We start from the raw sequence: 138,025 nt of genomic DNA, 5'->3' as shown, positions 1-138,025 counted from the left end.
CAGAGGAGACCTCGGTTAACAGGTGTTGGATGAACGGATGTACAGACCCTGTGCTTTCCCCACTCCTCCCCAGTTAGGACGCAGCCCTGCCTCCCGAGTGTGTGCTCCATGGCCCTGCTGCCCTCCTCAGTGGGGCACGCAGGTGGGGCACGCAAGAGGAGTCACAGGACTGGCGATGTTGGGAAGACTCCTAGGATCCGATTGACAGACACCAACCGGCTGCTGCAGGTTGTGAAATGGCCCCTTCCTGCCCAGAGCTGCCCAGTGAGGTTCTCATGGGAAAATGCGTTCAGACTCCCCAGAACAGTTGACTTGGAGCCTCTGTCTTTGCTCTCTCTGCCTTGAGCAGAGAACCTCTCCTCCTTTCGTCCATTCATTCCTAAAACACTGGGTGAGTTGGCCGGGCGCGGTGGCTCAAGCCTGTAATCCCAGCACTTTGGGAGGCCGAGACGGGCGGATCAGGAGGTGAGGAGATCGAGACCATCCTGGCTAACACGGTGAAACCCCGTCTCTACTAAAAAATACAAAAAACTAGCCGGGCGAGGTGGCGGGCGCCTGTAGTCCCAGCTACTCGGGAGGCTGAGGCAGGAGAATGGCGTAAACCTGGGAGGCGGGGCTTGCAGTGAGCTGAGGTCCGGCCACTGCATTCCAGCCTGGGCGACAGAGCGAGACTCCGTCTCAAGAAAACAAAAAACAAAAAACACTGGGTGAGTTTTTGTGGTGCCATTCCTTGCACTTCAGGTCTCACCTGTGAATCAGGGAGGAGAGTTCTGGTCCCCACACCTTCTGCATGCAGCACTCTTGCCAGGGCTCCCCCAGCCTGGCAGATGGAGGCTTTCTGTGCCTGTTCCTCCAGATTTGCACTGTCCAAGGGCAGCATGTGGGAGGGCTTCTAAGGGATTGCCTCGGGATTCCATGGTGCAGGTGCACCTGGTTTACCTGTATGTACCCTGCAGTACTATGTCTGTGGGTCGTGGCGTGGGCCCTGGAGGAGAGGGTTTTGGGGCTGTGGATACAGAAGGGAACAAGATGAGGTGGCCATGTAGGTGGGTCCCTGCCCGCTGTGGGGCATGTGACACCCATACTAATGGAAACACAAGATTGATGCCTGGTTGCCCAGGAGCAGGGGGTAGAAGGATGGAGGAAAAGGGCACCAGGGTTGGACCTGGGCATTGGAAGGGAGGGCCCAAGGGGTCTTCTCTTCTGTCTGAGGGGCAGGAGTGAGGCGGGAAGCAGGGACAAACCCAGTGTGGGAGGGGACTTGGGTTTGAAGTGAAGCCATTTGGTGGGCCTGAGCCTATCATCATCAAAGTAAAGGCCGCTTGGTTTGTGTTCAGCTTCTCCATGTCTTAGGCGCACGGCCTTGGGTCCTCATGGGCTCTCTCCAGGCATCAGTGTCCTCATCTGTGAGGTGGGACTGGTAATGTGACACAGCTCATAGAATTGTTGTGAGGATTGCATGCAATAATAAGCATTCAGTTAACATTCGTTATTGTAAGTAGTGTTACAGGCAATAGGGGAATGATGATAATTTAAAAAATTTTTTTTGAGACGAAGTCTCACTCTGTCACCCAGGCTGGAGTGCAGTGGCAGGATCATGGCTCACTGCAGTCCTCACCTCCTGGGCTCAAGTGATCCTCCCACCTCAACCTCCCGAGTAGCTGGGACCACAGGTACATGCCACCACGCCTGTCTAATTTTTTTGTATTTGTAGAGATGGGTTTTTGCCATGTGACCCAGTTGAGCTCAAGTAATCTGCCTGCCTCAGTCTCCCAAAGTGCTGGGATTATAGGCATGAGCCACCATGCCTGGCCCAATAACAATGTTTGATTTCTTCATTTATTCAACCAGTATTTGTAGAGTTATTTGTTCTGTTCTGGACACTGTACCTGGTAATGGAAGTACCAGCCAACAAAACAGACAACCCTACACGCTCTCCCACACCTGTAGGGGAAACGTGTATAAACGATGATGGCAATTCCATGTACCCTATCAGAGGGCTAGGGGTGGGAGACCTCCTCGGGAGAATATAGTCTTCAAGGAGATGGCAGGAGCCAGGTGAGGGCTGCCAGGTGGGCGTTCTGGCAGAGGACCCCGTCTGAGCAAAGGCGAGGGGCGGGAGGTGTGTGCAGAGCTGGAGGCCGTGTAGCTGAGTGGGGAGCACAAGGCAGCGAGTTGGGAGATGCAGTTGGGACAGATGGCTGACAGCTGCTTTTGCTGGCTAAGAAGCATGGATAGGGGCCTCAGGGAACCTTGTGGGTTTGTTTTTGTTTTTGTTTTTGGTTTTTTTGAGATGGAAGCCTGTCACCCAGGCTGGAGTGCAATGAATGGCATGATCTCAGCTCACCGCAACCTCCGCCTTCTGGGTTCAAGCAATTCTTCTGCCTCAGCCTCCCAAGTAGCTGGGATTACAGGCACACACCACCATGCCCGGCTAATTTTTGTAGTGTTTAGTAGAGATGGGGTTTCACCATGTTGGTCAAGCTTGTCTGGAACTCCTGACCTCAGGTGATCCACCTGCCTCGGCCTCCCAAAGTGCTGTGATTACAGACGTGAGCCACCAAGCCTGGCCGAGCCACATAGGTTTTAAGCAAGGGAGGGATGTGGCTGGAAAAATTGTGCAGGGGAGGGCAGCTCCCCTTCTGAATCCAGAATCATGTCCAGGCATTCATTTGCAATGCTGTCAGCCCATTGCACAGAAGAAAAGCTGAGGCCCAGGTCCCACATAATGTGTAGGGAAGGCCTCAGTGGTGGGTTGGGAGGATCTCCGTGAGAGTAGGGGTGGCCTAGGGTGAGGGCGAGAATCATCTCTTAAAGTGGTTCAGGCTTCTGGGGTCGTGGGCCCTGCCTGGGTGAACCCGGTGTTGGCCCAGGGCTCTGCTGGGACGAGGGTTGTGGGGGCTGGGCCATCGCTCTGCACCACCCGAAATCCAGACATGTTTAAGCTCCTTTGAGGGCATGGACCATGTGGGTTTCATTTCTGTGTCCTTCATTTTCCCCAGAGCCAAGTAGAACTCCGTGGGCCTCAGAGGACTCTCAGAAAATATATGTGTTACCAAAACACAGATGTTAATTAGGGACAGAGATGGAGGTGGAAGAAGTTGGAGGAAAACCTGCAGGATCCTGAAGGTTTTTTTTACAGTTTTCACACTGTTTTCAGCATTGATTCATTCAACAAACATTTACAGAGTGTCTTCGAAATTTGGGGAACTGTGTAGGGAATTGGGGGCACAGAGTGGATAGAATGTGACCCCAGCTTTCTAGGAACACTTGTGGGGTGACTGAAATAAATGGCTGAGACAAGTTGCTTTTGTCTCATTTGGTCTTGGAACAAGCCTCTGTTGGGGGCTGGGTACCATGGTGTTCCCTCACCCTGTCGCAGTGTCATGTACCAGACTGGGAGATGGAGGTTTCGAGAGGTGAAACAGCTTGCTAAGGTCGCACTCTGAGGCAGTGGCAGAAAAGGGGAGCTAGGAAGGCAGCCCAGGGGAGAAGGAAGTGGCCTGGACAGAGTGGCAAAAAGGGAGCTGGTGCCCAGACATAGTCACCTTCCCTCTCCCTGTCCACCCAGCCCTGGGGCACCAGACTCCTTCCAGGGTCCTCAAGCAACTCTTTCCTGCCCAGGATTCACAGTCCCTGGCCCCTGCCTGGAAAAGTGTTGGGGACAGGGGGAGGGGCTGTGCTTATCCGGCTCCCTCATATCTGCGAGGCCTGCCCTTGACCAAGCTGGGACTCCACCAGCTTGGGAGGTGGTACTAGTGCTTTCCCTGATTTGCAGATGGGACAATGAATGCTGGAAGGACTGCTGATCCCCCCAACCCCATGGTCACATGGGAGTTCAGCCCTCAGAGGCGGTGTGGCCTGCTCTTGCCTCTGCCCACCCGTCTCTGGCAGTCAGGGCTGCAGTTTTCAGCCATAGAAGGGCAAGGCTGCATGCGGGTGCACCCAGGAGGCCGACAGCGGGAAGCCTGAGCTGCCTCTGCTGGTTTCAGCGGTCTGGAGTGGGGAGGGAGGAGGGGGATAAATAAAGCCTGCAGGCCAGCCAGCTGTCCCATGCTGGGGCCCCCAGACAGGCCCTGCTGCCTCTCACCTGTCCCAGTTTAGAAACTAGAAAATCCCTCACTGCTTCCCCAATGGAAGCTGCCCCAGGAGTGGCCCAGCGGGGCCAACCAGCTGTTCTGTGCCAGCAGCTCCAGAGTATGTAGATTTCCACTCTGGTTCAAACTTGTTCTTCTATTCGTGGCCCCATTATGGAAAACATTCATCTGCAGGCGGGACTGGGTTGGGATTCAGCAAATCGGTGTGGCTTCTCCAAGTACGTGATACATCTGCAGGGGCCTGTGAGCAGTGGAAGGGCGAGACGTGGATTCCCAGGGCTGGTGGCTTCCTTTCTCCAGGACTCAGTGTCCTCATCTGTAAAATGAGATTGATTCTTGCCAAACAGAGTTGCTATGAAAAGAAAGTAAATGAGACAGCAGAGCCCAGCACCGCGCCCTGGGTGAGGTCACATGCGGGTCTTCGTTGTGTCTTTGCCACGGACTCCAGAGGTGGCTTCCTGGAAAGACGGAAGGGATCTCAAGCTTGAAAGCTTGGGCAAATCTCAGTGATTTCCCAGCCTCTGCTTGGATGCCTCCAGGGCCTGTGAGCTCACGCCCTGCCCTGCCCTGGCAGCTCCAGCTCTAGCAAGTGTTTGCTGCCTCAGTTTCCCCCCCAGTAATCCACAGACTCTCCCCAGCAACCCTGCTGAGGCTGATGCTGGCCGGGACAAGGTCTTTTCTGTTCAGCTCGTTTCTGACTCTGACCCTGCCCCTATTCCCCAGTCACCTCCCCTCTTGACCAATCATCCTCCCTTTGCCTCTTGCAGAGATTTTGATTCGCTTTCCAAGGACAATGTCTTCGAGAATAACCGTTTGGTAAGTTCCTGGACAGATGGAAGCCCAAGAGGCTCTGTGTGTGTATGTGTGTGTGTGTATGTGTGTGTGTGTGTGTGTGTTTGGTGGGGAGGGCAGGGGTCTTGCAGGGTGGCTGCCCTTGTACACCGGCCCTGGCTGCACCTCTCCCCACCCTCTACTTCCCACCAACCCCCTCATGCATGGAGCACCAGGTTTCCCCTCTCTCTAGGCCGTCCTGTGGCGCTTGGATGGGATTGATACTGAGGGGAGCCCACAGTCACCCCATCCCACCGAGGGGAGCTGGGCCTAGGCTGAGGGTAGCCCCCTAACGCTGCCTCCTCCTCGGCCTCCTCTTCCTGCTGTGGCTGCTCCCACCCTTGCACCTGTCACCACCCCAGGCCTTTGAAGTGGCTGAGAAGGAGCTGGGGATCCCCGCTCTCCTGGACCCCAGTGACATGGTCTCCATGAGCGTCCCTGACTGCCTCAGCATCATGACCTATGTGTCCCAGTATTACAACCACTTCTCCAGTCCTGGCCAAGGTGAGAGGGGGACTCAGCCTTTCATGGAGGCTGGCCCAGGGGGTGGCCCTGGGGATGTTTGATGCTTGCTACTGGTTTTCTGAGTTGCAAACAGGCTACTGAGGAGTATATCATTCATTTACTTATTCATTCATTCACTCATGAAATATTTCTAGAGTTTTGCCCTTTTTTTTTTGAGATGGAGTCTCGCTTTGTCACCCAGGCTGGAGTGCAATGGCACGATCTCAACTCACTGCAACTTCTGCCTCCTGGGTTTAACCTCCTGCCTCAGACTCCCAAGTAGCAGGGATTACAGGTGCCCAGCACCACGCCCAGCTAATTTTTTGTGTCTTTTTTTTTTTTTTTTTTGAGACGGAGTCTTGCTCTGTCGCCCGGGCTGGAGTGCAGTGGCCGGATCTCAGCTCACTGCAAGCTCCGCCTCCCGGGTTTATGCCATTCTCCTGCCTCAGCCTCCCGAGTAGCTGGGACTACAGGCGCCTGCCACCTCGCCCGGCTAGTTTTTTGTATTTTTTAGTAGAGACGGGGTTTCACCGCGTTAGCCAGGATGGTCTCGATCTCCTGACCTCGTGATCCACCCATCTCGGCCTCCCAAAGTGCTGGGATTACAGGCTTGAGCCACCGCGCCCGGCCTTTTTTGTGTCTTTAGTAGAGACAGGATTTCACCATGTTGGCCAGGCTGGTCTCGAACTCCTGACCTCGTGATCTGCCTGCCTTGGCCTCCCCAAGTGCTGGGATTACAGGCGTGAGCCACCGTGCCTGGTCCCCCTTTTTCTTTTTCTTTTTTTTTTTTTTGTTTGAGGCGGAGTTTCGCTCTTATTGCCTAGGCTAGAGTGCAATGGCGCGATCTTGTCTCCCTGCAACCTCCACCTCCGGAGTTTAAGCGATTCTCCTGTCTCAGCCTCCTGAGTAGCTGTGCTTACAGGCAACCGCCACTACGCCTGACTAATTTTTGGTATTTTTAGTAGAGATGGGGTTTCACCATGTTGGCCAGGCTGGTCTTGAACTCCTGACCTCAAGTGATCCGCCTGCCTCGGCCTCCCAAAGTGCTGCAACTACAGGCGTGAGCCGCTGGTGCCTGGCCTGAAATATTTCTTGAATAAAAGAGCCCTGTGCTGGGCTCTGGGGTTGCAGCTGTGAATGTAATCGCTGCTGAATTCCCATGGGGGAGACAGACACCAAACACATCCACCAGAAAATGAACACAATCACATCAGAGGAGACACAGCAGGTTGAGTTCATCTGCAGCATGGAGTCCACCTCCCCGGCACCTACCCTCACTTCCTGTTTGCAGACACTTCCTTGGGTTTTTCCTCCAGCAGGGAAGTGGCCCTGTCTGGTGAGGCTGCCGTGCTGTCTTCCACAGAAGTGACTAAGAGCTGAGAGGCTGGGGAACTGGGGAACCGGAGTTGCAGGGGCTACAAGGTGACCTTGGTTCTGAGTGAGGTCACTGGGCATTCCCATGCAAGAACCTCTCTTGGGGACAGCTGGGCCTCCCCTTCTGCAGAGAGGAAATAGGCCCAGAGAGGGGAAGCAAGGAGCTCAAGATCACACAGCAGACAAACTGAACAGCTGGGTCGAGAATCCAGGTGTCCTGAATCCTACGCTGGGTTCCTGCTGCCCCTGGGTCTGAGTAGAGCCCGTTTCAGCCCCTCCCTCCTGCCTCTGCTCTCAGTCTGGACAGTCCTGGCCCAACTCTTTTTTTTTTTGATAGGGAGTTTTGCTTTTGTTGCCTAGGCTGGAGTGCAATAGCGTGAACTCAACTCACTGCAACCTCTGCCCCCGGGGTTCAAGCGATTCTCCTGCTTTAGCTTCCTGAGTAGCTGGGATTATAGGCATGCACCAACATGTCCGGCTACTTTTTGTGTTTTTAGTAGAGATAGGGTTTCGCTACTTTGGCCAGGCTGGTCTCGAACTCCTGACCTCAGGTGATCCACCACTATGCCTGGTTAATTTTTTTATTTTTATTTTGGTAGAGACAGGTTCTTGCTACGTTGCCCAGGCTGGTCTCAACAACAATCTGCCCGCCTCAGCCTCCCAAAGTGGTAGGATTACAGGCATAAGCCACTGCGCCTGGCCCTGGGCCAACTCTTTAAACAGTTTTATGAAGTCAGAGGTTTCTTTCCTTTTTTTTTTTTTTTTTGAAATGGAGTTTCACTCTTCTTGCCCAGGTTGGAGTACAATGGTGCAGTCTTGGCTCGCTGCAACCTCCACCTCCCAGGTTCAAGCGATTCTTCTGCGTCAGCCTCCCAAATAGTTGGGATTACAGGCACCCGCCCCCACACCCAGGTAATTTTTGTAATTTTAGTAGAGATGGGGTTTCGCCATGTTGGCCAGGCTGGTCTCGAATTCTTGACCTCAGGTGATCCACCCACCTCAGCCTCCCAAAGTGCTGGGATTACAGGCTTGAGTCACTGCACCCAGCCATCTTTTCTTTCATTATATATATATATATAAAATTAAATGTATATACACACGTGTATATACACATACGCACACATACATATATATGTACATATGTGTATACACACACACACACATATATATATATATATATATTTTTTGAGACAGGGTTTTACTCTGTTGTGTTGCCCAGGCTGGAGTGCAGTGGCATGATCACAGCTCAATACGTCCTCAACCTTCCTGGGCTCCAGTGATCCTTCTACCTCAGCCTACTGAGAAGCTGGGACTACTGGTGCATGCAACCACACCCAGCTAATTTTTATATTTTTAGTAGAGGTGCAGTTTCACCATGTTACCCAGGTTGGTCTTGAACTCCTGAACTCAAAGGATCTACCCTTCTTGGCCTCCCAAAGTGCTGAGATTACAGGCGTGAACCACTATGCCCAGCCGTAAATAAATCACTTTAGAAAATAAAGAAAAGAGCCGGGTGAAGTGGCTCATGCCTGTAATCCCAGCACCTTGGGAGGCCGAGGTGGGCGGATTGTTGTTGAGACCAGCCTGGGCAACATAGCAAGAACCTGTCTCTACCAAAATAAAAATAAAAAAATTAACCAGGCATAGTGGTGGCACACCTGTAGTCCTAGCTACTTGGGAGGCTGAGGTGGGAGGTTTGCTTGAAGCCAGGAGTTGGAAGCTGCGGTGAGCTATGATCATGCCAGTGCACTCCGGCCTGGGCAACAGAGCGTGACACCATCCCTAAACACAAAAAATAAACAAAATAGGAAAACTTAGAATGTGGCAAAAGCAGAAAAATTAAAATAATATGTTATACCCCTTCCCCCGATGTAACACTAGGGATTAAAATAATTGAACTAATAACATTGTGTATATTTTAATAGAAAACAAAATGAAAGTATTTCCAGACCTCAGAGGCTTTGGTGAGAGGAGGTCTAAGGTTGAGGTTAAAAACAGGGACTCAAAATTTTCACTGCCATTTCCTCTTTGGGTGACCATGGGTCAGTTATTTAACTACTCTGCCTCCATTTCCCTTTTGCAGTTAGGGTAGGAATAACACCCATCTCACAGGGTTGACTTGAGGAGTAAATGAGGAAATGTATAAACCTGTGTTTAGCATGTATTTAGATTAGTTTTTTTTTTTTTTTTTTTTTTTGAGACAGGGTCTCGCTCTGTCATCCAGGCTGGAGTGCAGTGGCACAACCTTGGCAGACTGCAGTCTCTGCCTCCCAGATTCAAGCGATTCTCATGCCTCAGTCTCCCAAGTAGCTGGGATTACAGGCATGCACCACCATGCCTGGCTTAATTTTTGAATTTTTAGTAGAGATGGGGTTTCACTATGTTGGCCGGGCTGGTCTGGGATTTCTGACCTTAAGTGATCCACCCACCTTGGCCTCCGAAAGCGCTGGGATTACAGGTGTGGGCCACTGTGCCCAGCCAAGATTAGTATTCTTATTCTTATTCCATTGATCAGCGTTTAGCTGGCTTCCTTCAAATTGCAATTCAGCCTTAGCCCACAACCTTCCTTGTGACCAAACCTGAATCTCTCTCTACTGAGCTCTTCTCTGGGACTCTGTGGCGGGGGGTGGGCGGGGGGTGCGGGGAGCTGTTGGTGGTGCCCAGCTCATTTGTTGGCCCTCTCTGGGCAGCCTGGTAGGCAGGGGCAGCCCTGGTGGGCCCAGCTTACTGTGCTGAGCGTGGGCACGGGCGCTCCCTCACCCTGCAGGGATTCTCATTGATGAAGGTACAGTTTATGGCAGACAGTCCCTTCTCTGTTATGCTGCCCGTATTGTCAACCTCGCAATGTATTTTCATACCTTCTCTAATAAATCTGCCTTTTGTAATAAAAAAAAAAGGTACAGTTTGTGCCTTTCATACAACTTGGCTCCTAAATACAAACCATTTTTATCCCATCTGCTGCTTAAGCAAAGGAAACAGTGATGTGTTCCAACTCTGGAGGCAAAGCTGACTGTTCGACTCCCCCAGATGGTCCTGAACTGTACTTTCTGGGCAAGTGGAGGCATTTCAAGAGTGACTTTGACTAGCCTTGACTTTTTTTTTTTTTTTTGAGATGGAGTCTCGCTCTGTCGCCCAGGCTGGAGTGCAGTGGCGCGATCTCGGCTCACTGCAAGCTCTGTCTCCTAGGTTCATGCCATTCTCCTGCCTCAGCATCCCAAGTAGCTGGGACTACAGGCACCCACCGCCACGCCCGGCTAATTTTTGCATTTTTAGTAGAGACAGAGTTTTACCGTGTTAGCCAGGATGGTCTCGATCTCCTGACCTCATGATCCGCCCACCTCGGCCTCCCAAAGTGCTAGGATTACAGGCGTGAGCCACCGCGCCTGGCCTGACTAGCCTTGACTTTTTACCAGACTGGGTAACTTTGGAGCCTGCCCCTGGCTGAGATGTTGTGGTGCTGTGCTGAGTGTTCTGCTGTGCCACCACGCTCAGTGGGTACCAGTGATCCTGGGCACAGCAGATGGACCCCTGCCCTGGAGGAGCTGCAGCCTGCTCAGGGAGCCAGGGCATGATTGAAGGAAGCCCAGGGGCTGTGCGAAATCAGAAAGGGGTTGGGGAGTAATGTCAGGATGAAGTCCAGCTTCTTCGTGTGGCTTCTAAGGGCCTCTCCCCAGTCAGCTGCAGCCACTCCTGGCATCAACCATAGTGTTGTTGAATTTCTTTGGTTTTTTTTTTTTTTTTTGAGACAGTCTTGCTTGGTCGCCCAGGCTAGAGTGCAGTGGTGCGATCTCTACTCACTGTAACTTCCACCTCCCGGGTTCAAGCGATTCTCCTGCCTTAGCCTTCTGAGTGGCTGTGATTATAGGCGCGCACTACCACACCCAGCTAATTTTTGTATTTTTGGTAGAGATGGGGGTTTCACTATGTTGGCCAGGCTGGTCTTGAACTCCTGGCCTCAAGTGATCCGCCCACCTCAGCCTCCCAAAGTGCTGGGATTACAGGTGTGAGCCACTGCTCCCGGCCTGAGGAACTGAGTCTTAGAGGAACCCAGGGTGGGTGGGTTTGTTCTGGTGAGGGGGTGTGCAGGCCAGGATCTGGCCCCCCATACCCACTTGGGGATAGGCAGGACAGCTCCTTGTCAACCCCAAGGAGGCAGCCCCTTTCCTGAGCTGTCAGGCCAACATCATGTGGTTCCTTTCTTTTCCTTCCCTTCACCTCTTCTACCCTGGTGGCGGGGAAGCTGCTGGTGCAGCCACACGTGGGTGCTGTGTTCTGTGATCGTACTGTTGCACCATTGTTCGGATTGGCTATGTGCAGTAGGAGCCACTCTCCCCATCTGATGGAGGTTCAGTGAGGTTCAGTGGCTTGCCCTCAGCACTTACCTGAAAACTGGAGGTGTCCCCGGGTCTGCGTGAAGTGGGAGCCAGCTCCTGTCCCACTGTATGAGGTGGTCTGCCTTAAGGTGATGGCTACAGGTCTCAAATCTTCGGCCAGGTTGGGACCTCCTGGGACTCCAGGATCTCCACCTGCTTCAGGGCCCCTTTCCCATCTCTTGGCAGCTGGTGTCTCACCACCCAGAAAGGGCCTGGCACCCTGTTCCCCGCCATCTGTAGCTCCCACTTCAGCGGAACCAGAAGATGTGGCTCAGGTAGGCAGATCCCTGGAGAGGTGGGAGGGCCAGGGGTGGAGGGAGTGAGTTATGTGGACAACTATCATTGCAGTGACTGGGTCATGTGAGGAAGTTAGCCCTGACAGTGTTCAGAGGGTGCTTGTTCTCTGTCCCTGCCACACTGGCTTTGGGAACAGGTGTCCCTGACTGGGGCAGTGAGGCATGGCTCAGGAGGCCAGTCCCATTCTGTGGGCAGGGAGCCCTACCTCCTTCTCCAGGGCTCAGGTGGGGTCAGGAGATACCAGCTCTGGCAAGGGGAGAGAGGGCGGTCCACAATGCTGATTTCACCATCATGGGACTGTCAGGAGTTACATACGTAGTAAAGCAAAGATTCCCCTTGATTCCTGTGGAGACAGCTCTGAAATTCCCGGCTTGATTTCCTTTAATCCTCTCAACAACCCAGGGAGGTCAGCATTATGGGCCCTGATACTCAGATGAGGAAACTGAGGCTGAGTGAGGTTTAGTCATTTGTCCAAGGTTACTCAGCAAGGAAGTGGGGGCCAACTGCCAGTCACCTGTTTGAAGGGCTTAGAGGAAGTGACACCAGCCGTTCACATCTGGACAGCACCTTACAGTGTATAAAGGGCCTTCCCCTCCTGCTTCCATCCGCTCCTTGCTGGAGGGAGCTAGCCCCAGGGCGGGGTCCCCATGAAGGTACATGGGGCCGAGGCTGGCGGGGGTTATACAGTTTCATTCTGCAGGGGGTGCCCAAGCCCACACTCAAGCAGCTTGCTCAGGTTCACTGAGCTTGGACATAGAGAAACTGGGATTTAAATCCATGACAGTTCTAGGAGAGAACAGAAAAGGCAGCTGAAGTGGGCCTGGGAGGACAGGAACCTGTCAGGGGGGGCTCCCCAAAGGGGAGGAGAAGGGGGCAGGAGCCGCCAAGGGGAAGGAGCTGCACAGCCAGGAGCTGCCTTCCTTGGGGGAAGGAAGCCTCAGAAACCGGAAGTCAGGATTTTCGTGTTTCCACACTGGCTCAGTGACCTTGAATAAGGCTTTCCCCCTTTCTGGGCTTTGGCTTCCTCACCTGGGAGACAGTGGCAGCCTCCTGCCCTCTGCCCCTCCTGGGGCCCTGATGAAGTCCATTTCCACCACGAAACCTGGTGCACACTTGAGTGACGGTGGCCGTTGGAGGGAGGGAGAGGGACGTGACGTGAACAAGATGGCTGGTGACCGTGTCCTGCTTCCAACCTCCCCACCTCGTTCTCTGCAGGGCGAGGAGCTCTCCTCAGGCAGCCTGTCAGAGCAGGCCACCGGCCAGACCCCCAGCAGCAAGTGCGCGGCCTGCCAGCAGCATGTGCACTTGGTACAGCGCTACCTGGCTGACGGCAGGCTGTACCACCGCCACTGCTTCCGGTGAGTGGCCAGGGCCGCCTGTTACCCCCAAAACCAGGGAGGGTGCTACCATGGGTTCAGCACACACAGTGCGCCAGGCACACCTTGCCAGTCCCTTCGCACCAGAGCCCCTGGCTTATCCCCATTTTACTGATGAGCAAATCAAGGCTTAGTGAGGGGAAAAGCACTCGCTCACCCACATGATTCGAGATGGAAACAGGGCTAGAGCACAGGGGTTCTCCTTCCAGCGCCCAGGCTCTTTGAGGATTACTGGGTGATGATGAAGGAGCACTTTAAAAGCCATGTGTACTTTAAAAGCCATTGAAAATTAGCCGGGCGTGGTGGTGCACACCTCTAATCCCAGCTACTTGAGAGGCTGAGGCAGGAGAATCGCTTGAACCCAGGAGGCTGAGGTTACAGGGAGCTGAGATCATGCTACTGCACTCCAGCCTGGGTGACAGAGCGAGACTCTGTCTCAAAAAAAAAAAAAAAAAAAAAAGGCCATTGAAGAAAGAAAATAAAATATTTGAGCTGGGCGCAGTGGCTCACGCCTGTAATCCCAGCACTTTGGGAGGCCGAGGTGGGTGGATCACGAGGTCAGGGGTTCGAGACCAGCCTGACCAACATGGTGAAACCCCATCTCTACTAAAAATACAAAAATTAGCTTGGCGTGGTGGCGGGCGCCTGTAATCCCAGCTACTCAGGAAGCTAAGGCAGGAGAATTGCTTGAACCCGGGAGGCGGAGGTTGCAGTGAGCCGAGATCGCGCTACTGCACTCCAGCGCGGGCAAAAAGAGCGAGACTCCATCTAAAAAAAAAATAAAAAAGAAAAGAAAATATTTTAGCTTAAAAAAATTTTTTTTGGCTCAGCATGGTGGCTCATGCCTGTAATCCCAGCACTTTGGGAGGCCGAGGAAGGTGAATCACCTGAGGTCAGGAGTCTGAGATGAGCCTGATCAACATGGTGAAACCTCGTCTCTACTAAAATACAAAAATTAGCTGGGCATGGTGGTAGGCACCTGTAATCCCAGCTACTCGGAAAGCTAAGGCAGGAATTGGTTGAACCCGGAAGGTGGAGGTTGCAGTGAGCTGAGATCACACCATTGCACTCCAGCCTGGGCGACAGGGTGAGACTCTGTCTCAAAAAAAAAATTTTTTTTTCTTTTAAGATGGGTCTCACTATGTTGCCGAGGCTGGTCTCAACTTCCTGGGCTCAAGTGATCTTCCTGTCTCACCCTCCCAAGTAGCCAGGACTGTAGGCATGTGCTTCTATACCCTGCTTGAAGTTTTAAAAAATTACATTAACAACTTGCTTTAAGTGTATGGCTTCCAAGGGAAGCCAGATTTTAAGAGTCATATAAGCGGCAAGAAAAGTACAAAAACTTAAAAAATTAATGAAAACATTTTATATGTTTCAAAAATGAAACCAAAAGAGGAAATTGAATAGTCAAGGGAAGCTGGCAGTGGCATCATGCCCTTGATCTGGTTGAGTGTGCCCCTGAGTGGGGGGCAACTGGTGCTGGAACCCTGGAACCTGATTGCAGAATTGGGGTGTCGTGGGGAAAAATCTCAAGGAGGGAACAGACTCTACCAACACAGTCACATCTGGCCACCAGGGCAGTGTTTTAGAAACTTTTTACAGGCCGGAGCTGGGTGTGGTGGCTCATGCCTATAATCCTGGCACTTTGGGAGGCCGACATGGGAGGATCGCTTGAGGTCCAGAGTTTAAGACCAGCCTGGGCAACATAATGAGACTTCATCTCTACAAAAAAATTAAAAAAAAAAAAAAAAAAAAAAAGGCCGGGCATGGTGGCTCACGTCTGTAATCTCAGCACTTTGGGAGACCGAGGTGGGTGGATCACGAGGTCAGGAGATCTAGACCATCCTGGCTAACATGGTGAAACCCCGTCTCTACTAAGAATACAAAGAAATTAGCCAGGCATGGTGGCGGGCGCCTGTAGTCCCAGCTACTTGGGAGGCTGAGGCAGGAGAATGGCGTGAACCTGGGAGGCGGAGCTTGCAGTGAGCTGAGATCCGGCCACTGCACTCCACCCTGGGCGACAGAGCGAGACTCCATCTCAAAACAAAAAAAAAAAAATTAGCCAAGTGTAGTGGCACACACCTGTAGTCTTAGGCACTTGGGAGACAAAGGACAGAGGCAGGAGGATCACTTGAGCCCAGGAGTTTGAGGCTGCAGTGAGTTATGACTGCACTACTGTACTCCAACCTGGGTGACAGTGAGACCATGCCTCAAAAATAAAAAGAAACTTTTTATAGTAACTCCCAGTAAAAAATACACTTGACACTGTGACTAGATGTAAATATTTACCTGAAATAAAACTGTGTAAGTAGAGGCACAGCTGGAGTAAGAGTTTCACAAAGCACTATTTGGCCTTTCCTGTATGATACAGTCTTATACATTGTATCTTATTCTATTTCATTAACAAAACATAGCCGAGAGCGGTGGCTCACGCCTGTAATCCCAGCACTTTGGGAGGCGTAGGCAGGTGGATCACTTGAGGTTAGGAGTTTGAGACCAGCCTGGCCAACATGGTGAAACTCCGTCTCTACTAAAAATACCAAAAAAAAATTAGCCAGGCATGGCGGCAGATGCCTGTAATCCCAGCTACTCAGAAGGCTGAGGCAGGAGAATCGCTTGAACCCGGGAGGCGGAGGTTGCAGTGAGCTGAGGTCACACCATTGCAGTCCAGCCTGGGCAACAAGAGTGGGACTCCATCTCAAAAAGAAAAAGAAATAAAAAGAAAAGAAAACACAAAACACCACCTGATTGGGTAAAACCCACCGCTTTATTTTCCTGAGCTGCTCCTGGATGCAGCCATTCACTGGATGCCACCTCTCGGGGGGACCTTTGGCTTCTTCCTCTTGTAGCATAAACTGAAGGCATGTTTCACAACTTCTGTTGCTGATTTTGTGTGATTTTGTGATTTTATTGTTCCACTATGCTTCTGACAGTTACTGTTTTCTTTATCCTCTGAGAAGTCTAGAGTATGAAGCCTGGAGCTTGGCTGGCAGTTGGGAGGAGGGAAGGGAGGAGACAGCCCTGGGTACGGCTGGAGGGGTAGCCAGTGGCTGGGCCTGGTTGCCTGGCTAAGTGAACCCCTGTCCTGTCCCCTGCCAGGTGTCGGCGGTGCTCCAGCACCCTGCTCCCTGGGGCTTATGAGAATGGGCCCGAGGAGGGCACCTTTGTGTGTGCAGAACACTGTGCCAGGCTGGGCCCGGGGACGTGGTCAGGGACCAGGCCTGGGCCTTTCTCACAGCCAAAGCAGCAGCACCAGCAGCAACTTGCAGAAGATGCCAAGGATGTTCCAGGAGGCAACCCCAGCTCCAGTGCTCCTGCAGGGGCTGAGGCCGATGGACCCAAGGCCAGCCCTGAGGCCCGGCCCCAGATCCCTACCAAACCCCGGGTTCCTGGCAAACCACAGGAGCTGGCTAGCACCTCTGCAGGCCGCCCCACCCCCGCCCCCAGGAAGGCCTCCGAGAGCATCGCCCCAGCACCCCCCACGCCCCGGCCCCGCTCCAGTCTGCAGCAGGAGAACCTGGTGGAGCAGGCTGGCAGCAGCAGCCTCGTGAACGGTGAGCAGGGTGCAGTCGGGGCAAGGTGCACTGGATGGCAGTGCACTACTGAAGTCTGTGTGTCTGGGAGTGTTTGCCAGCCCCTCTCTGGCTGTGCTGCTGTGTACTGTGCTGTGTTGAGGACTGCCTGTGTTTTTGAGGTTGTTGTTATTTATTTATTTATTTATTTTGAGATGGGAGTTTTGCTCTTGTCCCCCAGGCTGGAGTGCAGTGGCGCGATCTCAACTCACTGCAACTTCCACCTCCTGGGTTCAAGTGATTCTCCTGCCTCAGCCTCCCGAGTAGCTAGGATTACAGGCATGCGCCACCATGCCCGGCTAATTTTGTATTTTTTTTTTTTTTTTTTTTCAGTAGAGACGGAGTAGAGACAGGGTTTCTCTATGTTGGTCAGGCTGGTCTTGAACTCCCTACCTTAGGTGATCTCCCTGCCTCGGCCCCCCAAAGTGCCGGGATTATAGGCATGAGCCACGGCGTCCAACCTATTACTATTATTTTTGAGACGGAATCCCACTCTGTCACCAAGGCTGGAGTGCAATGGCACAATCTCGACTCACTGCAACCTTCGCCTCCCGGGTTCAATCAGTTCTCCTGCCTCAGCCTCCTGAGTAGCTGGGATTACAGGCTACCACAGCCCAGCTAATTTTTGTATTTTTAGTAAAGATGAGGTTTCACCATGTTGGCCAGGCTAGTCTCGAATGCCCGACCTCAGGTGATCCGCCCACCTCAGCCTCTCAAAGTGCTGGGATTACAGGCATGAGCCACTGCACCCGGCTCTTACTTTTTACTTTTTTTTGAGACGGACTCTCACTCTGTCATCCAGGCTGGAGTGCAATGGCACGATCTTGGCTCACTGCAACCTCTGCCTTCCAGGTTCAAGCGATTCTCCTGCCTCAGCCTCCCAAGTAGATGGGACTATAGGGGCATACCACTGTGCCTGGCTAATTTTTGTATTTTTGGGTAGAAACAGGTTTTCATCATGTTGGCCAGGCTGGTCTCGAACTCCTGACTTCAGGTGATTCACCTGCCTTGGTCTCCCAAAGTGCTGGGATTACAGGTGTGAGCCACCGTGCCTGGCCTGTTTCTGAGGTTATTAATTCCTGCCACAAATGCCGAGTTCCTGCGGCCTCTGCTGTGCTCTATTCTCCATGCTGGGATGGTGCAAAGAAAACAGACCCAGGCCCCACCCCTATGCTGCCTTCCTCTGCATGCGCTTTTTTGCATCTGTTTTTGTGGGCTTTAGTTTCAGGGTGGGTAGTAAGTGCCACTCCAAGTGTGCCCGTGTGTCCCCGAGGTCTCTGGGACTCTGCACATTGGTGTCCTTCCTGTGTGTCCTGGCCCATCCACAGGCACACCGCAGGTGACCTCCAAGCCCAGCCTCTATGCTTGCCCATGTCTGGAAGGGGAGACCTCAGGGGCTTGGGGGAGAGCAGAGGGGTCAGGTGGGCCCCGGAGCCAGTGTGAGCTGCAGTGGAGACCCTTGGCTCATTCTGTGGGTGCATTCTCCCCCAGCCCCACATTGTGAAATGCTCCCAGATGACCTCCCCGGGTTTCAGTGAGCTTGTAGGATTGAGACTCCTTGTATAAGGGCTGCTGGGCAGCCCTTATCATTCCATTAGGGAAGGCATTGGTGGCCACGGGGTGAGAGACTCCCAGGGTCACCCTGCGACTTGCACCAGAACATTCTGTTTGTTCAGCTCTCGTGGAGGCTGGATCTGAGCTGGCCGCTGGGGACACAGAATACTGTTCAGGCCTATCTGTGCCTTCAGGGCGCTCCCAGCGTTGAGGTGGAGACAGGCACAGAGGCACGGGTTTCAGTGGATTTTGGAAGTCTTGTGAAGTTGGAGGAGGGGAGCAGGGGCTGTTATGGGATTCGTGGAGGACACTCAGGAGTCCCGGACTTCCAGGAGGAGGTGGCTCCCCGGCTGAACTGAGATGATGTTTTCCGCCCACACTGGGGGGGTGTCTGAGGGGATTTGGGTTGCGTCGTCTCAAATGAAATGCAAATGGGATCTCAGGTGGCCTGGCCTTGACCCCTGACTGTTCTCAGCCACCTGGGTGCTTATCTAATTTCCATGGGCTGGGCTGGGGAGGTGCGAGGGTGTAGGAGGAAGGCGGGGTGCTCCTGGGGAGGCAGCTGCTGTGGCTGGCTCCCTGGGTGCCCACCTCCTGCTGCCCATGAAGGCCTGGCTCACTATCATTTCCCATGTAGGAAGACTGCACGAACCGCCTGTCCCCAAGCCGAGGGGGACACCAAAGCCATCTGAGGGGTATGTTGATCCCTGAGGGGCGTTCCTGCTTCAGAGGCCCTGGTGGTGGGAATTGGGGTACTCTGGGGCCGGGTGGGAGAGAGGCTTCCTGTGGATGAGCAGCGTGGGGCTCAGGAGGGGAAGGAGAGCTGGGCCCACACCTCCTCTCCTGAGGCTCACCCTGGGATTCTTGCAGCCACTGCCCGGCCCCCTCCCCAGGTGCCTGGTCCTGTGGGCAGTACCCGGTGCAGGCAGCCACCTCTGGTTCCCGTCATCTCTCCAAGCTCCTTTGCCTGTAACGTGGGAGGCCTAGCCTTGATTATAGAGTTGATTTGAGGCTTAACAGCAGAGTATAGAAAGACCTGGAAAAGCTCAGCTGTAGTACCTGTCCCTCAGGTCCTGCAGCATGGGACCCTGCTTCATGTGGCGGACATCTACTTCAGCTGTTATTTGGGGGCCACGCTTCCCCTATGTGGTCGGTCTGTAGGGAGCCAGGTGGGCCATGGCTGTGCCAGTTGTTAATGTTTACTGAGCCCCTGGCACTCAGCAGGTGCCCTGGTGCCCTGCCCAGTGCTGGACTCCATAGCTCACTGCATCCTTACACCAACCCTGTGAGGCAAGGATTATTAAGGTCCCCACTGAGTGGAAGGAGAGACTAATACAGAGGGCGAGCAGGTGACTTTCCCAGGTTACATGGGTTGTAGATGATAGAGTCCCTCATCGATCCTTTCCTGGGCTGGGTTAACAGTAGCTCTGTGACTTGAAGGTTCACATTCTCTGGGCCTCAAGGGCTGTGACTATAACAGTCCATTTCAGACTGGCCCCATGGTGCTGGGGGTGGGAGAAGGGAAACGGCCGTTTCTCATCCACCCCATTTGAAGTGGCCTCAAAACTGTCGAGAGAAGGAAGCTGACCCCTTGCCTCTGCTAATGGTTTCTGCTGCCTCCCCACTCCCTCCAGGACACCAGCCCCCAGGAAGGACCCCCCATGGATCACGCTGGTGCAGGCAGAACCAAAGAAGAAGCCAGCCCCACTTCCCCCAAGCAGCAGCCCTGGGCCACCAAGCCAGGACAGCAGGCAGGTGGAGAATGGAGGCACCGAGGAGGTGGCCCAGCCGAGCCCAGCGGCCAGCCTGGAGCCCAAACCCTATAACCCTTTTGAGGAGGAGGAGGAGGACGAGGAGGAAGAGGCTCCGGCTGCACCCAGCCTGGCCACCAGCCCTGCCCTGGGCCACCTGGAGTCCACACCGAAGTCCCTGCACCCCTGGTACGGCATTACCCCTACCAGCAGCCCGAAGACAAAGAAGCGCCCTGCCCCCCGCGCTCCCAGCGCATCCCCACTGGGTAAGTGCCTTTCCTGGAGCTCTCCTGACAGTCGGAACTCGGGGATGGGGCCCGGGCCTGGGGTGGGGGTGTGGTGAGGCAGAGCCTCCCAGGCCGGGCACCGCGCGTTTCATGGGTGACCTCTCATTTAATCCTAGAGCAAACCTGTGAGTAGGTATCATCACCTCCACTTTGCAGGTGTGGAGACTGAGGCACAGAGAGGCTAAGTAGTTTGCGTAAAGCCTCTCAGTGCTTAAGCTGTAGAGGCAGGATTTGAACCCACGGAGTCTGGCCTGAGTCCATCTCTTCACCCTCCCTGTCATGTTCGTTAAATGTGCTGTCCATTGGTGTGCTCAGTGCAGCGAGGGGATCACGGAAAGGAGGGGTTTGCTTGAATCCTAACTCCGTTACTGTTGCTGCAGTTCCTGAGCGACCTGGGCTCTCACCTGGCCGTGTGTGATCAGGTGTAATGACTCTGACTGTCCCTGAGTCTGTCTGTAGTCCTCCATGTGACATGGTGGCTCAGCTCCAGGCTGCTGGGCCTCCTCCGTCCAGTGCTTATCCCCTCACCCAGGCACCCTGGAGTTTTTGGCCCTCACCTTCTCCCAGTCTTCTGATACCCTGAGCTGGGTTTTTGGTCCTCACCTTCACCACAGCTGGGTCTGGCCGCCCCTGAGAGTCCCATGGGACCCCCTCACACAGTGGGGCAAGAGCATGCCAGAGCTGGCAGAGGCAGGTGCTCAGGGGGTCCGAGTGGAGCCCTGGGAGCCCAGCGGAGGCTGGCCTGTCTAGGTGGAGGTGGTGGACAGCTTCAGGGGACAGCGGAGGCTGGCCTGTCTAGGTGGAGGTGGTGGACAGCTTCAGGGTACAGCAGAGGGGCATGAGCTCTAGAGTCAGATACAGTGGATTTAATCCCAGCCCTTTCTGGGGTGAGCGCCCTCTCCTCTCTGAACCTGTTGCCTCATCTAGAAAATGCAGATAATGTGTTTGGAAGCATCATATCTGTCAGCCACAAGGAGAGAAATTGGTGCCCGGCAGTGCCTGTCCCAGAGCTGGTGGCTCTGGGACACAGCGAGGGCTGTGTGCTCCTCCCCTCTGCCTCTGCACTGCAGATCGGGGCAGAGGAGGGGCCGCCTCTCTTCCTCTGGCATTCCCAAGGTGGTTTTGCTGTGGGTGCCTTCACGGGGGCTGTGGGGAGTGTGGGGAAGTGGAGGCAGCAGGCAGAATGCAAGGTGGGCGGGGCAGGATGGACTCCGGTGGCTGGATGCACCTCACGGCTTCCATCCTGCTGGGCGTTTGCTGTTCCCTGGGCCTTGGCCCTGTCTCGATGTGGAGGGCTTGGGTTTCCAGGGCTGCCTGCGGCTCTGTTGAGAGTGGAGCTGAGAGGTGGGGCTGGAAGCCCCTGTGGTGCTCCCCTTGTGAGGTGTCCTGGTGCTTGTCTGCACAGCTCTCCACGCCTCCCGCCTCTCGCACTCGGAGCCGCCTTCAGCCACACCATCGCCAGCGCTCAGTGTGGAGAGCCTGTCATCCGAGAGCTCCAGCCAGACTGCAGGTGGGGAGCTTCTGGAGCCGCCAGCTGTGCCCAAGAGCTCCTCAGAGCCTGCTGTCCATGCCCCTGGCACCCCTGGAAACCCTGTCGGCCTCCCTACCAACTCCTCTCTGGCATCCTCTGGGGAGCTAGTGGAGCCTAGAGTGGAACAAACGCCTCAAGCCAGCCCTGGCCTTGCCCCCAGGACCAGGGGCAGCCCAGGTCCCCAGCCAGCCAAGCCCTGCAGTGGCGCCACCCCAACACCTCTCTTGTTGGTTGGAGACAGGAGCCCCGTGCCTTCCCCTGGAAGCTCGTCCCCACAGCTGCAGGTAAAGGTGAGTACCCCCTCACCCTCACTAAAAGTGATATCCTCTCTAGTGGATGCGGGTCTGGTTTCAGGGCAGAAATGTCCAGGGCCTTTTCTCTTTTTTTTTGTGATGGAGTCTTGCTCTGTGGCCCAGGCTGGAGTGCAGTGGCGCGATCTTGGCTCACTGCAAGCTCCACCTCCCAGGTTCACGCCATTCTCCTGCTTCAGCCTCCCGGGTAGCTGGGACTACAGGTGCCGCCATCACGCCCAGCTAATTTTTTTTTTTTTTTGTATTTTTAGTAGAGACAGGGTTTCAACATGTTAGCCAGGGTGGTCTCGATCTCCTGACCTCATGATCCACCCGCCTTGGCCTCCCAAAGTGTTGGGATTACAGGCGTGAGCCACCACGCCTGGCTGTTCAGGGCCTTTTTTTTTTTTTTTTTTTTTTTTTTTTTGAGAGGGAGTCTCGCGCTGTCGCCCAGACTGGAGTGCAGTGGCCGGATCTCAGCTCACTGCAAACTCCGCCTCCCGGGTTTGCGCCATTCTCCCGCCTCAGCCTCCCGAGTAGCTGGGACTACAGGCGCCGCCACCTCGCTCGGCTAGTTTTTTGTATTTTTTAGTAGAGACGGGGTTTCACTGTGTTAGCCAGGATGGTCTCGATCTCCTGACCTCGTGATCCGCCAGTCTCGGCCTCCCAAAGTGCTGGGATTACAGGCTTGAGCCACCGCGCCCGGCCCAGGGCCTTTTCTATCTTTGCTGGCCTCTGATTTCCTGAGTGGCCTTGGCCAGCCTATCTACCCATTACCCACTCTGTTCATTGAGGCACAAACCCATCTGTCCATCCTTCCATCCATCTGCCAGAGCTCCCACCCATCTATCCACCTGTCCACACGCATAGCCTTCCAGGTCTTAGGTATCAGGGCCCCTGTTTGCCTCCCATCGCCTGCACTGGCCTATTTGGGTTCCATTCACCAGCCACTAGTCATCCCGTATTGTCTGTCCACTCTTCCATTCACTCAGGCTCTACTGATGCCAGACCCTGGGCAGAGTTGTATTAAAACCCTGTACTGGCCGGGCGCAGTGGCTCACACTTATCATCCCAGCACTTTAGGAGGCTGAGGCAGGCGGATCACTTGAGAATAGGAGTTTGAGACCAGCCTGGCCAACATGGTGAAACCCCATCTTTACTAGAAATACAAAAATTAGCCAGGTGTGGTGGTGGGCGCCTGTAATCCCAGCTACTCGGGAGGCTGAGGCAGAATTGCTTGAACCCGGGAAGTGGAGGTTGCAGTGAGCTGAGATGGCCCACAGCCTGGGTGACAGAGTGAGACTCTGTCTCAGAAAAAAAAAGACCTTGTCTTTGGCCTCCAGGGGCTCACGATCTGCTCAGGGAGATAGGTGTAATGGTCGTTTTGGAAGGTGACCCATGGTAGGGCACAGAGCGGACGGGGTGACTCCCTTCTACAGAGACCTGGGTCTCCCCGCCATGGAACAGGGGAGCTGGGGTTTCTGAATGCCTCCCAAGTGCATGGCTGCCTGGGCTCCCCACGTCATGTGGACATTGTGGTCCCTTGTCTCCAAGGCGCTCCCAGCCAGCTCAGGGGGAGGGGTTGTAATGAGCACGCTGCTGCGTGTGGAGTTTGTAGTGGGCCGGGGGTCAACCCCCAACAGGCAGAAGGACCCAGGACACACCGCTTTCCTGGATGCTTCCGTTGTGTGCCATGGGGGAGTTTACCGAGCAGAGCAGATGTGGCCCTATCCTGTCCTCCTGCTCCCTTGCTGGGCTTTGTCTTTTCTTGGGTGACATGGGCGTGGGGAGGGTCTGGCTAGGCACCCGTCCAGGCTGCTCCTGTTCCACATATGCTGTGTGCTGTGGGCTCACCTATTTCTCAGCCCCATACTGAGAACCTGGGGGTTGCCTGGGCTCAGGACTTTCCTCCGGGCATCTAGTTCATGAGGGGCCTCTCTTGCAGCCACAGGCCCTTCGGAAGGCCCCATGCTCTGCAGGCCTCTGAGCTCCCAAGGCTCATCTGGCCCCAGGTAGAGGGTGGCAGGATGGCCTTTGTGGGGCAACTGAAATTGTGGCCTGACCCTGCCCATGTGCCTCAGGCACCACTGAACCTTCCTTGGCCCTGGCAAAACCCTCTTGGGCACTGCTTCCGGCTCTGCCTCCCATCTGCTGTGTGTCCTTGAGCAGGCCCCATTCTCCTCTGGGCCTCAGGCTCCCACAGATGGTGAGGGGCTGCCTGGCACTAAGTGTCCTGAGTGCTCGGAAGGCTCCCTGGCTCCTTGGTGGTGGAGGGCACGGGGGTGAGTCAGCTTCGGTTTCTCCTGTTTTGTGTCCTGGGCTGCATGAAGATTGGTCTGAAGTTTTGAGGCTGAGAAAAGGCTGAAAACCTTTGAGGGGCTCAGGGGCTTTGGGCTGCTTGGCTCTGCCGGCCCCTCTGGGTGTGTTGGAGGGGGCAGAACCCCAAGTGCACCTCCTTGTGGGGAACCCCTGTCCCACTGTCACCCCAGGATTAGGAGAGAATTTCAGAGGCAGTGGGGGCCTTCGGGTGCCACCCTGGGTCATTGGGTAGGTGCTGCCCTGTGGGAGCCAAGCCCTGGCTCCTTGCTGTGCCCAGACTTGGGCCCTGGCCCCCTCCCTGCTTCAGAAACCCCAGAGCAGCCCCCACCCCGAAAGCCTCTCTGCCTGAGCTGGCACAGACCTCCCCCTGCTCTGCAGCTGCCGAGGGAAAGCTGGGTCAGTGCTTCTTGGAGAGTCCCAGGTCTCAGGTGAGGCCTCTGTAAGGGGCTCACAGTGATGCCTGTTTCCCGTGAGCTGGGAAGAGTGGTTGGGAAATAGTGACATTGCCCATGTGGTGGGCAGGGCCTTGCCGTGTCCCGGTGGTGGGGCTGCCCCGGCTGTGCTGGCCTCAGAGAGGGCAGGGGTCTCCCCAGAGGCACGGAAGAATGCAGAGCCTGGGCTCTGGGTGTGTGGGTACTGGGCTGGGCAGCAGAGGATGAGATCTTTCTCTGGCAGGGAGGGATGTACCCTCTTAGTCCATCTGCTGGTCAGGCACTTCCTGGCTGGGTGACTCTGGGCGAAGAACTTCACCTTCACCTCTCTGAGCCTCAGAGTCCCCACTGGGGAGAGGGTGGTTATGAGGCCCGAATGAACTACCATAGCTCTGTCTTGCCCTAAACCCCATGCTATTCTGTGCCTCTAGGGAAACCCCTGCCTTCTCTGAGGCTAGCACAGCCAGGCACCCCCACCACTGGGGCACAGTAGGGCACTGCCTACCACATGGGCAAGGTTCTAAGCACTACCCCTCAATGCTAGATGGCTGCCCAGGCCCTGAAACAGACAGATTCTCATCCCAGCCTGGGCTCATGGGAAGTGTGTGGCCGTGAGCGAATGACTAACCCTCTCTGAACTTGAGTTTACTCAGCTGTGAAATGGGCATTGTGATACCCACTTGGCAGGGTGGTCGGGAGAATTCAACACGAATGTATAAAAAGGCCAGGTGTGGTCATCCCAGCACTTTGGAAGGCCCAGGCAGGAGGATCACTTGAGCCCAGGAGTTTGAGACCAGCCTGGGCAACAAAGTGAGACCTGTCTTTACAAAAAAAAAAATACAAAAAATTAGCCAGGCATGGTGGTGCGAGCCTGTAGTCCCAGCTTCTCGAGAGGCTGAGCTGGGAGGATCGCTGGAGCCCCAGGAGGCTGAGGCTGCAGTGGAGCCGTGGTTATGCCACAGCTGCATACCAGCCTGGTGACAGAGTGAGACTGTCTCAAAAAAGTGTAAAAAGTATCCAGTGCAGTAACTGACAGGCGAGAAGAGCCCTGGAAATAGAAAGTTTATTGAATGACTCAGTGCATCAGAGACGGAATTTGAGGAGACTGTCTCTTTGCCTGTGTCCTGCTGGCCCTGGAGTGCCGGCCTGCTTTCCATGGTCCCAAATATCAGGCTGCTGGGGTCTCACGTGCCCTCTTCCCAGACTCACCCTGTGTCATGTCTCCTTGCCTTTAGTCCTCCTGCAAGGAGAATCCTTTTAACCGGAAGCCATCGCCTGCAGCGTCCCCAGTCACAAAGAAGGCCACCAAGGGTTCTAAGCCTGTGAGGCCACCTGCCCCAGGACACGGCTTCCCACTCATCAAACGCAAGGTACCAGCTTGGAGCCCCCTGAGACCAGGCTGGCCTGGGCTGGCACCTCCCACTCCGCAGCTGCAGGCTTCCCCTGGGACTCTAGGGAGGCTGGCTGGCTGGGCAGCTGGCCTCAGATGCTCAAGAGAGCGCTCTTGGGCGGCCCAACTTGAAGGTCTAACTTGCAGCCCGGAGAGATTTGGAGCAGATCAGCCCTTCACCACCAAAAGCAGTAGGTGGTGCCTTTAATTTGTTACTAACAAGTTCAAGTATCAAGCACTCATGATACACTGCTACTTGAGCTGATTAGAGTGTTCTCAAGTTTATCTCTGTAATAAGATCACTCTCACTGACATTGTGATAGCCTTTCTGGAGTGGCAGAGAGGAGGTGTTTCTGTGAAGGGCAGGGAGTCATGCCACCTTCTGGTGTGTCTGTTGGTGCTGGGACCAGTGGCATGCAGGGTTGTGGCTGTCCCCACACTGGCCCCTTCCCTACACTGGGACCCTGCCTTCTAACCATGCTGGGGTAGGGGGCAGGGCCCGGGCCCTGGAGCCACCAGTGGCCAATGCTGGCCAGAGAAGAGGGCAAGGCTCCTGGCAGCAACCAGGCAGGGGAGCGCTCGGCTGGCCGTCAGGTGACCAGGAGCTGTTGGACAGGTCCAAGCTGACCAGTACATCCCCGAGGAGGACATCCACGGAGAGATGGACACCATTGAGCGCCGGCTGGATGCCCTGGAGCACCGTGGGGTGCTGCTGGAGGAGAAGCTGCGTGGCGGCCTGAATGGTGCGGGAGCAGCTGGGAGGGCCTGCTGGGTGGGGCTGGGGGCAGGAGCCTCTATTCCCTGGGGAACTGAGCCAGGCATGGTGGCCAGCCCTGGCCTCAGTGGGTGTCTGGCTTCCAGAGGGCCGTGAGGATGACATGCTGGTGGACTGGTTCAAGCTCATCCACGAGAAGCACCTACTGGTGCGGCGAGAGTCCGAGCTCATCTATGTGTGAGTCATCCGCTCGGGGCAGCCCTCCCTGGAATCCGTAGAGCTTAGAACTGAGAACCCTTACCCTCTTCCCTCATCAGTAACAGCACAGGGCAGGGCAGGGCAGCCGGGGCTCGGGCAGAATTGTTAAGAGTCACCTTATTCCCACCTCTAGCTTCAAGCAGCAGAACCTGGAGCAGCGCCAGGCTGATGTCGAGTATGAGCTCCGGTGCCTCCTCAATAAGCCAGGTGAGCACAGCCACTGGCACTCCCCTGGCACCTGCCCCGGGGCCTGGTGATATGGAGGAGTGGGGGAGCGGGCAGACAAAACCCCAGTGGGATGCGCAGGCAGACTAGGGACAGGGCCAGAGGAGGAGGTGCGGGGCAGGGCTGTCTGGGTCACCCCCGAGGATGGGAGAGACTGTAACAGGCAGTAAGCTGGCTGGGGCTGCATTGGAGAGGGAACCGCACAGACAGTGTGGGTTGTGGACGTCCGTGATACCAGGGACGACGGACTCTCAGTGAATGAAGATCAGGCCCAGGACCAGCCCGGCCTGATGTGTACATGGGTCAGACTGTTCCTTGTTCTGCTGCTAACTTGCTATGTGACCTTGGGCAGGATTCTTAGCCTCACTGAGCCTCAGTGGCTTCAAGTGTAAAACGGGAATGAAGGTCCCCACCTCCTTGGGTATTCTTGGGACCAGAAGACCGTGGACGTGGACTCTGTACCCTCTGAGGGGCTGATGGCTGACGGTTACCATGTGGCTGAGTTGGGGTTTGGTGAGGAGGGCTCCTCACATGCCCTGTGACAGTGGAATGCAGTGAACCGCAGCTGCAGGCAGAGACCCCAGGACTGTGGAGAGACCAGAGTTGGGAGCCAAGGCTTTTGACCACTTTCTTATGGCTCAGGCATGGTGCCAGCCCTGGGCAAGTGCTATGTTGACAGATGGAAAGTGGAGGGCCAGAGAGGTCAAGGGACTTGGCTGTGGGTGACGGGGCTGGGCTTCCATCCACATCTCTGATCTGGGGCTGTCCCTGCACACACAGCCCCTCCAGACTGTGGGGATGGTGGCAGGGAAACTGTCTACTGACTGGGGAATTTGGGAGGCTGGAACGTCCCAGGGGAAGCCACAGAATGTCCCAGGCTTCTGCTGCCTTGTGTGAGTCACTCCCAACTCTCCAGGAGGCTGGGGCGTGGTCACCACTCGGATCCCACAGCGGCGCCCTGTGGCCAGAGTGGGCACGGCTCCTCTGCCTCCCTGGCTAGCCTGGCCCCGGGCTTACCGGGGCTTCTCCAGCCCCCATGTGGTGGCTGTGTGTCCTGGGCTTGTCAGCCTGTCCCGGATGTTGCTTTTGGAAGGGTGAGGCTGGTGTATGAGGCCCCGAGTCCAGTACGCCATGAGGGCCATTGCTTGGGGGCATCAGGCTGCTGGGTTCAAATGCCAGCTCCACTTTCACTGCGTGGCACTGGTCAGAGATTTCATGTCCTCGAGTCTCCGTTTCCCCGCACGTAGACTGGGGACATAATGTACCCAGACCCCAGATATGGGAAATGGCAAAGTGAGATTCAAACTTTGGTGATGATTTGGAGGCCCTGCTCTGTCTCCAGAACCAGGTTGGGCCACCTGCTCCTCAATTTTGGCAAGGTGAGGCCATGGGGGAGAGGGGCAGTGGCCAAGGGGGCTTCAGGATATTTATTTATTTATTTATTTATTTTGGAGGGGTATTTATTTATTATTTTTATTTTTATTTTTTTTATTTTATTTTTTTGAGACGGAGTCTCGCTCTGTCGCCCAGGCTGGAGTGCAGTGGTGTGATCTTGGCTCACTGCAAGCTCTGCCTCCCAGGTTCATGCCATTCTCCAGTCTCAGCCTCCTGAGTAACTGGGACTACAGGCACCCGCCACCACGCCTGGCTAATTTTTTGTATTTTTAGTAGAGACGGGGTTTCACCATGTTAGCCAGGATGGTCTCGATCTCCTGACCTCATGATCCACCCGCCTCAGCCTCCCAAAGTGCTGGGATTACAGGCACGAGCCACTGCACCCGGCCCTATTTATTTTTTATTATTTATTTATTTATTTTTCTGAGACGGAGTCTCACTCTGTCGCCCAGGCTGGAGTGCAGTGGCACAATCTCGGCTCACTGCAAGCTCCGCCTCCCCAGGTTCATGCCATTCTCCTGCCTCAGCCTCCCTAGTAGCTGGGCCTACAGGCGCCTGCCGCCCCGCCTGGCTGTATTTTTAGTAGACACGGGGTTTCACCGTGTTAGTTAGCCAGGGTGGTCTCGATCTCCTGACCTCGTGATACACCCACCTCAGCCTCCCAAAGTGCTGGGATTACAGGCATGATCCACCGTGCTCAGCCCTGGCCCTATTTATTATTGTTATTATTTGAGTCGGAGTCTCGCTCTGTCACGCAGGCTGGAGTGCAGTGGTGCGATCTTGGCTTGCTGCAAGTTCCGCCTCCTGGGTTCACGCCATTCTCCTGCCTTAGCCTCCCGGGTAGCTGGGACTACAGACACCCGCCACCACGCCCGGCTAATTTTTTGTATTTTTAGTAGAGACAGAGTTTCATCATGTTAGCCACGATGGTCTCAATCTCCTGACCGCGTGATCTGCCTGCCTCAGCCTCCCAAAGTGCTGGGATTATAGGCGTGAGCCACTGCACCCGGCCTATTAGTTTTTTTGAGATGGAGTGTCACTGTGACACCTAGGCTGAAGTGCAATGGCGTGAACTCAGCTCACTGCAACCTCCGCCTCCCGGGTTCAAGTGATTCTCCTGCCTCAGCCTCCCCAGTAGCTGGGATTACAGGCACCCACCACCACACCTGGCTAAGGATATTTATTTATTTATTTATTTATTTATTTATTTATTTATTTTTGAGACAGAGTCTTGCTCTGTTGCTCAGGCTGGAGTGCAGTGGCATGATCTGAGCTCACTGCAACCTCTACCTCCTGGGTTCAAGCAATTCTCCTGCCTCAGCCTCCCTAGTATCTGGGATTTCAGATGTGCACCACCACGCCTGGCTAATTTTTGTATTTTTAGTAGGATGAGGTTTCACCATTTGACCAGGCTGGTCTCGAGCTCCAGACCTCCGGTGATGCACTTGCCTCGGCCTCCCAAAGTGCTGGGATTACAGGCATGAGCCACCGGGCCCGGCCTAGGATATTTATTTGAAGGCAGGGAAGCCTGTGGCGGTAGATGTTGTGGAGGGAAGGCCAAGTGTAGGCATTCATCCCTGGAGCCTGCAGGCTGGGGGAGGGGGAAATACTAGGGCTCTGGTGGGCCCCTGGGGGTGGTCCTGTGGGTTGGCTGGGGCCTTGAGAGGAGAGGAGGCTGGAGGGGCAGGTGTGCCTGGCTTCAGGGGAGCCTCCTGCTGGGCTCCCTGCCCCCAGCATCCCCTCTAGTCTACCTTCCTCCACAGCCTTGGATAAATGTCCCAGTATGTCACTTGGGTTATGTTGCTTCTCCTGCTGGAGGAGCCCTGGGGTTCCCTGTTGTCTCCTGTCCCCTGCCCCACTCTGTCCCTCCTGAATCTTGCCTCCCGCCAGAAGCCACCTAGTGAACATTTGTTGAATGGAGGAATGAACATAAGCATGAGACTCTTGGTGCCGCCCTGTTCTTGCAGCATGTGCTCTGCTGGTCCTGCTGGGGCCCTTTGCAGGCTCTTTGGTAGGCAGCCTGGTGTCCTTGGTCTCTTCTGTCAACAACCTTCTTTTCTCAAGAACTTGTAAGCCCCACCTATCGGGGCCCTTCCTTTCTGCGCTGTTAGTATCTAGCGTGGTATTTAGCACGGGGCTGGCCTGCAGCACTTAGGCAGTGGCTCCTGGTGGCCTGGGGAGGAAGAGGGCTTTCCTACCACTCATGCCCCCTAACTTTTCTCCCTGGGCAGAAAAGGACTGGACGGAGGAGGACCGGGCCCGGGAGAAGGTGCTGATGCAGGAGCTTGTGACCCTCATTGAGCAGCGCAACGCTATCGTCAACTGCCTGGATGAGGACCGGCAGAGGTGACATGGCCAGGGGTGGGGGCTCCTGGGAGAGAGGGCCAGAGCAGATCAGGCCCATGGCCCCATGGGTGGGGCAGCTCCCTGGAGAGCCAAAGACACAGTCCACACCTCAGGCCAGGCCAGCCCTGCCCTCCTACCAGCGATCCCAGTACACCCTTGCTCAGCCCTGTGTGGACAGAGAAGGCATCTGCTCCTTCCTTCTGTGGGACTCCCAGCTGCTGCTGTTTTTTTTAATTTTTTTTTTTTCTTTTTGAGACAGCGTTTTGCTCTTATTGCCCAGGCTGGAGTGCAATGGCGTAACCTTAGATCACTACAACCTCTGCCTCCCAGGTTCAAGCAAATCTCCTATTTCTGCCTCTCGAGTAGCTGGGATTACAGGCATGAGCCACTACAACCAGCTACTTTTTGTATTTTTAGTAGAGACAGGGTTTCACCATGTTGGCCAGGCTGATCTCAAACTCCTGACCTCAGGTGATCCACCTTGGCCTCCCAAAGTGCTGGGATTACAGGCGTGAGCCACCATGCCCAGCCTAACTGCTGCTGCTTATTTCAGGGAGGAAGAGGAAGACAAGATGTTGGAAGCCATGATCAAGAAGAAAGGTGAGGCCCTTGCTGGGGATGAGGCTGGTGCCCAGTTGAACTTCAGCACTGGGGGTGGAAGGGAGGGATTGGTTGAAGGGAGGATTGGAGTGGGCACTACCAGGATGGCTGTGTACAAACTCCACAGCCTCTGTTTTGCAGAGAGGGCTGTGTGTAGCAAGAGAGGCCAGCCTACAGCCAGGAAGGCTGTGGCTTAGGCTTGGAGGGTAGCCGTGGGATGCCCTGATGCCCACAGAGAGACGACTGTGGTATATGGGAGGCGTCTTCCCAGGTGGATTTGCCCTCAGCTGTGCATTCCCCCTTGAGATCTGCAGCTGGTTTTGTTGGAGTCTGTGGGCCCAAACAGCAATGCTTCCTGGGGACCAAGTGGTGCTTGGAACAGTTAAAAGAGTACTGGACAGGAGATCGAGATCATCCTAGCTAACACAGTGAAACCCCATCTCTATTAAAAATACAAGAAATTAGCCAGGCGTGGTGGCGGGCGTCTGTAGTCCCAGCTACTCGGGAGGCTGAGGCAGGAGAATGGCATGAACCCAGGAGGCGGAGCTTGCAGTGAGCTGAGATCGTGCCATTGCACTCCAGTGTGGGCGACAGAGCAAGACTGCGTCTCAGAAAAAAAAAAAAAAGGCCGGGCGCGGTGGCTCAAGCCTGTAATCCCAGCACTTTGGGAGGCCGAGGCGGGCGGATCACAAGGTCAGGAGATCGAGACCATCCTGGCTAACACCGTGAAACCCCGTCTCTACTAAAAAAATACGAAAAACCAGCCGGGCGAGGTGGCGGCGCCTGTAGTCCCGGCTACTCGGGAGGCTGAGGCAGGAGAATAGCGTGAACCCGGGGGGCGGAGCTTGCAGTGAGCCGAGATAGCGCCACTGCACTCCAGCCTGGGGCACAGAGCAAGACTCCGTCTCAAAAAAAAAAAAAAAAAGATAAATGGGGCCGGGCACGGTGGCTCATGCCTGTAATCCTAGCACTTTAGGAGGCTGAGGCGGACTCATCGCCTGAGGTCAGAAGTTTGAGACCAGGCTGGCCCAACATGGTGAAACCCCATCTCTACTAAAAACACAAAAATTAGCTGGGTGTGGTGGCACACTTCTGTAGTCCCACCTATTTGGGAGGCTAAGGCAGGAGAATTTCTTGAACCAGGCGGCAGAGTTTGCAGTGAGCTGAGACTGCACCATTGCACTTCAGCCTGGGCAACAGAGACTCTGTCTCAAAAAAAAAAAAAAAAAAAAAAGGCTGGGCGCGGTGGCTCAAGCTTGTAATCTGAGCACTTTGGGAGGCCGAGACGGGCGGATCCTGAGGTCAGGAGATCAAGACCATCCTGGCTAACACCGTGAAACCCTGTCTCTACTAAAAAATACAAAAAAAAAAAAAAACTAGCCGGGTGAGGTGGCGGGCGCCTATAGTCCCAGCTACTCGGGAGGCTGAGGCAGGAGAATGGCATAAACCCGGGAGGCGGAGCTTGCAGTGAGCTGAGATCTGGCCACTGCACTCCAGCCTGGGCAACAGAGCGAGACTCCGTCTCAAAAAAAAAAAAAGAAAAAGATAAAAAAAGAAAAAGATAAATGAATGCCATGCTTCAGAATTCCCAGATTCTAGGCCGGGTGTGGTGGCTCATGCCTGTAATCCCAGCACTTTGGGAGGCCAAGGCAGGGGGGATCATGAGCGCAGGAGATGGAGACCATCCTGGCTAACACAGTGAAACCCCGTCTCTACTAAAAATACAAAAATTAGCCAGGCGTGGTGGTGGGCTCCTGTAGTCCCAGCTACTGGGGAGGCTGAGGCAGGAGAATCGCTTGAACCCAGGAGGTGGAGGTTGCAGAGGGCCAAGATTGCGTCATTGCACTCCAGCCTGTATGAGACTCAGTCTCCAGAAAAAAAAGAATTCCTGGATTCTGCAGAGCTCTTACATGTGCTGACCATCCTGATCTTTCCCCAAACACTGGAGGTGGGAGGGGGAGGATGGGCCCCATCCTCTAGATGAAGAGACAGAGGCTGGGAAAGGTGAGTGGCTTGTCCCTCCCAGGCTCTACACAGGAAGTGGTGGGGCTGGCTGAGCCCTGCTGGCCATGCCCAGGCCTGTCACTGGCTCTAGCCTGCCCTGGATGGACTCCTCTTCTCCATTTAAGTGCTCCCCTGTCTGTGCTGCAGAGTTCCAGAGGGAGGCTGAACCCGAGGGCAAGAAGAAGGGGAAGTTCAAGACCATGAAGATGTTGAAACTGCTAGGAAACAAACGTGATGCCAAGAGCAAGTCCCCCAGAGACAAGAGCTAACAGCACGAGAAGCCAGTTGGGGACTGCCCCCTCCTGGACCAGCTCCTGGGCTGTGCTCTGTTTGAAGGGGATGCCCTGCTCCCCTCAGATCAGTCAGGAGGAAGATGACTAAGGGGAGGGATCCTCGGGGTGATGGCCTTTTCCTCCTCAGGGGCCTCTGACTGCTCTGGGCCAAAGAGTCTTTTCTTTCTTCTCCGAGCCCCAGGCAGCGGTGACTTGGCCCTGCCCAACCTGATTCTGATGAGCAGTCCCAAGGGGCAAATAGGGTCCCAGGGTCCAGGGAGGGGCGCCTGCTGAGCACATTCGCCCCCTCACCCTGCCCAGCCCCTGCCATGAACTCTGGCCTGGGTCTCCACCTCCAGGGTCCTGCTCTTCCAGGCAGGCCAGGAAGTGGCGCTGGGCCGCACTGGCTTCTTCCTGCCCCAGCCCTGGCTCTGAGTCCCTGTCTTCCTGTCCTGGGCAGGCGCCCCTGGCTCTCAGTTTCCCTCACTCAGGAGCTCTGTTTCTGAAGTCTCCAGTTAAGTCTGAGTTTATGACTGAGAGGCCTGTACTGTCAGACGTGAATGGGCCTGACGGGCAAATCCATCCCTCTCTCCCTCACAGTTCCAGGAGCAGCTTCCCTCGTCTCCCCTTACTCCACAGGGAGCCTCCCTTGCCAGGACCAGGGCTGTGATGGCCATGCTGGGGCAGGTGGGTGCCCTGTTGGCTGCTCTCAGTGCTGCCCCCCAGGCTGCAGTTCCGGTCCCTGGTTGTCAGGTAGGAAGAGGGTACACTCGAAGCACGTGCTCATCTCGTTTCCTTAACGTCTGTAGTCTGACCCCTCATTTAGGCTTTCCTCCGCCACCCCGGTCCAGGGGAGAGGCTCGCTCCCGCCCGTGGTCATCACTGGTCTGTCTCCCCTGTTGTCTGTTCTCTCCCTGACTCCCTCCCACCGAAGGCCTGATGGCCACTCGCCCCTCTGGGATAGCTATAGGAGAGGAGGAGTGATGGGGGCCACCACCTTTTCTACAGGAAATGTGCCCAGCAGCTCTTGGTCAAAGCACTGTTGCTATAAGCTATCTCTGGGACGCCTCTAGGCCCCCTTCCCTCTACACACCTCTGGGAAAAGATCACACTGTATTAACTCTCGAGGAGTTTCCTCGCCAATAAACAGACAACCTCAACTGCCAGTGGCCTGCCGCCTCTGGCCATAGCGGCAGCCTTGTCTGCCCTCCCGCCTGCCTCTGCCACAGCTGGTGGCTGAGCATCTCTGGTCCCCCAGAGGCCATGTTTGGGCCATCCTCCAAGAGGGATCTCTGCCCTCACCGCCTGCCACTGGGCAGGATCCCTTTCCTCTGCAGGGAGAGGTGGCTCCTCGGCCATGCAGCCCCTGGCATGGGCTGGAGCTGGAGCCACCAACTCCAGGGCCTTTCCAGGGCCAGACAGGTAACACGCATGAACCCAAGTGACAGCTCTGACGGGCTGTTTCAGTGTCAGGAAACTAAGCTGGCAGGGGCAGGGGTGAGCTGGAGGCAGTTTGAGGGGCTGCCTTCCTCACTCAAGTCACCTGTGGCCTGTGGGGCTGAATGTGGGCCCGGTGTTGCCAGATCCTTTGTTTGTCATAAGAAGCTAGAAATCCAGATTTTATATATGTGTCATTTGGTCATATCAGTCAAGGGTTGGCTGATACTGTGTGTCCAGGGTGGGCTGGATTTGTCCTGGGGTTCTCTGGTTTGCTGCCTCCTGACCACATGATGGGGCCTTTGAGGTGGAGGACAACTGTCCCTTCAGGTTGCACCCTCTGCCCTCAGGTTCTTGAGGGTGTGTGGACACAGAGGCTTTCCGTGGAATGTCCCTGAGCCGGCCCTTGATCGGGGCCTCACCACTTCAGGGCCGTGTTTATTCTGCAAACCAAAACTTGGGTCATGTGGCCTGATAGGATTATGAGACTCCCTCCAGGTACCCGAGACAGCGTTGATATTTCCAAAATATTCTGGTGATTTACTGGGACAGGCAACTGACAGAATACTGGAGAAGGTAGGGATCTTGGGTATCAGGAACTAGAGGGGAGGGGACAGATGTGCTGTGTACAGGACACGGTGTCGGGTGGCTCCTTCCCAGCAGGGCCTCACAGATGCACAAGCACGGAGCTGCTGGGTTTTGCCCAAGAAAGGTCACACGGCACATGCTGGGATTGGAACTCCCAGGCCAGGGCTCTAGGTCCCTCCCACCCTTTCATGTTTCTTTCTGTGGTCATGGGTATAGTGGAAAGACATAAAGCTAAAGCCAGCTTTGAATCCCGAGTACACTGCTTGCCAGTTAAATGCCCTTGGCTGTGGTATCTCGTTAAGACCTAGTTTTCACAGAGGGATGATGAACCATTGCAGAGGTTTATTGAGATCATTAACAGAGTGGAATTCAGCACCTGCCACAGAAGCCAGCCATGGGGTGCCCAAGAGGTTGGCTCCCATTGCCACTTGAAATATGCAAACAGGTAGCTGGAAACCATCTGTGCTCGACAAATTCTAACGCCTTGAACAAATAAGCTTATCCCTCTGAAAACAAAATGGTGCTTGTAATGACCCACGTTCAAAATGTTTTATTGGCCAGTTAATCATTGTGATTGAATACTTGCCTAAGGCAGTAAGAAATCAAATAAGTAAATCCTAAAACAGAAAGAAAGGAATCATTTTCATTCCTGAATTCAGAAAACCAAATGAACAGGCCACAGGCTGGAGGTGGTGGGAAGCAGGCCCAGTGGATACCTTTAGACACACATCCTATTAGGGATGCTCAGGTCTTACTCCTCTGTGTATGGGGCTGTGGGTCTCGGGCTCTAATGGCATTCCTGGGCAGGGGCTAGGCTGCTGAGTATGCCTTGGGGTACTGCAGGCAGTGCTGTGCCACTATCTAATGTGGCTGAAGGCTGGTAGGGTGGGCTGGCCTGAGGATGGCCCTGCCTGGCAGAGGAGTGGACTCCAGTGGTCGAGCTTGGGCTATGCTGCCTATCTCTGGAGACAGATTAAGTGGTGGCAAGAGCCTTCCTAAGTTCCTCACTCCTCCTGCGGTCAATGTCTTCCATTTCCCGGAGTTTCTGCAAAGGGCATCAGGGAAAGTGGGTATATCAGGGCTAGGAACCTGAGGAACCGTCACAGCAGTGAGCTAGAGCTTGACCCCTGAACCCTGCCACAGCTGGCCCTGTATTTCCATTCACACTTGCTCTGGGCCCTTCCCCTCCCCGCTTCCCCGGTTGTTTCTCCTACCTGGGATATTTCAGCAAGGATGATTCCTCGGTACTGTTTGCCCTGTCCCAGGGCCTCCATGTCAGTCAGGAATTCTTTCCTCTCCTGGATTTCCTTCACCACTGGACAGAGGAGAGGGCTGTCAGGCTCCTGTGACAGATGCTGGCAGCAGGTTGCCTCTCTTGAGGAGAAGAAGTGGTTCTATTGTCAAATAGTGTTTCTAGGCCGGGCACGGTGACCCGTGCCTGTAATCCCAGCACTTTAGGAGGCTGAGGCGGGTGGATCACGAGGTCAGGAGTTCGAGATCAGCCTGACCAACATGGTGACCCCTTGTCTACTAAAAATACAAAAATTAGCCAGGCATGGTGGCACACACCTGTAATCCCAGCTACTCAGGTGGCTGAGGCAGGAGGATCACTTGAACCTGGGAGGTGGAGGCTGCAGTGAGCCCAGATCATGCCACTGCACTCTAGCCTGGACAATAAGAGCGAGACTGTCTCAAAATAAATATATTAAATAAATAGCGTTTCTCACTTGTTGACCCCCAGGGATCCCCTGACTGCTGCATCCAATTCTGGGCCCCCTCCTCACATTACCCCCACCCCCAGCATGACTGGTCCATCGGAGCCTTACACTCTTCAAATCGGTCTTGCTCAGGGGCTGGAGCCTCCTGTCGTGCAGGAGGGGCCTGCCTTTTCCGTTCCTCTGGGTCCTTCCCCATGGCAAAGATATTTTGGAGTCTTTGTTTCTCCTTCTCCAGATCCCCTGTAGGGCCAAAAAGAAATGGCCTAGTTAGGCCGTGAAGGGTGCCCTCATTCATGGTCTGCGTTCCCAAGTGCACGTGCTTGCTGCAGGGTGCCTGGTCATGCAGACAGGGCTTCTGTACACCTGGCTCCTACCCTGGGTTCTCCTGAGCAACACTGTACTGTCAAGAGAGGCAGAAAGAGGTTGAAAGAACCAAGAAAAGACTCTGGGTATGTTCTGTAATTCCAACACTTTGGGAGGCTGAGGTGGCAGGATCACTTAAGACTGGGAGTTCAAGACCAGCCTAATGGATGTAGTGAAACCCCCATCTCTTTTTTTTCTTTTTCTTTTTTCTTTTTTTTTTTTTTTTGAGACAAGGTCTGACTCTGCTGCCCAGATTGGAGTGCAGTGACATAATTTCGACTCACTGCAACCTCCCGGGCTCAAGCCATCTTCCCATCTCAGCCTTCTGAGTAGCTGGGACTACAGATGGACATCATCGTGCCCAGCTAATTTTTGTATTTTTTTTTTTTTAGTAGAGATGGAGTTTTGCCACGTTGCCCAGGCAGGTCGCAAACACGTGAGCTCAAGCAATCTGCCAGCCTTGGCCTCCCAAAGTGCTGGAATTACAGGCATGAGCCATCACGCCAGGCCAATATCCCATCTCTTAAAAAAAGAAAAAGAAAAAGAGTCCGGGCATGGTGGCTCACACCTGTAATCCAAGCATTTGGGAGGCCAAGGTGGGCGGATCACCTGAGGCCAGGAGTTCAAGACCAGCCTGGCCAACATAGTGAAACCCCATCTCTACTAAAAATATAAAAATTAACTGGACATGGTGGTGGACACCTGTAATCCCAGCTACTCAGGAGGCTGACATGAGATTTGCTTGAACCCAGGAGGTGGAGGTTGCAGTGAGCCAAGATAGCACCACTGCACTCCAACCTGGGCACAGAGTGAGACTCTATCTCCAAAAAAAAAGAAAAAGAAGTTTTGTCAAAACCCACACACTGCTTTGGTGCAGAGCAAGGCTAAGAAAGCTCAGGAACCTGGGGCCTTGGTGATACCTGTAGTGGCCACCTATGTGTAGGGGCTGCAGGGAGAGGTTGGGCTGTGGCCTTGAGCCCTGATAGCCCCTAAAATCAGGAATTGGTAGATTCCAGCTAATCGTGAGCTCTGGAAAAATAAAAAAAAGAGGACCATCTGACTGGTTTCCTCTGCGCCCTGAATACCCCTAAGCTAACATGTGCTGAGGCTCAAGAGCATCGGTACAAAGTGCATGGGGATATGATTAGCTACCTTCCCACCTGCCCTGTGGGCTGCTTGCATCCCTCTCCCCTGTCCTCCCCCAGGGAGATGGGGAAAGGCCCTAGCTGAGACCCTCACTTACTGGTGGCTTGAGGTTTGAACTGCTCCCGGCTGTAGGCCCCATTGGCTTGGCACATGTTGGCAGGCCGGAGGTGGGGACGGGCTGCGAGGATGGGAGGCAGGTAGATAGACGAGGCTATTTGCTTGGAAGGTAAGACCCTCTGGCTGGATGTTATGCTGTACTGTAGGGGCAAAGCATCTCCTCCTGGGGAATGAAGAGTGGGGGTGGGAGGACCCACATGGCTTTTTTTTTTTTTTTTTTTTTTTTTGAGTCTGAGTCTTGCTCTGTCACTCAGGCTGGAGTGCAGTGGCACAATCTCAGCTTACTGCAACCTTTGCCTCCTAGGTTCAAGTGATTCTCCTGCCTCAGTCTCCCAAGTAACTGGAATTACAGGCATGTGCCACCATGCTCAGCTAATTTTTTTTTTTTTTTTGAGGCGGAGTCTTGCTCTGTCGCCCAGGCTGGAGTGCAGTGGCACTATCTCGGCTCACTGCAAGCTCCGCCTCCTGGGTTCACGCCATTCTCCTGCCTCAGCCTCCTGAGTAGCTGGGACTACAGGCGCCTGCCACCACGCTCGGCAAATTTTTTTGTATTTTTAGTAGAGATGGGGTTTCACCGTGTTAGCCAGGATGGTCTCGATCTCCTGACCTCGTGATCCCCCCATCTCGGACTCCCAAAGTGCTGGGATTACAGGTTTGAGCCACCGCGTCCGGCCGCTCAGCTAATTTTTGTATTTTTAGTAGAGACAGGCCATGTTGGCCAGGCTGGTCTTGAACTCCTGACCTCAAGTGATACACCCACCTCGGCTTTCCAAAGTGCTAGGAATATAGGCATGAGCTATTACACCCGGCCACTTTTTAAAAATAAAAGTTGGCTGGGCACGGTGACTTACGCCTGTAATCCCAGCACTTTGGGAGGCCGAGATGGGTGATCACCTGAGGTCAGGAGTTTGAGACCACCCTGGCTAACACGGTGAAACCCTGTCTCTACTAAAAATACAAAAAATTAGCCAGGCGTGGTGGCAGGCGCCAGTAGTCCCAGCTACTCGGGAGGCTGAGGCAGGAGAATGGCGTGAACCCGGGAGGCGGAACTTGCAGTGAGCCGAGATGGCGCCACTGCACTCCAGCCTGGGCGACAGAGGAGACTCCATCTCAAAAAAATATACAAAATAAAGAAAAAATAAAAATAATACCTACTTGTTAAAAGAAGTCAAACGGGCCAGGTGCAGTGGCTCACACCTCTAATCCCAGCACTTTGGGAGGCCGAGGTGGGCGGATCACCGGAGGTCAGGAGTTCAAGACCAGCATGGCCAACATGGTGAAACCCCATGTCTAAGAAAAAAAAAAAAATTAGCCGGGCATTATGGTGGGTGCCTGTAATCCCAGCTACTCGGGAGGCTGAGGTGGGAGAATCACTTGAACCCAGGAGGCAGAGGTTGCGGTGAGCCAAGATTGCATCATTGCACTCCAGCCTGGGTGACTGAGCAAGACTGTCTCAAAAAAAAAAAAACCCCAAAAATAAAAATTAGCTGGACGTGGTGATGCATGCCTGTAATCCTAGATACTAGGAAGGCTGAGGCAGGAGAATCGCTTGAACCCAGAAGGCAGAAGTTGCAGTGAGCCGAGATTGAGCCACTGCACTCCAGCCTGGGCAACAGAGGGAGACTCTGTCTCAAAAAACAAAACAAGTCAAACAGTACAAGGAATCTTCTCTTCTTCCTTCCAATCCCACCGCTCTATAATGAATGAGTGATGATGGTAACAGTTTGGTGGTCTCTTTCCTTTTTGATGGTTATACAAACATGTTCAGAGATATATGTGCATATATTTTATATGTGCATATAAGATTCTTTCAAACACTGGATCATACTGTAATATATTAAAATAACAGACTTTTCACTTCACATTTTTTCATGGACATCTGTTCAGATCACTCCATTTATATGTAACTTACTTTTTATAGCTATATACTAGTATCCTTAGAATGGATACATTATTCAGCACACCTCCTAGTTTCAGAAATTCAGGTTATTTCTAGGTTTGTTTTTTACTACTTCAAACAATGCTGCAATAAACATTCTTGTACATCAAATCTTTGTACTGGTGCTTTAATTTCTATGGATGGGTTTCTAAAGCTTTCTGTGTGCTCCATGGATAAGGAGGGACAGTTCAGACGATAGCAGGTACCTATCCTTCCTGCGGTCCATCCCCCTGCTTGGCCATCCCTGGGGCTTCTCTCCCAGGCCATCCAAATATGTCACCTGTCTGGTCGGTTGACCCCACCTCTCAGCTACCATAAAGCCCAGCTTAGAGCAGGTCCCATCCATTGTTTTTTTTTGAGACAGAGTCTCCCTCTGTTGCCCAGGCTGGAGTGCAGTGGCGTGATCTTGGTTCTGTGCAACCTATACCTCCTACACAAGCGATTCTTGTGCCTCAGTCTCCTGAGTAGCTGGGATTATGGTGTATGCCACCACGCCTGGCTAATTTTTTTTTGTTTTTTTGAGACAGAGTTTTGTTCTTGTCACCCAGGCTGGAGTGCGATGGCACGATCTTGGCTCATTGCAACCTCCGCTTCCCAGGTTCAATCTGTTCTCCTGCTTCAGCTTCCCAAGTAGCTGGGACTACAGGCCCGGGTCACCACACCTGGCTAATTTTTATATTTTTAGTAGGGATGGAGTTTCACCATGTTGGCCAGGGTGGTCTTGAACTCCTTACTTCGGGTGATCTGCCTGCCTCAGCCTCCCAAAGTGCTGGGGTTACAGGCGTGAGCCACCACACCTGGCCCATCCACTGTTTTGATCTGTGCCTGTCTACCTTTTCTGCTCACCCAGCCTCTACAAGATCAATTCCCCAGGAGCAAGGGGTCAGGAATACTAATTTTTTTGGTCACACACCCAAAAATGTTGTTGTAGAGAGAGGTTTTGCTATGTTGCCCTGGCTGCCCTTGAACTCCAGGGCTCATGTGATCCTCCTGCCTCAGCTTCCTGACTATCTGGGACTACAGGTACAGCCCAGTATGTATGTGTTTTGCCCAGGCTGGTCTTGAACTCCTGGGCTTGAGCAATCCTTCTGTCTTAGCCTCCCAAAGTGATAGGATTATAGGTATGAGCCACCACACCTAACCTGTTTTTATTTTTTTTTATTTTTTATTTTTGAGATGGAATCTTGCTCTGTCGCCCAGGCTGGAGTGCAGTGGTGTGGTCTCAGCTCACTGCAACCTCTGCCTCCCAGGTTCAAGCGATTCTCCTGCCTCAGCATCTTGGGTAGCTGGTATTACAGGCACCTGCCATCATGCCCAGCTAATTTTTGTATTTTTGTAGAGATAGCATTTTACCATGTTGGCCAGGCTGGTCTTGAACTCCTGACCTCAGGTGATCTGTCTGTCTCGGCCTCCCAAAGTGTTGGGATTACAGGTGTGAGCTCCCACACCCAGCCTGACCTGTTTTTATTTTATTTTATTTTATTTTATATTCTATTCAATTTAATTTTAATTTAATTTAATTTAATTTAATTTAATTTAATTTAATTTAATTTAATTTTGAGAGCAGGTTCCCCTCAGTCGCCCGGCTGGAGTGCAGTGGTGCAATCACAGCTCATTGCAGCCTTGACCTCCCAGGGTCAAGTGATCCTCCCACCTCAACCTCCTGAGTAGCTGGGACTACAGGTGTGCACCACCACACCTGGCTAATTTTAAAAAATTTTGGGGGCTGGGTGTGGTGGCTGACACCTGGAATCCCAGCACTTTGGGAAGCCAAGGCGGGCAGATCATGAGGTCAGGAGTTTGAGACCAGCGTGGCCAACAAGGTGAAACCCCGTCTCTACTAAAAATACAAAAATTAAGCCGGGTGTGGTGGCACATGCCTGTAATCCCAGCTACTCAGGAGGCTGAGGCAGGAGAATTGCTTGAACCCAGGAGGCAGAGGTTGTAGTGAGCCGAGATCATGCCGCTGCACTCCAGCCTGGGTGACAGAGTGAGATTCCATCTCAAAAAAAAAAAAAAAAAAAAAAATTTTTGTGGAGATAAGGTCTTGCGGTGTTGCCCAGGCTGGTCTTGAACTCCTGGGCTCAAGCCATCCTCCCACCTCGGCTTCCCAAAGTGTTGGAATTACTGGCATGAGCCATGTGCCCAGCGTTTTTTTTTTTTTTTTTTTTTTTTTTTTTTTTTTTTTATATGAGGTCCTCTCTCCCTTAACATGAAGAAGCATTAAGAATGTGACCCCAGGCCGGGCACTGTGGCTCACACCTGTAATCCCAGCACTTTGGGAGGCCAAGGCGGGCGGATCACAAGGTCAGGAGATTGAGGCCATCCTGGTTAACACGGTGAAACCCCATCTGTACTAAAAAATACAAAAAATTAGCCGGGCGTGGTGGCAGGTACCTGTAGTCCCAGCTACACGGGAGGCTGAGGCAGGAGAATGGCGTGAACCCGGGAGGTGGAGCTTGCAGTGAGCTGAGATCGCGCCACTACACTCCAGCCTGGGCAACAGGGCAAGACTCAGCCTCAAAAAAAAAAAAAAAAAAAAAGAAAAAAGAATGTGGCCCCAGATCCCCTCTGGCCAGGATGCCTCTGTGGATTGCCCCTTACTTTTCATGATGTCCATGATGTGGCGCTGCTGGATGTTCGTCAGTTTGGATTCCTTCATCATCACTGCACGACAAAGCATTCTGTGAGGCCTCCTGGGCTGCAGGCAGATAAATAACTGACTACAGCTTGTGCTAAGCCCAGTGAAGGAAAATGTGTGAGGGTGCATAACAGATGATCCTACTGTGGTGGTAAAGAGGAGAGATCTTCCTCGGGAAAGTTGAAAGTGTGATCTAAAGGATGCATAGGAGTTAACTACTCTAAAAACTTTAGTTCCTTGACTTTTGCCAAGCTGTAGCACCTTGAACCTCCCCCCGCCTAAGGCATATGCAGTAGAACTTTGAAGCTTTCTGAACCCCAGGCTCCTTATCTGTAAAGGAAAATAGCAATTGCTAAGCCACAGGTCAGGTACGGGGGAACTCAGTTACAGAGGATAACTACCACCATTCTTCTCTCATCCTTTAACTCAGGGGTCCCCAACCCCCGTCGGTGGACTGGTACCAGTCCCTGGCCTGTTAGGAACCGGGCCGCACAGCAAGAGGTGAGCGGCGGGCTAGTGAGCCTCACCGCCTCCTTTCAGGTCAGTGGCGGCCTTAGATTTTCAAGGAGCGCGAACCCTATTGTGAACTGCGCACGCGAGGGATCTAGGTTGCACGCTTTTCTTATGAGAATCTAACTAATACCTGATGATCTGAGGTGAACAGTTTCATCCCGAAACCATTCCCCACACCCCCGTCAGTGGAAAAATTTCCTTCCACGAAACCGGTCCCTGGTGCCAAAAAGGCTGGGGATCGCTGCTTTAACGCACTGACCTCTGAGCAGCTCGCAGGTCCCCGGGGTGTAAGTGGTCATCTTGGGGCGGCGCCGGAACCCAGTTCCTTTGGTCACTACCTCCATCTGCTTCTGTGAAGCCATGGGAGGACCCTGAGGAGGGAAAGACGCAATGACACACCCCCTGTCTCCTATTCCTAATCTCTGTTCCCCCATGCCCAACATCCCCAGAAGTCTGGAAGCGGAGATCGAGCCAGAGAATGATGCCGCCAGTTAATATTGCGACAGTGCCTAAACCTCCCATCCAGACACAGGTACACACACAGTCCTCATTCTGACCCAGCGCCTGTGGCAGGGAAGTCCCCTCGGGAAGGGAGTGTTAATATAGCCATGGTCACAACCGTACCCACTGGGTGATATGCCAAAATTGAAATTTCACCCTAAGACCCCCTCTGGGTGCTCCCCTCTGCACATAGAAGTGGGCTCCCGGAGGCGGTGACCACTGACCACTGCTTTACAGCCGCACCAGCACCGGTGCCACGCAGAAATACTACGACATCTGGGCTGCTGGAGCTGGCAGCTAGCGACTCTGGCTACCATAGAAACGCGCACTCACGAGTCAGCGCATGCGCACTTCCCCCACTCTGGCCTGCCTCCCGGAAGTGATTTCCTCTGGGTTACCGCGCAGGCGCAAGATAAGCGAGGCGCCGCGAGTCGTAGAGGCGCTGTTTGCCGGTCTCCGTGCGGGACCGGGGTGCAGCGGGGTCCCTGAGGCGAGGGTGTCATGTCAGACAACGAGGACAAGTAAGTGCGGGAGCGGAGTGGCCTTTGCGGCACACTCGGAAGGGGCGGATGAGGCAGGGCTTGGGTCGAAGGCAGCTGAGGAACCTGGCGTCTAGGGGCAATGTCTGAGGGGCCTGGGGTCCTGAGGGGGCCGGCGGAGCCTAGGAAGGGAAGGGCGGGGACCCAGGAGCATAGCCCGGGCTGGAGGCTGGGCACAGGAGGGCCCAGACTCGAGGGTCCAGAGGGGATCCGTGGAAAAGGTGTCCTTCCTCAAATGTTGCCCCGAGCCGGGCTCTGTGTCATGCAGTGGGAATACTGAGGTGAATGAAGAATCATCCTTGCCTCTCCACGTGCTCACTTTGTAGAATAGGCGGCACAGGCCCATAAGTAAGCAAGCAAGCAGGTAATGGTGGTCGCGTGAGCTTCCCCAGTTCTCCATCTGCTTCTGTGAAGTACGTAGTTCTAGAAGTTCTTCACAGTTCTAGAAGTACATAGTGTAGGAGTACTCCACAGGAGGGTCTGGGGCAGCTCCCCGGGTGGCATTAAATAAAAGCCTGAGACTGTTCATTACAGTAATTTTTTTGTTTTTTCTTGAGACGGAGTTTCGTTCTGTCGCCCAGGCTGGAGTGCAGTGGCGCGATCTCGGTTTACTGCAGCCTCTGCTTCCCGGGTTCAAGGGATTCTCCTGCCTCAGCCTCCCGAGTTGCTGGGATTATAGGCGTGCACCACCATACCTGGCTAATTGTATTTTTAGTAGAGACGGGTTTCACCATGTTGGCCAAACTGGTCTCGAACTCCTGACCTCAAGTGATCCACCCACCTCGGCTTCCCAAAGTGCTGGGATTACAGGCGTGAGCCACCGTGCCCGGCCTGTTTGTAGTAATCTGGTTGAAATAAGTCAGTAGGAGTAGAGATGGTGAGAACTGGTTTTGAATTCTGGATATATTACTATTTTAAAGATAGAGCCAAAAAATTACCTGTTGGATGTGTGGGCGCAAAGAGAGCTAGTCTGAAGATAAAAATAAGAAACATGTGGGATCGCTACCGCATTCCTAGTGAGTGTCAGTAGAGAAGAGGAGATGACTCGTGGCTGAGCATTAGGGCATTTGGACATTGAGTGCTTGGAGGAAAAGAGAAGCCGGGGAGGTGCGGGAGCACCAAGAAAGTGAGGTGTTGTTGGAGTCAAGTGAGGAGAGCAAGTGGCCTAATGTGCCAGCTGATAGATCAGGCTAAATGAGAATGAGAGTTGGCCATTGGATTTAGCAACGTGGAGATCATTAATGAGCTTGGAAAGTGGTTTTGATGGAGCTATCGGGGTGAAAGACTTTTGGGAGTGAGATTATGACACAATGGGAATAGAGGAATTGGGGGCAGTGAGGGTGGACAGCTCTTTCACACATTTTTGCTTCAAAGGGCACCTTGGAATTAGGGCTATGGGGGAGGGAGAAGAGAAGTAAGGTTTTTTGTTTGTTTGTTTTTGTTTTTGTTTTACATGAGGAAAGCACATGTTGAAATGCTGATGGGGCCCGGGCTCTGTGCCTCACACCTGTAATCCCAGCACTTTGGGAGGCTGAGGAGGGTGGATGACCTGAGGTCAGGAGTTCGAGACCAGCCTAGTCAACATGGGGAAACCCCATCTTTACTAAAAATACAAAAATTAGCTGGGCATGGTGGCATGTGCCTATAATCCAGCTACTTGGGAGACTGAGACAGGAGAATTGCTTGAACCCGGGAGGCGGAGGTTGCAGTGCCCCCAGCCTGGGTGACAGAGCTAGACTTTGTCTCAAAAAAAAAAAAAAAAATATGCTGATGGGAATGATTCAATAGAGAGGGAAACAGTGATGATGAATGAGTCCTAGCGAAATTTGGGGGCAGATGGGGAAAAATTAAAGCAGTAAAATGGAACAAAAGTCGGATTTACTTAGTATTCTTTTTTTTTGAGAAGGAGTCTCACTGTGTCACCCAGGCTGCAGTGCAGTGGGGTGACCTTGGCTCACTGCAACCTCCGCCTTTCGGGTTCAAGCAATTCTCTTGCCTCAGCCTCCTGAGTAGCTGGGATTACAGGTGCCTGCCACCACGCCCGGCTAATTTTTTTGTATTTTTAGTAGGGATGGGATTTCTCCATGTTGGCCAGGCTGGTCTCGAACTCCTGACCTCAGGTGATGCACCCGCCTCGGCCTCCCAAAGTGCTGGGATTACAGACGTGAGTCACTGCGCCTGGCTGATTTACTTATCAAGTAGACATTTGAGTGCTTCTTACATACTGGGAGAGACACAGATCTCTGCCCTCTTTGATTTTTTTGTTTTGTTTTGTTTTTTTGGGTTTTTTTTGAGATGGAGTTTCGCTCTTGTTGCCCAAGCTGGAGTGCAATGGCGTGATCTCAGCTCACCACAACATCTGCCTCCTGGGTTCAAGCGATTCTCCTGCCTCAGCCTCCCAAGTAGCTGGGATTACAGGCATGTGCCACCACTCCCAGCTAATTTTGTATTTTTAGTAGAAACGGGGTTTCACTATGTTGGTCAGGCTGGCCTTGAACTCTGCCCGCCTTGGTCTCCCAAAGTGCTGGGATTACAGGCTTAATCCCAGAGCCACCACACCCGGCCTCTGATTTTTATTTTTTATTTTTCTTATTTTATTTAATTTGAGACAGGTTCTTGTTCTGTCACCCATGCTGGAGTGCAGCAGTGCGATCTTGGCTCACTGCAATCTCCACCTCCTGGGTTCAAGCAATTCTTGTGACTCAACCTCCCGAGTAGCTGGTATTACAGACATGTGCCACCATGCCTGGCTAGTTTTTGTATTTTTAGTAGAGACGGGGTTTTGCCACGTTGGCCAGGCTGGTCTCGAGTTCCTGGCCTCAAGTGATCCACACACTTCGGTCTCCCAGAGTACCAGGATTACAAGTGTGAGTCACCGTACCTGGCCCCTCTTTGATTCTTGTAAGTGATGCTCTAAGTAACTGATCTCTTCTTCCTGTACAGTTTTGATGGTGACGACTTTGATGATGTGGAGGAGGATGAAGGGCTAGATGACTTGGAGAATGCTGAAGAGGTCAGTATTCAGCCTCAGGCTCCCACCTCTGCAGCCCAAGCTGCCAAATAGTCTGGCAGGTGATAATTAGCTGAATGTGTCTGCCTTCTGTTTGTGGTCAAGGCCCCTGCCATAAGCATTACCAGTTAGAGTGAGCTGTGTTCTAGTCTTGCATAGCAGAACAGCCCTGCAGGGTGGACCTGAAAGCTTTTGTCCATGTGGTCCACAGCCTGTGGCTTCTGGGGCAGTTAGTTCACTGCCAAGTTAAACAGTGCCTTCCTTCATTCGGCAAACATGTGTTGAATGTTTATTATGTGCCAGGTGCTTTCTGCAGGGTGGGACTAGTTAGGGAGCAAAAGGAAGAGGTAAGCAGGGCTCAGATGAGGCAGTATTTTGTAGCCTAAAGGCAATGGGAAGCTACTGACAAATTTTGAGCCAGGGCACAGTCCAGTTCACATTTTAGAAAGTGCAATCCTGCCTTGAGTAAGGAGTGAACTGGGGAAGGGCAAGAGTGGAAGGTGAGAGGCCTGTGGCTTGGATATAGGTGCTGGTAGTGCAGGTGATGAGAAGACAGATGAAAGAGTTATTTCGGTGGGTTGGTTATGGGGCTGAGAAAGTGAGCGGTGACAAGGACGACTCTCAGGTTTCTGGCTTGAGCAAGTAGGTGGATAGGTTGCTAGCCTCATGAGGAAAGTAAGGCTTTCTGTCCTGTGTGACTGATGAGGGAAAAAAATGCAGTTATGTCCTGGAGAGACATGGAGCCCTCTCTCTCTCTGCATGGCACTTTCCGATACCTTTTCGCGTGAGTCAGGTGTGTCCTCCTCCATCATTCTGGTCGCCTTCCCATCACTGTCATGTAGATTGTGCCTTCTGGATGTACTTCAGCCCTGTCTGCATTTTTCTACTCCTGGTGCCTTAGGCTGGCTTAGATCTCATTGCTTTTCAGCCACATTCCTGCAGGAATTGTGTGGCTGGTTTTCCTGCTTCAGTCTCACTCCAGACTCTGCTCTGAGTGCTCTTCTCCTTTCAGCGCCCTTTCTTACTTGCCCACGTGCTTGGTTACTACAGGCTTTCCTAAATGGCCTCTCCACTTCTGCCACTGCCCCCTGCAGAATATTCTCAACAGAGTATCCAGAGTGATCCTTTCTTTCTGTTGTTGTTGTTTGTTTGCTTGTTTTAAATTAAGAAGTGGTGTCTTGCTACGTTGTCTAGGCTAGAGTACAATGGCTATTTGCAAGTGCGGTCATAGCGCACTACAGCCTTGAACTCTTGGGCTCAAGTGATCCTTCCAGTTCAGCCTCTCAAGTAGCTGGAACTGCAGGTTCTGCACCACCATGTCCAGCTCAGAGTCAACCTTTTTTTTTTTTTTTTTGAGATGGAGTCTTGCTCTGTTGCCCAGGCTGGAACGCAGTGGTGAGATCTGGGCTCACTGCAAGCTCCGCCTTCTGGGTTCACGCCATTTTCCTGCCTCAGGCTCCTGAGTAGCTGGGACTACAGGCGCCTGCCACCACGCCCGGCTAATTTTTTTTTTTTTTGTATTTTTAGTAGAGACGGAGTTTTACCATGTTAGTCAGGGTGGTCTCGATCTCCTGACCTTGTGATCCACCTACCTCAGCCTCCCAAAGTGCTGGGATTACAGGCGTGAGCCACCGTGCCCGGCCTGTTTACTTAATTCTTTATATAGCACAGAATTTATTCTCCTGCCTACAATCCTCTACGCACCTTTCATTCTAATTATTGTCCATAACTAGCTGTCCAAACCTCTTTCTCCTCTGTGCCTTTGCATGTTGCCTCCTTCCTCGTTGGTTTGACAGCTGCTGCTCATCCTTCTAGGTGAGCTCAAATCTCATCCCTGGAGTTTTCCTGACTCCCAGTGTGAGGTGTCCCCACCTCCTTGGGAACTCTGTTGCACACTGCATTCCTTCATAGCACCTGCTCTGTTTACTTTTGTCTCCCCCTTTAGACCATTAATTCTTTGAGAGCAGAAATTCCTAGCTTGCTTTCTCAGTATCTGTTAACGATATCTGATTCAGGACAAATGCTTAGTAAGTAATTGTTAAATATTCCTGCCTTTACTTTGACTTTTCTAGTCACTTGACCCATTGGCTTAGCTCCCCTATCTGAAAGATGGGGAGACTATTCCTAGTTTCCTGCTTAGGGTAATTTTTTTGTGCCAGGACCTCTTTTACAGGACCAATGTTCTCAGACAACCCCATCTCCAGGCCCTCTGCTCTCTTCTGGATGAGGCAGCCAGCTCTGGAATCTCAGTCATGGTCCTCCATTACAAGGTCTCAGGCTATGTCAGGTTAGCTGACTTTCCAAGCCTCTGAAATGAGAACTGTAATCCCTGCCTCATAAGGTTATTGTAAGGATTACATGAGTTGTTGGGAAGCAGTCATGCAATACCCTGATATGCAGTAAGCATTAATGGTGGCGGTAGCGGGGATTGTGATAGTTGTCATTATCACCCTCCCTGTAATCCAAAAATGCCACCTGAGATTTTCCCTCTTTTTTGTCTTGGTGTCCAGGAAGGCCAGGAGAATGTCGAGATCCTCCCCTCTGGGGAGCGACCGCAGGCCAACCAGAAGCGAATCACCACACCATATATGACCAAGTACGAGCGAGCCCGTGTGCTGGGCACCCGAGCGCTCCAGATTGCGTGAGTGATTGCCCCTTCACTGTCTTCTCTATCTGTCAGACCACAGTGAGCTCCTGTACCGCTGATCTTGCCCAGCCTGGCACCTGAAAACACTCTCTGCTCTCACATTCCAAAGGTGGTGGCGTCCGTCCCTGCGTACCAGGCATTGTGCTAGGCCCCTGCCCTCAGGGAGCTTGTGATCTAATAGGAGAACTAGGATATGAACATCTGAGAAGTCAAGTAATAGTATGGGAGAAAAATGATTAAAAAAAACAAACAAAACAGAACTAGATGGTTGCCTGTCACATTCGTGCAGCAAAAAAGGTGAATTCAGAGCCAATGGGTACCAGTGATTTTTTTTTTTTTTTTTTTGAGATAGAGTCTCAAAAAAAGAGACTGAGTCGCCTAGACTGGAGTGCAATGGCACAATCTCAGCTCACTGCAACCTCTGCCTCCCAGGTTCAAGTGATTCTTGTCCCTCAGCCTCCCAGGTAGCTGGCATTAAAGGCATGTACCACCACACCTAACTAATTGTTGTGTTTTTAGAGACAGGGTCTTGCCATGTTGCCTAGGCTAGTCTCGAACTCCTAGCTTCAAGTGATACACCTGCCTCTGCCTCCCAAAGTGTTGGGATTGCAGGTGAGAGCCACTGTGCCCAGCCATGGTAGTTCTTTGTTGTTTTATTTTCCGAGTCTAGATCTCACTCTATTGCCCATGCTGGAGCACAGGGGCCTGATCATAGCCCATTGCAGCCTCAAACTCCTGGGCTCAAGCAATTTTTTTTTTTTTTTTGAGACAGAGTCTTGCTCTGTCTCCCAGGCTGGAGTGCAGTGGCCTGATCTCGGCTCACTGCAGCCTCCGCCTCCTGGGTTCAAGTGTTTCTCCTGCCTCAGCCTCCCGAGTGGCTGGGACTACACGCGTCCACCACCACCCCCGGCTAATTTTTGTGTTTTTAGTAGAGACGGGGTTTCACCATATTGGCCAGGCTGCTCTCGAACTCCTGACCTTGTGATCCACCTGCCTCAGCCTCCCAAAGTGCTGGGATTACAGGCGTGAGCCACCACGCCTGGCCGGTGCAATTTTCTTTTTCTCTCTCTTTTTTTTTTTTTTTTTTTTTGAGATGGAGTTTTGCTCTGTCACCCAGGCTGGAGTGCAGTGGCGTAATCTCGGCTCACTGCAAGCTCTGCCTCCCAGGTTCACACCATTCTCCTGCCTCAGCCTCCCGAGTAGCTGGGACTACAGGCGCCTGCCACAATGCCTGGCTAATTTTTTTGTATTTTTAGTAGAGATGGGGTTTCACCGTGTTAGCCAGGATGGTCTCAATCTCCTGACCTCGTGATCCACCTGCCTCGGCCTTCCAACGTGCTGGGATTACAGGCATGAGCCACTGCGCCTGGCTGGCTCAAGCAATTTTCTTGCCTCAACCTCCCAAGTAGCTTCAAGGTGGGACTACAGGTATGTGCCACTATGCCTGGCTTTGTATTTTTTGTAGAGATAGGGGTCTCATGATGTTGCCCAGGACAGTCTTGAACTCAGCCTCAAGTGATTCTCCTGCCTCAGCCTCCCAAAGTGCTGGAACTGGGATTACAAGCATGAGCAACCATGCCTGGCTTTGAGGTGGTTCTTGAAGTGAGGTAGACTATGGCCAGCCCAGCAGAGTGGGGGGCCCTCCAGCTTGAGAGCACACTAGAGAGATGAAAGCACAGAGCAGTGGTGGGGTTTTGGGGATTTGAAAATCAGCAAACTTCCCTCCTCCTCCTTTCTTGTGAGGAGTAGGTGAGGGGACAGAGTGGGGTGCTCTAATGGTATTGTGGGGAAGCACGAGACTGAGAATAGGAGCCCCTGCCCCAAACTCCCTATAGGCTGATGTGGGAAATGGTGGGTATCTGGAGGAGCGGGGGTAGTTCAAGAAGGGAATAGTGGAAATTAGCCTAGAAAGAAAAGCGGCTGGATGCCGTGGCTCCCTGTAATCCCAGCACTTTGGGAGGATGAAGCAGGTGGATTGCTTGAGCCCAGAAGTTCAAAACTAGCCTGGGCAACATGGTGAAACCCCCATCTCTAGAAAAAATACAAAAAATTAGCCAAGTGTGGTGGTGTGCGCCTGTAGTCCTAGCTACTCGTGAGGCTGACGTAAGAGGATCACCTAAGGCCAGGAGGTTGAGACTGCAGTGAACTGTGATCGCACCACTGCACTCCAGCCGGAGCGACAGAGTAAGACTCCATCTCAAAAAAAAAAAAAAACCAAAAGAAAGCTGGGGCCAGATTTGTGAACTCTGTGTGCTTATAGGGGCAGCAATGCTGTCTGTAAATTCCCCTCCTTAGTGTTCAAGCAGCATTGGGCTGTTGTCTCCTCTAGTCCTGTAGGGATAAAGATGACCATCATGTCTACCTCAATAAAGGGTTTTATGGGTGGGCAACATTGTTCTTCCCCATTCCTCAGCAGCGGACCTCTTCTCAGCCTGGTTGTACTCCTTGCTCTTCTGCGTGGCATTAGAGTCATGCCCAGTATGATATCCCTACCCAATATACCACCAACGTCAGGATCCTCTGGGCCTGCACCACCAATTATGGTAGCCATGAACTGTATGTACCCATTTACATTAAGTACAATTAAATAAAATTAGAAATTCAGTTTCTGTCTTACTAGCCACCCACACTTCTTTTATTTATTTATTTATTTATTTTTATTTTTGAGAAGGAGTCTCACTCTGTCACCCAGGCTGGAGTGCAGTGGCGTGATCTCGGCTCCCTGCATCCTCTGCCTCCCAGGTTCAAGTGATTCTCCCACCAGAGCCTCTCGAGTAGCGAGTTACAGGTGCCCGCCACCGTGCCTGGCTAATTTTTGTATTTTTAGTAGGGATGGGATTTCACCGTGTTCGCTGGCCAGGCTGGTCTTGAACTCCTGATCTCAGGTGATCCTCCTACCTCGGCCTCCCAAAGTACTGGGATTACAGGCTGAGCCACCACGCCCAGCCTTTTATTTTTTTAGAGACAGTTTGGCTGTATCGCCCAGGCTGGAGTGCAGTGGTGCTATCATAGCTCACTGCAGCCTCAAAACTTCTAGGCTTAAGTGATCTTCCCACTTTAGCCTCCCAGGTAGCTAATGCCACCACACCTGGCTAATGTCTTAATTTTTTTGTAGAGACAGGGTCTCACAAAAAGACTCCTGGCTTCCAGTGAGACCCCTGCTTCAGCCTCCAAAGTGCTGGGATTATAACTAGCCACATTTCAAGTGTGTGTAGTAGCCACATGTGGCTAGTGGTTACCATAAAGGATAGCACAGGGGGATAGGACACTTCCATCATTGCAGAGCATTCTATGGGGCACACTGATAGAGACTAAAAGTGGCCCAGCAGAAACAAGAATTCATAAGTTATTTTTAAAACAAATAGATTGTTTATTTGCAAGTTAAACAGTCTTTCAGCACTGAGGAAAGATACTGCATTAGCACCCGATGGGACGCTGAGATGATTAAAGATGTAGTCCCAGCCAGGCGCGGTGGCTCACACCTGGAATCTGAGCACTGTGGAAGGCCAAGGTGGGCAGATCACCTGAGGTCAGGAGTTTGAGACCAGCCTGGCCAACATGGTGAAACCCCGTCTCTACTAAAAATACAAAAATTAGCCGGGTGTGGTGGCGCACGCCTGTAGTCCCAGCTACTGGGGAGGCTGAGGCAGGAGAATCGTTTGAACCTGGGAGGTAGAGGTTGCAGAGAGTCGAGATCACACCACTATTCCAGCCTGGGTGACAGAGTGAGGCTCTATTACCAAAAATAATTTTAAAAAAGAAAAAAAAAGACGTAATCCCTAGTCCTCCAGGTGTTTTCTGGTGGGGCAGATAGACCTGTGCACAGGTACCCACAACCCAAGGCAGACATGAGTGGTGCTTTATGAAAGGTACAAAGAGAGTTATTGCAGAGGTGACTGGGAAAGCCTTGTGAAGGGATTAGAATTCTAGTGGGGACAGGTAAAGAGATTTGGTTTTGTGGGTACTCCAGGTGCCAGAAACAGCCCAAGGAAAGGTCCAGGTGGTGGATTTGTGGTGAGGGATCACAAGCAGCTTGGGGCATGAGGCTGGAAAAGATGACACTGGTCCCATGAGTGACAAGTTCAGAATACTGGAGTTCATTTGCTGGGCAATGTGAAGCACTTAAAGGTTTTGAGGCCGACATCCAGGCCACTGACATCCAGGCCACTAATAAGTCCAAGTGTCCTGTTTTCCTTTTCTTTCTTTCTTTTTTTTTTTTAAACGGAGTTTCACTCTTGTTGCCCAGGCTGGAGTGCAATGGCATGATCTTGGCTCACTGCGACCTCTGCCTCCTGGGTTCAAGGAATTCTCCTGCCTCAACCTCCCGAGTAGCTGGGATTACAGGTGCCCGCCACCACGCCTGGCTAATATTTTGTATTTTTAGTAAAGACAGGGTTTCACCATGTTGGTCAGGCTGGTCTCGAACTCATGACCTCAGGTGATCCACTCGCCTTGGCCTCCCAAAGTGCTGGGATTACAGGCATGAGCCACTGCGCCCAGCCAAGTGTCCTGTTTTTCTTGGGGAGCGAAGCTTGATCCAGCTCATTCCCGTCTTTAGTGCTCTTTCCACTTAAGGGCCATGACACCTTCCGGTGGCTTCTTGCCTGCTTTAAGCTCTTGTACAGCCATAATGGGACTCTGCACTTGGTAGGTGCAGATGGAGTCTCACTTTGTCGCCTAGGCTGGAGTCCAGTGGTGCCATCTTGGCCCACTGCAACTTTTTTTTTTTTTTTTTTTTTTTTTGAGACGGAGTCTTGCTCTGTCACCCGGGCTGGAGTGCAGTGGCCGGATCTCAGCTCACTGCAAGCTCCGCCTCCTGGGTTTATGCCATTCTCCTGCCTCAGCCTCCCGAGTAGCGGGGACTACAGGCGCCCGCCACCTCGCCCGGCTAGTTTTTTGTGTTTTTAGTAGAGACGGGGTTTCACTGTGTTAGCCAGGATGGTCTCGATCTCCTGACCTCGTGATCCGCCCGTCTCGGCCTCCCAAAGTGCTGGGATTACAGGCTTGAGCCACCGCGCCCGGCCTGGCCCACTGCAACCTTTACCTCCTGGTTCAAGCGATTCTCGTACCTCAGCCTCCCGAGTAGCTGGGACCACAGGCACGCGCCACCGTGCCCAACTATTTTTTTGTATTTGTAGTAGAGATGGGGTTTCACCATATTGGCCAGGCTGGTCTCAAACTCCTGACCTCGGGTGATTTGCCTGCCTCAGCATCCCAAAGTGCTGTGATTACAGGCGTGAGCCACTGCACCCGGCCAGAACAACTGTTTCTTGGGTGGGTTTTGGATGGAGTTTCAGTCTGGTTCATTAGCACCACCTGGTGGCTGATGATGTTTGTCACATCTGCTTCTTTTTGTTGTTGTTGTTATTGAGATGGAGTATTGCTCTGTCACCCAGGCTGGAGTGCAGTGGCCAGATCTCAGCTCACTGCAAGCTCCGCCTCCCGGGTTTACGCCATTCTCCTGCCTCAGCCTCCCAAGTAGCTGGGACTACAGGCGCCCGCCACCTTGCCTGGCTAGTTTTTTATATTTTTTTAGTAGAGACGGGGTTTCACTGTGTTAGCCAGGATGGTCTTGATCTCCTGACCTCGTGGTCCACCCGTCTCGGCCTCCCAAAGTGCTGGGATTACAGGCTTGAGCCACCGCGCCCGGCCACATCTGCTTCTTAACTGGATGGTGGATGTGTTTATTTGTAGAGGCCGTGGTGCAAGAAAAATTAAATTACTTAAGGACACATCTTGCACATTCCATGTGCATAATAGGTGCTGAATGAGTGAATGCCCTTGAATTATTTATATTTTAAAAGAAAGCAAGCATATGCAGATCATGGAAAGTATTCTGCCACATTCTTTAAAGCTTTATATTTTGGGAAAGTTTGAATACTTATTGAGAGAGGATATAGGGAAAGTTAAATCTTCCATCTCTGCCCTTGGGAAATTTTCAGGCTTTTGGGAGTAATATAAATTGAAATATTTAGTAATAAAATTAGTAAGCTGGTAGCTCTCAGACTAGCTGATTATCAGAATTATCTGGGCAGTTCTGCAAATGCAGGCTCTCAGGCCGCTTCACTAGAGATTCTGTTCAGGGATTCTGGAGAAGGACCCGTGAACCTGTATTTTTTAGCATGCTCTCCTGTTCATTCTGGATGTGTTAGTGTGAACCTGAGCTGGAATCATCAAGACTGACTTCCTAGAGGAGATGGGCCTAGAATTGGCATCCCTTTGCTTGGTGGTAGTCTCCACTGTGGGCCAAGTGTTGTGCTGGGGGCTAGACCTCCGTGGTGAATCACATGTGGTTCTGGGCCACCAGGAGCTCATGGTCTAATGTGGAAACTTTCCAAACAAGTAGTTACAGTTCAGTGAGATTGGTGCCAAGAAAAGTATATCCTAAGTGACTTGGGGTACTGAAAAGTCAGCACACGATTTCCAGGATGGAGACATCCGGACCTCTCGCAGGCTTTTAGGGAGATGAAGAGCTTGTAAGAGCACACAAAAGGGAAACAACATGGCGCGTCTAGGGAACCAGAAATAGTTTGGTATGGCTGGAATGTGGGGTAAATACAGGAAAGTAGCACGGGACTGTGCTAGGAAGGCGAACAGGGACCAGACTGCACTCTGGCCTGATAGCCAAGGGGAGTCATGGCAGTGTTGTAAGCAGATGAGTCCCTGGACTGCCTGCTGGCCTCAGGTGAAGGGTAGGGAGGGCTGGGCAGGAAGGGCAGGGCTTCTACTGAGGTGTTGTGGCTATAGAGAATGGAAATGAGGCTGGGTTTCATCCCAGCAATTTGGAAGGCTGAGGCAGGCAGATTGCTTGAGCCCAGGAGTTTGAGACCAGCCTAGGCAACATGGTGAAACCCCATCTATACAAAAAATAAGCATAGCTGGTGGTATGTGCCTATAGTCCCAGCTGCTGGGGAGGCGGCAGGAGAATTGTTTGGACCTGGGAGGTGGAGGTTGCAGTGAGCCGAGATCTTGCCATTGCACTCCAGTCTGGGCAATGGGAGTGAAACTTTCTCTCCAAAAAATAGAGAGAGAGAGAAAATAGAAATTGAAATGAGGGGCCCTGGGCACTGAGGCAAGGCTCTGGGGTTGGAGCAGTTAGAATGGTGTGCCTTTGCACACGCCACCCTTTCCACCGGGATACTCTGCTGTGGCCACTGGGCTCAGGAGTCTGCGATAGGCCTCTGCCAGGGAAGATCTCTGGCAGTGCCCCTACACACCACTCCCTACTATGCCTGTCTACCTAGAAGATGATGTTTCTAGGTGGGGACCAGGATGCCGTTCCACCTTCACTGCCTGTTAGGCCCTTCTCCCTGGGTTTGTAGTCTCCCCAACACCTGTGCGTATCCCTACAGGATGTGTGCCCCTGTGATGGTGGAGCTGGAGGGGGAGACAGATCCTCTGCTCATTGCCATGAAGGAACTCAAGTAAGTCACTGAAATCATGGTTCACTTCTCCAAATCTCTGGGAGGCATCTGTTGGGTTCTCTGTTGCACCCTTTGCTCCCACTTCCCTGGCTGAAGAAGTTGATGCTTATTCCTACAGATCGTTAGGAACAGCTCACCAGGAGGTAGGAGGAAGAGAGAAGAGGAGGCAGGGAAAGCGGGGAGGGCACTGATGAGACCGGGACCTTTTCTGGCTGTTGGAGTTTCCCTGTTCCTGCTGCAGGAGGCCTTACCAATATTCTATCACTCTTCCCCCGCTTGTCTGATATAAAAACTTTCTTTTTCTTGTAATTGCTTTCTTACAAAGTACACTCATCAGCCCCAAGAGGCTGCTCCTAAGACTTCTCTTTCCTTGTGTTTTGCACACAATCTGTTCCTTCTGCGGCAGAGCTGGGGTCACCAGCCCTCATGTACTTGTGACTTTTCCCCTGCCACAGGGCCCGAAAGATCCCCATCATCATTCGCCGTTACCTGCCAGATGGGAGCTATGAAGACTGGGGGGTGGACGAGCTCATCATCACCGACTGAGCTGGAGTCATCTTCCTGCCCTTGCCCAATTTTCATTCCCACTTTATATGTGTAAATAAAATATTCAACTTTCCAACCCCCTTCCCCTCTGCTTATCTGCGATGTCACCACCTTTTGCTTCCCTGTTACCGCCATGCTGCCTGGAGCATACACCTATTCTAGTGGCCCTGTGACTGTCAGTTCCTTAAGAAGCACCAGAGGCCCTTAGACCCTTTGGATCCCCCACATCCTTCCCTCCATCTCCCTGTTCCCCAGAGCAAAGGCTGCTGCAGGGGAGACACCTCAGCTGCCTTCCCAGCAGACAGACGAGTCTTTGTACCCAGGGAGCTGGTTGCCACGGAAACCCCCAATTTCCTTTCCAGTGGGGACTGGCTGCAGGGGCTTCTCCCTTCTCAGGAGTATCACAGAGCAGGTCTCATCAAGCCACCCATTGTTTCCTAAGGACCTGCTTCGAGCCTCTTATCGTGGGCTCGGATCCCCTTTCAGGAGCAGTGCCCCAGCAGGAAGCATGGGGGTGTGCTGATCTCCCACCGTCCCCAGGCAGAGCCCTGCTGGGCAAGTCAGCGGCTGAAGCAAGGACCGAGCACCTGCCTACCCCTGCCCCCACGCCTCTGTCCCCACTCCTCCTCAGGACTCTGCCCACATGCTGTCCTCTGTGGCCCACCTCTTTGGTGTGCCACACCCATGCCATCTTCCCAGCCCTTATAAGATATCCTTTCTTTCCTGTTTGGGGCTGGTGATCCTCTGAGGCCTTGCAGGGATGGTACTGGGGTGGTGGTGCTTCTGGGTTCCAGAAGCATTAAGTCAGAGCTGGAGCTCCCGCTTCCTCTGCCTGAGGTTCTAATGAGTCCTCTTCCTTTCTCCATCCTGCTTACCCAACCTGAGGTAAGACCAGTCACACTGGCTCCTCCCTCCTAGAGGGTCAGGGGGAGGGTGTATATTGACATGAACAGGAATAGAGGGAAAACTGGCTTCCTGAATATGCCAGCCTTGACCTCCATTCCACTGCCAGCTCCCCTTCCAAGAGGAGGAGCTGGGCTTCCCTAACCTCTGCAGGAGGCAGGGCCTCCAGGCCTGGGTGCAGCCTGGTCCCAGGATGGGGTGTGGGGAGTGAATGGTGAGCATCTGCACTGGTGGGAGGGGTGTCTGCTGCCCTGGAGAAGGGTTAATTCAGGGAGCAGTGGACTTCACACCCCCATCCATCCTCCTCCAAGCCTGTGGAATCCTTTAATCAAGTTGGGTGCTGAAATTTCAGCTCTGAAATGCCGCCTTTGTGCTGGCATCCAGGCAGCCGCCCCAGAGTGCGGGGGTCACTTTCTCGGCCCCATTTCTCTAAATAGTCTCTTTGTTCCCTGCTGGGCTGCTCAGTATCAGATGTGATTAAAGGGAGATGGGGTTTGGGCTGGGGAGGAGGGGAGTGGGGGGTTAACCCTTAGGGGATAGGGTGCAAGGGAAATGGGACAGAATGGGTGTTTTTCCTCTGTCTTCCTCTTCCCATTCTCCTCTTTTGGGGAGTCCCCTGCTATTCAGCTGGCTGGGCCTGGGTTTTGACTTCTCTTGAATAAAATGTCACCGGTCACCACTACTGGTTCTGTTTCCTTAGGGTTTGGGCATAGACTCTTGAGTCATTTCCAGAAACACCCGACTCTTTTTTAACAAGTGGAGCTCCTGCCTTCCTGAGGCCTGCGCATCCTTGGCACCTTTGGTCTGAGGGATGTGCACAACCCAGGTCTTCTGACTTCTCTGGGGTCATTTCCCCTCCTTCCACATCCTCAGTGATTTCCCACTCAATCTCATGAGATGTGGGGTCTTGGAGGTGATAGTGTCATCTTCTGGATGTGCCCCTTGCTCCCCACCATGCCAGCTCCATAACCCTCATCCCACTGCGAGCAGGAGTAGTGACAGGCCGCAAATGGACAAAAGTCCTGCCTTTCAATGAAGAGGAAAGGGTGGGTTGTAAAAATTATAAACACATAAGGTTAGTACTGACTGATCTGTGACAAAATTCTAGAATAGGTTGGCCAGGCGCAGTGGCTCATGCCTGTAATCCCAGCACTTTGGGAGGCCGAGGCGGGCAGATCACGAGGTCAGGAGATGGAGACTATCCTGGCTAACACAGTGAAACCCTGTCTCCTAAAAATACAAAAAAATTAGCTGGGCGTGGTGGCGGGGGCCTGTAGTCCTAGCTGCTCAGGAGGCTGAGGTGGGAGAATGGCGTGAACCTGGGAGGTGGAACTCGCAGTGAGCCGAGATCGCGCCACTGCACTCCAGACTGGACGACAGAGCGAGACTCTGTCTCAAAAAAAAAAAATTCTAGAATAGGTCACTCCATGTTTAAAAGTGCTTATATAATAAAAAGGAGATCAGGCGCTAGCATGGGTTGTCTAAGAACCAATATTGCCAAATAAGTTTTTTTTTTCCGATGGTTACTGGTCCCGTAGGTTGAGGGAATGCCAGAGATCAGTGAATCTTGATTTTGACAAGGCATTGGCAGTCTCCATGCCACCATGACAGAGAAGCGTGTGCTTCATGGTGATGTAGTTAGACAGTTTTAGAACTGATTAGACAGCCTCCTTAAGAGTGGAGATAATAGCCGGGCGTGGTGGCTCACACCTGTAATCCTAGCACTTTGGGAGGCCGAGGCGGGTGGATCACGAGGTCAGGATATTGATACTATCCTGGCTAACATGATGAAACCCTGTCTCTACTAAAAAATACAAAAAATTAGCCAGGTATGGTGGTGGGCGCCTGTAATCCCAGCTACTTGGGAGGCTGAGGCAGGAGAATGGTGTGAACCCGGGAGGCAGAGCTTGCAGTGAGCCAAAATTGCGCCACTGCACTCCAGCCTGGGTAACAGAGCGAGACTCCATCTCAAAAAAAAAAAAAAAAAAGGAAAAAGACGTGTGGAGATAATAGGCCAGGTGCGGTAGCTCATGCCTGTAATCCCAACACTTTGGGAAGCTGAGGCGGGTGGATCATGAGGTCAGGATATTGAAACCATCCTGGCCAACGTGGTGAAACCCTGTCTCTACTAAAAAAATACAAAAAAATTGGCCGGGCCTGGTGTTGGGCACCTGTAGTTCCAGCTACTCAGGAGGCTGAGGCAGGAGAATCACTTGAACCCAGGAGACAGGTTGCAGTGAGCCAGGATTGCACCATTGCACTCCAGCTTGGCAACAGAGCAAAACTCCATCTTAAAAAAAAAAAAAAAAAAAAGAGTGGAGATAATAGAACTGACGGTGGAGAGAGGCATTTAGTGTTGTACGCAGGTGTCCCTCTTCATTTCGACCTTTATTAGTGACTTGAATGAGGCTATTCAAGTTTGCAGATACATAAAGCTCTAAAGGAGAGCTAAGTTCTAAAAGGTTTAATACAGGTGGGGAAATGGGTCAAACCCAACAAGGTGAGATCTGTTAAAGATCAGTGTAAAGTCCTGCTTTTATCTAAAACAAAACAATGACATACATACAATTTGGATATGACTTTGCAATGGATATTGTCTAAAAGATCAGGGGTTTCGGTTACCATCCAGCTTCACGGGAACCAGCAGTTTTGGGGAGGTTGCCTAAAGAGCTTCCACAGTGCAGCTCCCAGATGGAGGGATTTTGGTCACCCTGGAGGCTGGGCTAGTTCTTGGTGCCCTGCCTCTGCCCCGGTCCTGACTAGGGGCTGGAGACCACAGATGGAAGGAAGGGAGCTGACGATACCCAGTCTGGAGCAGTTGAAGATGCATTGCTCCAGATACAAAGCAGAAGTAGGGTCTGCAAACCACAGGCAGATAGAGGGGATGATGGTTAAAAGTGCAAGCCTTGGAGTCAGAGCTGGGTTCAGATTCTGGTGCCAGCACTTCTTAGCATCAACCTCTCAAACTTCAGTTTCCCCATCTGGTAAATTGAGATAACGACTGGACCTACCCCTTCACTGGCCTGAATGACATAAGACCCTTAGTGGAGCACTTAGTAAATGGCAGCTGTATATAACCTGTTAGAAGCTGGGTATGAGGAAGAACTTCCAACCATCGGAGTTGTTCATCAGTGGAGCAAGATGGCAAAGAGATTTCCCCTGTCCTTGGAGTTGTGTGCTTGTGAGGTGGAGTGGTCCTGGCCTCTGAGTGCAGTTTGGACTTCTGCTGAGGAAAGAGCTCTTAGGGAGTAGGTGCTTAAGGAGTAGACTGTCTGACATCCTTGGTCTAGACTTGGACAAGGGCAGCTGCTGTGAAGGCTTGGCTAGATCCTAGCATGGGCTACTGTGTATGTGCTGGGGGAGGTGGCAAGTAGGGGGATGCAGCAACACAGGGCCTATCCACACATCCTGAAGGACAGGCCTCTGACTGCAGGCAGCACGGTGTCACACTCAACCTACGTTCTCCTCTTCAGATACCTGTCTCTTGAATTCTTTGCCAGCTCCCCTCTGCTGGGTGCTGGGTGAGCAGAGGGGCTGCTTGCAAGGCAGTGAGTTCCAGTTGAGCCAGTTAAGAGTGAGTGGCCCCCCTGCAGTGTGGGGAGAAGCTCCCATCTGAGGCTTCAGTCCTTGAGCTCAGACGGACCCCACTGGGATGCCAGCTGTCCTAACCGACTCCGTTGTTCCCAATTTCTTAGCAGGGGGGGAGAGAGAGAGAGAGAGAGAGAGGAGAGGGGGAGTGGGGGAGAGAGAGAGAGGAGAGGTGGAGAGGGGAGAGAGAGGAGGGGGAGGGGGAAGGGGAAGGGGGTGGGGAAAGAGGGAAGGAGGTGGGAGAGAGAGACCTTTGATGATCTGTCCTTTGCATTCTACTCCTAGCTACTTCCAGAAAGCATTTGAGGAAGCACCAGTACAGGGATAAGAGATGAAGAGACAGGCCAGGTCAGGCTCACCAAGCAGGTAACCGGAACCTTTAATTTTATTATGTGGAATGCTTAATGCAGAGTTAATAGGGGCTAGAGTGGCTAGGAGAGGGGACTACTGAGATAAATAACAGGAGACAGTAATGAGTTACATGTGGATTTGGGGGGCTGCAGAACAGGAAAATGGGGGGCAGATATAGCTACATACTTTATTCAAATACCACTGGGAGGCAAGGGGCAAGAGGCAAGGGCAGAATGTACAGGTCAGGATTCTAGTGTCTTCAGCCTGCTGCCAGCAACCTGGGTGCTGGGCCCTGTGTCTTCTGGAGCCAAGGGTTCAGGCCTGAGCAGCTGTCACTCTCTGGGAAGCCCAGGGAGTGGGGCTGACAGAGCAGGGGACGTAGAGTCTAGTAAGGGAAGAGGGAGCTGGCAAGGAGCCCAGGGAGGAAGGCTCTGTGAATTGTCTCTGATTCCTTTCCTGGAGCCCCTGCCTCCTCACCTCCTGGGATGCGCCTCAAGGTCACAGAGGTTGTAGTGGAGGAGGACTGGGGGCTCTTTCTCGATTAGACAAAGAATGAGGTTACTGGCACAGAATTGGATCTGGGGGCCTCTGTGCCAACTCCTTCCTGCCTTTGGAAGGGGAGGGGACATTGAAGGGATGAGAACTCCACTAAGTCCCTCGAACCCCCCACTCCCCATGAGGCTCCTCAGAGCTACTCTCAGCCCCTGAGTGGGAGACACGGCCAGCTCCGGACACAGTCTCTGGGTGGCCTAGCCCTAAGGCACTGTGGCACAGGTGGCATGGGCATGTCAGACCCTCACTCTGTGAGAGAGGAAACAGGAGTCATAGGAGTGGTAAGGCCTCCGATGCCACCAACCCTGGTGCTTCCCCTCCCTGAGGTCCTTCTCGGGTCCTGGGATAGAGGGTCATTCCTGGGGGAAGGTGCGGCCCCTCATCTTTCAGTGTGGGAGCAACAGTCAACCTCCTTCTCCTCTGTCCAGCCTGTTCGCCTGGGGCTTTGCTGCTGGAGCCTGGATGGGGTGGGCGGGTCATCAGGGCAGTGAGCCAGACAGAAAGCCCCCCGACCCGTCAGCCTCTTCAGCCTCCTCAGCCTCCTCCACTGCCACCGCCAGGCCTGAGGTGGGCGAGGAACAGGGCACACAGGCTGGAGGCAGGGGCTGGGCGGGGGGTGGTGGCGACAGGGCCCCCTTTAGGGTCGGGACAGTGTCGTATATACTGGCTGCTCCCAGTGTGTGGGGCTGTGGGACTGGGGCCCTGAGGGGCTGGGGTCAGAGATGGCCGTGTAGAGGGGCCGCTGTGAGGGCCCCATATAGGAGAAAGCCGAGTAGAGGCCAGAGGCCTGGCTCGAATGGCCGTAATAGGGTCCTGAGGGCTGATGGTCAGAGTAGTCAAACTGGGGGCGGGAGATGGAGGGGAAGGCTGAGCCGTAGTGGGGCAGGCTGAGGGAGGTGTAGGCGATCTGTGAGGTGGATGGCTGGTCGGTGTAGTGCGGGGGCCCCTGGGGCCCCGCGGTCTCTGTCTTCACCTGGGCTTTGGCATCCACACCAGGTGGCGAGACCGTGGGCAGAGCCACGCCTGGTGGCTTGGAGATCCAGGCGGAGTGTCCACTGGCCACAGCCAGGGCGCTGCCCAGCCCATAGCCAGCTGCTGAGTAGCTGCCCACATGGCCTGGGTGCCCATTGGGCGGCAGGTACTGGTCCAACTCAGCCACATCAAAGGTCTCCATGTTGGACATTACCTCGTGGCTGATCTCACCGATGTCCACGTTGCCGAAATCGATGTGAGGCTTCCCGCCCTCCCCCATGGAGCGCCCGTCCCGCTTCGGGTCTGCCTTGCCCGACTGCAGCTCTGTCTTTGGGGTGGTTGGAGGGGTGGGTGGGCCATGGCTCTGGCCTGGGTGGAAGGGAGACAGAGAGAGAGCAAAAGGGGGAAACAGGTTAGAGGCAGGTGGGCGCACGTGAACTTCAATGGTTCACCTTCAGGCAGCAGGTGCCTCTGGGAAAACCTTGTAAGTTTCACGTTTTGGAAGCATGAGTCGGCATTTTTTTTTTTTTTTTTTTTTGAGACAGAGTTTCACTCTTGTCACCCAGGCTGGAGTGCAGTGGCGCCATCTCAGCTCACTGCAACCTCTGCCTCCCGGGTTCAAACGATTCTCCTGCCTCAGCCTCCTGAGTAGCTCGGATTACAAGTGCCTGCCACAATGCCCAGCTAATTTGTGTATTTTTAGTAGAGACGGGGTTTCGCCATGTTGGCCAGGGTTATCTCGAACTCCTGACCTCAGGTGATCCACCCGCCTCGGCCTCCCAAAGTGCTGGGATTATCAGTGTGAGCCACTGCACCTGGCGGCATTTGTTTAAATACTAGTGTCTTAGATTGGTCTCCAGTTGTTTATGAAATTCTCAAATCTTAGGGATGAATCCTACCTCCTCCCCTGTCACCCACCTGGGGAGGCCTGCCTCATTCTGAAAAACCTTTCCTGTGGAAAGTTCTTCCTCTCATCAGCTTCTCTGCTGCCCAAGTGGTCTGGCCCGGCCTTTGTGCTCTGCCAGCCCCGCTTCCACACCCATGCTGACTGCCCTCCTTGCTGGGCCTTGCTCACCCAGGCTCCTGAGTGCTGGTTGCCTGAGCCTGCTCCCTGCCCTGGCCTCGTGTTGTGTCCTTTCCAACCCTTCCCTCCTCCTAAGCCCGCCCTGCTGCCCAGCTCACTGGACTGAGGGTCTGAGGACACACACTTTTTCTCTGGGCCCTCAGCCCCATCACACGCTGGTCTGTGTTGCCCTGTCGTTCCTTGAGCTGCCTTCCTCCGTGGGAGGGCATTTAGAAAACTGGTCCTTGTTCCTTTGTCTGTTCACTTTCCTATTCACATATTAATTCGGCAAACTCTTAAGGAGCATTACAAAACGCCAGGTACTGTGCCAGGTGCTGGGGATACAAATGTAAATAAAATGGATCCCTGTTCCCAAAGCTCATATAGTCATAGATCCATAGATCCACATGCACCCAGAGTTGGAAGTGCTGTGATGACAATATGCAAGGACTTGGGAGACCAGAGGAGGAGTCTACTCGCTGCCCCAGGGATTTGGGGAAGGTCTCATCGGGGAAGGATCTCTGAGTGGGGTGGGGCCTTGAAGAGTGAGAAAAAGTCTGTGTCCACAGTTTCTTTCGGAGGTGGTTGCTCTGTATGTGGTCCAGTGTTTCCTGATGTGTGTGTGTGTGTGTCCCTGAATCTTTGAAGGTGAAGAGTATGTGCATGTGTGTGGGAGGGATGACTGCCTGGCATCCCATTGGAGACAGAACACGTCCACGGTCGTAAGAGACTAAGAGCTCCCCAAGGACAGGCCTGTGCCTCCTTCCTCAGACCAGAGGCATCACCGAGTCCTGCATTGGCCAAGGGCTCTGTACTTCAAGAGACCTGCCTAGGTTTTTGAATCCTGGTTCTGTGTCTGGACAAATCCCCAGTCTTCTCTTAACCAGTTTCCTTATCAGTAAAATAGAGATTGTACCAAGCAGCCCAGCCATTGCCTCTTTCTGGAAGCCTTCCTTGACAAGAGTCTGGTGGGCAGCAGGGTGTTCTTGGAGACCTGACTGGATGGGATGGACGGCTGTGCCACCCCTGGATCTCACACAGGCTTCTTGTGTACTTCTCTCTCCCTCTCTCTCTCTCTCTCCCCCTCTCTCTCTCTCTCTCTCTATATATATATATATATATGTAATTTTTTTTTAAGAGATAGGAGGCTGGGCGCAGTGGCTCACGCCTGTAATCCCAGCACTTTGGGAGCCTGAGGTCAGGAATTCAAGACCAGCCTGGCCAACATGGTGAAAACCCATCTCTACTAAAAATATAATAATTAGCTGGGTGTGGTGGCATGTACCTGTAATCCCAGCTACTCAGGAGGCTGAGGCATGAGAGTCACTTAAACCCAGGAGGCAGAGGTTGCAGTGAGCCGAGATGGTACCACTGCATTGCAGCCTGGGCAACAGAGCAAGACTCCATCTCAAAAAAAAAAAAAAAAAAAAGACAGTCTTACTATATTGCCCATGCTGGTCTCAAACTCATGGGCTCGGGTGATCCTCCCACCTCAGCCTCCTGTGTAGCTGGGACTGCAGGCGCCTTCCACCATGCCCAGCTTTGTTTCTTCCTGTATTTAATTCACTCGTTTTCATCCCTGCTCCTCTCTCTAGACTATGGGCCCCTGAGGCCAGGAACTGTAGGCTTCTCTGGTTAGTACTCCTGATGTCCACTCCAGTGTTTGACACAAAGTAGGACTCAGAGCGTGTTCTCTGAAGGCAGGAGCTTTGCTCACTGAACACTTTCCATGTGGCAGACCTGTGTGTGTCACTTTTCTGTACATTAGGAACACAGGCAAGGCAGCCGTGGTGCCAAGTAGAAGCCCTGGAGCCAAACTGAGGAAGTTCCTGTCTGTTTCTCATCAGTAAAATGAGAGTAACTTGCCATAGCTGAGATCTGAGCCCAGGCAGTTTGGCTATCTCATCACATTGTTTGCAATGACTGAGTTAGTATACATAAGGCAACTAGCACCTAGCACAGTGCCTGGAACACAGTAGGTGCTCAATTAATGTTAGCTGTTATTATCATTAATGAAAATTAAACAAGATAGCTTATGTCTGGCTCATCCATGGCCTGTGCTCAGCGTCACATGCCGTGTCTCCTCTGTCAGAATGGCTGGTGGGATTTGGGAGGCCGAGAGGTGGGCAGATTGCCTGAGCTCAGGAGTTTGAGACTGGGCCTGGGCAATACAGTGAAACCCTGTCTCTACTAAAATACACAAAATGAGCCAGACGTGGCGGTGTGCACCTATAGTCCCAGCTACTCGGGAGGCTGAGGCAGGAGAATTGCTTGAACCCAGGAGGTGGAGGTTGCAGTGAGCCGAGGTCATGCCACTGCAGTCTAGCCTGGGCGACAGAGTGGGACTCTGTCTCCAGAAAAAAAAAAAAAAAAAAAAGAATGGCTGGTGGGAAAGAGGCAGTGATTTCCTCTCCTCCATTTGATCTTCCATTTCTCAAAACTGTCCTGTCTTCTTCCCCTTTCCTTGTAACTACCCCAGCCACCTCTCACTCCATGGCCTCCACAGACACTTTTTTTTCCCCCATATTGGCCAGGCTGCTCTCGAACTCTTTTTTTTTTTTTTGAGATGGGGTCTCGCTCTGCCGCCCAGGCTGGAGTGCAGTGGCTGGATCTCAGCTCACTGCAAGCTCCGCCTCCCGAGTTTACGCCATTCTCCTGCCTCAGCCTCCCGAGTAGCTGGGACTACAGGCGCCCGCCACCTCGCCCGGCTAGTTTTTTGTATTTTTTAGTAGAGACGGGGTTTCATCGTGTTAGCCAGGATGGTCTCGATCTCCTGACCTCGTGATCTGCCCGTCTCAGCCTCCCAAAGTGCTGGGATTACAGGCTTGAGCCACCGTGCCCGGCCGCTCTCGAACTCTTGACCTTGTGATCGGCCCGCCTCAGCCTCCCAAAGTGCTGGGATTACAGGCGTGAGCCACTGTGCCTGGCCGGTTGGCCTCTACAGACTCTTTAACTGGCCCTCTTTGCCCAGCGGCAGTGACCCCTTGGATCAGCCCTGACCAGAGCCATCTTGCCCAGCCACTGCCCCTGGCACTGGAACCCCCATGGAGCTCCCTCTGGGCCCCTGCAGCTCTGCTGGGGCAACTGCACAGCCTGGCACACTCTCCCTAGAGTCCAGGGTCTCATTGCCATCCAGCCGTCTCCTCTCTCCACTGACCGGCCTTGCCCCACCCTCAGCCCTGTCATCAGCACTCACCTGAGGGGTGCTCAGGGTTCCCATCTGACATGGGGGAGCCCTCTCCTGGGTGCCGGTGGTCCAAGTGGGCACTCTTGTAGTGGGCCTGGATGGCGGCGGTCCCACCTTGCTCCGCCTCCCCACCGGGACACTCTGCCTCGCCTTGGGCGGCCTTCCCATTCTTCCGCCGCCTGGGTTGGTACTTGTAGTCCGGGTGGTCCTTCTTGTGCTGCATACGGAGCCGCTCAGCCTCCTCGATGAAGGGGCGCTTGTCACTTTCGTTCAGCAGCCTGGGGTGTGGTGGGAGGCGGAGAGGACGGCAGAGGGGCCCGCGTGAGTGCCAGAGCACTCCAGGTTGGCCTCCCTCTGAGTGTCCGTCTTGGAAGATGTGAGGCCCTGGGATGGGGCACCCAGAGGACAGGACCTGGGGTGGGGGCTGTGCCCTATGATTTATGGACTGAGAGATGTGAGGCCCAAGGAATACAGCCTCAGAGGACTATGATCTCTGCCCCCAAAATCTTTCACGGGCTGGAGGGTGAGAGGGGTCAGCCTGCTGCTCCTGGCAGGAGTTAGAAGTAGGAATAGAGGTTTCAAGGGGCAGATGCCAGTTCAAGGAGAGGAAACACTTTCTTATCATCAAAGCTGTCTGCAAGTGGAATCGGCTACTTCATTAGGGGGTGAGCTCCCTGGGACTGAGGGTGGGTAACAGAAGCAGCGTGGCTGGGGGAGAGCTCAGTCTCTGCTACTTACTAGCTGTGTATGTGACCTTGAGCAAATTACTTCTCTGAGCCTGAGTTTCTTCACCTATAAAAGGATGATAACATCGGCTTAACCTGGGTGTGGGATTGGCCAGAATAATGGATGTGAAATGCCTTGCACCAGGGTCTGGGAAGTGGGCTGAGCACCTTGAGAAAGAGGTGCTTTTCTTTTTTTCTTTTTTTTTTTTTTTCTGTGAGAGAATCTCACTCTGTCACCCACACTGGAGTTCAGTGTTGCGATCTCAGCTCACTGCAACCTCTGCCTCCCAGGTTCAAGTGATTCTTGTGCGTTAGCCTCCCAAGTAGCTGGGATTACAAGCATGCACCACCATGCCCAGCTAATTTTTGTATTTTTAGTAGAGACAGGGTTTCACCATGTTGACCAGGCTGGTCTCCAATTCCTGACCTCAGGTGATGCTCCCACCTCGGCCTTCCAAAGTGCTGGGATTACAAGCATGAGCCATTGTGCCTGGCCCAAGAGGTGGTTTTCGATTTTTTATTTTTTGTTTATTTAGATACAGAGTCTCACTCTGTCACCCAGACTGGAGTGCCATGGTGCGGTCTCAGCTCACTGCAACCTCCGCCTCCTGGGTTCAAGCGATTCTCCTGCCTCAGCCTCCTGGGTAGCTGGGACTACAGGCACAGGCCACCATGCCCGGCTAATTTTTGTATTTTCAGTAGAGACGAGGTTTCACCATGTTGGTCAGGCTGGTCTTGAACTCCTGACCTCAGGTGATCCACTTGCCTTGGCCTCCCAAAGTGCTGGGATTACAGGCATGAGCCACCGTGCCCAGCCCCGAGAGGTGCTTTTCTAATGCTGCTTGCCGGGGTGGTTGGACAGGAGGATCTAGGGGTGGCCTCTCAACTCTGGGTCCTGATTGTGTGAATTCCAGTGTGGTGGAACTGAGGGGGCAGATGTGGGTCCTCTTTACCATGGGTCGGGGCGGGGGGGCACTGCCTCCTGGGGGGGATCCTATATCCTTGTCCAGAAGATAACAGAGGGTAGAGGAAGCTAGACTCTCCTCAGACCCTGGAACAGTCCCTGAAACCAACACATGGAGAGAAGAAACCCTGAAGCCAGCGCCCTTGCCACCAACTCCAACCTCAGGCCAGGGTTGGAGGGTGGAGGGTGTTCAGGGTTTGGCTACTCCAGGGTAAGGAGGGCAGGATGGGGTACCTTACAGAGGGGGCCGAGGGGAAAGTCCACAGATTCTAGAATCCCAGACCTTGGTACTGAGAGTCCATGAGGCTTTGTGGGAGCAGCCCTGTCTGTCAGTCTGGAGGGCCTCTCTCTCCAACTGCCCCACCCCTCATATCCCAGTGGGTGCCCTCTTCCCCCAGTCAGCAGAAGGCCGAGCCCTCCCTCCCCAGGCTGGGCGGGGGTGGTCATGCCAGGCACCTCCTAGCCGGCAGCAGCATTCCTCTGCGGCTTAGCCTCCCTGTCTACTCCCCCTACCCCCGCCCTGAGCCCAGCCCTAGCCCCAGCTTTCTCAAAGGGTCCCTCCAGCTGAGACTGTCAGTGTACACACTTAGGACAAAGATGCTGGAGCAAGGCCTTGAGAGTCAGGGAGTGGGATGTGGGCACCCTCTCTGATGGCTGGGACCAGGGGAGGGGGTGGAGCAGGCCTTGAGGGTGTGACTGGGGAGAACCCACAGAGGAGAGAGCTGCTCCGCCAGCAGTGGGCCCCAGCAGAGGGGCTTCTGGGATGGCTGGGGACATAGGACACAAAGCTCACTCTCTCACCCATCCTTCCCTTGCCCCCTGCCCAGCTGGCATCAGCAAGAAAGTGACAGGGGCCAGAAGAGAGGGAGGATTCCAACATCAGATTCCACTGCCACCTGCTAAGCTAGTTCCCAGCATTAGCCTAACCCTGACAGAAACCTAAGCCCGGGACCACTGCCATCCCCGACCCCAGCCCCCTCCTCCACCAGCTGTGCTGGACAGCTGATTCCACCTCCAACCCAACCCCAAACCCAGCCTGCCCACCATGTAAACCCAATCTCCAGCACCAGTCCCCACTCAACATTACCAGCCCCCAACCCCCCATGTCACCCCCAGCTCTAACTCCAAACTCAGTCCTCATTTGCACCTTCCTGTCAGCCCTCTTTCTCCCTGGTCTTCCAGGTTTGGAATGGGGGCGAGAAGAGGTAGGCTGATTCCTCACCCAAACTGGAAACCCCAACTGGGGAGCTCCCACAGTGGGGCACTGAGTGCTGCTACATATATCCTGCTAGGCCAGGGGCATAAGAAGACTACCTGGGGAAGGGCCTGTGGCACTGGGAACAGGCTGGGTGACCCCCACCACACAGGAGGGACTCTTGCCTGTGTCCACCTTTCCAGTTTCTCAGCTCTGGTTCTTTCCAGGCAGGTCAACCAACCCACAGGCACCACCCTGTGATCAGCCTTTACTAGTCCCTCCCCAGATGGGCATCAAAAGTTAGCGTGACTGTTGGGGCTCACACGGCCCCTTAGCACCTGGGCTCCAGTGTGTCTGATCCCACACTCCCTTGGGGCACTCCACACAGTCTGTGTGTATCTCTCTCTTTTTGGTTTTAAGACACCTGTTTTCTAGCTCTGCCTGCCTAACTACCCCCCTTCTTGACATCCTGGGAGTCACAGCTTCAGGAGGTTTCAGGAGAAGCCCCTGGAGCAATTGGCCAGCCCAGTGCATATCCACAGGTCTCTCAGGAACCCCCTCCAGGGTCCAGAGAGCCACCATCTGTTGGCATTGCCTTTGATCCTTGCCATGGTTCTGGCCCTGTCCTCCCCCTGGGATTGGGTCCTCAGCTAGTAGTGCCAGTTTTCCTGACTGCCACACCTCAGGCTGGCTCGTGTGCACACAGCTTGAGTGATGGCCAAGAATAAGTCCTCCTGAAGGGAGTTCAAGCCCAGGGTTCTGGGCTGGGGGAACCTGGGGACAGGGACAATGGAGGAGCCAATCTTAAACCCTTGGCAATGGGAGATGGAGGAAGAATTAGGTCCGCCCTTGCTTTGACTCTCACTGGGCTCGCACTGTGGTCTTCTTATGGTCCTCAGGGTCTGCCCTGTCTGTATGTCTCTCCTGGTTGTCTGTTTCTCACTTGCTCTTCTTTGTCCCCTGGCACTAAAGGTACTGGCTTGGGCCAAGCCCCACCCAGATCTGGATGGACCTTGGGCAGAGGAGCTAGCTGTGACCTCTACTCTTGAGCAGAACTGGGCTGTCTGGGTCCACACAGTGGGCTGGTTGCTGAGCCCTGGGCCTGCCCTGGGTGAGCAGGGCACTGAGGGCTGAGAAGGGGCAGGGGAAGGGGCACCAGGTCTTCAGCAAACACATGGCAAGAACAGGCCAGGGGGCTGGATGTGAATCTTTTGGTCTCTTGGAGACCCTCCTGCACCTTCTACCACGCTAAGCTTCTAGACCCAATCTCTACCCAACTGTGGTCAGCACGGGGAAGGGCAGTGGAAGAGAGCTGGGCTCCTCTGACAAAGCCCTAATTTTCTGGAACCCAGATGCTCCTCACTCTTGTTCTTATCTTCTTGCTTCCCCACAACATTCTGACCACTCCTCAGAGTGTAGGTGATCCACCACTGTCACCAGGGTCAGGGGAAGTCCTCTGGACAGAGAGTATGGGAGTCCTGGGTTCTGGCCCTGGCTCTGCCACTAACTTCTATGTGACCTTTGCAATTCCTTTGCCTTTCTGGGCCTGTCTCTTGGCCAGTCTAGCGGGAATCAGGTGACTGCTACCGACTCACATCTCCTGGAGTCCCTGTTCTCTTTCGGAGCTGCTCTGGCATTCCCGGGGTGGGAGTAGGGGGTTGCCTTGTTCCACACATCCCCAGGAGGCCTGGCTGAACCCCAGACCTGAGTCGAGGGTGGCAGAATTGTTCCCTGGGGGGGATGTTTTTCCTAGAGGTGTGGGCTGGTCCTAGGGAACCTGGGACTCTAACGGCCCCTGGGCAGGAAGGGGGCCAAGGTTTCCTTCTGGCCAGAGTGCTCAGTTCCAGCTCTGGGGCAGGGGGGAAGAGGTTGCTCAACGTTGGGGTGGGGCCCTGGCAGGGAAGATGGCGCCGAACTGGGAGAGGGAGGAAAGGAAAGAGATCAACTTGGTGGCTCTGGGGCAGAGCAGGAGGGGGAGGCCCCTTTCTGTGTGTCCTCTCCCTAGGAGGATGAAGAAGCCCCCAACTCAAAGGAGGGTGGGGTCAGAAAGTCCCAGGGAAGACCCCTAGCATAGGATGAGATCCTGCAGCAGCAGAAACATTTGTCCCCGCAGTTCTTCATCCCCCACTCTTCCAAAGACTCTCATCTGAATTCCTTGTTTTCTTTGAACCTCCCCTGAGTTCTCCATCTGACTGCCTCAGTTTCCCTGCATCTCCAGCCAACCCTTTGGTTCTTTCCAAGCGTTTCCCTCGAATCCTCCTGACCACAGCAGCTGGTGGCATGAGTGTGCATATCTGTGGGCAGGGAGTTAGTGAAGGCTTCCTTCCCTTTCTCCGAAGCCCCAGGCCCCACGGTCTGCCACCCCCAAAATTCCAACCACGAGGGGGCGCCTTCCTGCCCGCCACCCGGTGGGAAGACCCGGCCTAGGCTGCTGGAATTCGGAGTTCTAGGGTCCTTGTGGTGGAAGGGCGGGCGGGGTCCCCACACCTGGTCTTCCAGCCCTATCCAAGGAGGACTGCCAGGCAGTCCCGCTCCGGGGTGCAGGAGGCCGGGCCGCCTCGGCTACCCTGAATCCACCCGAAGCCAGAGGGCCCGAGCCCGGGGGGCGGTCGGGTGCTCACCTCCAGAGCTTGCCCAGCGTCTTGCTGAGCTCGGCGTTGTGCAGGTGCGGGTACTGGTCCGCGAGCTTCCTGCGCGCCGCCTGCGCCCACACCATGAAGGCGTTCATGGGCCGCTTGACGTGCGGCTTGCTCTTGCTGGCGCCGTTGACGCGCACGGGCATGGGCACCAGCGTCCAGTCATAGCCGCTGAGCACCTGGCTGACGGCCTCGCGGATGCACACGGGGAACTTGTCGTCGTCCGCCTCGCCGTCCTGCTGCTCCTTCTTGACCTTGCCCAGCTCGCCAGGCCCCGGGCTGGCTCGCAGGCCCGATCCGCCGCCGCCGCCGCCGTCGGGCCCTAGCGAGGGCGCGCTCCCCGGGGACAGGCAGCGGGGCTCCTCCGAGCCTACGGGGCTCAGCTCCACCTCCGATAGGTCCTGCTCCTCCGCCATGTCGCCCCCGGCCGCCGCCGCCGCCGCCTCGGCCGCCTCCCCCGGGCCAGCCGCCGGGGTCCTCGCAAAGAGTCCAACGCCCACCTGGATGGAAGGAGGGCGCGATGGAGCGACCGCGCGCGCAGCCTCGAGGGCGGCCTGGGACAGGACGCGGGGACAGCCCCGAGGTGGCGGCCCTTCCTAGCTCCAGCTAAACCCACTCTGGCCCCTGGGGCCCACGCACATGCCAGACTCTAGGTGGGTGCGTCCTGCCTCTGCGTCTTCCCACCACCTGGTCCCAACCGTCTCTTGGTGTGGGTGGCTTTTTTTTTAGCCTCCTTTTTTGGGTGGAGGTTTGTTGATGATAGGAAGAAAAAAACGGAACCTTTATTTTGCTCTAATCCTGGCCCCTGGAATTTCCCACTTTTTCTCTCACCTTTCCTTCTTCCCTCAGCCTGCCCCAACGGGGTTTAGAGGAGAGCCAGGTGGGGGGCAAGGGCGGGGTGTCGCCTCTCTCCACCCCACCCAGCAGGGTCCCAGGCCTGGGCGGGCCAGGGAGGAGCAGGCTGCGCACTCACCTCCTCGGACCTCTCCTCCAGTCTGGGGCTCGTCCTTAGGAAGTGGAAAACCGTGTCCCAAGGTGTGCGGTCCAGCTCGGGGCTGGGGGGTAACGCTGGTGGGCTGGGAGGGAGGGGCGGGGAGCCCTGAGCCTCAGGCCACGGCCTCGGTAGGACGGAGCCTCAATCCTTACCACCAACCACCCTGGCCGGACAGCCCGAGACTGACTGAGCGACTGAGCCGCTGCAGAGGGCTGGGGAAGGAAGGAGGGGGAGAGGGGGGAGGGGGAGAGGAGGGAGGGAAGGGCAGAAGGTGGAGCCTCCAGGCTTTCCTTCATCCCCAACACTCAGGGCTCCTCCACCCGGAGCCCAGGCCCCCCCACCCAGCTCCCTGCCCTGCTGTCCAGGCCCATCTCGCTGGGGCTTAGCTTGAGCTTAGTCCGGGAGGCGAAGGAGAGGTTAGGCCAGGAAAGGCAGAGATGTAGGATGGAGGCTCAGAACCTGTTGAATGGAAGAAAACTGGGCCCAACTGGGACTCCCAAAGTCTGCCTCAGGTGGCAGGATGGGCACTTGGCAGGGAACTAGGGAGAGACGTGAAGGTGGTGAGGGTCCTGCAGGCCTGTGAGGGTGGCAGGCCCGAGCTGCTTCATCTGCAAAATCCTGTTGAGTGCCTACTGTGTGCCAGGCACTGATGCCCAGCTCCTCACCCTGCCTCCCATCTTTTACCAGGCGGCCCTTTCTGCCCCATCCTGCACAGTGTGAGGGACTTCTCAGCGCTCCCTCTGAGAAGTGTAGAGCCCCAGCTTGACCCCTGGTCTGTTCTCTGCAGACACCCAGCACACACATGGGCTGGTCTGGTTCAAGGTGGAAACACAAGACTAAAGCTGCCAGGAGGCCAAGGTGGGACAGGGTAGGGTCCTCTCTCAGTAGGTCTTGGAGGCATTTTGGGTTCCTACTTCCTGGGACCCAACTCCTTCCACACTGGGCTCACCTTGTCTTGGGAGAGGGTGGGGGAGTACTAGTCCTGGTTGTCATGAAGTCCTCTATTCCCTGACCCCAAGAAGGGGTGGGGACTTGCCCTGCCTCTTCCGTCCTCTGCCCACCTCTCCCTCCCTCCCCTTTTCTTTCCTGGCCATCCTCCCGTGACATCTTTTCCTCTCTCTTTCCTAGGCCTCTCCTCCAAAGGTCACAGTGCTGTACTCTTAACTGAGGGCAGCCCTGCCCGGGTGTTGAGGCTGAGGTGGGGTGTATGTGGGGTATGCAATGGAGCCGGGGCCACATTGGTGACCATGTGTGGTTCTCAGCTCCTCAGTAGCTGGGCAAGGCCCCAAGCCCACCCCAAGGGGTCCTGTCTGGAGTGGGCTACAAGGGGTCTGGGAGGCAAGGCCTCATGCTTGGGAAAGGCCAAAGGGGTGTTGGGGGTGGGTAATGGGACACAATGAGGTAGTCACACGAGGCAGAGGCATGTTGGGGGTGGGGGGAGCGGACACTGGAACACACACACACACACACACACATGCTCACACACACAACCAGCCAGACAATCGGGCCAGTGTGTCTGGGGCCTCGGAGCCCAGTGAATTAGGAGTTTGATAAGGGTTTTCTCTTTCTCTCGCTTGCTGGCCTTGGACAATCTCCCCCCAGTTTTCCTCGACGCCACCCCCGGCGCTGCCAACCCTCCTCCCCCCGCCTCCCTTCTCTTCCCTGTGCCCAGACTCTTGTTCGGGGCCTTGAAACAGTGAGCTGTCTTTGTTCGAAATACAGGTGAACGGCAATCATGTGATTAACACACACACACATAAAAAGCTTTTTAACAGCGCCCGCTCGGCCTCAGAACCGCCCGGAGAGGAGCCGCCCTGGATGGACAGAGGGACGAGGGACGAGCATCTACCCAGTCGTGTCCCGGCTGCCCCGCAGTCGCCTCCAACACCCGCTGCTGCCCGCCCGCTGCCTGCCTGCCTGGCATCTCTCTTTCCCGGTGGGTCCCCACTCATCCTTCCACCCCTCAGTTCCTCCTCTTTGAGGAAAGGGCCTCCCCGCTCTCTGCCGTGTCTGTGACTGGCCTGAGACCCCCCTGGGGCAGGAGGGGTGGTTGTGGAGGGAAAGAGCCCAGAGTTAGGAGGTGGAATGTGGGGTCCCACAGCTGCCCCCTCTCTAACTCCCTGCTTCCTCCTTTGCCCTCCTTGGCCCAGCTGGGCCAGGATGGGGGTGGGGGTAGCAGTGGGCACGCTCTGTCTGCAGGAAGCCACGCTAGACAGAAGGGGCCACTCCCTCTCTGTCTCCCTTGTCCCCGCACAGACACTGCCTTCCTCTCAGGACTGTGCTGGGCTTTCTGCTGAGCAGTGTTGGGTGAGGCAGGTGGGCCTGCAGGGGGGTGGGAAGGGCTGTCAGATGACCAGTGCTGTGTGTGTGGTTGGGGCCCCTGCTGCAAACACATCCCTGCCCACCATGCTGGCAACTGGGATCCCCTCCATCCCATCCCAGACCCTGGGAACCCAGTGTTCTCCAGCAGGGGAGGGTGAAGGACCCACACTCATTCCTGAAGAGCAGGGAGCTTGGAGAGGGGGGGGATCCTGGCTGAAGACACCTGGGCCTCTGCCCCAGCAGGACAACAGGAGGGCCAGTGTCACCTTCTGCTCCTTTCCCTGCTAGGGGTGGCAGGGGTCCCTTTACCCCTCATTATTGACCCTTCCCCAGGGATGCCTTGACCCCCTTACCCCACCCCCCATCACCTCTGTGTCCTGAAGTGAGGGTTTGTCACCGTCCATGGCAAGGTGTGGTGCCTGGTGGGCTCTGTAACCTGCCCTCTCTCTGGGTGTTTCTTCCGCAGCAGAGAGGGGCCTGTGGTCTAAGCGTAATGGTGGAAATCCAGGCTTCCTTCCATGGCCCAAGGAGGCCTTTCTAGAGCAACAGAGTTTTCCTGGGACTTGGCCTGGCTTTTGTTAAGGCAGGTCCTAGATTTACTCAGAAGATGGGCCCCAGAGAGGAGGAGAGGAAAGAAATATCTGTCATTCAAACATGAAACCCACTGATGACACTGCCTGGCAGAGCTGCCTCTGGTCAGCAGTTACCCTTCACCCCCCAGCTCCCAAGTCCTCTTCCTGAGGGAACTGACCCTGCTTTATGGAAGGCTCCACCTGTGTTCCGCACCCTGGGTCCATGGTCCCTCACCTGTCACATGGGGCAATGGTCACCCTCCCTCTCTGCCTGCCCTGCAGGATACACTGAGATGAAGGTCAGGAAATCTACTGGCTGCAGAGCCAGGGGCCATGCAGGAGTGAGGGACGGTCTGGTCAAGTTGAGGCTCTGCCCCCGCCTCAGTTTCCCCACACAGGCATGAGACTGTCTTCCTGACTCTCAGAGGACAGGGCTGAGATGGGATGAAGGAACACAGGGAAAGCATTTAGCACCTCTGAGTGCTGTGTGGATGTGACCTGGAGGGTCCTGGCAATCCACTCTTTAATTCTATCTGGCCTGTGCATCCTCCTACCTCCAGTTGCCCTGTGGGGGCCTTTCACAGGGCCTGGCTTGTGGATGTGGGGTTTGGCGTAGGGCAGTGTTTCTCACATGGGAAGTGCACTGGGATTCTTCAGGTTGGGGTGGGGCCTGCGGTTCTGCATTTCTAATCAGTTGCCTAGGACTGGCTCTAATTCTTGTTGAATTTAGAATCACTTGTGGAATTAAGAAAAACATACTGGGCCAGGCATGGTGACTCATTCCTGTAATCCCAGCACTTTGGGAGGCCAAGGCGGGCAGATGACCTGAGGTCAGGAGTTCGAGACCAGCCTGGCCAACATGGTGAAACCCCATGTCTACTAAAAATACAAAAATTAACTGAGCGTGGTGGCATGCACCTGTAATCCCAGCTACATGGGAGCCTGAGGCAGGAGAATCACTTGAACTCAAGAGGTGGAGGTTGCAGTGAGCCGAGATGGCGCCACTGCACTGCAGCTTGGGTGACAAGTAAGACTCTGTCTCAAACAAACAACAACAACAAAAACATACTGGAGCCCAGATCCCACCCCAGACAGGTTGATTCTGAATTTCTGAGGCTGAGGTGCAGGCTTGAAGTTCCCGGGGAAATCTTCACCGAGTCTCTGGATGCTGAACCAAAATCACCAGGGATGGAGGAGTGGGCTTGGGTACTGGACCCGCCAGCCAGGCAGGTTATACTGGGGTATCCAGAGAGCTTCAGGGTGTGGCAGGGGAGGAACTATGCACTGGGAAGGTGGAGGGCCGATGGGCACAGGTTAGTGGTCGAGGGCAGCGTAGTGACAGACAGAAGCCGCCCTGCGGGTCTTCAGCCGAGTCTGGGTGCACTGGGGTGGCTGTGGGAGTTCCCCTGAGCAATTTCTAGGCCACCTCCACCTTTGGATAAGGCTGTGTCATCCTCAGTCTGGGGTGCAGCGGAAAGTGACTCGAAGTCAAGAAATCCTGCCACTAATACCCAAGGGGCCTTAGGCAAATCATGCTATTAACCTCTCAGGACTCGGCTTTTGCATATGTACAATGCTGATAATCTTATGCACCTGTGATATCCCCAAGTAATGAGAGAATTGAATAAGAATACACATACACACACACACACACACCCCTACCTAGCATAGTGACTGTGACTGCTCAATAAATGTGAGTCAGAGGAAATCATTTAGCTATTAGGCCAGCACTGGGAGGTGTGGAGCATGCTCACCTCAGGTCAAGTGCACAAGTGTTTACCGAGCAGCCACCGCGGCCTCACCGTCAGGAGTTTATAATTTGCTTTTTGAATCCTAATGTCAGACCGGTGGCACTCCTGCTTGGGATGACAAGCTCCACTGTCATGGGAGGGCCTCCTGTGCCATGCCCCTTAACAGCGAAGGCGACACTCTAGGGCCTCCCCAGGTGCTAGCTCAGCTCTGAGGGCTCCTGTCATCGGTCTTCATCCTCCCAACAACCCTATGAGTAGATGCTATTATTCTCATTTTAGGAAGGAAACTGAGGCACAAAGCGATTCAGCGATGGGCCTGAGCTTGTCCAGCAAATGATGGTAGGATGTGGACTGGGACCTGTGGTTGGTCCCAGCCAAACCTCTGACCACTCTGCTTTACTGCCCCTAGGCTGCAAGTGCAGCTGCAGGTGTTCCTGTTCCTGCCTCCTTTCCTTGCCTGGGCCTTTGGGCCTGCTCTGCCTTCCCCTGGAGCGCTGTTCTCCTGCTGCCTCCTGGCGATCTAGGCACTGCTGCAGCCCCACTGAGAGGTCCACTTCTGGGACACACCTTGGGGACCTTGGTTGGAATTCTTTTCTCTATGACTTTCCCTCAGAGGAGTAGACACCTTCAGATGTGCTTTGCCTCCTTACTGCATGGCCTAGAGGATGGGCCAGTCTCCACTTCCTGTTGGGAGCCCCTGAGGCCGTGCTCAGCCTCGGCTCACCTTCCCTGAGCTGAGTTGCTGTCAGAGTTCCAAGGAGGAAAAGATCAGGGAGGCTGTAGTGGGCAGGAGTGGCTTCCTGGAGGCAAAGGGCCTGAACTCTGGGGGAGGAGGATGGCATTCCATGGCTTGTCCCAACAGGGGCTCTCGCCCCTCCCTGTTTCTGGTGCAAGCTGAGGGTCTCAGACCCAGGCCAGGAAGGCAGCTCTTGGGGTTGGAATCTTCCTTCACTCCCAACTCCACCCTTTCTGGAAACCAGGAAGTTGGAGCCAGTGCCCTGCACTGCCTCTGGCAGCCCGGCCTCTGCCCTTTTCTGAGAAGCCTTCAGAGAAGTTCACTGCCCATTCCTGCCATCTGTACGCAGCTGCTGGAAAGCCCTTCCTGGCGTCTACCCTGAGCCTTTCCAGCTGCTGGGAACTTCTGTGAATGTATCCTCTGTGGAGGGTACTGGGCCAGGAGTAGGGACTGGGAGGTGAGAGAGACCAGACCTTGGCTTTGAGGAGTTGAGGGTTTGATGGGACAGACCTACATAGAAACCTGGAACCTGGCCCAGCCAAACAGGCAGCTGGAGCTGGGCCTCTGGACTCCAAGGGCTGGGGTCAAGGCCCAATGGCTGTAGAGGCCCTGTGTTGCCTTGGCAACCTTCTTCCCTCTCTGGGCCTCAGTTTCCCCATCTATAAAACGAGTGGCAGGCTAGCTGATCTCTGAGAATGTTTCCATATTTGATAACCCATGAATTGTGTTTCAAAACAAGAGGCCCATGCCTGATCCAGTGTTTGCAAGGTGATGCCTCAGACCCTTGGTGTTCCTCAGGACACTGATAGGCATCTCTTGAAAGACATTTGGGAAACACTGCTTTCTGCTTCCTCTTTTTAGAAATGCAAGGGCGGGAAGTGGTGGTTCACACCTGTAATCCCAGTACTTTGGGAGGCCAAGGTAGGAGGATTGCTTGAGCCCAGGAGCTCAAGACCAGCCTGGACAGCATAGTGAGACCTCAGTCTCCATTATTATTATTATCAACATTATTTGAGACTGAGACTGACTCTGTTGGCCAGGCTGGAGTGCAGTGGCGTGATCTCGGCTCACTGCCACATCCACTTCCCGTGCTAAAGTGATTCTCCTCCCTTAGCCTCCCAAGTAGTTGGGACTACTGGCGCACACCACCACACCCAGCTAATTTTTTGTCTTTTTATTAGATGGGGTTTCACCATGTTGGCCAGGCTAGTCTTGAACTCCTGACCTCAAGTGATTTGCCTGCCTTGGCCTCCCAAAGTGCTGGGATTACAGATGTGAGCCACCGCGCCTGGCCACTATTATTATTATTTTTTTAATTTAAAAAGTGTTTAAGTAAAGAGATGCATTGCCTCTAAGCTTGCTAAAAGTTCTGAATTCTGCAGTTAAAAACTGCTCTTTGTTTAAAATATTTAATATCAATCTTCAATTTATTATTCTATTATTTTTTACCACCTATTAATATCTTATAGAGTTTTTGATGGAAACCAGTTTCACCCTGTTCTGGAGAGGACATAGTTGCCTAAGGTGGACGTGGAGGCACCATGGCCTCTGAGTGACATGTGCATGTTCCTTACTTTGGGGTCACCCTGCCTTGGTTTCTAACTCTGTTCAGACCTGTTTGACATGTACCAGGTGACTACTCAGTGTCAGGCCAGGGAAGCAGCTGAATAGAATATGGCACTGACCCCCAGTTCCCTGTGTTCCCATGCCTTCAGAGTTCTCATTGTCCTGAATTGTCCCTGCTGGGGTGTGGACTTGAGGGCTGGGTCTTTCCCGCCTCCTCCGTGGTGCCTGTTACATAGGAGTGATGTCAGCAGATGAAGGGCTTGCATGGAAGAGAATGTGTGCAGGCAGCATGCGGGGAAGGAATGAGCACACGCTCCTGAGTCAGACACTCCAGGTTTAAAAAACACTGTTAGAGATGGGGTCTCAAACTCTTGGGCTCAAGTGATCCTTCCTCCTCAGCCTCCTGAATAGCTGGGACTACAGGTGTGTGCCGCCATGCCTGGCTCTAGCCCCAGGTTTGAATGCTGACACCTCCATTTGTTAGCTGTGTGTCCTTGGCAAATGAATGAAGGTCTCTGAGTCTCAGCTTCCTTCCAGGTTGTGGTGAGGATTAAAGCAGATAATGTATGTAAACACTTAAGACAGGGTCTGGCGCATGACAGAACCCAGTAAATGGTGGCTATTGTTACCAGCAGCTTGGGGATCTGCCGCCAAGGTGGCTGTTGGTTGACCTTAGGTTTTAGAGTAGTCATTGCTGCTTTTTTTTTTTTTTTTTTGAGACAGTCTCACTCTTTCACTGTGTTGCCTAGACTTGAGTGCAGTGATGTGATCTCAGCTTACTGCAACCTTTGCCTCCCAGGTTCAAGCAATTCTCCAGCCTCAGCCTCCCAAGTAGCTGGGATTACAAGTGCACCCCACCACACTTTGCTAATTTTTTTTTTTTTTTGAGACGGAGTCTCGCTCTGTCGCCCAGGTTGGAGTGCAGTGGCCGGATCTCAGCTCACTACAAGCTCCGCCTCCCGAGTTTTTAGGCCATTCTCCTGCCTCAGCCTCCTGAGTAGCTGGGACTACAGGCGCCTGCCATCTCACCCGGCTAGTTTTTTGTATTTTTTTAGTAGAGACGGGGTTTCACCGGGTTAGCCAGGATGGTCTCGATCTCCTGACCTCGTGATCCGCCTGTCTCGGCCTCCCAAAGTGCTGGGATTACAGGCTTGAACCACTGCGCCCGGCCACACTTTGCTAATTTTTATATTTTTAGTAGAGACAAACGGGGTTTCACCATGTTGCCCAAGCTGGTCTCAAACTCGTGACCTCAGGTGATCCACCTGCCTCGGCCTCCCAAAATGCTGGGATTACAGGCATGAGCCACCGCGCCCGGCTCCCTGGCTAATTTTTATATTAGTTATTGCTTCTTATCCCGTCAAAATGCTGCCCTCAGATGTTCCCCATCTGCTCCCAGTCACCACGGAGGCTGCAGAGCCAGGGCCGATGGCCATCCATCGAACCAAAGCAGAAGGGGAAGCAAGTGACCGAGCTCACATGACTGTTTAGTCATGGAATTGGACATGTCTGCTGTGACGTTTTATCCCCAGGGTTCCTGGGGACCTACCCTAGGCAAGCTCCTGCTGTCTGTGGGGTAAAGAGGGGTGAGTGTGCCCTTTGTCTTTAGGGAGCTTGTTCATTCATACATTAGACACTAGACAACATGGTGCAGACATGCATGAGGATTAAGAGAGTGGTGAAGGTGGAGGGAAGGAAGAGAGGGGGCAGAGGGGACCGATGGGTCCATTGGTGTTGTCCCTGGAGCGGAAAAGAGCTGTCTTTAAATATGGTCTGAGCAGGGTGGGCTGCACATGGCTGATGAGACCTTTGTCCTTTCACCACTGGCAGGCAGCTGGCAGCTTGGGGGAAGGGGCTTGTCAAAGTTGCCCAGCTTAGGAAGTGACAACCGAACTGAACCTTCTCATTCCAAATTCCTTGTCATTTTCCTCTGTGATCCAGGCCATTGCCCCAGACCAGGGCTGGGCAGGAAGGGAGCTCAACCTGCCCATCTTCCTGCTCTCCCCCAGTTCACTGCTGTCCCTTAAAGGTAAAAATGGGGTGATCCAGTCAGAATTCAGCGTTTGTCTGACCTTGGAGGATCCTCCTTGCCAACATAAGGTTTCCTTATTCTTCGCTGATGTCACTTGTTAATGAAAATGGGAACCGAGTGATGATGAGCTGAGCTCGGGAGCCAGAGACCAGAGTTCAAGGCTGGCCCTTGCCCCACTTACCAGCGAGATTGGAATAAGTTAAGTAACCTTCCCATGCCTCAATCTCCTGTCTGTAAAATGAGAATCACGATACTTGCAGTGTCACAAGGATGAAAAGAAGTAAGGAATGGCAAGTGCTCAGCCTAGCACCTTTGACAAAAACAAGACCTAGTAGTTGCCTCTTTCAGTTGTTTCAACTGCCAGTTAATGCCCCGCATTTTCCAGGTGGGATGGCTTATGTCTTGGGTATAATCAAGCCCAGGAAAACCTCTTCCCTGTCTAGGGCACAGAGTTGAGCTTACTGAGGTCACGACAGGGACTCAGGCACAGCCCTGTGGTGTGTTCACATGTCAGGGGCTTCAGTTCACACAGGAAGTGTAATATCTGCCAGGCTGCCAGGCTGAGGGTCTCACACACACCCACCCCAGCTCACCTTCAGCTGTGTGTGCTTCACTGTGCACAGGTGTTGTTTTGTTTTGTGTTGTTTTTGAGATAGGGTCTCACTCTGTGGCCCAGGATGGAGTGCAGGGGTGCCATCATGGCTCACTGCAGCTTCTACTTCCTGGGCTTAATCGATCCCCCACCTTAGCCTTCCAAGTAGCTGGTTCTACAGGCGCCAGCCACTGTGCCTGGCTAATTTTTTGGCTAATTTTTTTTTTGAGACGGAGTCTCCCTCTGTCTCCCAGGCTGGAGTGCAGTGGCGTGATCTCAGCTCACTGCAAGCTCCGCCTCCTGGTTCGCGGCGTTCTCCTGCCTCAGCCTCCCGAGTAGCTGGGACTACAGGTGCCCACCACCACGCCTGGCTAATTTTTTGTGTTTTTAGTAGAGACGGGGTTTCACCGTGGTCTCGATCTCCTGATCTCGTGATCCGCCCTCCTCAGCCTCCCAAAGTGCTGGGATTACAGGCATGAGCCACTGCGCCTGGCCAATTTTTGTATTTTTTTGTAGAGACAGGGTTTCCCCATGTTGCCCAAGCTGGTCTTATTGAACTCCTAAGCTCAAGCTATCCTCCCACCTTGGCCTCCCAAAGTGCTGGGATTACAGGTGTGTGTTACCTGCACAGGTGTTTTATATTTGCCTCACCTCTCTACCAGGTGGCAAATTGAGAAATCAGAGAGTTTAGGGCTGAGAACCAAGAGTTGAAATCTCAGTGACCTGCTTTGGCAGGTGCAGTGGGAGGAGCTGCTCCCGACTGCCAAGGTCCTAACTCCTGCTGTGTGATCTTGGGGAAGTCATCCACCCTCTCTGGTGCATTCTCTATCAGTGCCTGGAGGGAGTTGGCCTCTGACATCTGTCAGATTTGCTATCAGGAGCTTTAGGGCTCTACTGGGACAGGCCCACATTTGCTTTTGTTTCCCACGTTTTGTCCCCCAAGTGCTCGGGGTTGGACATGTGAGCACACAGCAGATGCTCAATAAGTGCTTGCTGAACCTCAGTGATCAGAGAGATAGCTTGGTGGGCCTGTCTGCTGGGTCTGTCATTCCCTTAGCACTGCGGGGGGAGTCCTCTCACATCCCTCCCTGCAGCCTTCTCCTGGGGGATCACCTAAAGCTCATGTCTACAGAGACGCCTCTCTCCACCCTCCAGTACCAGCTGTTTTCTCTGACAGCACCCTAGGCTTTCCTTTATGGCACTCATTGAAATTTATGATCACATATTTATTGTCAGATTAGCTGTTCATTGTCTATCTTCCCCACAAGGATGTCTGCTTCATGAGGGCAGCTTCGTAAGTCCTCAGTGATCAACTGAGTGTCCGAATGAATGAATGAATGGTGAAGACAGAATGGGGGGTAAAAAGCCGGGAGAGGCCAGGCACAGTGGCTCACACCTGTAATCCCAGCACTTGGATTGCTTGATCCCAGGAGTTGAAGACCAGCCTGGGCAACCCCATCTCTACCTTGTTATCATGGCAAAATCCCATCTCTACTAAAAATTTAAAAAAAAAAAAAAATTAGCTGGGTGTGGTGGTGTGTGCCTGTAGTCCCAGCTACTCGGGAGGCTGAGTGAGAGAATCACCTGAGCCTGGGAAGTTGAGTCTGGGAAGTGAGTCTTGATGGTGCCACTGCACTCTATCCTGGGCGACAGGAGTGAGACTGTCTCAAAAAAAAGAGTGAGGAGGACACTGAGGGTTAGATGAGGCTGTCCAGGGCCTCTCACTGATGGAGGTGGTCGTGACTCCAAGTCCAGTGCTCTTCCTTCTTCTGGAGCAGGGACACCCTGGGGGACCAGGCTGGGTTTAATGGGCAGCCAAGCCCCTGAGGACCTAGGGAAGAGGAGGAGGGCATGGGGGATCTGAGCCAGCTCCACCCCTTCCCCCAACAGGCAGGAAGGACAGGGCAGATCTGTCAGCTTCAGACACCACTGCCCCAGGGGACCCAGCCCTGAGCCCAGGGAGGCAGGGAAAGAGGGGGGGACAGGAAGCACCCGGGTCTTCCCCTCCTCCCTTTTACCCCACCCTCCGCCCCCATCTCTGGCGAGAGAGCTCGCAGCCCCAGGCCTTGGCACTAGGGGGACAAGGGCGGGGTGATGGGGGACAGAAATCCCGTTCTGGGCACATCCCTTCCCCTCCTTCATTTGGTTTCTGGCCTCAAATTGGGGACTGCCCTGGCAGTCCCTGGAGAGCTTGGCTGGGGCCTTGAGGCAGGAGGGATGGAGCAAGAGGGAGAGGGCACTGCCCACTTATGCCCTTCCTGTGTGCCCAATCCTGTGCAGACCTAGCTGCAGTGTCACTCGACAGGAGGAAGAGCACTGGGCAGGACCTGGGAGACCTCACTGAAAGGCTGGGCTCTGTCGAGAATTGCTGTGTGATCTCGGGTGGGGCATAGCCCCTCTCTGGCCACTGTTGTTCTTCTCATCCGCCAATGTAGTCCAAACCTAGGGCCAAAGATCACAAGCCCTTTGAGGAGTTTTAAAAGACTAATTCCCAGGCCCCATTCTGAGTGGTAGATTTGGGTGGGACATCTGTATTTTTAAATCTTCGCTGCTATTATGAGGCACCTAGTGGAGGCACTACTGCCGTAGATGCTCTAAGGGCCCCTCCCCGGCCTCAAAACTCCCACCCCTAGGGCAGGCCATCCCACTCCTGTGTCCTGCTCTGGAAGGCAAGGGTGGCAGTGGCTGGCTGCATCCTCTGGGGTGCCAGCTGGGACACAGGTGGCAGGCCGTGGGGAGCAGGGTGCTGCCTGGGGAAGGTGTGCACTGTGGACCTGCCAGGAACAAATACAGAGGGGCCTGGGAGGGCCCTGAGCTTCCCAGCCAGAGTCTCCCCTCCATCCCCTCTTCTGAAGGCCTCTTCCTCCTGACCTTTCTCCCTTCTTTTCCACTTCGGCCTCCGTCTTGTTTCTTTCTCTGTCCATTGCTCCCCCCTTCTCCTCTTTCTGTCCCCAGCCTCCTATCTCTGGGAAGCTTTTAAATTTTGACCCCACATCCCACAGTTGGTTGCTCCTGCCTCTTGGTGTCCTTCCTGTCCTGGCCCTCCTGCCCTGGTTCCCTGTCTCTCTCCAGCCCTGTCTCTGTCTCTCCCTGTTTTTCTCTCCCTGATACGTTCTCTCTCTCCCTCCCTCCATGAATTTCTCTGTCTCTGCCCTGTGCCACCTCTCATCTTCCCTGCCTCTGTAAATGTGGGGAGGACCCTGGAAAATGACAGAGGTGGGGAAAGCTGACAAGTTAGAGAAACCAAGGCTTGTGGAAACCGTGGCAGCCCGCAGTCTTCCCCACCTGGCTCCAGCCCACCTTCCCTAGGCCATCCGGCTCTGTCCCCTGCACACCCTGGGTCACCCTGCCCCTCCCTCGTGCCTGTGCCCGGCTCCACATCTCCCTCTTCCCATTTCCAGCTTCCCTGACACTGCCCTGGGGCCCTTTCTCTGGCTGTCCTGGGGACCTCACCTCCTGTGAGCCCACAGCTCACTGTCTGTCGAGGGGGTACAGGCAGGAGGTGAGGATGCGTCCGAGCCTCCCTGGGACATGACCCTCACTGAGTCATGGACTGCAGGATTTGTGCCATCTCCTGGCACGAGAGCCAAGGTTGCCCAGATTGACGGAAGAGCAGGTGTTTGTGTCCCCTTCCGGTGAGAGCTTTCCAGCACCCAGAGAGCCAAGATGGCTTGCAGAATTGGGGAAGAGGCAGGGAGAGGGTGAGAAGTGGAAATGGAGGGGCATGTTCTCCCCCTCCCGGGGCCTCAGTTTCTCCTCACAAACTTTTCCCTCTCATTGTCTAAGTTAGCCTTTCCTTCCCGCCTCTGGTGCGATTGGGGGTGGGGTGGGGCAGGGAATGAGGGGAGGCTGGGCTTTTACTCAACAGAGCAATTTCTCCTGTGATCAAAAGAGGCCATGGCCGCCTCATCTCTCCTCAGAGACCTGCCCTGACAGGTGGTGTCCTGCCTCCAGTCCGTGTTAACCCCCTCAAGGCCAGGGCTGGGCTAAGGGTCTGAGCCTCCCACCTGCCACTTGAAGGGTCCTCCCTGGGGTCCGGAGACATCAGGCTGGCCCTGGGGAGGCTGTGGACCCTGGGCCTCGAACTTACATCTGGACAGGCCTTCTGGCCTCCAGGGCCTGGCGAGAACCTCAGGTGAAGAGTTGCTGTTAGGCTCCCTGGGCGGGTTGGGGTGGTCCTGCTGTCCCACCCTGGGGACTTTATTCCAGGGGCTCTGGGCTGGAAGGAGCCCCTATTCCTTCCAGACTCCCTCTCTGCACCCTCCTCACTGCTGGCCCTGTGGCCCTGGGTGTGGGACGTGCAGAGGACTGGCCAGGAGAAGGGTTAAGTCAGGGACTCTTGGGATGGCTTTGGCCACGGCCATTCCTCTGGGAGAAGAGAACAAGGGGCCCATTCTGTGTGTGGGAATTAATAGCAAAGAGTCATCTGGGGTGTCACTCAAGCACTGATCGACTCCCAGAGGAATGTGAGAGGGAGAGAGAGGGAGAGGAGAGGAGAGGTGTGGTGGGGGCTGAGACGGAGATGTCAAAGGCAGGGCATTAGGGTATGGCTGGTAAAGGAGCCCACCCTGGTAGGTGGGCCCGCTGCCCCAAGATGGGTCCTGCTTTTCACCACAGATGCGCCCCCGCCCCTACACAGGATGAAGACCCCCTCCTGTCATTCCCTAACCCAGGGCCTCCCACTTCTGTCTTCATTCCCAGACGGCCGTACCCTCCACCCTGAGGTGGGCCTGTTGGGCAGCTGGCCCTGAGTTCCTAGGCTCTCGCAGTCTGCTCCCATCTTTGCTGAGAGACCCAGGTGCTCCTTGTGGGAACTGCCCTGGGGATGGTACTGTGGAGTGCCAGCCTGGGGTCCTGAGTTGTACCCTCTGTCCCAGGATCCAGGAGCCCCACTTGCCTGGCTCCAGGCCCAGTTCAGACACATTCCTACCAGGTGGCTGCAGGCATCTTTGGCTGCCTGTGTGTTGGGACGCTGGAGCTTGTCAGCCATCACAGGGGGCTCAGCCTTCTTCATCTGCTCAGGCCCCTGTGGCAGCCTCAGCCTGGCCTGTGGGTGAGGACCAGCAGGCCTCCCGACATCTGAATGTCACAGCCTAAGAAAGGCCTTGGCGGGGCTCCAGGAGGCCTAGGAGGGCGTGGCGCCCGCCTGCTTCAGTTGTGGGGCTGAGTCAGAATCCTCCCAGGTCATTTGCCTCTGGGTGCCCTGACACCCCTTCCCCTCCCCAGGACCTCAGCCTGGCCACCGAGCTGAAATGAGCCTAGACTCTGTGGGATGCAGAGGCAGTGGGGTGCAGAGGATGAGGGCTTTGGGGCAGTCAGAGCAGGGTACCCCTCTCCCTGGCTCTGTGACCTGGGCAGAGCTCCTTTGTCTCTCTGAGCCCTGGGGTTTCCTCTTGAAAATGGGTCATATCATAACTGGCAGGTTCAGAAGTGAGAGAAGGTAACAGGTGTCAAGTGCCCGACACAATAGCCAACCACTGTGTGTTGTTATTTTTATTATGATGATTATTGTTATTGGAGGACTGGGCAGCCTCCACTGCTGTTGGACTGGAAGGCACACCGTGCACACCATTTGACTGCCTGGATCTGCACCTGGCAGCCTGTGCCCGCTCGGTGAATCGTAGGGATCCCAGCGCTGTTCCTCCTCAGCTGTGGTTTTGGCGAGGGTGAGCTTCCCGGCCCCCAGACCTCCTGTGTGCCAGCGTCATTTCCATATCTGGTGACTCATCCTGCTGGTCCTGCCGGAACACGATGCCTCCCCTGACGGCATGGTGCAGGCACAGTGTGTGCAGCCACGGGCCTCGGTTTCTCCCCTGGGGGTTGGCCACCTGCGCCCCCACCGTAGACTGGCATGTTGAAGCCTGAAGGGAGCTTAGCGGTTGTCCAGCTGGATCTTCTTATACTGACAGGGAGCTGAGGTCTAGAAAAGAGAGGGCCTTTCTGGGGCACTGTGGAGTAAACAGAGCTGGCAGGCCCTTCTACATTGGACTGGGAGTCTGGACTCCTGGGTTATTGCCCAAACTTGGATGCTAGGGGCCAAGTGGGCTGGGAAAATTCCTTACTAATAGCTGGGGTTGGGAGAGGACACATGGAGAAAGAAGGTGGAGCCTTTTGCAAACTAAAGTGCTTTCCAAATATGGGGGGTTATTAGGAGGATGGCTTTGGGCCCCTCGAGATGGTGCTGACCCTGTGTTTGTCTGCAGTCTGTGCAGGACACTAGGGTGGTTGGTGCCACCAGTCCAGGGGCTGCTGGACACAGGCCCCCCCCGCAGAGGAATAAGCCAACACTATTGAGGAGGGGGCAGCCCAGGGCTCCCTGCCTGGCTTTGGAGGTGTAGGGTGTTTGAAATAACATTCTTCAACATGCTCAAAGTGAAACTAGCTTCCTTTGGGAACATACGGAGACCACAGGCACTCGACAGGGGCTGACGAGGACCCACCAACTCTGCTGTGGGCTCCATCCCTGCCCTTGGGCTCATAGTCTGGTGACCTCGGCATTCATTATTTTCATTCCAGTTCTCAGTACAGCGCTTGGCACATAGTAGGAACTCAGGAAGTGTTTATGGGATGGAATGGGGTGATGACGTTGAGGCAAGATTAAGGGTATGAATGGAGATGACATCTGTGTCTTGCCTGGAAGCAGAGGGGAGGAAAAGGAGCAAGTGACAAGTGGCGGCTGGCATGGGTGCAGCGCCACTGAGAGAAGGGGTTGAGAGAGGTTAGAGAAGGAATGGAGTCAACACTCCTGAGAGCCCTTCTTTGCCCTGTGGCCTCTTACTTGCAAGCTAGTTCCCCTCTCTGAGGCTCAGTTTCCTTATCTGTAACACAGGGATAATAGGATTTATTCATGAGTTGTTTGTTGCAAGGCTCAAGAACGGTAACACATGGGTCCTGACAGGCTCTCAACCATGCCTCCTGGACACCCAGTGTGTTGTGAAAAGAGATCTTTAGAAAGAACAGATAAACATTACAGAAGTATCTTATAGAGACACAGTTGACAGATACATACATAATGTGAGTTGCATCGTATTAGATTCAGAGAGACTAAAGATAGATTTTTAGGGGAATTTGTGAATTTACTCATTTTGGGAATGAGCGCTGGGATGGAGACAGTGAACCCTTGACATTGGAGGCTCCGGGATTATAGAGTTGCTTTGTGGTTTTTTTGGGGTGGAGTCTCACTTTGTTGCCCAGGTGGAGTGCTGTGGCGTAATCTCCACTCACTGCAACCTCTGCCTCCCAGGTTCAAGCTATTCTTCTGCCTCAGCCTCCTGAGTAGCTGGGATTACAGGCGTGTACCACCATGCCTGACTAGTTTTTGTATTTTTAGTAGAGATGGGGTTTCGCCATGTTGGCCAGGCTGGTCTCCAACTCCTGACCTCAAGTGATCTGCCTGCTTAGGCCTCTCCAAGTGCTGGGATTACAGGTGTGAGCCACCTCGCCTGGCCAAGTGTGTTTTTTTTTTTGGATGGAATCTCACTCTGTTGCCCAGACTGGAGTGCAGTGGCATGATCTTGGCTCACTGCAACCTCTGCCTCCTGGGCTCAAGCAATTCTCCCACCTCAGCCTCCTGAGTAGCTGGGACTACAGGCACCTGCCACCATGACCAGCTAATTTTTGTATTTTTAGTAGAGACTGGGTTTCGCTATGTTGGCCAGGCTGATCCCGAACTCCTGACCTCGGGTGATCCGCCCGTCTCAGCCTCTCAAAGTGCTAGGATTACATGCGTGAGCCACCACACCCGGCCTTTTTTTAAAATTTATTTTTTTCCCCCAAACTTGGACAAAGCATATCACTTACAGACTTTTTATTGGGCCACAAAAATGCTTAAGAACTAAAGAAGAAAACTCCAGTTCCAAAGTATGCAAAAATAGCAAAATAGAAATTACTCAAAATTTTAAATGGAAAATGAAAAAGACCCTTTAAAACTTGTTTATAGCCAACCAGTTCTATGTAGCATGCGATGTGGGTACATTTCAACATGCCTGATGCAATGTGGGGTCAGTGGGACCCACAAGAGTCTTATGAAGTGTCCAGGGCACTGCAGCCACTGCCTCCCGGCCTCAAGCAATTCTCCCACCTCAGCCTCCTGAGTAGCTGCAATCACAGGCACCTGCCACCATGCCCGGCTAATTTTTGTATTTCTAGTAGAGACTGGGTTTTGCCATGTTGGCTGGGGCCATGGGGCTGGGGTTGCTTAGCAAAGGGAGCTGTGTCTGGGGGCAACTGAGAAGGGCTTCCTGGTGGAGGTGATGTTTGGGTGCAACCTTACAGAGAGAGAAGGGATTGAATAGAGGGAAAAATGGCCTGGTGGTGACTTTTGAGTCTTGAGGTAAAGGGAGATGTGTGAGCAAAGGTTCAGAGAAAGGAACGCACATGGAGAGTTGGAGAGAAAGGTGAGATACTTGGCATGCAAGATACTTTGGAATTAGGATGTGGAGAACAGGGGAGGGGTTAGGGTGACTCTAGAAAGTTTGGTAGAGGCTTATGTACCAGGCTTGGACTTTATCCTAAGGTCAATCAGGAACCATGAGTGAGACAGAGTCTGGCTCTGTTGTCCAAGCTGGAGTGCAGTGGCATGATCTCGGCTTACTGCAACCTCTGCCTCCCGGGTTCAAGCAATTCTTCTGCCTCAGCCTCCTGAATAGCTGGAATTATAGGCGTGCACCACCACACCTCACTAACTTTTGTCTTTTCAGTAAAGATGGGGTTTCACCATGTTGGCCAGGCTGGTATTGAACTCCTGACCTCAAGTTACCCGCCCACCTCGGCCTCCCAAAGTGCTGAGATTACAGGAATGAGCCACTGTACCCTGCTGGGAGATATTTTAAGAAGGAGGGTGAGGAGGGCGATGGTGACACAGTCAGCCAATTTTTTTTTTTTTTTTTTTTTGAGATGGAGTCTCACTCTGTCACCCAGGCTGGAGTGCAGTGGTGTGATCTTGGTTCACTGCAACCTTCACCTCTCAGGTTCAAGTGATTCTCACACCTCAGTCTCCCGAATAGCTGGGATTACTAGTGCATACCACCATGCCCAGCTAATTTTTATATTTTTATTAGAGATGGGGTTTCATCGTATTGGCCAGGCTGGTCTCGAACTCCTGACCTCAGGTGATTCACCTGCGTCAGCTTCCCAAAGTGCTGGGATTACAGGCGTGAGCCACTGTTCCCGGAACAGTCAGCCTTTTTTTCCCCAAATTCACTCTTAAAGCATTGTGGCAGCTGCATGGTTGCTAGGGGAGGGAGGTGCTGGAGACTGGAGGCCAGAGACCCATTAGGAGATTAGGAGACTAATTTTTTTTCTTTGAGATGGGGTGTCACTGTGTTGCCCAGGCTGGAGTGCAGTGGCGTGACATAGCTCGACGTAGCTGACATAGCTCCTCAGCTAAAAAAAATCCTGCTGCCTCAGTCTCCAGAGAGTAACTTGGACTACAGGCATGCATCTCTGTGTTTGGCTAATTTTTATTTTTATTTTTTGTAGAGTTGCGGGAGTCTCACTATATTGCTCAGACTGGTCTTGAACTCCTGACCTCAAGTGACCCTCCCACCTTCCTGAGCTCCTGATGGCATAAGTCACAACACCTGGCCAGAGGCTGGAGCATTAATCCTGGTGAAAAATGATGAGAACCCATATTAGGATGGGTCCTAGGTAGGGAGGGAAGAAGAGGAGAGATTTGAGAACAAGTCAGGCAGTGGTTGGAGTGAAGGAAGTCGGAAATAGGTGGTAATAACACCCCTGCCACTTCCTGAGTGCTTACTGTGGGCCAGCTGCTTTCTACCTATAAGACATGGATATCTACTCACTGAGTTCTCATGACTGCCAGAATGGAGCAAGAGATGGCAGGCAGGCGTGATTAACTGGAATCTGCAGAATCCATACATGCCCTGCAGTTAAAAACCAGTGGCTAACTTGATTACCTCTGTAAAGGAAACAATAAATAAATAAAAACCAGTGTCAAAAACCATGTCATAGGCCAAGTGCAGTGGCTCACGCCTGTAATCCTAACACTTTGGGAGGCCAAGCTGGGCAGATCACTTGAGGCCAGGAGCTCGACACCAGTCTGGCCAACATGGTGAAACCCTGTCTCTACTAAAAATACAAAATTAGCACGCCTGTAATCCCAGCTACTTGGGAGGCTGAGGCAGGAGAATCACTTGAACCTGGGAGGTAGAGATTGTAGTGAGCCAAGATTGGGCCATTGCACTCCAACCTGGGCAAAAAGAGTGAAACTCCATCTCAGAAAACGAAACAAAACAAAACAAAACCATGTGATGGATATTTGTTGTAGACAAATTAGAAAATATAGAAAAACAAGAAGAAAGGCCGGGTGCCATTGGTTTTTAACTGCAGGGCATGTATAGATTCTGCAGATTCCAGTTAAATCAGGTCTGCCTGCCATCTCTTGCTCCATACTGGCAGTTATGAAAACTCAGTGAGTGGATATGCATGTCTTATAGGTAGAAAGCACCTGGCCCACAGTGAGCACTCAGGAAGTGGTAGGGGTGTTATTACCACCTATTTCCAACGTCCTTCACTCCAGCCTCCTGAGTAGCTGGGACTATAGGTGTGTGCCACCATGCCCGGCCAAGTTTTGTTTTGTTTTAGTAGAGTCAGGGTTTCACCATATTCGCCAGGCTGATGTCAAATTCCTGGCCTCAAGTGATCTGCCCACCTCACCTTCCCAAAGGGCTGGGATTACGGCATGTGAGCCACCTTGAATACCAGGTTTAAGAGTTTGGAGTTGGCGGGTGCGGTGGCTCACACCTGTAATCCCAGCACTTTGGGAGGCTGAGGCGGGTGCATCACAAGGTCAGGAGATCGAGACCATCCTGGCTAACACAGTGAAACCACGTCTCCACTAAAAAGTACAAAAAAATTAGCCGGGTGTGGTGGCAGTCGCCTGTAGTCCCAGCTACTCGGGAGGCTGAGGCAGGAGAATGGCGTGAACCCAGGAGGCGGAGCTTGCAGCGAGCTGAGATCGCATCACTGCACTCCAGCCTGGGTGACAGAGCAAGACTCCGTCTCAAAAAAAAAAAAGAGTTTGGAGTCCTAATGGGGAACCACAAAGAATTTCAGCTCAGGGGTGATGGAACCCTATAGACCTTTAGGCAGCTCATCCTGGCCAGGTGGAGGAAAGACTGACAGCAGGAGAGCCGGTACTGCCCTGGATGCCAGAGAGGAGAGCTCCCCCAGCAAAACATTAGGATGGAAGGAAGTTGGTGATCAACTGGGTGTGCAGGAGGCAGGGTGAGGGGTTGTCAGGCAAAATGGGAATGGAGGGGCGATGTAATCACCTAAAATGACAAGACCCAGAGCAGTGCCCTCTGAGCGAGGTCTGCAGAGTGGGACCCCCTTGCACTGTTGGTCACTGGTCCTCAGCAAGGTCAGAGATTAGTACAGAACTCAGACAATTATAGTCTAGAAACTCCTGTAACAATTTGACATGGCTGCAATTTCCAAGAGTGTGATTCATTTTAATAATTCTTTTTTATGGTATGTTACAGAAGTATTGGTCCGCAAAGAATTGGTTTTAAAAAACCTTGGGCCAGATGTGGTGGCTCATGCTTGTAATGCCAACATTTTGGGAGGCTGAGGCAGGAGGACCACTTGAGGCCAGGAGTTCAAGACCAGCCCAGGTAACCTAGTAAGACACCATCTCTACTGAAAAAAAAGAAGCCGGGTGTGGTGGCACATGCCTGTTGTCCTAGCCACTTGGGAGGATTTCTTGAAACCAGGAGGTAGAGGCTGCAGTGAGCCATGATGGCACCACTGCATTCTAGCCTGGGCAGGAGAGTGAGGCCCCATCTCTAAAAAGTATATATATATTTTTAAAAATTCTTTGCACTTCACTCCATTGAGCTGCAAAAATACTGATCTAGATGGACACTGGGACATAGGGAGGGCAGCGAGGCAGTGAGCAGGCATGTGGGCAGCTGTGCACACACTCCAGGGACCTGGGATTATTTCTGGGGTCAGAGTGATCACGGGGAGCTAACCACAGCCACCCAGCCAATAGCAAGGGCCACCTTCCAGTCACTCAGCAAATATTTAGCAGGCACGTTCTACGTGCCAGGGCAGGTGCTGAGGCACATGTTGGGAAAACGGAGACGAGTCAGGTTCATCCCTTCCTCTTGGAGTTGATACCCGCTCGCACTAGTCCCCAAGGGTCATTCCAGATGGGAAACTTCAACCTGGCTCTGGGGAGGAGTGGGCAAGGGGAGCAAGGAGCGGCTTTTCCACCCTACCCGGTCCATTGCCCCCACAGACCCCCCAAGAAGGGCCTGACTTGGGGAGGCAGCAACAGGGGGAAGGACAGGGAACAGGACTTGGGTCAGCAACCATAGCCCCAGCTCTGTCACCTCTGTTTATGCCATTGTTCCAGGGAGCCTGTCATCTTGGAGCTCCAGCTTCCACATCTGCATGGTGGGGATCCTGGGGTCCTCCTGCCTCACCCAACAGAGGCCTGGATTAGAATGAGCTTGGGAGAGGACAGTGGGCTGACTTGTGATCATGGTCCAAATTTCCAGGGTGCACCCTGCTTCTGTCTTCTTGTAGAGCTTCTGAAAACCACAAGTGCACACATCTGAAAGGAACTTGGAATTTACTGGTACAGGTGCTCCATTTTACAGGACTGAGAGGCCTGGAGGGAGACAGATGTGGCTAAGGTTGCCCGTGGTGAGCAGCAGAGTGGGAACATGAACCTAGATCCCCAACTGGACATCTGGCACCCTGAAAGCCTGAGGGAAGGGCCCTCCCAGAGTGCCGTGAAAATCTGAATGACAGAGACCGAGTCTCCGGCAGGCCCCCAGCCCCTTCTTCACTAGGTCTCCTGAGAGCAGCCAGCGAGGACTGCCCAGGGTGGCGGGAACTTTTCAGGAAGGCAGAGGGAGGGTGGGCTTAGCCATAGGGCAGACCGTGAGGGTGGCTGGCAGCACTAAGGTGACTGGCAGATAGGAGGGGGACCCAGCAGCAGAGACCCATGTCAGGGGGCAGGGCTCCAGACCTGTGAGGGATGTGGCTAAGGTTGACCTGGAAAAAGGAACGCTGGGAGCCCGGGAGGTGGAAGGACACTGGAGGAGCTGGCGGTGGACAGAGCAGGGCCGCCCCCGTGCCTCCAAGACCTGCTGTAACATCTGCAAAATGAGATGGAAAGCTGTGCCTCCCAGGGCTCCTGGTGGCTGGCAGATGACAGAGAGGGCGCCACCGGCCTCCAGTTCTTCCCAAGTCTCTCGGGGCCTCATCTGAGCCTGGCAGTAGCAGGCCCTCTGCAAAGACTTGCCGAATTAACAAATGCCTGAGGGAGGGAGAGGGGAACTCACACTGGTTGTGGTCGTGGTCGATTTCTGTCCTGAAGGATGGGGAATTATGGCGGTGCTGGGCTCCCTGTGATGGGGCAGCGGGACTGAGGCCTGCGCGAGTGAGTATAAATGCTGTGGTCTGTGTGCAGCCCGTTTGTCTTCAGGGCTGTGCCATGGCAGGCCCCCTCTAGCTCCTCTGTCACTTTACAATAAACTCTCTGGGTGTGGTGGCTCACGCCTGTAATCCTAGGACTTTGGGAGGCCGAGGCCGGTGGATCACCTGAGGTCAGGAGTTTGAGACCAGCCTGGCCAACATGGAGAAACCCCGTCTCTACTAAAAATACAAAAGATAGCTGGGCGTGGTGGCACCTGCCTCTAATCCCAGCTACTCAGGAGACTGAGGCAGAAGAATCACTTGAACCCAGGAGGCATAGGTTGCAGTGAGGAGAGATCGTGCCACTGCACTCCAGCCTGGTTACAGAGAGAGACTCTGTCTCAAAACAAAACAGAAAATAAAACATTAAAAAAGCCAGGCGCTGTGGCTCATGCCTGTAATCCCGGCACTTTGAGAGGTCGAGGTGGGCAGATCACCTGAGGTCAGGAGTTCAAGACCAGGCTGGTCAACATGGTAAGACCTCGTCTCTACTACAAAAAATTAGCCAGGCATGGTGGTGCACGCCTATAATCCCAGCTACTAGGGAGGCTGAGGTGGGAGAATCGCTTGAACCCGGGAGGCAGAGGTTGCAGCGAGCTGAGATTGCGCCACTGCACTCCAGCCTGGGTGACAGAGCAAGACTCCTTCTCAAAAATAAGAAATGAATTCATGTGCATCTTCTGCACCCTTCTGCTCTCCCTCATGTTCCTTTTTGGACCAAGGTAGTGAGCACACCTTACTAAAAATAATTACCAGTAAAGGTAATTATTTCTTTTTTTTTTTTTTTTTTTTTTTTTTTTTTTTTTTGAGACGGAGTCTCGCTCTGTCGCCCAGGCTGGAGTGCAGTGGCGCAATCTCAGCTCACTGCAAGCTCCGCCTCCCGGGTTCACGCCATTCTCCTGCCTCAGCCTCCCGAGTAGCTGGGACTACAGGCGCCCGCCACTGCGCCCGGCTAATTTTTTTCTATTTTTAGTAGAGACGGGGTTTCACCATGGTCTCGATCTCCTGACCTTGTGATCCGCCCGCCTCGGCCTCCCAAAGTGCTGGGATTACAGGCGTGAGCCACCGCGCCCGGCAAGGTAATTATTTCAGTTGCTATAATTATAATATAGGACTCAACTCTGGGAATTGGGGTAGGGGCAGGGCTTGAATTCTAGTTGCTGAGAGGAATCTAGTGGTAGACACCAAGCATGAGCAGAAGCTGTGACCAGAGGACCCAAGCCTGGGGCACTGGCAGGAAGGTGGCAGAATGTGCTGGCAAAGAGCACAGATGGTGGAGCCAGGTGAGCTGGGCTGAATAACCATGGGCTTGGTTAATAGCTCTGTGCCTCAGTTTCCTCATCTGTAAAATGGGGAGAATGATAGTGCTACTTTCAGGGGTTATTGTGATCTATGAAAAACACTTAGAAGAGTACACATTAAATACTTCTTTAACTGGTATATGTTGAACACCTACTATGTGCCATGCATTCGTGGGCCCTCAGGCTACATCACTGAACTGTAACTGAAATACATGCAAATTCCAGCTGAAAGAAATAAAAAGCAATGAGGCTGGGTGCAGTGGCTCACACCTGTAATCCCAACACTTTGGGAGGCCGAGGTGGGTGAATCACCTGAGGTCTGGAGTTCGAGACCAGTCTGGCCAACATGGTGAAACTCCGTCTCTGCTAAAAATACAAAAATTAGCTGGGCATGGTGGCACATGCCTGTAATCGCAGCTACTAGGGAGGCTGAGGTGGGAGAATCACTTGAACCTGGGTGTTAGAGGTTACAGTGAGCCGAGATTGCGTCACTGCACTCCAGCCCGGGTAACAGAGCAAGACGGACGCCATCTCAAAAAAAAAAAAAAAAAAGCAGTGAGTTAATTTTACATAGTATGATATGTGGACAAGTGGAGCAGGGAAGGGGGTGTCAGGAGTGGAGGGGACAGTGATGGAGGGGCAGGTCCCTCTGAGAAGGTGGCATATGCATGAAGACTTGAAGTTGCAGAGGCAGTTGGGCACTTGGGTATCTGGGGAGGAACATTCCAGACAGAAGGAACAACCGTGCAGAGGCTCCAGGTGGGAGCATGACTGGAGCGTTCTGAGGACAGCCAGGAGGTCAGTGCAGCTGGGACAGAGTGAGCGAGGGGGACAGAGAGGAGGAAGAGGTTCAAGGGACCACCAGATGGTCACTGCGGCGACACAGGCTCATACTCCAAGGGCAGTGGGGCTGCGGAGGGTTTAAGCAGAGCAGAGATGGGCCCTGATCTCTGTGTTCACAGGATTGCTGTCTACTCTATTGAGTCCAGGGGGGTTAGAGCAGAAGTTGGGAGGCCAGGGAGGAGGCCCCTGAAGTATTTCAGAGGAGAGGCAATGGCAGGAGCCAGGGAGTGGGGGGTGGCCTGGGGGGCCACAGTGGCAGTGGTGAGAAGTACCCAGTTTTCTGGTTGGGTTTGGTTTTGCTCTTTTAAAATTATGTTTTGGACAGCTTCACTTAGGTACAGTTGATATACAATAAACTGCACATGTTGAAAAGGTGCACTTGGATGAGTTTTGACACATGTATGCATCACACATGAAACTCTATCACCATAAACAAGTAAACAAACACATTCACCGCTCCCAGACTTTCCTCTTGCCCGTTTGTCACCCCTCCCTTTTCCCCACCCTCTCCCTAGGCAACCACGTGCAGTCACTGTAGATTAATCTGCATTTTCTAGGATTTTATCTAAATGGAATCGTGCAGAATGTACTCATTTTTGTGTGTGGTCTGGCCTCTGTCCCTCAGCATAATTGTTTTGAGATTTATCCGTGTTGTTGTGTGTATCTGTAGTTTATCCTTTTTATTACAGAAGAATGTGTCATTGTATGGCTAGACCATAATTTGTTTATCCCTTCACTTGTTGATAGACATTTGGGTTGTTTCCAGATTTGGGCTATTACAAATAAAGCTCCTATGAACATTCATGTACAAGTTGTGTGGACATACGCTTTCATTTCTTGTAGGTAAATAGCCATGAGTGGAATGCCTGGGTCATGGGGTATGTATATTTAACTTTTAAAGAAATGATCAAGTCTGGGCGTGGTGGCTCATGCCTGTAATCCCAGCATTTTGAGAGGCTGAGGTGAGAGGATTACTTGGATCCAGAAGTTCAAGACCAGCCTGGACAACATAGCAAGACCCCATCTCTATTAAAAGTAAAAATATTAACTAGATGTGGCAGTGCACACCTGTAGTCCCAGCTACTACAGGCTGAGGTGGGAAGATTGCTTGAATGCAGGAGTTCGAGGTTGCAGTGAGCTGTGATTACAGCACTGCACTCCAGCCTGGACAACTGAGCAAGGCCTTGTCAAAAAAAAAAAAAGAGAAAGAGGGGAGAGAGAGAGAGAAAGAGAGAAAGAAAGAAAAGAAAGAGAAAGAAAGAAAGGAAAAGAAAAGAAAAAGCAAAGGATCAAACTGTTTTCCAAAGTAGCTGTACCATTTTACATTTCCACCATCGAGTTTTGAGAGTTCCAGTTCCTTCACCCTGTACAGCACCTGGTCTGATCAGTTTTTAAAATTTTAGGCATTCTAATAAATATGTATATGTAATAAATATGTAGTAATAACTCCTTGTGTGTGTGTGTGTTTCCTTTGAGATGGAGTCTTGCTGTGTCACCCAGGCTGGAGTGCAGTGGCGCAATCTCGGCTCACTGCAACTTCTGCCTCCCAGGTGTAAGCAATTCTCCTGCCTCTACCTCCTAAGTAGCTGGGATTACAGGAGCACACCACCATGCCCAGCTCATTTTCGTATTTTTATTAGAGACGGGGTTTCGCCATGCTGACCAGGCTTGTCTCAAACTTCTGACCTCAGGTGATCCACCTGCCTCGGCCTCCCAAAGTGCTGGGATAACAGGTGTGAGCCACTGCGCCCAGCCTTAACGGTATCTTTTGAAGAGAAAAAGTTTTCAATTTTGAGGAAGTATAAGTTATCAATATTTTTTTTTACGAGTTATGCATTTAATGTCATATCTAGGAAATCTTTGCCCGACTAAGTTCCCAACTACTATCTTCTATATTTTCTTCTAAAAGTTTTATAGTTTTAGATTTAACGTTTTTAGATTTAATGATCTGTTTCTTTCTTTCTTTTTGAGACAGGGTCTTGTTTTGTTACTCAGGCTGGAGGGCAGTGGAATGATTGCAGCTCACTACAGCCTCGATCTCCCAGGCTCAAGTGATCCTCCCACCTCAGTCTCCTGACTACAGGCATTCTCACCATGCCTAGCTAATTTTTGTAGAGGCAAGGTTTTACCAGAGTGCCCAGGCTGGTCTTGAACTCCTGGGTTCAAAGTGCTCCCAAAGTGCTAGGATTACAGGTGTGAGCCACTGCACCCAGCCTTGTGATCTGTTTCGAGTTAATTTTTTAAAATACGGTGTCAGATAAAGGTTATGGTTCTTTTTTTTTTTTTTTTACACATGCTTATTCAATTGTTTGAGTGCTGTTTATTGAAAAGACTGTTCTTTCCCTATTGACTTGTCTCTTATACCTTAGTTGAGAATCAATTGACCACGTGTGTGGGTCTATTCTTGGGCTTTTTATTTTTCCACTGATGTATGCCTTTATGTCAATGCTACACTGACTTGATTATTATAGGCTTGTAAATCTTGAGATCAAGTAGTACAAGTCCTCCAATTCTGTTCTTCTTTTCAAAATTCCTTTACTAGTCTGGATCCTTTGCGTTTCCATGTAAATTTCAACATCAGCTTGTTAATTTCTTTAAAAAACGCTTGCTGACATTTTTTTTTTTCTTTACTGGGATTGAATTAAATCTATAGTACAATGTGGGGAGAACTGATATCTCAGCAACATTTAGTTTTTTGATCCATGAATGTGGTGTATCTCTGCATTTATTTTTGTCTTCCTTAATTTCTTTCAGCAACATTTATTTATTTAAAATTTTATTTCTTTTTTCAGCATAATAAAGCACCAGGCAATCAGTAATATAAGTTTTGTGTAGAGGTCTTCACATCTTTTGTTAAATTTATCCCTAAGTATTTTATATTTGTATGGTTTTTTTTTTTTTTTTTGAGACAGAGCCTTGCTCTGTCGCCTAGGCTGGAGTGCAATGGTACAATGTTGGCTCACTGCAACCTCCACCTCCTGGGTTCAAGCGATTCTTGTGCCTCAGCCTCCCAAGTAGCTGGGATTACAGATGCCCACCACCACGCCCAGTTAATTTTTGTATTTTTAGTAGAGACAGGGTTTTGCCATATTGGCCAGGCTGGTCTCGAACTCCTGACCTCAAGTGATCCTCTTGCCTTGGCCTCCCAAAGTGCTGGGTCTACAGGTGTGAGCCACTGCACCTGGCCTGTTTTTACATTTTAGTTTGAAATAATTTTAGATTTACAGAAGCATTACCAAGACAGTACAAAAAATTCCCATATATACTTTTCCCAGCTTCGTCTATGTTAAGATTTTACATAATTATGGTATACTTACTAAGAAATTAGCATTGGTAAAATACTATAACAGAAGTACAGTCTTTATTCAGATTTCCTCAGTTTTTCCATTAATGTCATTGTTGTTGTTATTGTCGTTCTTCCAGGATCCAAGCCAGAATCCCACATTACATTTACTCTCCATATCTCCCAGGTGTCCCCCTAACTGTTGACAGTTCCTCAATTCTCTTTCCTATGTTTCATGACCTTGACATTTTTGAAGCTTACAAGTCAGGCATTTTGTAGCATGTCCCTCAACTTGTTTTTTTTCTGGTGTGTTTTCAAATGAGGGTGTGGATTTTGGGGAAGAACACCACAGAGGTGATTGCTCTTGTCATCACGTCATTGCAGGGGGTATGTGATATTGATATGTCTTATTCATGGTGATGTCAGCCAGACCTCTGAGTTAAGATGGTGTCTTCTCCACTGTAAAAACAGCTATCTTCATATTCTATCTGTTAGAAGTGAGTCACTAAGTCCAGTTCACACTCAAGGAGATGGAAATGAAGCTGCACCTCCTGCCCCACAGAGCTTATTCTAGCACTCCCTCATTGCTTAGTTGTGATTTCCTTGCTTCCTTCCCTTTCTTTCTTTTTCTTTTTTTCATACAGAGTCTCACTGTGTCGTCCAGGCTGGAGTGCAGTGGCATGATCTTGGCTCACTGCAACCTCTGCCTCCCAGTTTCAAGTGATTCTCCTGCCTCAGCTTCCTGAGTAGTTGGGATTACAGGCACATGCCACCATGCCTGGCTAATTTTTGTATTTTTAGTAGAGACAGGTTTTCACCATGTTGGCCAGGCTGGTCTCGAACTCCTGACCTCAGGTGATCCACCCGCCTTGGCCTCCCAAAGTGCTGGGATCACAGGTGTGAGCCACCACGCCTGGTCAGTTGTGACTTCTTTCTTAAGCAGAGAGAATTCTTGCTCTCATTATCTATAGCATATTTACCTATTTGTTCAAACTCTGTGTACATGTAAAATGGTCTCAGAATTCCTAACTTACACCCTTGTCAAAACCAACTTTACTAGCTAGCATACAGTGTTTGTGTATAGTTCTTTTTGTCTTTAGCCATACGGTATCTAGTAAAAATACCACTACACAAAGTTATTTAGGTCACCTCATTCTCTCTCCACATTCTTCAGTTTCATTCTGATTTATAATACAAATGTATCCCCAAGCTATCCCTAAAAATTTCATGTTTTGTGATGTGATTTTAAATATTTTAAAAAGTAATTTCTAGTTGTTTGTTGCTTGCATATAGAAATATAATTGACTTGTGACCGGGCGTGGTCACAATAGCCTAGCTAATTTTTGAATTTTTATTGGAGATGGGGTTTCACCATGTTAGCCAGGATGGTCTCAATCTCTTGACCTTGTGATCTATCTGCCTCAGCCTCCCAAAGTGCTGGAATTACAGGCGTGAACCACTGGGCCTGGCCTGGCTAATTTTTGTTTTTTTTGTTTTTTTTTTTTTTGAGATGGAGTCTTGCTCTGTCGCCCAGGCTGGAGTGCAGTGGTGCGATCTCGGCTCACTGCAAGCTCCACCTCCCGAGTTCACGCCATTCTCCTGCCTTAGTCTCCCAAGTAGCTGGGATTATAGGCATCCACCACCACGCCTGGCTAATTCTTGTGTGTGTGTGTGTGTGTGTGTGTGTGTGTGTGTATATATATATATATTTTTTTTTTTTTTGAGATGGAGTCTCGCTCTGTCACCCCAGGCTGGAGTGCAGTGGCACCATCTCGGCTCACTGCAAGCTCCGCCTCCTGGGTTCATGTCATTCTCCGGCCTCAGCCTCCTGAGTAGCTGGGACTACAGGCGCCCGCCACCACACCCAGCTAATTTTTTGTGTTTTTAGTAGAGATGGGGTTTCACCGTGGTCTCGATCTCCTGACCTTGTGATCCGCCTGCCTTGGCCTCCCAAAGTGCTGGGATTACAGGCGTGAGCCACTGCACCTGACCTAATTTTTGTATTTTTAATAGAGATGGGGTTTCACCATGTCAATCAGGCTGGTTTCGAACTCCTGACCTTGAGATACACCTGCCCCAGCTTCCCAAAGTGCTGGGATCACAGGTGTGAGCCACCGCACCCAGCCTGAGGCTAGGACTTCTAATACAGTGTTGAATAGAAGTGAGATTGGATATTCTTGGTGTGCTTTGAAGGTAGAGCTGACAGGATTTCCTCAAGGACTGGAGTGTTAGTGATTATTATGAACATCAAACTTCTGTTGGAGAAAGAGTTGGTGCCCATGGAAGGGGCCTGAGGCTCCAGCTGGGGTGGTGGGGATGGTTTGTTGGGGAGCAGAGAGGTTCAGGGTGTTGTCAGGAGACCCTGCTCGGCAGAGGTGACAGGTGGGTGAACAGGAGACTTTCCCATGTGTCTTCCTTCGTCTAGTTTGGGCTTGAACCTGAAGGAACTAACTGGACTCGATGTGATCTGGGGGAAGGAAGACAGGCTGAGACCTGTTTGGGGATCAACTCTGGAATAGGTCCTTGAGCACTCCTCTCTCCCTCAACCCCAGATTTCTGCTTTTGGGTCCCCCATCCAAAACAGTTGAATAGGCAGGAAAGGTTCCTGGATTTGGAGTTAGGAGCCCTGGGTTGGAATCCTGGCTCTGTAAATGCAGCTCTATGACCTGAGAGGTGTCCCAGCCTCAGCTGCCCCTTCTGTGGGGGCCATGATAGAAAGACAGGGGAGTTGTGAGAATCCTCAATGCAACACCACCACCAACAACAACAGCCACACCTGTCTAACCTTAACCATGTGCCAGGCTCTGTTCTAAGCACCTTATTTTTGTTTATTTACTTAACTTCCCAAGTTTCTGTGAGATTGGTATTATTATTATCCTCATTTTACTGATGGAGTAAAGGACCCCAGGTCTCGTAAGTGGCGATGGGGGCGCGTCTGAGTCTCGGCCTCTGCTGGAACTGCCCGTTGTGCTTTTGCTTGTGTGGCCTCTTCTGCTCAAGCATCTGCCCCTCCTGGAACTCTCCCCCGATGGTCTTCCCTACTCTCTAGCCCACGCTAGCAGTGTCAGGCCCACTGCCCTGGGCTCCTACACACTCATCCTCTATGTTCCCTTCATATTAGGGGCTATGTCTTGCTCTGCCTCACACCCGCTGTGTGTAACCAGGGACTCAGCACCCACTGGGGCATCAGTGAATCTGTTTTGCCCTGAAAGGCACAGCTGGGCCAAAACCTGGGGTCATCATGATGTAGACCCAACGGGCTCTGACCATACCCTTGGGGGTCACTTCAGAAGGCGTCCTCCAATGAGGCATTACTCTGGACAAAGCCCCGGCCCAAAGGCATTTGGGAGCCTCCTCCTCCCTCTGCGCCTCCACCAGACGTCCCCGGGATGCTCCAGGAAGTGCTGTGCTTGACACACACCCCCATCCGCCACCTCCCAGAGAAGGGACCATTGTGTCCGAAGGGTTAACGAGGGATGCGAGGAAGGGGCTCTTTAGCCATGATGCCCTCTGACCTTTCATAAATCAGAGGGGCTGGGGGGCGAGGGGGCTGCTTGGCAGGACTTGGTGGGGTGGGGGCTTAGAAGCAGCTGCGCGCGACGTTGACATTGTTCCCACCATTCTAAGTGCAACAAATCCCTCTATTGTGTTCCTGGTTTATCTGGTTCCTCTTGTTTATGAGCAGGGCTCCTTTGGCAGTGGTTCCAGCCCTGGGCGGGTGGAAAGAGTGCTGGCACGCACCGCGGGGGGAGGGGGCGGGAGGGGGCCGCCGTCAATGCCCGCATTGTCCCCGCGCTTTTTGTTTCTACTGTAATGACATGTTGGAAGAGAGAGAGAGAGAGAGAAGGAAAAAAAAAAAAAAAAGATACAAGCTGGGGAGGGAAGAGGAGGGCAGAAAAGAAAGAGCAGAGCAAGGGCCTGGTGTGGATTGATGTCTGGGCCTGGGCGGATGTGCCGGCAGCTGGGCGGCCGGGCGAGATGGAGCCAGGCCGGGGTGCCGGGGGGCAGTGCAAGGGGCCAGCCAGCCCCCCACCCCAGCCTCTGCTGCCTGGCACCAGGTCCCCCCACCACCCTCCAGCCCTCCTGAGGCAGCTGTGGGGCCGTGCCTGAGCAGGGCAGGTGCCAGGGTCTGGGGTCTGCATCCTCATGTGCCCTGGCCTTGCTGTGCCACCCAAGGCCGCCTCTCTAGGTCTAGGTGCCCAAAGCCTGAAAAACTGGGGTGCTGGGTAAGAAAGGCTCTTCTGGGGTTTTTGGAAATGATGATGTGTCCTCCCCAGTCATGGGTCTGTGCGTCTGAGCTTGGGGTGGAATAGGGGACTCATACTAGGACAGAAAGCCCTGAACTGCCCCCAGAGTGACCGTGTTCAATGTCAGCTTGGCTCTGGGGGTCTGTCTGCCATCTGGGCCTGGTCCAGATGTAGGGGCAGGAGCTGAGAAGAACCTCAGTAGGGGAGGGTGGGCCCTGGTCCCACCTGGCTCTGCCAAGGGCTCCCAAGTTGGTCGTCATCTCTGGGCCTATGGGTCTCTCCCTCTTCAGCTAATGGGCTGTAGGGTCCTTCCAGATCTGGCAGTCTGGGCTGTATCTAGGACTATGTCCAGGTTGTAGGGAAGAGCCCAGAGCACCTGAATGGGTCATGCAATCCCATCAGCATCTCAGGGCTGGAGGGGCCCTCTGAGGCTGTGGCCTCTCCCTGCATCTTCCTGTAGGTCTCTCTGTAGCCCCAGCCAAGAAGTCACCCGCCCCCACTGGCACAGCTCCAGTGACATGGAGCTCACTCCTCACATGGCTTGCTCTGTCCTTGCCCAGCCCAGGCTTTTGGGAAGTTCTTTCTGAACTCTGTCTCCCTGCAGCTTCTACCTTTTCGTTCCAGCTCTACTCATTGGAACCATATGGAACAAGTTAAGCCTCCCTGAGAATTGGTTTCCTCACCTGCAAATGGGCATGATTGTCCCTGCCCTCCTGCCACATAGCAGAGGCTATAATGTGGGCCCTATAATGTGGCCATAAAGTGGAACATTATCCTCCTGGGCTTCAGCTAGGAATTTCTGTCCTGGGAAACCTGTGGGGACCACCCCTCATATGACGGAGGGCAGAGTTTGCGGAGAGGATTGGCTTAGAGTGAGGACTCAAGCTATAGCCAGGGCAAGACCTCAGGCTGTGATCGGAACCAGGGCTTGTCTGTGGCTGGGTTGAGAGTTCATCTGGGAGAGGGCAAAGGCTCAGTCTGAAGTCAAGATCATGGCTTAGGCTTGAGCCAGGTTAAGGGTTCAGTGTAGGGTTAGGATCAGGGCTCAATTTATAGACAGAGTCAGAGATAGGGTAGGTGTTCATTCTGACTTAGGATAATGGTTCACTCTGGGGTCTGCAGGGTAAATATTCATTTTTTATTTCAGGATCAGAGTCCAGTTTGTGACCAAGAGCAAGGCTCATAAGTGTCATTTTAGATTTAGAATCAAGCTGAAGTGGGGGTCAGGGTCAGGGTCGGGCCTCAGGCTTAGGGTGGGGTCAAGGCCCCAGGCTATCACCGAGTTCTGATGGATAATCTCTAACTAGTGCCACGGCTCCATCTGGGGCTGGGCTGGGGTCAGGACTCCATCTGAGGCTGTGTTTTGACTGTGAGGTGGCCCAGGCTGGGCTAACTCCTGAATGTGCAGTTTTTGCATCTTCTCCCTGCTGAGAGTCCACCAAAGTTTTCTATGGTAGACCCCAGTCTCTGGAAGTTATCACCAGAGCAGGCAGCACCAGGACGTGCCCATAGGTTCAGCAGCAGGGAGATGAGGCCAGATGCATGAGCGTGTCCTCTCCCCAGGCAGCCCATGGGAGGAGGCCAGTGTGTGATGCATGAGAGCCGGAGAGGCTGGGGTCAGATTGAGGGAAGAAGTTGGTCTCTGGAGGGCCAGGATGACTCAGGCACATGAAATCCCCCCTCTCCAGGGAGAACCAGGCCATTAGCCTCAGGATTTCCAAGAGATCTTGGGGATGCTTTGGGGCTGGGAAACATGGCTAACATGGAGAAGAGTAAGCCAGGGAGGGAGGGGGTGGAAGACGTTGGACCAGGAGAGAAGGAGGTGTGGGGGCATCTGGCCCTTTCCCTGTGCACATGGCTGTGTGTCGGTGGACTGGGAAGGTGTGCATGTATGTGGGTATCTGTGTTGGAGTGATGGGGACTTCACACATGTTGGAGGCACAGTGTGGCTGTGGGTGGGGTCAGAGTAGGGGTAAGATGACACCCTCCGCATCCCCCATTCCTAAGCTGCTGGTGCTGCTTCTTCAGCCCCCCGGGCTGGACATTCCCCAAGGGTCCCGGCCATCCCCATGTGACTGGCATCTGTGCCCTGGGCAACCATCAGCTGAGAGCCCATGACACTGCCCAGCAGCTGGAGACACTCCAGGAGTAGTCTGCCCTGGAGCAGTCCATGGCCTCGCAAGGACCTCCTTGGGGATGGTTGGGGAGTGAGCCCCTCAGGTTACAGATGTGGTCATGACCCCGTGGATCACACACCTCCCCTCCCTGATCCCCCAAGCACACCCTGAAAATGGCCAGGTTCACAGGAATCTGCCCAGGAAGTAGATCTGCCCAAGGCAGAGAGAGGGAGGGGGGACACGGTGGTGGGGGCACCAAGGAAATCAGGCCATTGTCTGGGAGAAGGTGGCATTCCCTCCTCACATGGGCGGGGCCCACAGCAATTCATGTCCTCACTGGCCTTTTAAGAAGTCTGGTGGGGGCCGGGCGCGGTGGCTCAAGCCTGTAATCCCAGCACTTTGGGAGGCCGAGACGGGCGGATCACGAGGTCAGGAGATCGAGACCATCCTGGCGAACACGGTGAAACCCCGTCTCTACTAAAAATACAAAAAACTAGCCGGGCGAGGTGGCGGGCGCCTGTAGTCCCAGCTACTCCGGAGGCTGAGGCAGGAGAATGGCATAAACCCGGGAGGCGGAGCTTGCAGTGAGCTGAGATCCGGCCACTGCACTCCAGCCTGGGCGACAGAGCCAGACTCCGTCTCAAAAAAAAAAAAAAAAAAAAAGAAGTCTGGTGGGGCTGGGCGTGGTGGCTTACGCCCGTGCCCTCCCAGCACTTTGGGAGGCAGAGACAGGTAGATCGCCTGAGGTCAGGAGTTCGAGACCAGCCTGACCAACATGGAGAAATCCCATCTCTACTAAAAATACAAAATTAGCGGGGCATGGTGGCACATCCCTGTAATCCCAGCTACTTGGGAGACTAAGGCAGGAGACTCACTTGAACCCAGGAGGCAGAGGTTGCAGTGAACCAAGATCATGCCATTGCACTCCAGCCTGGGCAACAAGAGTGAAACTCTGTCTCAAACAAAACAAACAAACAAACAAAAAAACCCAGAAGTCCAGGTGGGCTAGGCGTGGTGGCTAACACCTGTAATCCCGGCACTTTGGAAGGCTGAGGTGGGAGGATTGCTTGAGTCCAAGAGTTCGAGATCAGCCTGGGCAACACAGCAAGACCTTGTCTCTGATATATATACATACATACATATATATATATATATATATGTATACACATACATGTACATATATATACATATATATACACACACACATATTTAACAAAAGTATTTTAGATGGAGTCTCACATTGTCTCTCAGGCTAGAGTGCAGTGGTGCAACCTTGCCTCACTGCAACTTCCTCCTCCCCGTTTCAAGCAATTCTCCTCCCTCAGCTTCCTGAGTAGCTGGGATTACAGGTGTGCACCACCATGCCTGGCTAATTTTTTTTTTTTCTTTTGTAGTTTTAGTAGGAACGGCTTTTCACCATGTTGGCCAGGCTGCTCTCAAACTCCTGACCTCAAGTGATCTGCCCACCTCGGCCTCCCAAAATGCTGGGATTACAGGAGTAAGCCACCGTGCCCAGCCTCTACTAAAAATTAAAAGAAAATTTAACGAAGCATGGTGACGCACACCTGTAGTCCCAGCTACTTGGGAGGCTGAGGTGGGAGGCTCGCTTGAGCCCAGGGGATCAAGACTGCAGTGAGCTATGATCATGCCACTGCACTCTAGCCTGGGCAACAGAGTGAGACTGTCTAAAAAAAAAAAAAACCAAAACACAAAGAAGTCGGGTGGGATCAGGTTTCCTGCCACCTTTTCCCCTCCACCTCCACCGGCTGTCATTGCCACGGTTTTCTTGGTTCTTCTCTGCTGTAACCATTCAGGGTCAGTTGCACATTCACTTACTTGCTATCAGGGTCATGATCGGGTATCAGGGCTAGGAGGGACCTGAGAGGCCTCCCAGTCCCACACTTGTGTGTCCTGCCTGGTGTGAGGCTCTTAGCGGTTACTCCTGTCCCTTTGCTCACGGCCAGTAGAGGCTGGGCCTCTACTGTGTACCAGGCTCTCAGCAGAGCATCCAGGGCACAGAGGAGAGTCCTACGTGGACCTGTCCTGGGGTGCATACTGCTTCTGAGGGGAAGACAGCCAGCAAAGGAAGGCCCAGGCTAAGGGAGTGCCTGGTTGGGGAAGGCACCAGGAAAGGCTTCCTGGAGTTGCCGACCTTGAACCAAGGCTCATAGGTGAGGAGGAATTGGCCAGGCAGGGTGTGTATGTGTTGAGGTTGGTGAGAGTAGCCCAGAACTTGCTGATAGAGAGGGAACTTGGCCATGGGGCTGCCTTTGCCAAGCTCTTCCTTGTGGTTTGATAAGAAAAACTCTGGTGGGTAATAGCATCTGTCTCCTGGGGGTGAAGTGAGAATGACAGAATCTCATTTCTCCCATCTGTTAAATGAGGCCACAAGACTTCAGTACTCCAATGGTCTAAGCAGCTGTCTCTGACCTTTTTCTTTTTTGAGCCCAGGCTGGAGTACAGTGACACAATCATGGCTGTCTGCAGCCTCAACCTCCCAGGCTCAGGTGATCCTCTTGTCTCAGCCTCTCAAGTAGCTGGGATTACAGGCACACGCCACCATGTCCAGTTAATTTTTATATTTTTAATAGAGATGTGGTTTCGGGCCAAGGCAGGCAGATCACTTGAGGTCAGGAGTTCGAGATCAGCCTGGCCAACATGGTGAAACTCCATCTCTACTAAAAATACAAAAATTAGCCAGGCATGGTGATGAGCACCTGTAATCCCAGCTACTCAGGAGGTTGAGGCAGGAGGATCACTTGAACCCGGGGTACAGTGAGCTGAGATCATGCCACTGCATTCCAGCCTGGGTGACAGAGGGAGACTCTGTCTCAAAAAAAAAAAAAAAAAGAAAAAAAAATTCATTTGGCGCCTGAGTTTGGATAGTATGAATCAGACGCATTCGAGTATTGAAGCCATTATTGAATATATTTGGGTCCTGAGTTTTGGATAGCGGAGTATATCTCACAGAATTTCTAAGAATCTGGCTGGGTGCGGTGGCTCACGCCTGTAATCCCAGAACTTTGGGATGCCGAGGCGGGCGGATCACCTGAGGTCAGGAGTTAGAGACCAGCCTGACCAACATGGTGAAAACCCATCTCTACTAAAAATACAAAATTAGCCGGGTGTGGTGGCACATGCCTGTAGTCCCAGCTACTCAGGAGGCTGAGGCGGGAGAACTGCTTGAACCTGGGAGGCAGAGGTTGCAGTGAGCCGAGATTGTGCCACTGCACTCCAGTCAGGGCAACAAGAGTGAAACGCTGTCTTAAAAAAAAAAAAAAAAAAAGAATCTATTTAGTTTCTAAGAAAGATCTCAAGGCATTCTCTGTTTATTTCTAAGTTATGTACAGGTTCTACTATGCTCAACATGCACAAAGTAGAAGTTTTAAAATAATGAGAGTAAACTTAAGAAATAAGTGGGCCAGGCCGGGCGCGGTGGCTCAAGCCTGTAATCCCAGCACTTTGGGAGGCCGAGACGGGCGGATCACGAGGTCAGGAGATCGAGACCATCCTGGCTAATACAGTGAAACCCTGTCTCTACTAAAAAATACAAAAAAAATAGCCGGGTGAGGTGGCGGGCGCCTGTAGTCCCAGCTATAGGGAGGCTGAGGCAGGAGAATGGCACAAACCCGGGAGGCGGAGCTTGCAGTGAGCTGCGATCCGGCCACTGCACTCCAGCCTGGGCGACAGCGCGAGACTCCCTCTCAAAAAAAAAAAAAAGAAATAAGTGGGCCAGATGAAGTGGCTCATGCCTGTAATCTCAGCAGTTTGGGAGGCTGAGGCAGGAGAATCACTTGAGGCCAGGAGTTCAAGACCAGCTTGGCCAACATAGCGAAACCCCGTCTCTACTAAAAATACAAGAAATTAGCTGGGTATGGTGGTATCCCAGCTACTTGGGAGGCTGAGGCAGGAGGATAGCTTGAACCTGGGGTGCGGAGGTTGCAGTGAGCCAAGATCGTGCCATCGCACTCCAGCCTGGGCAGCAAGAGCAAGACTCTGTCTCTGAAGAAACAAACAGACAAACAAACAGACAAACAAACAAACAGAAATAAGCACTGAGATTCTCCTTCTGTGCCCCACTGGGTAATTTTATGTTACCCTTGGGGTGTCCCAGCCATCTCCGAAGACTCCTGGGCTGTGATAGGGACTTGGGGGATGGTGTCTCCAGAGTGGTTTTCCCAGATGGCAGTGGGGTCTGGCAGGGGACCTAGTCATAGAAGGCATTTGTTTATCAGCACACGTCACTGTGCACCCGTCTCACCTACACCTGGCGCTGGGACGCTGTGGAGAAGAGATCCGGCATCTGCTCGAAGGATGTCAGTGATGTCTGCTTGTCTTCTGTTATCAACAGGCTACAAGGCCTGAAAACTGTTTCTTAAAATCTATGAAAAGGTCTTCCTCATAAAACTGTGCAGGACTGGTGCTTTTTTTTTTTTCCCCAATAAGTTTGTGTGTGTGGTAAAATACATGTAGCCTAAAATTTCCCATATTAATTATATTATTAAGTGTACAGTTTTGTGGCACTGGGTGCATTCATATTGTGGTGCAACCATTACCACCATCCGTCCACAGGACTTTTTGGTGTTCCCAGACTGAAACTCTATGCCCATTAAACACTAACTCCCTTACCTCCAGCCCCTGGAGATCCCCATTCTACTTTCTGTCTCTATGATTTTTTTTTTTTTTTTCTTTTTGGGATGGAGTCTTGCTGTGTCACCCAGGCTGGAATGCAGAGGCACGATCTCAGCTCACTGCAACCTCTGCCTCCTGGGTTCAAGTGATTCCCCTGCCTCAGCCTCTCAAGTAACTGGAATTGCAGGTGTGCACCACCATGCCTGGCTAATTTTTTTTTTTTTTTTTTTTTTGAGACAGATTCTCACTCTGTTGCCCAGGCTGGCGTGCAATGGTGTGATCTCAGCTCACTGCAACCTCCTTCTCCCAGGTTCCAGCGATTCTCCTGCCTCAGCCTCCCGAGTAGCTGAGATTACAGGTGCCCGCCACCATGCCTGGCTAATTTTTTGTATTTTTAGTAGAGATGGGGTTTCACCATGTTGGCCAGGCTGGTCTCGAACTCCTGACCTCTGGTGATCCATCTGCCTTGGCTTCCCAAAGTGCTGGGATTACAGGCCTGAGCCACCGCGCCTGGCCCTGCCTCTGTGATGTTGACTACTCTAGGGACCTCAGAAAAATGAAATCATATATTTGTTCTTTCATATCTAGTTTATTTCACTCAGCATAATGTCTTCAAGTTTCATCTATGTTATGGCATATGTCAGAATTTCCTTCCTTTTTATGGCTGAATAATAAATTATATGGATCTAGCACATTTTGTTTATTCATTTATCGATGGGCATTTAGGTTGTTTCTACTTTGGGCTATTACGAATGATGCTGCTATGAACACGTGTGGTCAGATTATCTGTTTGAGTCCCTGCTTTCAATTCCTGGTGCCTTTTATAGAGTAAATTCTTTGACAAGTTTTCCTTGGTTTGGGGACTTAGGGATCACGGTTGTGTAAGTTACAGCATGCTGAGAGGACTGTAACATGTTTGTGGGAGCACAAGACATTATGGGGGTGCAGGAGGGCAGGGGCAGGGACAAACGTGGGAAGGACCGACACTTGGTGCAGACTGAGAACACCCCAGGCAGACCAGGTCTAGGAGGTGGGGGTGCAATCCCTGCAGGTACAGAGGGTCAACGGAAGGTGGTGCATCTGAGGGCGTGATTTGAGAGGATGATTTGGTCTGGCCAAAGTGCAGGGAACCAAGGAGGCTGGCAGTGGGAGAGGACTGGGCAGAGTGGCGCAGAGACTCTGCCTGCTCCTGCAGGGTAGGCAGGACCCTGGAGGGGTCGTGCAGGATGCTGTGGACCATGCATAGGAGTCCATGGAGGGAAGAGGACCTGGAGGGAAGAGGAAGTCATGGAGATTCTTAGTAGTAGAGGGGAGGGTCTTGGTTCACCCCAGGGGCTGGCTCAACCATTGGTGCCACCTTGCACCAGGGATGCCTGGGATGTCAGGGAAGCCAGGTGGAGCTGAGGCCTCCACCCCACAGCAGGTTTCTCCTTTCTTGGCATCTCCGGGCCTCTTGGAGGTCCCTTCTGTCTCCTGGTGTCCTGGTCCCCCTAGGCAGCTTGGCCTCTTCATATATTTGACCATTTCAAGGCTTAGCTCAGTCCCCCTCCCAAGAGGTGTTCCCAAATGTGGTCCCTTCACGGTGACACAGGTGCACTCACTTGCTCACACACACACACAGGCACTCATGTACTCCCACAGCAAACACACACAGATGCACTTGCAATCACAGTACTCATGCACATACACACCTGCAATTATACACACAATCACAACACTCACACGTACACACACACAGAGTCATACACAATCGTAATACACATGCATACACATGCCCACAACTCACAGATACACATGTGCACACACTGATTCACACACGTATTCAAAGACACAATCACACACACACATTCACACTCACAGCCCCAACATTCACACATTTCCTGACGGCCCCTCCTTGTTTCCCTTCCCACGCCCTTCTCCCATCTCTCTCATTTCCAGACTTCTCTGGGGGCTGGAATACATAGTGCTGAGACCCTCCTGGGCACTGGCCCACAGCCTAGGCTCTTTCAGCATCTCCTCCCGCTGACTACTCCCGACAGTCCTGCTGGGTGGATATCATCACCCCGTTGTACAGATGCACAAACTGAGCCCAGGTTGCTGATGGTCTCACCCGAGCTGAACACAAGATCCAGGGCACTCAATCTGCACCCTCTTTTGGGCACTTTTCATGGCCAGTATGGTGGTGTTTCCTACGTATGAAACTCACTTCACCAAGTTCACATCCTCCCCATGGCTGGGACTGTCTCTTCTCCCTCCTGTCTTCTACATGGGATGGACTTAGGAGCGTTCAAGAGATGCTCTAAAATCAATGACTCTGAATCTAGAAGTCCCAGGAGCCACCGCTGTGTCCTCCTGCTGTTCCCTCTGCCCGGACTGTCCCCATCCCACCGTCAGACTCACCTTTCAGGGCCTAGCCTTGGAGCCCCTCCTCGAAAATCCCTCCCCCGTCTTCTCCTCCCCTGTGTTTGGTTGCGAGGGGCAGACCTGTGTTTGGTTGCAGTGTTCTTCTCTGTGGGACTCTTGGTACACTTGTTTGTTTACCCATCTGTCTCCCCCATAGGTCAGGGAGTTCCTTGGGGGACAGGGCTGTGTCTGATTCATCTTTGGGAGCCCAGAGATGTTCCCAGGGTCCACAGAGAGCAGACTCCTGGAGAATGTGCTCCTCAGAGGGCCCTGGAATCTTCCCCTCATGCACTTGGGTTTCAATTTGCCGAGTAAGACGGACTCTGCTGCCTGCTCTTGGGAGAAGGTTTTGGTGGAGGACTCTCCCCAGGTGCCCCTGCCTGGATTCCCCCTTGCCCCAGAAGACTGGCCTTCAGATGCCTGGCAGGCGGGCACCAGGTTGGGGAGGAGGCAGTGCTCAGTTGGTGCCTTGAGCACTGAAGCACTGAGTAGTAGGCTTCTGAGCAGAACACTCAGTTTCCCTCTCTCGCTCCTGCCCAGGGCAGCTGGCTTGCTTGACCCAAGCATGGACAAGTGAGAACAGATGAAAGAAGCCAACAGACCCGGGACCCAGCCCTTTCTCTGCCACCAGCCAGCCCTCACTCTGCTGTGTGACCTGAGGCCAGGCAGACCACCTCTCTGGGCCTCAGTTTCCCCCTCTATAACACCAGGGCCGGTCTCCTTGATCCCAGGGCCCTCCCCACCTGTGCCCTTCTGCAACCGTGAGACTCTGAGAGCAGAGGAGGGAAGGCGAGATGGCCCCTCTTTCCCCACCGCCTCTCTCTGTCCCCCAGGGTCACCCCAAAGCCGCCCCCTCCCCCGGCTCCCTGGAACTTCCCTGCAGCTGCAGGCCTGGTGAGACAATTGGGTGTTTTAGAGAAATACATTTTTGGGCTAATTTGCCATGCATAAGTGTTTCTCTTACCCTTTAAAGGCGGAGAACAAAGAGGCCTTTCTGTGCCCAGGCAGGCTGCTGGGGAGGGGACGCAGCTGTACTGGGCTGGCGACCCTCCTCCCTCCCCCCATCCCTGCGAGCGCCCCACCACACCGCCCACCGCCCCCCAGAAGAGACAGCCCGGACTTTCCCAGCCTCCCCCAGTCTCCTACCCCGGCTGCCTCTGAGGCTCCTCTGGCCCTGCCTTGCCCCAGCCTCCCCTCCCAGCTGCCCCAGGCAAGAGGGAAAGTGTGTGTGGGTGGGTGGATGGACGGGGAGGGGCGTGCATGGAGAGACAGCGGCTTTCCATGTGGCCCGGGTGGCGAGGCTCACTGGATGGTGATGGCCTGCGGGGTGTGTGTCCATGTCCCTGGGGACTGTACGGTGTGTCACGGGGTGTGGGATGGCATGGGGTGCAGGATGGTGTCAGTCCTCAGGTGACTCATTAGCATCTAGGGGGATACAGGTGGTCCATTCATTCATTCATTCGTCAACTAGTCTCTACTGAGTTCCTCCGACCTGCAGACCTCAGAAAGCTCCCATGCTGGGTGAGGGGCACCTGTAGTTCTAGGAAAGCATGCTGAGTCTGTGTTCTTCTCAGGGGATGTGACCTGTGGGAGGGGTTGCATGGACAAAGGTGTAGAGACGTGAAATGGAGGTGTGTCACCCATGTGGGGCGGGGGTCAAGAGCAGCTCAAGGAGGTCTCTGTCCTTCTCTGCTCAGTGGGGGTGGTCCTGAAGCTGGTGACTTCCGCAGCATGTCCTTCTTGGCCACAGTTCACTGTCCACACCTTTGCCCAGGCCATTCCTTCCACCCGGAACTCCCTCCTCTCGCTGTGCTGTTGTTCTGAGACCACATCTGGCCTCATGTGGGGCCTCTCACAGCTCCCGATCCTCCTCCATCACGGCTTGGCCCCTCAACCGTCCTCATTTGCTCCTGCAGCACACCCAGAAACACATGCTTATATGCACGCATGCACACATACATTTCCCCGCCTCCACCACCCCAGGCCTGTGAGCAGCCCGCTCCCTGTCTGCCCCTCCCCATTCTCATGAACTCCTCAGTGTCTTCCCCAGCACCCAGCACAGCACGGTCTCATAGGCAAGGACGCTGGACACCCCCTCCACACTTACAACAGCAGCAGCCAATGTTTATTGAGCCCTTACTGCATGCCACAATGTAATGGACATCAAATGCATTTAATCATAACCACCTTACAAGGTGGCACTATTACCCGCTGCTATGTTCTAGAGAGCAAAACTGAGATATAGAGAAGTTAGGATTTTGCTAAAGATCATCCAGCTAGCATTTAGGGGAGGAGGCGCCACAGTCTGGGTTGTAAGCCATTGTATCTGCATCGCCGAGAGCCCCCGCTCCCTGGAGCCTTCTGGGATGTCCTGGCCCACTGACCGCCCCTTTTGACCTCCCGAAGCTTGTTCTATGTGTTCCCTGACTACACTGTGTGCATGAGAGACAGAGAGAGACTGCGCTAGCGATGCAGGAGGTCACCACATGAGAACAGTGGGGACCTGGGTGATTTAGACAGAGACACAGAGCCAGGGTTGGAGGCTTCGTGGGCTGCTTCCCTGCTGCATGGCGATGCCTCAGGGTGGGGGGTTTCAAGACTCACAAGGGATTGGGAGCCCCTTCTCACAGCCCCACATGGTCTCCCCTAGGGTCAACACAACTGGATGGCACATGGACAACTCCCTGTGCTCCAAATGTCAGTGCAGAGTGACTAATACAGGGGCTCATGACCCTCTGTGCCTGTGCATGCATCTGTGTGTGTGCATGTATGTGTGTGCATGTGTGTGCATGTGTGTGTGCAGTGTGCTCACACATGCACATGCATCTGTCTCTAGGTGTGCTTGGGAGATAGAGAAGAAAGCAGAAATTGGGAAAGGACAGCGGCCACATAGCCACTGTGTCCCTCTCTGGGATGGGGAGGAAGGGGCAGCAGCCTGTCCTGCTCACACTCCTGCATACACACCCTCTGAAGGTCTGAGTGAAACAGGCAGAGAATGGGATGGGGCTGTTTGTCCTGGAGGCTTGAGGGGATCCCCGCAACCCGCACTGTGATAGGCAGGCAGCTCCCAGGCCTGTCTGAACAGGAACTCTGCCAACTCTCCAAAGGCCCCGCAAGGCCCGGCCACTCCATCACAGCCCATTGATGGGCACTTACGGGTGTTGACTGTGCATCTGGCTGGTGAGCAAGGCCTGGGGTGGGCAGGAGAGGCCTCTGCCCTTTCAGAGGAGTCCACAGTCTGAGAGAAGACAGCACCCTGAAAATGGAGTTCAGGGCTCCGAGGAGAGACTGCTGTGGTCTGCAGGGTGAGGTGCTGCTGGTGAAGGCAGCCGAGGAAGGGGCGTCACCCACCGGAAGGCTTGAAGCTTAGGGCAAGAGACTTGAAGATTAGAGATGGATAAGGAGTGGGGCATATCACAGAATCCCAGAATGGGAGAGGCAGAATGTCTTTGGAAATGACCCCGTCTAAGTCTGGCTTATCCAGAGGGGAGAACTGAGCCTCAAGGATAGTGGAGGATGACTTGGCTGACAGTGATGGAGTCATTTCAAGTTAGTTCAACAAGCACCTCCTAAGCCTGTTGGGCACCAGCCTGAGGATTAAGCCTTAAATAAGGCTCTGTCTCCACTGGCTGTGGTCTAGTGGGATGATGGACAGACAGGTAAGCGCTACCCTGTGCCATGAGTGCAATGATCAGTGTGCACAGGGCACAGGGGCAAGAGGGTAATGGAGGACTTCTAACTGGGCAAGACCTCTCAATGGAGACAGCACCTGGGTTGGGTTTTGAAGGATGCAGAGGAGTTTGAGACTGATCACAGAATGAAGGGATTGGTTTCCAGGTAACCTGGATGGTTCAAGTTGGTTTCTGTTTTTGCTACCTGTGAAGCAGTGACCAGTCTGTCCTCCATTAACACCCCATTATCTGGGAGACTGCGAGCAAGCTAGGGAAGGCAGGGGGTTTCGGGGTGTCTCTGTCCTGAGGCAGAGGATTGGATGCAGGGTTTCCCAGGGTCTTGGCCTTCACCAAGGCACCACCAGGTCAGTCCTGGTTGTGAAGCCTTCATCCAAGCTCCCTCCCATTGGCCAAGAAACATTGATTGAACACCAATTGTGAATGGGCCTTGCAGGCTGGAGACGATTTCAAGAGGCAGAGTTGGGGGAAAGGCATTTTGGGAAAAGGGAATAGCATGAGCAAAGGTGCGGGTGTCACAGCAGCAGGAAACTAAGGAAGCAAGGGCCTTTTCGGCAAGCATCATCTGTTCTTGTTTGGCTCAAGCATGGGGGCACCAAGGGAACAGTCAAGATGCAGCTGGGAAGATTGCCTGGGCCTGATGCTGGGGCCGGGAAGCCCAGGGGAGGAGTTTGGACTTTCATTGGTGGCAAGTGGGAGATATCAATGGATTCTGAGCAAGAAGGACTCCCCCAAGATCCCCAGATAGGCTGGGAGTTTGAGAGAACCCAGAAGCCCCCCGGGGAGCCAGGAGACGGGCCCTCTGGACAGTCATGTGCTGGTAAAAATGCTTCACAACCAGCTCTGTCTGTGGGAGTGGCAGACACAGAGATAGACTGCCAGTTTTCATATAAAAACTCTCATCAGGGCAGGCTCAAAGTTTCCAAGGTAATATCAACTGGCTTCGAAGATTCCAGAGACTTTCACAGTTGGCTCTCGGAAGCCAGTGTGAGCTGACTCCAGCACACTGCCACACCCTGGGTTATAAACTGTATTTGCCCAAGACTGCTAGTGCTCAACCCTCCTTCTCCCCTGATCACTCCCATGGTGCCCTGCAAACCGGAGCCCAAGGATAGAAAAGTGCTCTGTGGTTTGTCCAAGCTCAGGGGACCGCCACGGTCTGAGACTCCAGGCCTGTGGGTCTGAGCCTTAGCTCAGCTGCTTACGCGCTGGGTGAATCAGGCACATCCTCACTTCTCTGGGGTGACTTGCTTTGCAGGGTCGCTGCCGGGATAAGAAGAGGCCACGCAGTGGGGAGGTGTGGGTGGGAGCAGGGTTGTGCTGGGAAGGCCTGGGGAGCGTGGGCAGTGGTTCCCAGGGATCAGTAACAGGCCCTCTCCCACCCCATCCCCCGCTCAGTCGCTGGGCAAATCTATCAGATCAGTCTGCTGTCACCAGTAGGGGGTGGGAAAGGCAGGGTCTGTGAAATGAGGGGTCCTGGGACAGGATGAGGGCCGGAAGAGCTATGAGAGGCTCTGGGCAAGAGGCAAGGAGGCGGGCTGCAGACCACCAGCACCTCAGACCCTGCCGATGGAAAAACGGGTCTTGGCAAGTGTCAGTGTCGCTGCCTCCCTCCTTGTCCCTTGGGAAACTCCTATTCCTCCATCAGGCCTCAGCTCCAGCATACCTCTTCCAAGACGCAGGGGTTAAGAGTGAGAGTTTGGGCATCATCCCATCTGCAGGGCCCTGGACAATCTGCTTCATCTTTTTCAAACTCATCTGTAAAATGGGGACAGTAATACCACAGAGCCTGCAGGATGGTTGCAAGGATTAAATGAAATGCTCTTGGCATGGAGGAGCCTACTTCTGACAACAGGGATGCCCTCATTCCTTTGCTACTTCCCCCACCCACGTGCCCCCACAAGGTAGGCTTGGGCCTCTGAGTCTCCACCACACCATCCTCTTAGCCCAGGTAGTAATTACAGTCATGTCTGTCTCCTCCATGGAACAGTGAGCCCCTGAGTGTGGGGACTGGGTCTGATTCACCACCAGGTCCCCAGAGCCCAGTGCAGGACCTGGGAAGGCACGGACTTCACACCCTGTGTCGCTGTCCAGGTTCCCACCAGCACCAAGACCCTGTCTCAGGCGCTCGATGTCACAGGTGTCCCGGCTGAGTGGCAGCTCCTCACTCAGCCTCCACTTCCTCACGTGTGACCCTGGTGACCTCTGAAGGTTGCTTCCAGCCTGAAAATGCTGTGAGTCCATGTCTCAAACCCACGTCACCATCCTGCCCCCAGACCAACCCCTCCCCGCTTCCCTGCCCCATCAACAGCCTCACTGTTCTCCAGTGAGCCAGGCATGAGGCTTCGGAGTCATTTTTTACTCATCCATCCCCTTCATCCCCTATGGCTAGTCATCAGCCACAGTTTTTCCTTCAAAACACATCCGTAGTCCCCTCCCCAACATTCTAGTCCCCTCTGTCTTGGCCTCCACTGTGGTCTGAAGTGTGGAGATTTTGTCCACTGTCTTTTCTTTTTTGGAGACAGGGTCTTGCTCTGTGGCCCAGGTTGGAGTACAATGGCGTGATCTCGGCTCACTGCAGCCTCAACCTCCTGGGCTTAAGTGATCCTCCCACTTCAGCCTTCCAAATAGCTGGAAGCATAGGCACAAGCCACCACACCCAGCTAATTTTTAAATTTTTTGTAGAGACAGGGTCTCACTCTGTTGCCCAGGCAGGTCTTGAACTCCTGATCTCAAGCAATTCTCTCACCTTGGCCTCCCAAAGTGCCAGGGTTACAGGTGTGAACCATTGCACCACACGCGGCCTGATTTTGTCCATTTTCTAACTTGCCAGTGTCCTCTCACCTTCCACCATGGCCATCTTCCCAGGAGAGCTCTGGAGTTCCTCCATTATGGTCCTCCCAAAAACGCACAGCAGGTACCTGGCAGGGGAAACTGCCTCATCACCTGCCCCTGAATCTATCAGTCAGGAGCTGAGCTGCTGCCTCGAGGCTGAGTGTGCCCAGGAGACACCGGGGTCTCTGCCCACAGTCAGGCACACAGTCTACTGAGCTCTGCTATTCCTTAGGCCTAGCACTGGGCATGGGGCAGGGAAACCAAGATGCTTGAGGCACAGGCCCTGTCCACACCCTGATCAGGGACACGGATGGATGATGCCACACCGACACAGTGTGCTATAGGAACCTACATGGGGTGGCGGTCACCCCTCACACTGCCCGGAATCACGACATGTCACAGAGGACGGACAGTCGAGCTGGGTCTTGAGGAACGAGCAGTAGTTCGGTGGAGTGGGTGCTTCAGCAAGGAGGCTGCCTGGATGCGCTGTGCGGTGGCCACCGTGGGAGGCGGGGAGGCCAAGCTGAGAAAGGCTCCGTGGGCCGCTGGTCAGAGGCGAGCTGCCTATGGAATCCCTTACTGCCGTCCGTGATTCATGTCCCCCACACGGAGCTGAACCTGGGAAGTAAGGCCTCCCTGTAAACATCAGAGCAGCCATCGGTGAGCCATCCTTGAGCCCAGGAGGTTGAGGCTGCAGTGAGTCATGATCGCGATACCGCACTCCAGTCTGGGCCCCAGAGTGAGACCCTGTCTTAAAAAAAAAAAAAAAAGGAAGTGGACAAAATCTCGAGACTTTGCACAGAGCTGCCCTCCCTACTTGCCGTTCTTTGCCACCCTTTTCAGGTGGACGGGGCATGGCTTATCACTCCCGTTTTACAGATGAGGACTCTGAGACCTACAGAGAGAAGGCGCTTGCCCAGGGTGGCCAGCTAGGCTTTGGTAGAGCCAGGCCTGGAATTTCCCTGGCCCCGGATCCCAGAGTCTAGAGGTTGCAGGGAGGCTCAAGCTTGGTTACCCGGTCCCTCTGGGGTAGGGCTGCTTCTGTAAGACCAGATGGGGCAACAGACAGGCCCAGCTGCTGGGAACCCCAGGACCAATCACCAGTGCCCACGGAACCTCGCCAAGGCAAGCCCTGCTGGGCTGGCACAGCCTCTGAGGCCAAGCCTGCTCCCCAAATGCAGTGGGGTTTGGGGGATGGGATCTGGCCCCGGGGGAGCGGGAGGGACTGGGTGGCGGATTTGTATTTCCACTTGATTTCCTCAGTTGTTTTCCAAGAGCGGTGGCAGGATCCTGAGGGGAGGGGCGGAGGTGGGGAAGCCACCGGAAGGCGCCAGGGCCCCGCTGCCTGCCCCCCATGTGACTCCGCTGACTGACGACAGTGCCGCGTGGAAGGGCCTCGAGGCTTCCGTCCTGTGCTCGCTGGGCGAGGGTGTGACGTGGATGAGGGCACTGGGCCCGCACTGGGTGACTCCTCGTGACCCATGCTGACTCTAAGTCTGCTGCCCCCTTGGGGCCCCAACCCCTTTGATTCTGGGAGTCAAGACAGGCTGTGACTGCCGCTGACCCCTATTGCCTGCACCATCCCAGGGGTCAAGTGGCTGGGGCTGAACCCGGACAGGGCAGGGGTGCCCCAAAACCCAGGGCTTGGCATGGCCACTTGGGGTCCTCCCGACTCCCCTTGTCAGCCCCTTCCGCCTCCCCTTCTGCCTCCTCTGGTCCCACCGTTTCAGCCTTATCACCTCACCACCGCACCACCACCATCTGTGCCTCAGCTCCTCAGGCCTGTCCACCCTGCTACTCGTCCCCACTGGTTGTCTTTTCCGCCTTCCAGGGCTGCCCCGGGCTCTCACTGGGCCTTGGGCCACAGTCTTTTCCCTTCCATGCACCCCTGCATCCCAGGCCTGGCAGCCTCCCCAGGCCTGTCACAGAGGAGTGGGGTCAGCCACTCCTGGCTTCAGAATCTGCTTGGCCACTTCCTGGCCGCGTGGCGGCAGGCAGGTCCCAACCCTTCTCTGGGCTCCAGCTTCCTCCTCTGAGAAGTGGGGGAGAGAATAATGCCAAACCAGCGACCTCCTGCACCGGCTGTAAGGAGACTGCAGTGTCCAGCACAGGGCGGTGTGAGGAGGCAGCTGAAGAGTTCAAAGGAGAGCCAGGCCATTTGGAGTTGGAATCCCAGCGCTGACACCAGCCGTGCAGCCCTGGACCTCTCTCTGAGCCTCAATGTCCCCCTCTGTAAAATGGCGATAATAATAGCAGCTTCCCCTTGGGACAGAATGAACTAATCCCAGGGGAGACCTGTCAGCCTGGGCTTTCTGGAGGGGGTTGTACCTGCGCAGCTTGGAACAATGAGTCAGAAGCAGCCAGCGGAGACACTGAGCGGAGCGCACTGGAGGTGTGGGCAGGGCTTGAGCAGAGGCCAGAGGAGAAACCAGATGGGAGCTTTCGGCCCGGGGCTGGGAGTGGTGGGAGGTGAGACCTGGGGCCCTGGCCTAGGACGAGCTGGGGCTTTCCAGGATCCCACCCCAGCCTCCTCACCCCACCTTGCTAGCCAGGGGGCTGACATCCCTCCCCGCTCCCCAAGCAGATTCCCTTGTGCTGGTGCTGGTCCTTCCACCTACAAGCTCTCCCCACACCTCTTGGCCTCTGCAAATCCTGCCCATCCCTCCATAACACACACAGTGTGGGTCTTCCTTCTTCCAGGAAGCCTTCCCTGCTCTCTGCCACAGCCATCTCTCTCTCCCCCCGTCTCTGCCTCTCTTGGTCTCACACGCTTCTGTGGCATCGCGGTGGGTTATTCTGTAAATGCTGCACGTCTGGAGCCCATTAACTGTTAACAACAGGAGCCTCTGAGGGCTTTACACCCAGACTGGTGTGTGCATACCCCTCACCTTGCCTGATTCTCAGCACCATCCTATGGGACCAGAGGGATGAGCCCATTTGACAAATGAGGATGCTGAGGCCTAACAGGCCAAGGGGCGGCTGCCCAAGGGTCTATAGCAAGTCAGTGGGGCAAGTGGGAATCAGGGGTTGCTCTCTTCCCTGCCCAGGGCAGGGTGCCTAGCAGGAGCATGTTTCCTTTCTGTTCATTTGCAATCCCTCCGTCTATCCTGCTTCTGTCCTCGGGGCCACACGGCCTCCCTCTCCTGCCCACCGGCCTCTCTGCCATCTGAAACCTCCTGCTACTGTCACCACTTTCTGCATGACTGCCCCACCTCACTCTCCAGGTGCTGCCTGATGCCCGCAGACAGTTCATATGCATCTGCTTCATAATGATGGCTGAACTGAGGCACCCACCAGGCCACTGGGAGCAGCAGAAGAGCAGGGGCAGCCCTGGCGGGAGCGGGTGGGAGGTGCTGTCCCTTCCCAGCTGGGTGACCATGAGTTGCAGCCTCATGTCTCAGAGCCCCCTTCCTATCCCCGAAGGGCAAGCTGCCTTCTTTTGATACATCCGCAGAGCTCCAGGGTGGGTGTGGTTTTACTGATGAGGAAACTGAGGCCCTGGGAGGCCAGGAGCCAGCCTGAGGTCAGAGGTGAGGCACTGAGCCCCTGCTTTTCTTTTTTTTTGGAGACAGTCTCGCTCTGTTGCCCAGGTTGGAGTGCAGTGGCGGGATCTTGGCTCAATGCAACCTCTGCCTCCCAGGTTCAAGCAATTATCTATCCTGCCTCACCCTCCCATGTAGCTGGGATTACAGGCGTCTGCCACCACACGTGGCTAAGTTTTTGTATTTTTAGTAGAGACGGGGTTTCGTCATGTTGACCAGGCTGGTCTCAAACTCCTGACCTCAGGTGATCCAGCTGCCTCAGCCTCCCAAAGTGCAGGCGTGAGCCTCCGCGCCCAGCCGAACCCCTACTTTTCTAGGCCATTTGCTGATGTCATGGCACCATGAGGCTGGTGGGGCAGGGAATGTCCTCAGAGTCCTTTGAGAAGCTTTAAAAATTTCCCCAAGAAAAAGCTTCCTTCTGTGCAACCAGGACGTCCACAGGCAAGTCTCCCCTTCAGGGACCTGGAACCCTCCATTAGTGAACTGCCCTCAGGGGCAAGGCTGCTCTCCTTAGGAATCTGTCCTACATGAACAGGCCCCTTCTTGGCACATACTAGATGCTCAGTAAACACTTACTGAAAGAATGATTTGGGTCTCATTTAGGAGGGGTGGATAACAGGGGAGGAGTGGCTGCAAGGGATGGGAGAGAGGGGGTAAGGAGGGCTGCGGTCAAGGCCTGTGGGTCTCTCAGTTTCTGACCTTGACCTCCAGAGAGTCTTGTTGCGATGGAGCTCAGACCACACCATCCCCTGCTCAAAGCCCTAACGGGCCTTCCCCCAGCGTTCAGAGCTAGGCCTTCCAACCCCACGTGTCTGACTCCCTTTCCCACACACTGGCCTCCTGGCTGTTCTAAACTCAACAGCACATTCCCTCTCAGGCCTTTCATGCTTTTGCCACTGGCTGGAATATTATTTCCCCAGATATTCTTCCTCTCTTCTTTTAGATCTTTGTCAAAAGTCATACTCTCGCAGGGGTCTTCTCTGACCACCATGTCTAACATAACACCCCTCCCATCTCTCTCCACCTTTACCCTGCTTTGTTTTTCATTCTGGAACTCACAGCTGCCTGATGTTAGCTTGTAGGTTTACTTGTATACTGCCCATCTTCCCGAGGAAAGAGGAGAATATCTGCTCTGTGAGGGCAAGCTGGTCTGTTATGTCCACTGCTGTAGCCCCAGAGCTGGAACAGTGCTGGGCACATGGCCAGTGCTCAATCAGTGTTTGCTGAAGGAAGGAAGGAAGGAGGGAAGGATGGAAGGAAGGAAGGACCTCTTTATTCTGCTAATGAGCAACCATACTATCTTTTTTATGTTATGTTATGTTATGTCATGTCTGAGACAAGGTGTCATTCTGTCTTCCAGGCCCGAGTGCAGTGGCGCAATCTCGGCTCACTGCAGCCTTGAACTCCTGGACTCAAGCGATCCTCCTGCCTCAGCCTCTCAAGTAGCCAAGTAGCTGGGACTACAGGTGGGCACCACCACGTTCAGCAAATTATTGCTTTTTTTTTTTTTTTGTAGAGATGGGGATCTTGCTATGTTGCCCAGGCTGGTCTTGAACTCTTGGCTTCAAGCAGTCCTCTGCTTTGGCTTCAAGCAGTCCTCTGCTTTGGCCTCCCAAAGTGCTGGGATTACAGCCATGAGCCACTGCGCCTGACCTCTTCCTATCTCCTTTTTTTTTTTTTTTTTTTTTTTTTGACAGAGTCCCACTGTGTCGCCCAGGCTGGAGGCTGGAGGCTGGAGTGCAGTGGCGATTCCAGCCTCCCATGCGATTCTCCTGCCTCAGCCTCCTGAGTAGCTGGGACTACAGGCACGTGCCACCATGCCTGGATAATTTTTGTATTTTCAGTAGAGATAGCATTTCACCGGATGGTTTTGATCTCCTGACCTCGTGATCCACCCGCCTCGGCCTCCCAACTCTTCCTATCTTTTGTTCATCGAGTACCTCCTATGTGTGGCCCTGTGCGAGGTGCTTTTTGAATAAGTAGCCTCAGCAGATGGACAGCAGCTCACTTCATACAGGTTGGCTGGAGGTAGCAAGGGTCATCAAGTCAGCGTGTGGGAAGTGCCCTAACCACAGTAGGTGCTCACGAACAGTAGCCTCTTTTAGAACCACTTGCCTGTGATCAGATGGCCTCTTTGGGAGGTGGAAGTGTTGGGAGGTAGAAGTTGGGGGAAGGGGAGAAAGCTGGGGTAGGGAAAGAAGAGATATACTTAAATTTTAGGAAAAACGTTCTGAAAGGCCAACTGTGCAAAGATGGAAGGGACAAGCTCCCTGTCAGTATCAGGAGGCTCCAGCCCTGGTGGCCCTGAAACCAGGACCAGCTTTGGGACGTGAAGCCAGAGGATGTGAGGATTCAGAGGGCGTCCTCTTGAGGTTAGGGTGGGCCAGGCCCTAGAGCCTGGAGCAAGTGGCTCAGGGGAAAGGACCAGGCAGGGCCCAGGCAGGTGGAAGCCATGGCTGCGGCTGGGTCACAGGGCGGCTGGGGTTTGACCTGGCGGCCATGATGGACTTTAGACCCAGGAGCCACCCGGGCACAGGATGGGACGGGTTGAGAGATCTGGCCGTCCAGGCCCTGAGTGTGCCCTCGCTCCTCCCCACCTTCCGCCGTGGCCTTGAGCCCCTTGCGCCCGCGCCCATGGGGTTAAATCTCTCCCTGTCTCTCTCTGCTCCAAGTTGTTTTCCAAGCGAGGCAGAGAATGGTTCTCTTGTTACCAACATGGCTTCTGGGCATTGGGTAATGCGCTCCCTCTTCTCCCGCAGCACCACAAAGGGACCTTTTGTTCCCCTCCCTGCCCCTCTCGCTGGCTCTTCCCGGCCCCCCACCCACCCCAACTCCCTCCTCCCCACGCCGCCGGCGCCCGCACCCCGGGGCTGCGCACTGACCGTGGCGGCCGAGGCGCCCTCCCTCTCCCGGCGCCTGTACTGGCGGCCGCCATCTTGCGAGTGGCCCTCGGGGCGGCTGCGGCTTTGCTGGGGCTCTTGGGGCCGGGGCGGTCGTGGGGGGCGTCTGGGGCCCCACAGGACGTCCCTGACCCACCTTGCGCCCCCCAGGGAGTGGCAGGACCCTTGGGTCTTCAGCCTCCGCGCCAGGCCTCGGCCCTGCACGGGACCGGTCGCGGCCCTCCGCCATTTCCCACGGCCCTTACCTCGCGGGAGCGGCTCCCGCCTGACGACTGAGTGGACTGCGCTGGGGGGGCCGCCGCTGGGACCCAGCCCCTCCAGAAAGAGCCCTCTCTGCACCCGCTCCCACCCGCGCGAAGCACCAGATGGGGCTGTCCCCGAGACAAGCCTAAAACCAAATGTACCGGAATTTTTGGAAACTGAAACACAACGTGTCCGAGATGGGAATGTCAGGAAGCCAGCCAACGAAGTGTCTGTCCTCTGGGGACACAATTTCTGTCCACTGTCGCTGCCCACGTCCCCTCACAGCCCTGCAAGGTGGGCAGGGACAGCTGATGCCATTTTTCAGATGAGGAAACTGAGGCACAGAGCGGCTCCACAGCCAGGACTGGGCTCTCATCCAGTTGACTCCAGCGCAGATCCTCTCTTCCCAGGGCAGCCACCCCCGCCTTGTGAGAGCCGATGCCCAGGAGAGGGGAGGGATGGAGGCCTGGGCAGTTCACCCAGGCCCAGGAGCCGGAGCCCTGGCAGGTTGCACGCAGCTGCTCCCGAGAGGCACCGCTTCCACCCCTGCACCAGCCCTGCCTCCACAGACGCGCAAAGGAAGCAAAGCCACTGCTGGCCAAGCACCTTGGCGTTCCAGGCAGGCACAGACACACAGAGAGGAAACCCACGCACCTGGCACTGGACGGGGTGGCAGGCAGGGATAGGGCGAGGGCCACTGAGTTCAGCGAAACCCTGGCGGCTCTCAAGGAAGACAGGCAAATCAGCACAGAGCCCCTGTGCTGCAAGATGGGGCCTGGGCTACCCAGGAGCTCCTAACCTGAAGTTGGGAAAGGAAGGCTTCCTGGAGGAGGTGACTGTGAATAAAGTCTCAAGAGACAGTAGAAGTTGTGCAGGCAATGAAAATGAGAAATGGGGTCAGGCGTGGTGGCTCACATCTGTAGTCCCAGCACTTTGGTAGGGTGAGGTGGGAGGATCACTTGAGACCAAGGAGTTGGAGACCAACTTGGGCAACATAGGGAGACTCTGTCTCCACAACAAAATTTAAAAATTGGCCAACCGTGGTGGTGTCTGCCTGTGGTCCCAGTGGTCCCAGGTACTTGGAAGGCTGAGGCCAGAGGATCACTTGAACCTGTGAGGTGGAAGCTATAGTGAGCGGAGATCACACCGTGGCACCCCAGCCTTGGCGCCAGTGAGACCCTGTCTCAAAAAAAAAAAAAAAAGAAAGAAAAAAGAAATTGAGAAAAGGGTAGGAAAGCAGATGTGAATGGCAAAGCTGGTGGGAGAGGCACCCCAGGCCATGGGCTGGAGCAGAGAGGGCCTGGCAGGGGTGGTGGGAGAGGTGGCAGGGGGAGGAGTGGTCAGCAAAGTGGCCACAGTGGTGGGGGACTCCAGAGGACCAAGGGTGACCTGGGAAGGTCTGTGGGCTAGATCCTAAGGGCGATGGGGTCACTGGAGGATTTCAAGGGAGTCAGATTTGTGTTCTAGAAAGATCTTTACCATATGGGCTGGCCGTATACCAGTCTGGTTTATTACTGTTTTCCTAGCACCTAGCTCAGTGCCAGCACACAGTAGATGTTCACTAAATGCTTTGAATCAATACACAGGTGCCAGCTGTGTATCCAGAGGCGATGGTTAACTCCTGTGAGGGTCCTTCAGCTTCAGTTTCCTCCTTTGTGAACAAGGACACTGGCACCTGCCTCGTGGGCATGTCGTGATGGTGAAGGGAGCTTGGCAGTTTGGGCTTGCTGTCCTGCATGTGGTCAGCACTCTGTAATGGCAGCTTTTATAAAATGTGTGGAGGATGTCCCAAGGGGGAGATGAGGGCAAGGACCCCAGTCAGGAGTGGTCAAGTCAGCTAGAGGAGAGAGAATAACGATGACAACAGTGACGAACAAGGGCTGAAGTTCTTCATGTATTGCATTCATGTCATCCTCAACACAGCGAAGGAAGGCGGCACCGTAGTTATCCCTGTGTTATTTTCCAGGAGGCAGCGGCTCAGAGAGGAGTGACTCACCTGAGGCCCCGTGGCCAATGCGTGGTGGATGGAAGTACATGGAATGCCAGAGCCAGGTTGGTGACCAATGCTGGTGGTGGGGACTGGTCAGGGTGGCCACCAGGGAGGGGATGTGAGGACACAGTCCAGACTGATGGAACAGATGGTGGGGGCAGGCACAGGGGGAGGGAGGTTTCAAGGACGCCCCTCAGTTTCTGGCCCAGGTGACCAGGTGGAAGGTCATTTCCTGAGTGAGGGACACAGCAGGACAGACAGGCTTGGGGAGGGACTGTTGGGATGTCTGGAGTCTAGGAGAGGATCCGGGCAGGGGACGGAGGGGAGGGCGGAATGAGCTCATGGGGCAGGTGGAAGGCTTGTGGGCGGTGGAAGAGCTCCAGCCCCCAGAGACCCAGCCAAGGTCAAGTAATAATGACAGTAGACATTACATAGCCTTGACTCTGTGCAGACCTCATCCTGCGTCCTTACATTGACTCATTGAACCCTCTCAACCATTATCAAATTGGAGCCACTATTATCACCCCCATTTTATAGATGGGGAAACTAAGGCAAGAAACGTTAAGCCTGCAGTGTTGGAATAGGCAAATCTGTAGAGAAAGGAACGTGGGTGAGTGGTGGGCTGGGGAGGATCATAGCTAACGGGCACAGGCTTTCTTTTTTGGGTGATGAAAATATTCTAAAATGACTGTGAAAATATTGCACAACGCTGTGAATATGCAGAAACCCACTGAATTGTATGCTTTAAATGTGTGAATTGTATAGTATTTGAATTTCACCTCAGTAGAGCTGTTACCAAAAAGCAAGAGAGAGAGAACAAGAATATTTGTACCTGGACATTTTTGCCTCTGGGTGGAGATTACTCCACCTCAGGAAGCAGTAAACCCCAACCACCAATTTTTGGAGGCTTGCTCCATATGACTTTGGGGAGGGGTTGGGGAGGGATGGGGTAGGGTAGTGTCTCAGCTGCTCTTCCTGGAGGAACAAGGGCCCAGCCAGCAGATCACCCAGAAGCTTGGTGCCCCAGCCCCTCCTAGAGGAACCCCAGTGTCTGCTTGGGTCCAGGAACACACAGTGGCTGCCTTCCTCCCGGTCCTCCTGGTCCCCACAAGTCATGGGCTGGAGACCCAGGATGGTCTCTGTGATGGTCACACCTGGCTCCTCCCTCCATATCCCAACTGAGGCTGGGAGGCCCAGGCTGCCCTGGTGCCCAGGGGCTGTGACTGACCCATGGCCTGTGCCAGGATGGCGACTGTGAAGAGGCTCCAGGGACCCCCTGGGTATGAGCCAGTGGGGGAATGAAAAGAGGAAGGGAGACGTCTGCAGGCCTGCCCCACCCAGCTGGAGGGGTCAGAGAAGGAGCTGTGCCGTCCAGGAAGGTGGGGTGGCCAGCAAAGCGGCCTGGAGAGACGAGGAGGAGAGGGTGTGGGAGAGTGGCTTCCCAGGCCATGGCACGTTCTCCAGAGTAGGGTCACGAGCATTCAGGAGGGAAGGAAGTGCAGACAGCTAGTGGACAGTTCTTTGGGGACGCTGGGCTGAGAAGGGAGAGGGGGTAGAGCAATAGCTGTTTTTATTTTCTGGGCTGAGAGGAAGGAATGGATAGTGGGGAGAAGAGCTGCTGACCACACAGCAGAGGAGTGGGCCAGTGGGGGAGGGGCTTCTGCAGAGATGGGGGTGTTCTGGAGCTAGATGGGGGCCCCCCACTCCCAGGAGGGCAGTGGGTGGGGTGCGGGCTGAGAGCTGCAAAGCTGATGGCAGGAGGGGAGGCCGAGGGGCCCTGTGGCCTCTCCTCTTTGCAATAGAGGAGGGGTGTTGGGATTGTGGGGCTTCAGGGGGTTTGCTGTCTCTACTGAAGGCCCCAGAAGAAGGAAGCCTTGGGGACCAGAAAGGGTGGGTGGCGCTGGGAGAGGGCCCGCATGCCACTGCTGGGCTGTGTGGAAGTCCCCGTCTGAAACGGGGTTGTTCTTTCTCTTCTGAGAGCTCCAAGTGCCAGCCATGTGCCCCTGGCCTGGAGAGCAAGGGGCCTGTCCTCTGTGGGTTCATTTACAGCTTTTCAGAGGTGCCCCCGCCTGGTCCTGGGCAACTTGTCATCAGCGCACCTGGTGTGGATTCCGAGGAGAACTAACAGAGGCCGGGCAGCTCCCGGTGCTTCCCCAGGCCCCCAGCCCCACCCCTCAGCTGAGGACAGCACCTCCCTCTCCCACCCAGGCTGTACCTGCCACTGCCCTCCACTCCACCGGGCTCAGCACACAGCAGGGCGCAGTCAGTTTGCCCTTATGCCTGTATGCTCTGGGCAGATTTCAAAGCACTTTCCCTTAACTACCCACAGAGCGCCATCTCTCCACCACTACCCCATGCATACACACCCAGTGGGGATGGGGAGAGTTCCCCCACCCTGGACCCAAATCAGGCACTTCCTCCCAAGCGAGCCCCTCCTGTGCCTCATTGGCCCACTCGAAGGCCATTTATTCTTCCTTTTGACACAGTCCTGATACCTTGGGTGCTTCCATTCCCTAGGCTGGAGGGGAATTAGAAAGGTGCATGGGAGGAGAGAGGGCCTAGGAAAAGAGAAGACAGGTGGTAAGTTTGTTTTGTCAACATTTGCAGCCGAATTTCAAGGGAGGCCCTGGAGCCACTGTATAACACAGACGTGACACCTATGGGGTGCTTATTGAAAGACACACGGGTGCTCTGCTGGCTTGGTGGCTGTGATGACTTCATGCAAATGGCAGCTACATTGGTATGAAACTTTGTTAAAGCGAACTAGGTATAAATAAAGATTCATGTTCAAAGATCTGTATTGCAATGTGTCTTAAATTGTGAAGAACTGGCCACAACCTTAATCAACAGTAGAGGATTACAGTGTCATTCCTGTAATCCCAGCACTTTGGGAGGCTGAGATGGCTGGATCACCTGAGGTCAAGAGTTCGAGACCAGCCTGGCCAACATGGTGAAAACTCGTCTCTACTATAAATACAAAAATTAGCCAGGCGTGGTTGCGGGCGCCTGTAATCCCAGCCACTCAGGAGGCTGAGGCACAAAAATCACTTGAACCTGGGAGGTGGAGGTTGCAGTGAGCCAAGATCATGCCATTGCACTCCAGCCTGGGTCAGAGAGCAGGACTCTTGTCTCAAAAAAATGAAAAAACAAAAAACCACAAACCAGTAGAGGATTGGTAAAGTGCATCATAGCACAATCCTGTGACAGCATATGACACGGTCACTAAAAATGATGCCTATGAGGATTTTTTTTTTTGTGGCACCAGGAGGAACTTGGGGCTACAAGTGTGTTTGAAGGGTCAATGATCAATGCCACACAAGTAACAAACTGCCAAATCTAAACATCTTACCTTTTTTTTTTTTTTTTTTTAGGTGGAGGTCTCGCTCTATCACCAGGCTGGAGTACAATGGCACGATCTCAGCTCACTGCAACCTCCGCCTTCCGTGTTCAAGAGATTCTCCTGCCTCAGCCTCCCAAGTAGCTGGGGTTACAGGCGACTGCCACCACACCCAGCTAACTTTTATATTTTTAGTAGAGACGGGGTTTCACTATGTTGGCCAGGATGGTCTTGATCTCTTGACCTTCTGATCCACCCACCTCAGCCTCCCAAAGTGGCATGAGTCACCGTGCCTGGCCTTTTTTTTTTTTTTTGAGACAGAGTTTTGCTGTGATGCCCAGGCTGGAGTGCAGTGGCGCAGTCTCGGCTCACTGCAACCTCTCCTTCCCAGGTTCAAGCGATTCGCTTGCCTCAGCCTCCTGAATAGCTGGGATTACAGACGCGTGCCATCATGCCCAGCTAATTTTTGTATTTTTAGTAGAGACTGGATTTCGCCATGTTGGCCAGGCTGGTTTCGAACTCCTGACCTCGGGTGATCCGCCTGCCTCGGCCTGCCAAAGTGCTGGGATTACAGGTGTGAGCCACCGTGCCCGTCCAGCATCTTTCTTCTTAACACGATATATGAGGCCCTGGAAAACCTGGCCTCTGCTGGCCTCCTTAGCCTCCTCCCTCACTGCTGAACTGCTGTGGTTCTCACAGCTGGTTTTACTCTATGCCTTTCCATATGCTGTTCCCTCTGCCTGGAATACCTTTCCCTGCTGTCCCCATCTATTTTGGTCTAACTTCTACTCCCCATTTAAGAATCAACCCCGCAGCAAGATTGCTAGAGCCCAAGAACTTGAGACCAGCCTGGGCAATGTAGTAAGACCTCATCTCTCCAAAAAATTAAAACAATTAGCTGGGCGTGGTGGCACACACCTGTGGTCTCAGGTACGTGGGGGTTGAAGTGGGAAGACTGCTTGAGCCTGGGAGGTCAAGGCTGCAGTGAGCCGAGATTGTGCCACTGAACACCAGTATGGGAGACAGAGCAAGACTTTGTCTCAAAAATAAATAAATAAAAAATAAAAAATAAGGCCAGACACGGTGGCTCATGCCTGTAATCCCAGCACTTTGGGAGGCCGAGGTGGGCAGATCACCTGAGGTCAGGAGTTTGAGACCAGCCTGGCCAACATGGTGAAACCCCATCTTTACTAAAAATACAAAAAATTATTTGGTGGGAGCCTGTAATCCCAGCTACTCAGGAGGCTGAGGCAGGAGAATCGCTGGAACCCAGGAGGCGGAGGTTGCAGTGAGCTGAGACTGCACCACTGCACTGCAGCCTGGGTGATAGAATGAGACTGTCTCAAAAAAAAAAAAAAAAAAAAAAAGAAAAGAAAAAAGAGTCAGCCCTAGCATCTTCTCCTCCTGGAAGCCTCCCTGGCCTCCTGGCTGGGCTAGGGTTCCCTTTTCTGGTACCCCAAGTCCTCTGTGCTTACTGAATATTCCACACACAGTTATAATTTTTGGTTGACTTGCTGACCTTCCACTTCCAGCCTGTGAGTCCCTCGAGGGAGAGACTGTGTCTGGTTCGCCTCCATGTCCCAGCGCTG

At 53.5% G+C, this 138,025-nt stretch overlaps 4 protein-coding genes, 1 long non-coding RNA gene and 1 pseudogene across 8 annotated transcripts in view; 4 read left to right on the top strand and 2 right to left on the bottom strand.

Moving 5' to 3' along the window:
• Window positions 1–34,958, top strand: part of MICALL1 (MICAL like 1) — a 35,951-nt gene extending 993 nt beyond the window's left edge. The window contains exons 1-17 of one of the 3 annotated variants that reach the window (XM_073006723.1): window positions 1–707; window positions 1,576–1,673; window positions 4,865–4,913; window positions 5,291–5,432; window positions 11,366–11,454; window positions 12,692–12,834; window positions 15,952–16,406; window positions 18,616–18,673; window positions 19,613–19,995; window positions 21,422–21,837; window positions 25,823–25,957; window positions 26,594–26,720; window positions 26,839–26,929; window positions 27,084–27,157; window positions 30,802–30,916; window positions 31,470–31,516; window positions 33,668–34,958. The exon at window positions 1–707 is cut by the window's left edge and continues 377 nt beyond it. In XM_073006723.1, coding sequence (XP_072862824.1) covers window positions 5,348–5,432; window positions 11,366–11,454; window positions 12,692–12,834; window positions 15,952–16,406; window positions 18,616–18,673; window positions 19,613–19,995; window positions 21,422–21,837; window positions 25,823–25,957; window positions 26,594–26,720; window positions 26,839–26,929; window positions 27,084–27,157; window positions 30,802–30,916; window positions 31,470–31,516; window positions 33,668–33,789 — 2,340 coding nt within the window. In that variant the 5' untranslated portion in view covers window positions 1–707; window positions 1,576–1,673; window positions 4,865–4,913; window positions 5,291–5,347 and the 3' untranslated portion in view covers window positions 33,790–34,958. The remainder of the gene's footprint in view (window positions 708–1,575; window positions 1,674–4,864; window positions 4,914–5,290; window positions 5,433–11,365; window positions 11,455–12,691; window positions 12,835–15,951; window positions 16,407–18,615; window positions 18,674–19,612; window positions 19,996–21,421; window positions 21,838–25,822; window positions 25,958–26,593; window positions 26,721–26,838; window positions 26,930–27,083; window positions 27,158–30,801; window positions 30,917–31,469; window positions 31,517–33,667) is intronic. The other 2 variants (XM_073006722.1, XM_007975723.3) reach the window with 2 other exon arrangements.
• Window positions 34,959–36,352: 1,394 nt separating this feature from the next.
• C19H22orf23 (chromosome 19 C22orf23 homolog) lies at window positions 36,353–45,098 on the bottom strand. 2 transcript variants are annotated; one of them, XM_007975727.3, is made up of 7 exons: window positions 44,980–45,098; window positions 44,514–44,625; window positions 43,705–43,767; window positions 39,142–39,324; window positions 37,644–37,775; window positions 37,032–37,132; window positions 36,353–36,862 (listed from the first exon to the last, which is right to left on the bottom strand). In XM_007975727.3, exons 1-7 carry the CDS (start codon window positions 45,070–45,072, stop codon window positions 36,791–36,793), a joined length of 756 nt encoding a protein of 251 aa, XP_007973918.2. In that variant the 5' UTR covers window positions 45,073–45,098; the 3' UTR covers window positions 36,353–36,790. The 2 variants fall into 2 exon arrangements, with proteins under 2 accessions (XP_007973918.2, XP_007973921.2); XM_007975730.3 differs by having other exon boundaries at window positions 44,912–45,072.
• Window positions 45,099–45,132: 34 nt separating this feature from the next.
• On the top strand, window positions 45,133–58,997 carry POLR2F (RNA polymerase II, I and III subunit F). The gene is made up of 5 exons (XM_007975725.3): window positions 45,133–45,276; window positions 48,238–48,307; window positions 50,815–50,945; window positions 58,304–58,375; window positions 58,831–58,997. The coding sequence occupies exons 1-5, from the start codon at window positions 45,257–45,259 to the stop codon at window positions 58,919–58,921; spliced, it is 384 nt and encodes a 127-aa protein (XP_007973916.1). The 5' UTR covers window positions 45,133–45,256; the 3' UTR covers window positions 58,922–58,997.
• Window positions 58,998–63,669: 4,672 nt separating this feature from the next.
• SOX10 (SRY-box transcription factor 10) lies at window positions 63,670–76,247 on the bottom strand. Its single transcript, XM_007975734.3, has 4 exons — window positions 76,031–76,247; window positions 75,043–75,557; window positions 69,547–69,815; window positions 63,670–65,656 (listed from the first exon to the last, which is right to left on the bottom strand). Exons 2-4 carry the CDS (start codon window positions 75,471–75,473, stop codon window positions 64,953–64,955), a joined length of 1,404 nt encoding a protein of 467 aa, XP_007973925.2. The 5' UTR covers window positions 75,474–75,557; window positions 76,031–76,247; the 3' UTR covers window positions 63,670–64,952.
• Window positions 76,248–76,340: 93 nt separating this feature from the next.
• LOC140709091 (uncharacterized) lies at window positions 76,341–135,893 on the top strand. Its single transcript, XR_012089456.1, has 4 exons — window positions 76,341–77,987; window positions 129,327–129,432; window positions 133,076–133,161; window positions 135,707–135,893. It is a non-coding gene; the product is annotated as an uncharacterized lncRNA (long non-coding RNA).
• On the top strand, window positions 78,003–99,666 carry LOC140709090 (uncharacterized; annotated as a pseudogene).
• Window positions 135,894–138,025: the final 2,132 nt, after the last annotated feature.

This window comes from Chlorocebus sabaeus, chromosome 19 (genome assembly GCF_047675955.1).
Source record: "Chlorocebus sabaeus isolate Y175 chromosome 19, mChlSab1.0.hap1, whole genome shotgun sequence".
NCBI classification, from domain to species: domain Eukaryota; kingdom Metazoa; phylum Chordata; class Mammalia; order Primates; family Cercopithecidae; genus Chlorocebus; species Chlorocebus sabaeus.
The sequence above is the reverse complement of the archived record's forward strand: the minus strand, read 5'-3'. Positions and strand labels throughout refer to the sequence as shown.

What these genes read in the sequence shown, in the direction of transcription:
- C19H22orf23 (XM_007975727.3), bottom strand. Translation starts at nt 45,072, where the DNA reads ATGGTAGCCAGAGTCGCTAGCTGCCAGCTCCAGCAGCCCAGATGTCGT. An exon ending in GACCTGCGAGCTGCTCAGAG is followed by an intron (nt 43,768 to 44,513) that starts GTCAGTGCGTTA and finishes TTTGTCGTGCAG; the next exon opens with TGATGATGAAGGAATCCAAA. An exon ending in CATCATGGACATCATGAAAA is followed by an intron (nt 39,325 to 43,704) that starts GTAAGGGGCAAT and finishes TTCATTCCCCAG; the next exon opens with GAGGAGATGCTTTGCCCCTA.
- POLR2F (XM_007975725.3), top strand. Translation starts at nt 45,257, where the DNA reads ATGTCAGACAACGAGGACAA. An exon ending in ATGTCAGACAACGAGGACAA is followed by an intron (nt 45,277 to 48,237) that starts GTAAGTGCGGGA and finishes CTTCCTGTACAG; the next exon opens with TTTTGATGGTGACGACTTTG. An exon ending in ATTGCCATGAAGGAACTCAA is followed by an intron (nt 58,376 to 58,830) that starts GTAAGTCACTGA and finishes CCCCTGCCACAG; the next exon opens with GGCCCGAAAGATCCCCATCA.
- SOX10 (XM_007975734.3), bottom strand. Translation starts at nt 75,473, where the DNA reads ATGGCGGAGGAGCAGGACCTATCGGAGGTGGAGCTGAGCCCCGTAGGC. An exon ending in ACGCTGGGCAAGCTCTGGAG is followed by an intron (nt 69,816 to 75,042) that starts GTGAGCACCCGA and finishes ACCACACCCCAG; the next exon opens with GCTGCTGAACGAAAGTGACA. An exon ending in GAACCCTGAGCACCCCTCAG is followed by an intron (nt 65,657 to 69,546) that starts GTGAGTGCTGAT and finishes CCTTCCACCCAG; the next exon opens with GCCAGAGCCATGGCCCACCC.